Raw genomic sequence first — 102,094 nt, 5'->3', positions numbered from 1 at the left:
ACCCAGAGTGTAGACATAAATAAAGACCATCAGAGGGTTAAGAAACATTTATTATAATTGTCTATGTTTAAAACGGTTGTGCTGCTTAATATCTTTGTGGAACAATGATTCAGGATTCTAAATAGATACACAGAAAATTCAATAGAAATTTCAGTCACATTTTAGATTAGGGTCCAACTCTCACTAGTAACTAACTATTAACTGACTTTTGCCTCAATTAACTCATAATTTCCGCCTATTAATAGTTAGTTTAGGTATTGGGTAGGTAGGATTAAGAGATGGTTTATGGTCATGCAGAATACGGCATTAATATGTGCTTTATAAGTACTAATAAACAGCCAATATCCTAGTAATATGCATGCTAATAAGCAACTAGTTAGTTAGAATTGGACATTAAACTAAAGTTTTACTGAATTTTCTATTTATTTGAAATAGAAATCTTTTAGAACATTATAAATGTCGTTACTGTCATTTTGATCAGATTAATGCATTTTGGTTGAATACAAATTCATTTCCACCAAAAGAATTTAGTGAATAACATGAATCTAAGTAAATTGAACTATCCCTTTAAAAAGTGATTTGTCTTGATCGTGACTTGATCATAACAAGATGAACTTCTGACTCCGGAAAACCAACACTTGGCTTCCGCTGCCTTCCAGACTCAGTACAAATAAAAGTTCCGAATTGAAATTTACAATGTCCAAAGACTTTAATTTTTTTATTTACTCATACTTCTCCCAAAGCCAAACCCTTCTTTCCCAGCTCAATTCCTCCAATTAAAAATCAAGCTGCACCGACATAACACAGCAATTAAGGTTTTGCTTGACTTGTGAGTTGCGGTGAGAAGGATTCGAGGAGATGGAGAAGAGGAGGGGAGGAACGGCAACAGCAGCGGTGCTATGCTCAAACGCAAGGCGGTCAATATTACGGCCTATGTAAGGGAATCTGAGTGTGGTATTGAATTCTGAGTGGCAGGGCATTACATTGTTATCGATAGTCTCTCTCAGGCGGGTGAGGTCCTCCATGGCAGCTTCCCAGTTCTGCATCAGGATCTCAGAGGCAAGCTTGCCCCAAAGAGAGTTCAGCGCATTTCTGTCTGTGGCGGGGACCTGCACAAACACACAAACATAGAAAAATACATTGAACCACTGTAAACAGAAGTAGACACTGAAATCACTCCCCATAAAATTACACCGGTAGGGTGGCAGTCTTGGTCCCTTTCCACTTTCTAAATACTGTATTTCTGACATCTGCCATTTCACAGAGCTAAAAGTTAAGCTCTTGGTTAAGCTTCTCCATGGAGTATGCTTCGAGAATTGGGCTCCTAAGGGAAAAATGGATCTTTAAACACTATTTATAGAACTTCTTTTGCTGTATTTCTGTGATAAAGTCACTGATGCACCACACACAAACCCTTCTCCTTATTAAGCACATCTGAGGTAAAAAAAAAAAAAAAAAAAAATTCTGTTTTGTAATGTTAGGAATGAAATGAACCTAATGAAAGTTTAATATTTTTACTCTGATCGTTATAATGATGATTCACATAAGATTTATACTGAAAGAATCTGTATAACAGGTTTTTTTTTTTATTCAAGAAAGTGTGTTTTTGAAGTGGTTGGGTTGAAGGAGTCATCAGACAAGGGCCAAAGGTTAAAGGCCAACTTGTCTGTGATATTGCTGGGAAATAATTACGCAAGTTAAACAAGTGCTCCTTAACAAGCCTGGGGTCAAGTGCTATCTTGAGGGAAAGGAGGGTCACGTCAAGAGATGAAAGTGACTTCAAATCACCAAAACGAACAGGAACGTTTATTTTATTTTATTTTTTATTCAGAAGCACAAAATGTAAATCAAATTATTTTAAATAAGTCACTAGTATAGTAATTCTTTCTGATATCTGGTATGGAGCATCAAGCACAAATGGGGAACAAAAGCTCCCTGAAGTTCATGTGAACTTACGATGACCTTAATGCATTGCCTTTGGTGAGGGTCTTTAATGATGTGTGCTACTACCGCTACAGCCTCTGTTACTGGCCCTAACACATGTCTGCAAGCTTTGATCAGCCCCGAGATGTGGACAGGACCGGAGTGGCGGGACGCTAATCAAAATGTCTGCTTGTGGAGGAGTGAGAGAATGAGGTCCAGACATTAGGTAAAGAAAATCAACTAATCAAATCAAAGGACAAACTAAACACAAACACTGGGTGAGGATGGATAGTTGTGTGGTGCCAAAGTTAATGAAAACCATTTGAGTAGGTCTTTGCTGGACAAGTAATGATTAAATGTATTATTTAATTTACATTCACACAGACAATATGTTCAAAAGGCTGAACAGTCCTAAGGTTCTATGTCACGTCTACCTTGACTAAAATCCTTTGTCAGCAGAAGCCAATAACATAAGTCTTGTTAACAGAAACAGGCCCTTGAAAATAATGTTTAGATAACTTGATTAACTAGTAATTGTGATAATCTCCTGAACATTTGGCCCAAAAGAAAAACATCCTGCGGAATCGAGTTATGAAACCCCTGAAAGAAGCTCAGCTTCTTGTATGGAAATATGAACAAGATTTAACATGGTGCATCTCTGCAGACAATCAGCTTCAAAGGAACATAAGCTGTTTTAAATTATGACTCAAAACAAAAACAAACAAAGGAAAGAGATAATGTGTTGCAGATTAGCGAGCTGCTGAAGCATCGCAGCATGTTTCATGAAAAAAGGGGGATGAGCTATAGCCAAAGGCTCATGGGAAATGGAGTTTTTAGACTGACCACCAGTGTGCAAGAAAATGACCTATGACAGACAACCCGAAAGTCAGGGTCTGAATGTCAAAAGGAGCCCTGCATGCATACACTGAAATCTATTTGGATGGAAATACTGTTCCTCATGTACACTGCTGTTTATTTAATCAAAAATACAGTAAAAACAAAAATATTGTGAAATATTATTACAATTTAAAATAATTGTTTTCGGTTTTAATATATTCTAAATTGTAATTTATTCCTGTGATTAGACCTGAATTTTGAGCATCATTACTCCAGTCTTCAGTGTCACATGATCCTTCAGAAATCATTCTAATATGCTGATTATTTGCTGCTCAAGAAACAATTCTTATTATCAATGTAAAAAAAAAAAAAAAAGTTGTGTACATTTTTGTTCAGGATTCTTTGAAATATAGAAAAAAGAGCAGCATTTTTCTGAAATAAAAAGTGTTAAACGTAAGCTGTTTTATTGATGTCTTTCCGCAGTTGAAACACTGATTGAGTGATTATATGAGACATGATCAGTTTTTCGTAAAGTTGCACTGTATCTTTTAACATACCTTCTGATGTTCATTCATTTTAAATCTGTGCTTTAACTAATAATAAAGAATAAGAGGTGATCGGTTCACGTGCTTTCTGTGCTGTAGCTTAGTTTGAACTGAGGTGCTATCGCCAAAACGGTATTTATTGTTTGGTTTCGTAATAAAATTACAGAATTTAAAAGCTGAGACTTTGTTTCATATCAAAAGTACCAAAGCACAAAGCTTATTGCGATTTATTGGATTGGAGGTATGCAACAAAGTTTTGTTCATTCATGAACTGAAAACAGCATAGACTAAAAAAATCGTTGGGATTTAAGATTCGAAACTGGTTCAGCAAAACAAGTTAAATCACTTAAAATCGAGAAATCTAGCCCTAAAATAAATTCTCTGTAGATTTATGGCAGGATAAAATCTACTTCTATATTTGCATAGTGACACACAGTAGTATGGTTATAAAATCCATACAGTACAGACGCAATCACCCTGCAACAGTGGAGCCCTTTCATCAAAACTCCCAAGTTGGATGTGTCTAAACAATAGTCAAAGACCAAAAACTTTGAGAGATCAGCTCGGAGGGACAACCGGGGAAAAAGCCATCCCTGCTGCCAATATAAAGGTCAACGTTTCATTTCGAAAAGTGTTTGTTTTTTTTGTTTTTTTTTTCCTGGAAGTCCCTGCCTGCTACATTTGGCGACGCTCCATGTCATTATAGCAGCTTTCTGCACACTGACTGGCTTTCAGCACTGGCCATGCAAGAATAGTTTCAATACCTGGGTTTTTCCACAAGTTACCTTGAGTTTCCATTGCCTCCCGAAATGGGCACATTTTCACTGACTGACCAGCAACAATAAATTTACTGTGCTGGGGATCTGACGGGACACTCAATCTTTATTCTCAACATCCTATCCCTGCATTAACAGATGATATGAATAAGTTGCTCTTTTCGCACCGGGCCCTCACTGTAACAGGACCTCGGGTTTGGATTTTGCAAGCCTGGCTTCCTTCGTTAAATGGTTGTGTTTCCCACGCTAGAGGAGTTCTAGAGCCTGACATCTCCCATGCTAGGAGCCATCCAAGGAGACGGGAGGTCCAGCTTGAAAAGAGGTGGATAAATAGTAAATAACAAAAGAAAAAGGGGTAGGTATTCGGTTAGAAAGCTCCACTAAAACCAGTTACATTATGGCTATTCCAATCGCCTTCTCACTGTTGATGATGAAAATAGAAGATATTGAGTAACAAAGCATATTATCTGAGAATTATCTTAAATTTGAAATAAAAGGATAACAATTTAAACGCTTCAAAACATGCACAGGGAGAACATTTCTGGAAGCTATTTCCTTTTATTTAGTTTGAGCAGTAACAGCATAAACAAGGCTGGTTGTTGTGTGAACAGCCTAATCTACTTAAAACGCTTGGTGTGTTCAATGATGTGGTTTTCCTAGGATAAGTAGACTCTATTGTATTTTAACTTATTCTAAAAAAAACTTGAGAAAAACCTAACATTCATGTTTACAAAGCTCTCGGCACACTTACACAAGGAATAGTTGTGTCATTTACTCAACCTCATATTGTCCCAAACCTGTATGAACACAAAATATACACTACCATTCAAAGTTTGGGGTCAGTATTTATTTTAACAAATAAATACTTTTTTCAAATAAATGCTGTTCTTTTGAACTTTCTATTCATCAAAGAATCCTGCAAAAAACATACATATATATATATATATATATATCCACAAAAATACTAAGCAGATGTTTTCAACATTGATATAAGAAATGCTTCTTAAATGCTTCAATGCTTTATGCTTTCAATGTTTTTATCTATACAAGTCTATTGGGTCCAGTGTTGTTTTGGACCCCACTGACTTTTATTATATGGATAAAAACATTCTGTGTTTTCCGCAAAAACATAGAAAGTCATACATGTTTTGAATGACATGATAGTGAAAAATGATGACAGAATTCTCAAGTATCCCTTTTAGTATGTCCTTGAAGCATCTTTACTAATGAATATGCAAAAAAGAGTGACAAAAACTGAAGGGTGTAATTCAAGGCTCGTTGGCCGTTCCTTCCCTCGGCTCCCACGAAAACCACAGGGACACAACAAACAAACAAACAGCGTGACTGACGCTGCAAATCATGCACAAATGGGAAACATGTTGCAAATCTAAACAACACGCAGTCTTCATCACACCTCTGAAATGCTAAAACCAAGATTATTTAAAATCAAATAAAGGGTTTCTTTTCGGCCACTTGTTACCACAGCGACACAGCGTCGCTTGGCAAACGTCAGGCCTTTTTTTTACAACAATGTAGGCTGAGTGAATCATACGTGAGAGCTGGTCTGAAGAAACAGGAGTGCATTCCATGTGAGAAGGCAGGCTATGTGGTTACGTGAGAAAAGCTCGCCGGCAAGGGAGTCCGATAACTTAGCCAGGCATGGAGCCTCTCGCAACACTCTTGGCCCAGGGCAGCGTTGACAATGGGCACCTCTCTTTAAGACACTGGACTACCTCCACACACTGCGGCCAGAGAGAAAGGAGCGGGTCAATTTGTTCGTTCCCAGCCGTCATTTGCCCCCCCCGCCCCACTAGCTAGACAGCAGCACTGCGCTGGGCTCTGAGCACCCGGACGCTTTTCCCCATAAGTTCATCTTTCACTCATTTCTACAGGCAGTGGGAGAGAAGCCACAAACACCAGAGCCCCAGCAATGAGCCCTTTGTTTATAGAGGAAATAAGAAGTACGCACGTGTAACATGGATACTGCCAGTACTCTCAGTGAACTGCAATTATCTTCCCCCACAAACCTACTTTGGTATTATCTGATTCTAAAAGTATTCCACTGGTGAAAATTATTTAATCCAAGGTCCTCGGTGCATCACCGCCTGGATCATTATCCAGACAACAACATTTATTTAAAAAAAAAAAAAAAAAGGTAAAGGGATAAAGGGAACTTAGAGGAAGATGTGAGTGTTTGTGTGTGCTCTAGGCTAGTTTCACAACGCAAGACAAAACATCCAATTCTATGCTGGAATCAGATTTTTGTTTTTTTGGTGAGGTGGTTCACTTAACTTTTTAAATATAGTCCATATCAGACACGCGTATGATGAGGAGAAAACTAACCAGCAAATGAAAATCTTATCCTGAAAGTTTTATTACTGAAAAATGAGTATAAAATAAAATAAAAAATTAAGTAAAATGAAAAATAAAAAAGATTAAAGCGCTTGAAATCTATTCTGTAAAACTCACATTACTTTTTTGAAAAGCATTTGTTTCTAAAAAAAAAAAAAAAAAAAATCTTACTAGGGGACAGAAAAAAATTATAATGATGATAATGCATGGATATAATAATCCATGTACATGTATAATTATTAATAATAAATAGCATGATATGCGTTTATTATTATAAGCAATGATAATATACCTGGTATTATTATTATAAGCAATGATAATATACCTGGTATTATTAATCATAATAATAAATGCATGAAAGCATTCAAACAAATGTAACGATTAATTTAAAGAAATTGCAACCTGACTACCTGAAGTCACAAAAGAAAAATCAGATATGAATCTGATTTATTTCTAGATCAGAAATGAAATGATCTGGTTTAAAAGGAATATTTTCTTTTCACAATGCAATTCTGATTTGGGCTTAATTTAACTGCATTGTGAACGTGGCCTTAGTATCCATTTATTCAATGAGATTTTGGCTCGATAAAAGACTCAAAATGGTTTGTCTGTTCGAAGAACACAAATTCTAGTCATGTTCTGTTGCAAAAGCCTTTTTTTGGTGTCTTTGGATTATATGGAACAAGCTGTGTAACCTTTAACCCTTACAAAAACTGGGGAATCCTGTCAAACCAAGAGTGATTAGGCCACAAAATCCCCACCAATCATCTATGGGGAGCAGCACTGCCCATAAACCCATAAGCTTATGAAGTCTGCCACTAAACACAGCCCTGAAACAACTCCTAACCAAGTCCTTGAAGAGGTTCTTTTCAGCACTCAAGACATGCAAGGAATTTAACAAGCCATGGGATGGCACTTTTCAGAAGTAATTACAGATCAGGAGCTTTTAGTTCTTCGGATTGCCTCAAGTAAAAAAAAAAAAGTTGCCTGTTTTGTGGAGCAATGAATAAGTGACACAATATTTCATGATAAAAGGATTTGGATGCTAATTTGAGAAAATCTACCTGTGAGCGAGCCATGTCTACTTTTCATCTGCGTCATTTTGAAAAACACAACGTTAAGTGCATGCGTAATGCTCGTAACTCACGGGATTTGGCAGAGTCTCGTACTAAAAAAGCAGAACCATATTAAGCAGAGACAATAATTCAAACTCTCAATAGGGCGACCGTCTGGCTCAATTAACACCCACAAGGGGACTCTCCATCAAAATATAACTGTTTGTCCATTAGACAAGAACTTATTAAACAAGAATGCATTTAATGGCATCAATTTGCGAAGGAGAAAATGAAAGGGTGTCGTGATGAAAAGAAGCTCATGAAAATTGCCCCACTGGGAACGTCCCAGAGGAGAATGCTAGAAAACACAACTCTGTCATCTGTTAAAGACAGGGGCGTGGTAAGACACATACCAGGACTCTGAAGAAATAGAGGTACTCCGCTGCACCTGAGTAGTTCCCACACTCGTACTGGAACTTGGCGTATCGATACAGGGTGTCCAAATACTCCTGCCGGAACTGCAAGGAAAGACAGATGTTAAAGTCGCAAAGTAATTTTTCAATGCAAGGTGATAAACTTTATCAGTAGACACTGTGTATGATTAGATACACAAAATGTGTATTTATGCGCAATGGAAATGAAGAGTAACATAAAATTTCTGCCATATGAAGATGCAGGATAAGCCTTGTACTTGCTTAAACAATTTAGCTAAAGAGACAATTAAATTACAAAAATCATAAGGCCAAAGAAATTGAGAACTTAGAAAAAAAATTCACATCAGGGTGTGAAAACATAACACACGTAATGTAACGTAACGTATATACGTAACGTAATCTTGCTAGGCAGTAGGCACAACTAGGGGTGGGCAATTTGACCAAAATCTTATATCATGAGAGGAGTAATTTTATTAATAATTAAACAAAGTAATCAAATGTATATGTGTGTGTGTGTATATATATATATATATATATATATATATATATATATATATATATATATATATATATATATATATATATATATATATATATATATATATATATATATATATATATATATATATATATATATATATATATATATATATATATATATATATATATATATATATATAAAAAAAAACTGCATAGCCTTTACTATGTCAATTAAATATGCATTTATTCTTATTAAAGCCACAAAAGTGATTCAGTCAAGAGCAGTGAGATTTTGTTTTTGATTAACATTAATAACGACAGCAGGTAAATTTGGATGCTGTCATTTTAAGAGCGACTGCACGGATCTGATATACTCATGCGCTTTCTTTCTCAACTGTTTATGCTCACTTAAGAAATAAATGACTGTTTACTTGGAAAGACATGGTCACTTTGACACAAGTATGTGTATTTAACTGTTTAACTGTAGTTAAACTGTTTAACTGTTCAAGCCCAATTAGTCTGTGAAAAGTTCTCACGCTTCTTTATGTGCGCGTCTCTCTTTCTGCTGCTAACTGCACTTCACCGGTTTAAAAATCACTTGTTTTTAAACAGCAATTCTTAAAAACGCATGCAAACAATAAGCTTTTGTGACAGCGCTAGCAGAGCAACGTCACATGAGCGTAACCACGATAGAGACAACAGTCCAAAATCTCTACTGGTTGACAAATTTCTACAGGTTAATCGCGTCTACCAATATATCGCCCGCAACATGTTTATTCCTTTGAAAATCAAATAAGCTACCTTAAACATCAAATGTGACCCTGGACAACAAAACCAGTCACATGGGTCAATTTTCTAAATAAATAAGCTTTCCATTAATGTATGAAATTTTTAGGATAGGACAATATTTGGCGAGATACAACTATTTGAAAATCTGGAATCTGAGGGTGCAAAAAAATTGAAAACATTGAGAAAATCGCCTTTAAAGTTGTCCACTTATGTTCGCGACTGTGCTGCATTCACTCACAAAAATAAATGTTTTATATATTTACGGTAGAAAATTTACAAAATATACTCATTGAAAATGATCTTTACTTAATATCCTAATGATTTTTGTCATAAAAGAAAAATCGATAATTTTGCCCCATACAATGTATTGTTGGCTATTGCCACAAATATACCCGTGCGACATGTGACTGGTTTTATGATCCAGGGTCACAAATGTGTTCAGATTTACTGTGATTTTGGTACTTTGTGCAGCACTTCTAGTGAGAACAGACAAATTATTTGAATCTTTTCAGAAAACTTTGTTCACATGTGAACCTACATGACCTCAAATACAATCCTCAATTTCTGCTAACAGCGATGACCAGAGAGCACCGGCAGTTTGATGGACAGTTCGATAGAACATGCTCGGGAAACTTGCTGCCAGAGCGTCTTAGAACAGAGAGCTCATTGTGTGTGTAGTTTAGATCTGTGTGTTTGTGTGGTCACAGTAAACTAGAGCCCTGGTGCGGATGTCGTTAAGGCCACAGGGGCCTTCCTGGGGGCGGCGACGAGAGGGTTGTTAAGGCGAGGATCGTGTCGTAAAGACGCCGTAGCCTGTGCAGTGAAGGTGCACTGAGGACAGGCCTCAGGTCAGTCTCAGGATGCTGGGGTGGGAGTGCCGTCAAGTCAAATATAGAATCCCCAGCATTCTTGAGGCCATACCCACGGGTCCCGAGCTGTTCAGTTTATTCTTAACGATTCGCCACAGAATGTAAATGTCCGCAGAAATTTCTGCAAGCCATAAAATCCCCGAAAATGACTTAAGGTTTGGGAAGTCATTTAATGTTTCGCTGCTCAGGGCCGCCCCTCCTGTTGGCCCCCGAAAACAACACTGGGTTCATAGAGAAGTCATGAGAACTCTTCAGAAGGGTGGAAGAGTCAGCAGAAGTACTTACGCCATGCTTGTCAGCCAGATAGTCGAACAGCATACGCCCGTCCCTGGAACACAGAAACATTTTGCTGTGAGCAACAGTTGATGGAATACACTTATTTTTAAAACGTATAAATAATCATTAAATAAAACCACTATATTTTATTTTAAATGTAATATAATGAAATATAATGTAACATAAAAAATTCTTTTATTTTTATAAAAAAAAATAAAGGTTTCACTTTATTTTGATGGTCCCTTTAACAAAAATAATAATAAAAAAAGAGAGAAAGAAAGAAAAAAGTTGGAAAACTATAAGAAAAAAATGTCACTTTCTCAAGAAAATGTGATCTAGATATGCCTCATGGTCCACTTCAATAAAAGTATATTAGTTTTATTTATTTTGCCAATGTCTGCCAGACAAAAATTGTAAGTCTGATTACTTAAAATAGCACACATTTTTCAACCAGCCTCATGATTTGAGGTATCATTCATATCCGTAACACAAACTTTGCGGGATGAGTTACACAACGACCTTTAATACTGGGGTTTAGAAAAACCAATAAGCCTAAAGACAAGCCTTAAGTAACACCACTAAGGAAACACCGCTAATTAAACAAAAAAATAAAGTAACGAAGACATGAAAAACAAACACATTGTGTCTCCTCCCAGGTGAGATGGAGTAAGAATCTACTGCGACTTGTGCGTATCATTGAGTTTTGCCAAAACGCTCAGCACGGGGGGCTGGTAACCAAGCTTACCGCATGACCACCTCCGCCAAATGTGGCCGGCCTCAGAAGAATTCGGCAAATGAAGCCATGCATGCTCCAGACAGAAAGAGGAGGTTTGCACGTTTATTTTATTTGTGGGGAGGTTCAAAGGCTGTTTATAAAGGCATTCTCCTGCAGAACTGCTTCTGTTCCATTATACTATCATCTGACAGATGCTGGGACTCTGGCTGGAGACGAGCCACCTCCCCTTACGCCACGTCCTAAACAGCGATAAGTGATAAAACCTACCAATCTTTTTCTGTGTAAATCAGGTTTTATTGATGCAAGCAGACATATCCACAAACAGCAACAGTCCATTTATGCAATTGTCTGATTTTTCTGTCTATGCCGTTGCGCTGGCGAGCCTCACCCTTTGTGAAATCTCATTGGTCTATAATCTCGCTCCAAATAAGAACATCAGGAAACAAGGAATAGTTCACCCAAAAATGTAAATTCTGTCACTTACTCACCATCATGTCTTTTGAAACCTTTATGGCTTCTGTGGAACACAAATAGAATATAGTTGAATGTCCAAGCTGCTCTTTTCCATACAATGAAAGTGTATTGTGAGCACAACTGTCGAGCTAGATTTTGAATGATGACTCACATTTCAGTCCGTTCTTCAAACAAAGCTATTGTATGGCTTTAAAAGACTTGGAATATAGAGTCATATGGGCCACTTTTATGATGCATTTTTGTACATCATAAAAAACAGTAATAGGTTCTAGTCCTAGGGTTGCATGAATTGGGGTAAACAAAATGTATTGCAATTTTTCTAAAAATGTTTTTTTTTTTTTTTTAACTGCAGGTTTGATTAGCTTGTTTGTAGGGGTACATAATTTGGCCAACATTTTTGTGGTTATATATCAATATGACTGTATAATAATTTTTATTATTACAAAAAAACAAATAAAATTGAGAATTTAAGAGAATATAATAATAATTTGGTTATTCTGATTAATCGTGCAGCCTTACTCAATACCCGTTCACTGTCACTGTATGGAAGAGAGCAGTGTGAACATTTTTAAAGTCTTCTTTTGTGATTCACAGAAGAAATAATGTCATGCAGGTTTTGAAAACAAGTTACAACACATTTTTTGATGAACTACCCTTTAAACACTAAATATCTACTAATGAGAACAAATATTGAGATTGCTCTTTTCAAATTGCTTGTCTTGTCGCATCAAACCAGATTAGAACACAGTCAATACAGAGATTTTTGCATTCGCCCAGCCTCCTCAGCTCTCACCTAGTATATCCAAAAACTAACAGTCAGTCCATGTCAATCTGTCTGCTGAGGAAGACATTACATCTTTACTCCGTCAGCTCTCACCACCTCCCGTCTGGGTTGAAATGAGGAACAGACAGGGCAGGTTTCGCCATGGAGGTCAATGCATTGGTGCTGAGGGAACTGCGAGATTACTCCGCCCTTAGCCATTCAGTGCAGCTCATCTGTCCATCACGCTCAGTCTGTTAAAGAAAAAATCCATCGCCACTCCATATGTCCTAACGCTCCTGAACAATGGTCCTGACAGATTTCTAAACATGATATCACCTGCTTACTGCATCCGCCCTGTGAGCGACATTGTCAGAGAGCTGACCCAGTAAACATCCGACTGACGTTGTTTAAAAGAAACATGTCGCACACAAGCAGCTATTAACAAATAAAAGAACAAATAAAGACGAGTCCTGATCTGCACTTCCTCGTGGTCGTCTCGGCCTGTGAAACTCCAGACACCAAAAAATGCCCCCCGAAACCCGAAATATTCAGATCGAACAAGTAAACTTCAAAGTCGCTCGTTAATGAAGAGCAGACATCCATTTGAGTGGGTTAATTAAGACTGCGCCTGGTTCTAAGGCCACATACTTAATCCTAAACTGTGATAAAAGCATGTTTTGGAGAAACGAAACGCAAACTGGTGTTTAAAAATGTCTAGGGAAGGCAATACCACCTACTGAGATTTCACACTGTAGAGACACCACAAACACACATCGGTAGCCTGATAAAATATATAGAAGCACGGTGCTGTATTAACGCTAGTCAAAGCGAGCAATTAAACAATAACTAAGTGCAGATCGTGGCCTCAGCTGCTGCTTCTATACCTGCAGGGGCCAAAAGACATAGAACACAGACACAAAAAAAAGATATAAAACAGCTCTAGCAAAATGTGATTAAAAAGTTAACCAAAGCTATTAGCAATTATTGCTGTGGCAAGCAAATTTCAACAAACCCCTAACCCCAAATATTAAACTTTGGAGCATAACTTGTCCTACATGGTTTGTGTTGAAGATATGAATGATACATTAAATCATGCAGCTTTTGATGTTGAACATTCTAACAAACATATTGGACCGCAATGAGAACTACCCAGAACACATTACCGACTGCATAGCAACACCCTGGCAACCAACCATAACAGCCTAGTATTGTATCATCAACTTCTTTGTGTGTACGTGTAAAAATCTAGATTCTAAGTAGGCTAAATCTGCTAAAACCACAAAGCTTAGTTTAAAATAACCACAAAAGCATGTCAAACACAACTATAACAACACCAATATTTACAGTAATAAATGTAAATTAATCGGTTAATGTAATTTATTTCATAAATATTAGGCCTAACCAAACAATATTGACCAAAAAAAAAAAACACTTACTGATCTTTATTTATTACTGACTGTTTTTGAATAATTACTCAAATTATTATTAAGAAACAAAACTGAAAGCTACGTCATTGTATTTTGATTTGCCATTTTTGTTAATTATTAATATTAATAGCATATAAGATTTTGCTGGGTTCATGAGAAAACTGCATGCAGTTCATTAGTTGATGAAAAGCTAATAATAATAATAATAATAATAATTACTTAAATCATTAAAACAAAAAATTATAATTTTTTTAAATAAAAATAAATCACTTCCTTAAAAAAATATGGCCACTAACCAACATCAGAGAATCGTGGCTTGAACGTGTGAATGTGTCGTTAAATTATTGAAATATTAACTTCAAGTAAACGTTTTAGGCCAAAGAGGTTCGGCTGACAAAAAAGGGAATCCCTGCTATAAAGGACAGGCAAAGATTCAAATATTTAAACTCTTTGAACAGTGGTCTCATGATCAAGTCTAAATGATCTCAAATATAGTGGCTAAATCAGTGACTAACTCATTGCTATGCATTCTCTTCTGTTCATTCTAGGTTTGATGGCGACTGATTGAGAGCAGAACAATGTCTTTTCAATCCAACATAATCAACAGGAATCCACTGTCTCTAATCCAACAAATCCCTCCAACTGCTAATGGTAATGCTATTTGAGAATATCTATAGGCCTACTTGCTTTAGTGATCAATGCAACAACCTTCTTTTAAGAAAAAAGATCTCTTAATCCCTTATACACCACATATCTAAACCTAAAACATCTAGATTGGCCGGCAGCTAGAAATGAGGCACATCCATCAAAGAAAAGCAAGCTCTAGATGAGGACTAAGTTTAACCAAAATATTTTAATTACGGCAAAGTCAGCATCAGATAAATTGAAAAGTAGCCTCCGTGAAACTCACCACAGGATGCTCTCTAACATTCTGCTCTTCTGAAATTTGCAGAATGAAACCATACACTCATCCACATGGCAATTTCAATCAAATGCGAACCGATTGTGATTACAAATGCCCGCTGATGTTCTGCCATCCACTTAATTAAATGGCACTTAAGCCAGACCATCCAGAAAAAGAGCCACAAATGTTCTGTTTGGAGTATCGTCTAGCATCGAGCAGGGCTTCATCCCACATCCCTGAGGACTGTCTTGTCTCAAATGTGCAATTGTACACTGTTCAACTTGCATTAGATGAACAACAAAATAACTAAAGTACCATCTCAGCTGTTGCTTGGAATAGACAATGACTAATCTTGTCATAACATTAAACGATTCTCCAGTCTTCTTCCAGTAAAAACCACAGACATGTAAAGGTCTATACAAATGTACTGGTAAGTACAGAGAGATCCATTCTAATTTAAAGTCAACCACTGTACACTCTAAAGCAGGGATGGGCAACTTCGGTCCTGGAGGGCCACTGTCCTACAGAGTTTAGCTCCAACCCTGAAAAAAATCACCTGCCTGTAACTTTCTAGTAATCCTGAGGACCTTGATTAGCTTGTTCAGGTGTGTTTAATTAGGGTTGGAGCTAAACTCTGTAGGACATTGGCCCTCCAGGACCGAAGTTGCCCATCCCTGCTCTAAGGCCCTGTTTACACGAGAACGCTCCCGGGTGAAAACGTAAAAATATTTTATCAGATGTGCCTTTCGTTTAGACGGCGACGGCGTTTTGGGGGCTTAAAAACGCAAAAAAGTGAAACCACCCTCCAGAGTGGAAATCTTAAAAACGCTCCACCGTCGCGTTTCCGTCTAAACGGTAAAAACGCAAAAGTCTGCTAGACAGTGAAGGCACCGATCAGTGCCTTACATTGCCACCTAGCCGCCTGGAGTGCATACTACATTGAATTTCACACACTTTTGCGTCACCGTATGCACGCAGATTTCCCCCCCATAACGCTCGTGTAAACGCAGAATAAAAAGTGATCACTTTTGCGTTTTCTCTTCAGATCGTTTCCGTGTAAACGTAGCCTAAAGTGTGCACCAAATACCTAAAAAAACAGGCTTTGGGGCATGTCCATGGCCAAACACGTCTGAATACACAAATGAGCCAATAAAGACAAGCATTACTTGACTGACTAAATGAACTGAATTCAAAAGCACTGACAAAGTAAAAACAAAAATAAATGAATAATAATGACAACTGTTACGAGCCCCTGCCCGTTCTCGTTTTCGCTTTTCTTTTTCTTTCTGAGCATAGTTACCAATTGGATGGGGGCGGAGCCTGATTATTCCTAACACCTGCAGCCTCTGCTTATTTAAGAGCTGCTGGTGGCACCTCACGTTGGCTTACCTCAGGAAACCTATTGTTGGTGGTTATTTTCCTTTTGTACAGGATGGTGAGTTTTTTTTGTTTAGTTATACTAGAATAGAGGGAAAGCATAGGTAAGAAAGCTGACCCGGACGATTCTTTTGTGTTTGTTTATTTTTCTCGGTAGTTAGGAAATGTTAAATGAGTTGTAGTTCAGATTAGTTAGCGCGCCGGTCCTGATTTGAGTTTTGTGTGTTTATATGTTCCTTTGTTTTGTTACTTTCACTGCCAATAAATGTAATCCTTTTCTTGCCCTGGCCATTGCGATTTGTTAGTAACTTTTTTTTTTATGACTTGTGTTGGTCCCTAATCTGGGTCATAATATACGCAGATTGTTTAAACCAACAAACTTTTAGTGTGACTTTTTAGTGTAAAATAAAGAATCTCCTAAAAGAGAATAAAATTTCCTAAAGACATCGACAAGGAACAACCTTTAATGAATGAATGAAAAGGAACATCTCATAAATGACTTATATATATGGATATTTAGATACTCAGGTGAGACAAACCCTTTTAAAGTCTGCGTGAACCGGAAGTTGCAAACGACTTTTCTCCAGTGTTGACGTATTTCCCAGTGAAAAGGAATATTGAACAGAGGGCAGGGTTTTACTCTAGCGCTCCTCCTCTCCATCTCTGCTCATAACAGACTAATGGTTTGAGGGGAGTGGTTAAGCATTTCCCAACCCAAAGCGTCAAACCTACATCATCAGAGAAGGAACGCCATTCCAGACCGGAAGTAACTTTTCAGACTTTGATTAAAGATTACAACGGCAAACAATTTTTTTCTGTGTATTAACTTGCACGGATTAATTTTTCACCACAAGACTAGTAATATGCGCTGACAAAGTAAATAGGGTCAATTTTGATTTCAGTTGGACTTTAATAAATGGATACTTCACCCAAAAAAATAAAATTTGCTGTTAACTTACATGTGGATAAATTAGTTTTAAGTACAAGAGTAAAGAAGATTTGTAACTGAAACCAGGGGCGGCGTTTAAGTATGGCAAATAATGGCAGTTGCCATACACTGGCATTCAGACATTTCTTGTACAGTCAGATCGTTTCACTTCATAAGACCTCAATTTATAGTCCGGAGCCATGGGTAGCCTATTCATTTTGTTTTGCATGTATATGTTTTGTTTTTTTGACTCCCAAAGTGACAGTAGCCATTGACTTGCATTGAATCACCGTGGACCACGGTTTCAGCTAAAAACGTAACTGTTCTACTGAAGGAAAGTAAGTCACCTATATCTTGGAGGGCCTGAGGGTGAGTAAATTAACAGCAGATTTAACCATCTCTTTAAAAAATAAGACAGTATGTGACAGAGACTAGGGATGTCCCGATCCGATCCACGGCATCGGTATCGTGCCGATACTGGCCCAAAATGCTAGATCGGATATCGGAGGGGAGAAAAAAAATTATCCGATACCTATGATCGATACCCATTAGGGGTGGAACGGTACGTATTCGTACTGAACGTACGTTCGGTGCATGGACTTACACAGAGAATACACGGTATAAAAATAAATAAATCTCACGTGCACATTAATTAATGTAATACGGAACTAACGTTACTGTTAGATACGCGCATATGCGGGTTCTTTAGGGACACCTAATCTGTAGCCCGCCTTAGCTCTGAACGTGCGTCTATTTCGCTTCAAACGCTCACTTTATCATTATACGCGCGCAGCGCGTCCTATTCGCTTTGGACGCGCGAATGGATTCAAACTGTTCAAGCATCGAACTAGACGCGATAGACGCAAATTTGACGCTCTATTCGCGTTTTGGTGTGAACGCAGAAAAATGAACAGGCTGCGATGTCAAGATTGCAATGCTGGAATGTGTGTGTGTCAGAGAGAGAGAGGCACGGGCGCGATCGAACAGTGGAAACATAAAAACATACTCCGTCATTTTCATACAGGACATCATTAAAACTGCAAAAAGTGTTTAGCCTACTTATATTTGTGTAAAACACAACATTGTGCTTTTGTCAAACTGTAAACTCTTGTCAAACTGTAACTGACACACACACACACACACACACACACACACAGTTTAAAAGCAAAAATTATCTCATCTTTTGGACATTCATCATTGCATTGGTTTTCATTTCTTGTCCTAAATTAGAGCACTAATCTGTTTATTTTTAAGTTACACATTCTACATTGAATGAAAAAGAAAATCAAATGTGTTTTTAAAAGTAGTATTATTTTATACATAAATACATTATTTATAATTTAGATGAGAATAAAGTTAGAGTTAATTAAAATTTTAAGGAAACAAATATATTGATCTGAAATATAGCAAATTAATTTAAATTCATTCAGGTTGCCAAACATATCTCGAGGTCTTTTGAATAAAGGCTGGCAGTCTTTCATTTTCAACTGTTGTTGTGGACTATATACTGGAGAAGTATTTATTCTCCATTTGAGTGAGATGTTTTTATGTGGCTAATTGAGCAAAGTGCTTCCATTATATTTTATTATTATTAGTATTAGTTCAAGAATAAAATAAAAATATCGGATTGATATCGGTATCGGCAAATAGCCAAAGCTGCGGCATCGGTATCGGAAGTGAAAAAGTGGTATCGGGACATCCCTAACAGAGACAGTTGAAAATATTAGTACATATTAGTACAATTTCAGCATTTACTGTACCTTGTAGACTGCATCTGTCTCATGGTCTCTGGGTCCTCAAACACTTTCACAATCGGCTCAGTATCAGCTTGCAGTTGTTTCAGTTGAGCCACAACTTCAGTCCTCTTCTCTCTGAGAGCTGCAAACAGGTGATATATTTTAGATATGAATCTCATACAGTCAATTCTCAAGCATCACATTAAGCGACGCATCTTTGATCACTGAAGACCATTAGAACTGAAAGCACTCACAGCTGGGTATTTCTTTATCAGGATATAAATTCCTGTATACATCCATGGCAAAGTCCACCATGTTGGTGTCACTGAGGAGATCCAGCTTTCCATGGAGGAGCTCATTCTCATTGTAGATCTAGAAAACAGTGACAGTACATTCATGCAGATGTGAGAATACATTGGAACAAAAGTTTGGAACAATTGTATTAATGTTTTTGAAATAAGTATCTTATGCTCACTACGACTATGCTGAAAAACAGTAATTTTGTGAAATAATTACATTTTAAAATAAATGTTTTCTATTTAAATATTTTAAAATGCAATTTATTCCTGTGATGGCAAATCTGTATTTTCAGCATCATTACTCCTGTCTTCAGTGTCACATGATCCTTCAGAAATCATAATAATATGATAATTTAGTGCTCAATTATCAATAAAGGTTGTTATTATTATCAATGTTGACAACAGTTCCAGCTTAATATTTCTGTGGAAACTGTAATACTTTTTTTCAGAATTCTCTGATGAATGGAACAGCATTCATTTGAAATAGAAATATTTTGTAACATTATAAATATCTTTACTGTCATTTGTATCAATTTAATGCATTCTTGTTGATTTAAAGTATTTATTTCTTCATCTTTTTAAAGATCGATTTTACCCCAAACTTTTTAAATGGTAACTTGGTACATCAAGCTTCCACAAAAATACGAAGCACCACAACTGTTTTCACCATTGATAATAAATGTTTCTTGAGCACCAAAACAGCATAGAATGATTTCTGAAGGATCATGTGACACTGAAGACTGGAGTAATAATGCTGAAAATTAAGCTTTTCATCATAGGAATAAATTTATATATATATATATATATATATATATATATATATATATATATATATATATATATATTAATTACAAGACAAAACATTTATTTTAAATTGTAATATTTCACAACAATATTACTATTGTACAGCTCACGCTGTTTTGCTAGCCTACACAGCTAGCAAATAACTAACAGAGGGGTTAGTTGTACTATGGTTAGACAGTGTGTCCATAATTACTGTGGTCAAAGTTTTTTTTGTTCTGTCATTTTCCTGTATTTACTCTGTGTTATTTTAATACCGACTGAACTCATGAGTTATGTGATTTTTTACACAATACCGGACGCAAGTTAGCGGCGCGGCTCCACTAAGTTATATTGCGGCTACCGGCTGCGCGCACGTGGTATTACCTATGCCGCCTTCTACAAACAAACAGTGCTACAACACGCCTGCAAAAAAGAACGTATGTTACACATGTACCTCTTTTACTGAAAGGAATTCCAGCAGTGGGAAAACGAGATGCCTGTCCAAAAAGTGGGCGATTTTGGTGGTAAGATCGTATTCCGCCATGTTGACTACGGAAGAGGACGCGCTTCAAAACGGGGAAAACTTTATTTAACACAGTGTTCACACAGTACAAAGCGCCATAGGCTGCATGTGCAGGTGTAAGTGAAAGTCACAGTATCCGAGAATATACTGGTTTAAATTGAATGATGTTTACTCTATGCAAAATAAAAATAGTATAGAATAAAGCTACAAAATAAACAGAATATAATATAATATATATATATATATATATATATATATATATATATATATATATATATATATATATATATATATATATATATATATATATATATTATTTACTCTGGTATTCCCTGTAGCCTACTTATAAATGCAATAAAAACGAACAGAATAAAATAAAGTTTAATTTTTTTTAAAACAGCTTGGTTTATTAATAATATGCTTACTCTAATGTAAAACAGAACGAAATAGGGAATAAATTAAGGAAAAAAACGAAATTGTATTAAATTTACTTGACTATTCTGCTCTAATATAATAAAGTTAACAAATGAAACAGAATACAATAGTTTAAATAATAAAATTTACTCAACTGCACTTCTAGGATTTTTTATTTTTTAAACAATTAGATTTAATAATTATATTCTGTCTATTGTAAAACAACAGAACAGAATAAATTTAAAGAATAAAATTGTATTATAGGCAGGGTAGGAGATTTGTTCCAGAAACATTTTTTGTTATGCTGGTTGAAATCCTGATAAAAATCACTTATGACACACTTAAGGACTAGCTGAAACATTCTAAGACTGAACTGACACACTTACAGGCTGTTTCCAACGACTGGAGCAGATTTTAAACACCAACTGTAAACACCTGAACGCAACTGTCTCTGACTCGCGCGTTTGGGCATGATCAGTATCAAATTACATTCATAATCGGACTTACAGTCGTTAAATGTGTCCCCGGCTTAAGTCAAGTGTTCTAATTTATAAGTATATGCCATCTGTGGAAGTCATAGGACCATAAAATGTTCAGCCAATCATTGCATTCGGTCCGAATGCAATGGTACGAAGTCCCATCTGCCTGTCAACGCATGTATTTTCATACCTCCACGGTTTACGTCATCAGCGCGTTTAATGCTATGCAGAGCTAAACGTCAATCACAGAGCACCGCAACTGAAACAGCAGTTCCTCCTGAATCAAAACAATGAGCTTATGATGCGTTCACGCTATAATTTGGAAGAGATGGAAACCTGTGACGATATATAATCGGAAGCGGTTCGTGTCTCGAATTCATGCGTTTTAATAGCAACATCATCAATGCCAAAATAAATCTGAAGCAGTCAGGTGGTACAATGAAGAGCTCTTTAAGTTAAGTTCATTACTATTGTAATGTTATATTTCGTCTGTTCACTGTAAAAAATGATTGATGCAAAAAGTTGTACAAATGAGGAAATACATGTTGGCTCAACATAATGGTTGTGACAAAAACGAAAAATATGTTTGGCCAATGATTGCATGATTTCCATGACTGAACTACAAAATATTCATCAAGAGAAAATAAATAATTGTGTTCACAGAATGTTTAACGTTGCACAAAAAATATTATGTTGGCCGAGCAAGAGGGAACAGCGTCAATCGTCTGAGCATGCGCAAAGAAGTTCTACCACACAGCAATTCAAAATCTCTGGTGTTAAGGACTCTTAGAGTAAAGAGTTAATTTTCTGGTGTTGAATTTCAAGGGATTAACACTGCTAGTGTAAACCGCACTCTCTGGCTGGTGTAAATTTGTAGAGTTACTAAATTTACACTGAGAGAGTGTTATTAGTTACATCCGGGACATTTACGCGCTGGGCGCGACGAAACGACCTGAAACTTTTTTCACTGACGCCATTTTCTTTGATTCGCGAAGCAAGGCATACGAGGAGGGAAAACGCAGATGTTAAGTGTTTTATCGCATTTATATATGCATTTTATTACACTATTTATGTGCTGTGAACGGCTAAACTGTTCTCAGAGAGGCATTTTCGTTGACGCGCGATGCTGAGCAGACCAGACCAGACCAGGATGAGGTTGCTTTTAAACAGAGAAACGACGAAAGTAAGTGTTTTATCTAATTTACAATATGTATTTTATAACATATTGATTTATAGAGAAATTTAAATGCTCTGCGTGCTTAAACGAGCCGAAACCTTTCTCAAAGGCGACATCTTTGACTCAATACGCAGCTGACGACGAGAAGGTTTTCTTGAAACGTTAACAGGGAAAACACCGAAAGTAAGTTAAGAGTTTTTAACCTAATTTACAACATGTATTTCAAGGCATTATATTGTTTTATAACGATATTTATGTGATGTGCGCCTAAACCTTTCTCACAGAAAAACTTAACTGCCCTGCATCTTCTTTGACTCGTGACGCAGTGCAGACACGGAGTTTGCTTTTAAAGGTGACAACACAGAGTAAGTGTTTTAACTCATTTACAATACGTATTTTACAATGTTATTTTGTTTTATGACAATATTTGTGATGTGCAAATATCATAATGTATTCATCCTCAAACTATCTTTTACTCTCGTTTGCCAGCACACCTATCTTAACTGAAACCTAACGTTAACTGAAAAACAAATTTTCTTAGAATGTGTAACTTAAGTAATTCATTAAGATTAAATGTTTATGAAAATGTATTTATCAGATTAAATTTTGGTTGATGTTTGGATTCTTTCATGTTTAAATGTATTGATTTTGCTATTTGTGTTTGCTAGTGAGGGTCAGTTTTTACAGATAATATATGAGATAATGTGCATAAACATAAAAAATAATCATTGTTGCTATTTGGTATAACTAGATTTTTGTGTTTCATACCACTCATTTTGAATTTGTCCAGTCAAATTACTTTACAAAAGTACCCCCCCCCCCTTTTCCTTAAATAAAATTAGTTTTCAAACCAATTGTTTTCATGATCTGACTGCTAGATGTTTTCTTGCTTTTTAATTTTAGACTCAACTGACTGGGAAATCTCTGCCCATCACCTGCCTCCAACATCACAAAGTCACAAGAAAGGGAACAAGATTCTTCCATCAGACTATTTTTTTAGTGAGATTTCTTAAGGTGCGTGTCTAAATTTATTCCTAAAGGGTTAGTTCACCTACAAATGGAAATTATGTCATTACTTACCCTCATCCCGTTCCAAACATGTAAGACTTTCTTTCATCTTCACAACACAAATGAGGATATTTTTAATGAAATCTGAGAGCTTCCTGTCCCTCCATTGACAGTCCACGCAAATACCACTTTCAAGCCCCAGAAAGGTGTAAAGGTACATCATTAAAGTACTCCATGCGACTCCAGTGGTTTAACATACATTTTATTAAACTACACAAGTGCTGTGTTTGCAGCAACAAAACATTTACCACTTAATTTATAAAATATTAATTTCCAACATGCTTTGTTAAGTGAGCGTGCATCGAAGATTAATAATTTGTAAAAAAAAAAAAGTTTTTTTGTTTTTTCGTGCAAACAAAGCACTCTCTAAAAAAATTAAGGTTAAACCACTTGAGTCACATGGATTACTTATGGTTTCCTTTATACCTTTCTGTGGCTTTGGAGGTGATAGTTGAATAGGCTGTCGATGAAGGGACAGAAATTTCTTAGATTTTATAAAAAAAAATATCTTAAGTGTTCCGAAGATGAGCAAAACTCTTACTGGTTTGGAACAACATAAGGGTGAATAATTAATGACAGAATTTACATTTTTGGATGAATTAAGTCTATAATTTACTTAGTAAATCAGTAAATTTAAATAAATTTAAATAAATAAATTCAAGTCTTAATCTAACCAAAATAGTTTATTGTTTGAGTCACGAAAGTCTAAGATGATTGAACTTTTTCCACCATAAACTTGCTGTATTTATAAAACACAAATAGTATTAATTGTAATTGGTCTGGCTTTGTGTTGTCTAGGGAACCAGCAGTCCAGGATTTTGAGAAAGTTGGATCTGCACAGCCTTTCCTGCTCTGTGAAACAACTAGGCACAACTTTACTGTTAGCAACTGGACACTGATCCACTCATATCCTGCAACTGTTTTTCATCTGTTGAATGTTGTTGCTGTACTGTTGCAAAGTCGAAGGTATTGACTCAACTTCACTGACACAGGACTTACATTCACTGACATGTACAGGACTTGAAGTATTAGATAGACCATTTGATGAGCAGCTTTCATATAATTCTGATGACAGAAATGGCTTTGCCTTCATTTATTTTAAAAGTTATCCTATGATGTAAAGGGACTTGTTCGTTAATAAAAACTAGTTTGTTAAAACAACTGTTTGCATTTTGCCTTTATTTTTAACTTTATAATGAACAGAATTCAACTATGATCCCAGACTAAGGTTACATTTTAACTTTCTGGATTGTTTTGATGTGCATTCAATGTTATCAATAGGTTAAATGCTTTGCTTTTATTTCTGAAAAGATTCCTTTTGTCAAAAAGCACCTCTTATAAATACAAACTCAATTTGAGTCAAATTTAACAGTCCTGAAATGTATAAATTGATTCCCAATAGTATTACAAATCAATACAGATCAATTCTACAAGAGTTGCATTTTATGTTAAACTTTACATCTTATGTAGTGTTAATATGGCAACAACTCGGTAGTGTTCAAAGAAAAACACACATTTGGTGTTAAATTTTGACACTACACACTGGTATTGGGTAAATTCAACACTAACAAGCAGAATCACTGAAGGAGAAAATCACAAATTGTAAGTTACCACTATGGTGATGGGTGTTTGCTTTTGTTGGGCTCTTGACCATGTTTGACTGAGTTTCATTTTGTAAAGCAGATATTTGTTTTTCCAGTACAGCTATTGACTAAGAGTGATATGCCATGCTATTTTATTAGCATGACAGGCAAGTTCATATGGATTTCAAAAAATACATAAAATGTACTTAATCAGAGCATAATGTGTAATTTATTTGAAATAACGAAAAATAGTCTTTTAGGCCAACATGAAATATTTAATTAATACAACATTTTATTTCAATTTGAGTCTGCTTGTTGGCCCAACAAGCTATGTTTAGTCAACAGAAAATATTTAATTGACACAACATTCTATTTCAAGTTCAGTACATGCAGGGGTAGTCAGCACAACACAAAAAAGTTGGTTTCTGCAACTTAAATTGGGCCAACTAAAAATTTTAGGTGCAACGGGTCACTAGAAATTTTTATGTTGGAGAGGCATATTTTTTTTTACAGTGTTGTGACTATACTCTGCGCTAACAGAATTGAATAATATTTGATGCAATATAAAATAAAGTAGTGCAGTCCGTAACTTTTGGTGCTCTAGCGGTTAATAAACAGAAGTGCATGCTCTCTCGGAAGAACATTGTAGCTGGAGCTACTCTCTGTTCACGTCTATGATGAGTCGCAGGCTGCATTTACACTGCAAGTCTTAATGCACAGATCCGATCTTGTGACCATATCTGATTTTTTGGCCCTCCTGTTTACATTCACTTTAGACAGGACTGGAATCCAATATCTGTGTTTACATTAATTCCCGCCTAAAATGATTTTCGCTGATCTATGCACATAGACCCTGGTTTTGAATGGCCGTGCTATTAAAATAATTTATATAATTCATGTCGGGTGGTCATGATTATTTGCCAGCACGGTCAAGATAACAGCTGTCATGACTCATGAATGTTTCGCGGCGCAAAATCTGATGGAACAGATATATATGGAGATAATTTTCGTTTATCTACAGCTCAGATCTAGAATTCTGAAGTGAAATAAAGTAGCCCTGTAATATATATATATATATATATATATATATATATATTTTTTTTTTTTTTTTAATGAATTCGAATGAGAGAGAGTGAGGGAGAGAAAGAGAGAGAGCAATTTATTGTACTCGCAAATAGAATAAAATAGAAAAATAAGTTTACTAAACTCTGCATGAATATAATAGCCTACAACAATCTGTCCTTAGTGTGTAATTCTAGCCTACTTAAATAGGAGCACATATGCTATAAACCTTTCAAGACTATATAATTTGACTGCAGAATTGATACAATGAAACATTTTATTTCTAAAGAGGTCGTGTTTTGCCAAGTGAACTTGGTGAATTTTTAAAAACCCAGCTGAAATAATGGGCCTCTTCCAGAACCCACTGAAATTCCTCCAGCAGACAAGTATCAGCGAGAGTTCCAGAGAGAGGTGACCTCTTTCTGGAACACAGTGCTACCTTCACTTCAAGATCAAAACAAAACGGAGATCCAACAGGAAAAAAAGCTCCCTCAATGACATTACTGTCAAAATAATCATGCAATATGGGCCTACCTCAATGATAAATTGAAGACAGGAGCAGAAGAGCATCCAGCGGGTTTTATACTCCTCACTTCAGCAGCTGTCTCATAAAGATGCCCATGTGTTGGCCATACACCGCAGAGAAGAGCCAATATCAGCTCCTAAATGGCCCATCTCTAATGGGTTCCACAAGCACTATATTTACTTGACAACCACACGGCACTGTCCTGGATCCCAAAACAATTTCCCTCTTGTAACATCGAACCCTTGTTTCTTCTGACTGTGGAATGAGTCACAAATGTAAAGCTGTCACTTTGGCCAGCTCTGTTTAACTGGGCAACTCTGAAAGCTGGAGGGAAAACAACATATGTAGTTAAAGATGTCTTTGTTTGAGGATTTATATATCCGAACAAAGCCCTTTAGTTAAAACGTGTTTTGGTGTATTTTAAGTACTTTTGTTTGGAATGGTATTTAGTGGCATGACATCTTGTTAGTTTTGAGGTTGAAAGGTTAACATGATTTTTAACTCTCTTTGAAACGTGAAATATCACATCAAAATTCACGCTTTGCTTTAGCGACGAGTTTTCACAGTCTTTGTGTGTGCATGACGTTTCCTTCGCAAACCAATCATGTTTTTCTTTTTTGAGTATATTGTTTGCAGTCACACCCACCATACGTTCCCACAACTTCCCAGAGTTCATGAGAAAATCCTTTTGTCCAAATAATTCAGCATCAATAATGCGTTTCTTGCATGCGAGCATATGCACAGTGACGGCCTTGGAGTTTTTACAAAAGAAAAGCAAGGAGCTCATTTATTTAAGGCTCTTATTTTACTTACTTGTTTTATAATTCTCAATGAGAAAATTTATTTTCCCTGTTTCAACAATTTGGCACATCAAACCTAGCTGGCACTCTGCTTGGGAAGACCTCCATGAAAATGATTGTGAAATAATTATCCATGGCTTAACATTAGGAAATTACCGGCTGTTACTAAGTGCTTTTGTTTAACTGCAAATAGGCACCATGTCGGGATTGTAAATGCTTCGGCTCTTAAGCTGGAATTATTCTTTCCTCACTATCCCTATTTATAATGTACGTAAGTGTTCCACTGTCTCTCTCGGGAATAAAGGTGTCATTTTTTTTATATGAAAGGGATAGTTATCACATATAATCTCTTTCTAAATTTGAGACAAAATGATCATATTTGGTGTTTCCAATTAATCTTTTTTTAATTTCCAAATATGATAAGTGCGGCAAAGTGGTTTTATTAGATATTTCAGAGCGAATGCAACCAATATGCTGAAATCAGCAAATAGAATCATCAACTGCTTTTTTTATTATATTATTATTTTGCTTGTAAACTTGATAAGGCAATGGCTTCCAGAAAGAGTCCAATGCTGGCAAAGGCTGTTGGAAAAGGAAGGAGCAATAGGTTAAACACCGCAATAGAATACTAATTGACATTAAGACTACTTTTGAAAAATTAATTCTGAGGCCAAATTGCTCTGGTTTCTCCTGTTTCAACCAGCCAATCATTTTAATGAAGGAGGCCCTGGAGCACAGCATTGGAAAATCCACGTTTACCCTCTCCTCCAAACAAGACTGAGGCTAGAAGAGTCAGAGACAGCGAGCGTGATGAAAATGAACTATTTAGTTCTCTAGCATGTCCGGTTTGAACTTAAATTTAAGCTACATGTATGAAACCCTTATATTAGAGTGCATATTCCTTTGAAGCAACCTATTTGTGACATGTAGGTGGAAACGGAGGTGACATCTATGGAAATGGAGGAATAATAGTTCCTGAAGACTGACAAGTTAGCTAATGCTCCAGAACACGTGAAACCGATGCTTATTAATAAATGTGGTTATAGACCTTGACAAAAAAAAAAAAAAAACAGTGACCAACAAAAATTAACAAAACATCTTTGAACAGCAGACTACAGATTTCAATTCAAGGTGACGCTGGTGGTGTCCCATAATTTAAGCGGTACAAATGCAATGGCACACAAAAAAACAAAAAAAGTTTTCTTGGCGTTGGTACCTCCTTAACAGTTCATTTCAACACAAATAGAGTCATTTATAAAGAGGAACTGTGTTTTACAGTGAATCATACAAAATTGTGGCTTTGTTAATGCACGGGAAACTGTGAGCACTATACAGTAGGTGATTAAATTGCTGATGTGCCTTTGAGGGAAACGGAGCCACTGCTCCGGAAAATAGAGGCCTTTCTGCATTTGCAATTGGATGAAGTTAGTAAACCCAAATCCCTCTGGATCTTTAAAGGCAGTGTTTTAAAAGGAGGCCTAAATCTAACCTAAATTTTTATAACCTTATTTGACTGACGAAGTGTTGAATGAGCTCATGGTTGAGGGTATATTTCCCTTCAAAATGCTGCAAATCAATCTGAAGTAAAAATGGACTCAATTAATATTTGCAGATGTATCTTTCTTGATGTTTTTGGACATGCAATGTTTATGTAGATAGAAATGGATGGTTTAAATGTCTGTGGTAGACAATAAAATGTTTGCAGGAAAAGTTGTGATTGCCCCAGATGTTGTTGCTGCTTTTTTACAACTCTTCTGTCTGGAAACTACACTATGCAGATGCTCCACAACACGTCGGAGGGAATTCTGCACACCCACGCTCCATCTCCACCCATCCCAACTGAGAAAAGTGGTGGGTATGACCACAAAAATAATAACTTGCACAATTAAGTATTCCACTCGGAGTGCACACGCACAAATGGACATCTTTCTTCCTTTCACTATCATAAACCTCAAGCCTCAAAATAAAAAAAACAGCACCTTACATAAGACTTGTAAGTAAAAACCACTGCTGCATTTTGTATTAAATCTATCACACTTGACAGTTACAGTACACGTAGAGGCTAGCATTTTTACACGACCAAATACTGTGTTCAACCCTGTAAACGTTGTGTGCTATATGACTTCACAATAAATAAATACATACATACATAAAACATTGAACATTGTATACCACTTCACAATAAATAAATAAAGCAAAACACTGTTATACCACTCCACAATAATAAATAAATAAAAGCAAAACTATGTTTTATACCACTTCACAATTAGAAAAAAAAAATACATACTGTACATAAAGCAATACAAATTGCATTGCTTTATGTATGTATTTATTTACTAATTACACAAATATTGTGTTATATAGAGGGCCAAATTACTTGAGTACATATTTCATATTTTATTTATTTAATTGAATATCATTTATTTGATGATTTAATTGATGAGTAATTTTGCCCTCCATAGATATACCACTTAATTCATTCATACATACATACATACACAAAACACTGAACATTGTATTATACCACTTCACACTAAAAATAAATAAATAAACCTCATTGTGTGTTTATATTACGTGTGAGTGATAAAGGAAGTTCATGGGAGAAAAGGCCCCGTAGGCCCCTCATTAACTGCAGGGAACTATTGTTAAGTGCAGTGTCGAGGAGACCCCTTGTTGTTACTTATCTGACCCCGTCAGGGGGAGGAAGATTGGAGGGTGGTCCAGCAGCCACGTCTGGCCAGTTTCTCCGCACCTTTTGTGTGGGCTCCTGCTGCCAGGCGCTCTCTAGTCTCCCCAGCCTGGGAGAGACGAAGGCAGACTTAATGAGGAGCCATGGTAGGCCCACACTGTGAATAAGAGGGGAAATGCCAGGGACAAAGTACATTTTGATTGGATGCTTGTAAAAAAAAAAAAAATCCACAGCAACCCATGCCATTTTAGTTTCTATTAATGACTAAGGACGCCCCATTGCACTATATATATATATATATAGAGTTCGACAATAAGGCCTGATCGATGGCCAGCGTGGGCAAGTGCTGCATCGCATCGTCACGAAAGTTCATCATTTGCTAATGTTTTTGTTTGGCAGGGCAAGTAAAAATTTTATTGTTGGGCAAGTAGAAAAAAAAATTCTTGTGGTGTTGAGCCCTGGCAAACAATGTAAGTATCACTAACCTAAAGAAGGCTATCCAACAGTTTCATATCAAATCGGACATAACCGGATATTGTTCGAGTTTGAGGCTGTTTCGTGAATCTTTCTGTCTGATTAAATAACCCCCTGCCAAATTATTACCCCCCTCGTTGAAGTCAGTATCTGATTGCCTAATCCTAACCCCACCCCTAATCTTAACCCCTCCCCCACAACTAATCCTAAACCTACCAATACTAGGGGGTGTAATAATTTGGCGGGGGTCGAAATTCGGCACAACACCGGTTCATTAAATTAATTTGTTCCCGAATCGGAAATCTACGGTGGCCGAGAGAGCTCAACGCGCTGCAACTGAAGAAAACACGTATGCGAATAGAAAAACAACCGCAAATTAAGAAAACGTCTTTATCAGTTTCACAACACATGTGTGCTCCAAATACTCCCAACACAACCAAATACAGAAACGCGCTGCAAAAATGTTCACAACATATCCAAACGCCTACAGAAATTCTAGCTCTATCTCATTACGCGATGTTTGGCGAAAATTGCATATAGGATAAGACCTTATGTAGCTCCGCCCCTTTTCAGCGCTGAGCTCGTTGTATTTTGTCTTCCGGTCTGTATTTATGAACGAACGGCTCGTTTAAAATCTTCCCGGTCTACTGACATCTGTTAAGACATCTGCTTTAAACATTACAATCCTCATGATAACTGTCGTTAACTTTCCAATAAGTAAATCCACTTCACCAGATAATTACTCCTCGACAGCGATGCCATAGAAACAGAGCAACCGCAAAAACGGAAGTTCAAAGACAATATTCTAAAGATGGCTGCGCACTTGTTTCTCTGGCGCATAAGGTCGATAGGCTAGAGTTTGCAACTGTTGTTGATCCTTTTTAGTCGTAAGCTGTGGCCTATGAGATGTTTGTGGGAAAGGAGTGTAATTTCAAGCAAGTTAGTGATTAAAAACGAGTTGATTGAAAAGAATAACAATGGTAACTCAACATTTAAGTTTGAATTGCTCTTTGTATGGCACTAAATTAACATGTTAGGCTATATTGACAGCACAATGGCCCACTGTTTCTTTCTTTTTTAAAGCGTCTCAATGCAATTCATGACGAGCAATGAAAAAATGATAAACATAGTAACACGTAGCCAAACTTTTCGTGAAAAACCATTCCCCTTGATAGCTGCCTTATTAAGTGGAATACACTGCCAGACAAGTCTCCAGCTGCTTTTCATTGCTATATCAAATGAGTCCAAATCAATTGCCGAATGCCTTCATGCATGCATGATGCCTCAAAGTCAAACCTTCGCTTTGGGCCTCAGTGCCAGTGATATGAATTTAAATGATATCCCCCCTGTTTTTTAGATATGCATCACCTTGCTCTTTGGACGTGTCTAGTAATAAATCAACATCCCAGACCCCTTATCCCGTGTCCGATGCTGACTTCAGCACTGTTGTATATTTGATGCCAATGGGCTTGGGTTATCTCTGGAGCCAAGGGGGTGAGCAAACAATGCAGATTCTCACAGAACCTCCCATTGCACCGAGCCCAGCAAGACAACATCTGCATCGCACATGTAAGCCAGAACACAATTGCTTGCTCTGAGAGTTCATGTCAAGACTGCATTTTAATCACTTTAATGATTTAATGGAAAAGCTGAATGTCCAATAATGTTTTTGTGGGCGTGAAAATGCGTCTGAGAGATTGTAAAAACGTGATTGAAATTAACCTCTACTACTAAAGACTTAACCGTTACGAAATGCATTAAAAAGTGTATTATTCTATATTAAATTGCATTTCTGACTCTGTTGAATTGTCAGCCATGATTATTTTATCCACTAATGGGGGTTATTTGTGTACATTTGTTTGTTCATGTTGTCTTACTGTCTATAAGGGTCCCTGTTGATGCAAAAAACGCTTTTATCAGGCTTTTAATTTGACTTGTTCATGTAATGTGTGTGAGTAGTACATCATTTTAAAGTTTTTGTGAATGTTATTTTCAACTCATTTAGTTCCATAATGTGATATATTTCAGTGTGAAACTGTTCAGCAAACAATATAGGGATGAATTTGATTGTATATCCATCTGTAACTGACTGGATAGTGAAATACCAGATTGGTAGATTGTAATATAGGGTCAGTTTTGATTTCATGCAAATTTGAGATCAGTATACGCTTATTTTTGAAAGAAATTAATTATTTTATACAGCAAAGGTTCATTAAATTGATCAAAAGTGACAGTAGAGACATTTATAATGTTACAAAACATTTCTATTTCAAATAAAGGCTGTTCTTGTGAATTTTATTCATCAACGTATCGTGGTTTCCACAAAAAATGAAGCAGCACAACTGTTTTCAACATTGATAATAATAAGAATTGTTTTCTGAGCATCAAATCAGCATATTTGAATAATTTCTGAGGGATCATGTGACACTGAAGACTGGAGTAATGGCTGCTTTACATTTTAAAATATATTAAAATAGAAAAAGGTTATTTTAAATATTTCACAATATTGATGTTTTACTGTATTTTTGATCAACTAAATGCAGCCTTCGTAAATTGAATTGAACAGAACTTCTTTTAAAATCATTAAACAACTGTACAGACCTCAAAGTTTTGATCGTGTATTTTTTAAGTATATAGTAGACATTTTCAATGAGCAAAAACTGATTGCTAGTATGTTGATTAAGGCATATAGAACAAATTTAGCATCACTTTGTTCTATGATGTGTGAAAAAGCTGTGATAAAAGGACATGGGCTAAAGCTAACATTGAGAAAAAGACAAGATGAATTTGATTATAAACCTGGACGGTCGTGCCTTTGTAAATAACACATAGATTAGGCAAATATGAAGCAGCTAAAAATGAAAATGAAATGGTGCTAACTTTGCATTTTTTAATGCACCAAAACCTCAAATGATTGACGACCCCCTGAGGACGTAGACATCTTCAGTTGCAACAATAGCAGAGAAGGGCCAGACCGCCGCTACTTTGGATACTGCAACTTTGGATAGACCTATTTCTGTGGAGAATCAAGCAGTGGTCTTGTGAAATCATTGTGCTTCGGCTGCTCTTCACCGCCAGAGTAAAGTTGAGGAAATTACAGACGTGCAATAAAAACAAGCTGTATTTCCAGCGGTTTCTCGTAATTGTGCTTACTGTTTACAGAGCTGGTGACAACAGTCCTTCCTTTGTATTGGCGTTGCTATACAGAAGGTGTCCTGTATCGTGTCTGATGTGGCTGTGCTTTACTAACCCCAAAAGACACATGGGAAGACTCTAGAACATCTTTATACGGACCGAGTCCAAGGAGTGACAGTGGCATGGGTGAGTTGTGGGTCATGCTCTATTGCCCCCACATATTGAGGGCAACTGAGGCGTGACCCATTCGGTCTCAGGAAGTGTTTTGCTAAACGAAATGAGTTCCAATTGAGGACGGGGAATAATGTGCAGTGTCGTGAGCTTAAGAAGTATTTCACAACAGGAAAAAGGTTTCCAGGCTGTCAGCTTAAATGAGGTGCTCTTTGGTTGTGGTTTTACAGCTTTAGAGCACATGTTGGAGTGTAGAGAGACAATGCAATGGCTTTTCAACAGGCCTTTGTTTTCTACAATCATATCTCCAGTAAATGTGTTTGTAAATTTTTGCTGAGATATCACGATCCAAGACTACAAGCACATTCATATTAGCATTCATGCCTAATTTTGTAGTCTCAAGAAATAGTTTGGAGACTTTTTTTCCCCAAGTAGCCTATTAATTCTGTGGACATAATTTTTGGCCATGCTGCCATACATGGAAATGATGAGCATTCTAAAACAAAAGGAACCAACAAAATATTATTAATTGATTATGGTGTAGTCAATGTATGTTTTTTCCTATATGAGCTTTTTGTTAGCATTTTTTTGTATAGTAAACTGTTGCTGTAGTTTACCAAAAAAAAAAATATATATATTTCCTTTACCAAGTTCAGTGTTTTGTTCTTCCCTCAAATTTAAAAAATGTTCCTCATATTTTGATGGTTTAATCGAATTTGTAGGGGCTTTAAAAATAAACACTTTTAGACTCTACTGTATATAAAGATGCAGTTAATAATATTTTACTTTATTATTATTAGTTTTGTTTTGCTTTTTTTATTCATTCTGACAAACTTTCAGGAACAACTGTATTATTTAAAATTCAAATGATTAATTATTATAATGATCATTATGAGCTTAAACTGAAAATATATATATATTTTGTGGTTCAGTCCCATTTACCCTCTTCCCAGCATGCACTAGGGCAGTTTGCCAGTTTTATTTACAATGTTGTTAAATGGGTGTCAGATTTATTAACTTATTTTGTAATATCAGAAAGGTGTTGAGGACTGTGTGTGCCCTTTTATGTCTTTGCAAATTTAATGAGATATTATTAAAGAATTGCTGTTTGCTCACCATGTAAATTTCCCAACGAAAACATGAGAAAAAAAAAAAAACAGAAATAAAGACATTCAACTTGTGTAGAAATATTGATATAACTTAAAGCAATTTGACCAGTTCGGTCAAGACATTAAATGCCTTTATATACTGTTGCCTTCTACAAACACCTCATTTTTATTACAGCATACATTTTGTTTAACATCCAAATGAGCTTTATTTAAGTTAAATATATCACTGAATCAACGAGAATTCATTGGGCTACATCAATGAAAGTCATTTTAGGAGTCAAATCAGGAAGAAATAACTCTTCAACTGCCCATTTTCACAGTGTAGTGTCATTTGAGACCCAGTTTGAATTGAATTTAATGAGAAAGAATGACATCCATAAACCCTATCCAGCCACATGTAATGCTGTTCATGTGTTGACAGACATTCTACCATGAGCAATTACACTTTTAGGCCAGGTTGTATGTCACATGATCAATTGAGAGCTTAATATTATTCTTGGCACTGGAACAAGAGATGTGTGACGCACTTGTTAGTGTATATGTATGTTAGTAAAGTGTATATGTATGTATGGGATTTGCCACAATGTCCAGGTCTAGAGGTCAAAGGTGCCATGGAAGAAGCTTCATTACAACAATCCAGGCACACAGTTGAAGTCATGTATGATTTGTCTAAGATTGAAAGCGATCCTGTCAGACTGGGGTCGAGATTTGCTTTCAAAGCAAATACTGTTGCCTTCATTTTCTGTAATTGGAAGATATTGCTTGAAAAAAAAAAGGACTGGAAAAGCGCGGCGGTCGTTTAAAGCCGCAGAACACCTCACTCATTGCTCCAATTTGCGTCTTTAGAACTGCTTGTGTCAGAGATCTGTAGCCTTGACTACTTCTGTCAGAAATCAAAATAAAATGTCTGAACAGAGTATTTCAGAGAATGCCCTCTTTCTGTTGAAGCAGGCATATGAGGGGAAACACAGGTCTACCTCATGTCACATGTGGTGCTCCAAAGGCACGGAAAACTACGCACACAGTAGTTAAGCAGCACAATTTCGGTTTTCAAATGGCTGCTATTGATCTCTCCTTATGGTGACACTTCTGGCGAGAAGCGGAGCTCCAAAGTAAACACAGAGCATGTGCTACCCTTTTCCTCACTTCCCGTGGACAGTTGTAAGTGAATCCGATGCCTGTCAGGAGTTTGTAGAAACTGTGAACATGAGGCGTCTTCTAAATGTATGTTATTGATCTTATTGTGAATGTTTCATCCATTTTTTTTGACCTTCAAAAAAGTAGATAGAATAAATTAGAATAAATTGGAATTTTTATGAGAAAGAGAGGACTGTTTAGGATGAACCGATTCATAAAGCGGATTTTCCAACAACAGCTTGTTCGCACTACACCTCATTGGAAAAAGCAGCTATAGTTACTGGAAAAAGCTACATTATTATGAAAAAAGATGAAGTACTTTCACACCATTGGAAAAAAAATTACACTACACTAAAAGCACTGTTCAAAAGTTGGATTTGATTTGAGCGTCAGTAAGATTTGTTTTAAAAAGAAATCCCTACTCGCCAAGTATGCTTTTATTTGATCACACAAAATACAGTAAAAACACTAATATTCTGAAATATGAATGCAATTTTAAACAATGTCATTTATTCCTGTTATGGCAAAGCTGAATTTTCTGCGGCCATTACTCCAGTCTTTAGTGTCAGAAATCATGATTTGCTGCTCAAGAAACATTCATTATTATCAGTGTAAAAACAGTTGTACTGCTGAATAATTTTGTGAAAACTGAGATACACTATTTTCAGGATTCTTTGATGAATACAGATTAAAAAGAAAAGCATTTATTTGAAATAGAAATCTATTTTTGAATGTGTCCTTGCTTCTCTCTTTCTTAAAAATCTTACTGACCCCAAAAGCTTGTAGAAATTAAGGCATAAATATCAGAAAATAAAGTAAAACCTTCTCAACTTTTCAGATACTGGTGTTCCCATCATGCACTGGGGCTTGAATAATTAATAAGGTTGATTTTTACAATTAAGGTATTTACACCGTTTCATCATTGCTTTTTTGTTAGGTTTAGTAACTTGCCATTTTGTGACATCTGGAATTCTTTTTCTGCTCAAAATGACACCATCATTGTGTATTGTGTACCAAGTATTGAGGTCTCTTTGTTTGGATATGTCTATTGTCTAGCATTACTTCAAATGTGTAGAAATTGTCAATATGTAGTGTAGTATTTACTTGAACGTTTCAATGTAAAGCTTACATTTTAAAAGCGGGCTTAGTTCAGCTTTATATTGTTTGAGTAAAAAGTAAAATTCATTCAAAATTCAAGTAGAAATTACTCAACAAACTTTTCAGGCCAAGTTAAAGGTACTTATTTTCTTTGTAAATTTTACTTAACTTAGTTAAGTAAAGTTAACTCAATTCCATATGTGAAATAAGTAAAATTTACTTTATTTTTCTTTGTTTTTTACAGTCAACACTGCCTATCAGATAGCGCTGGCTTATTTTAATGTGGTTGTTATAGCTTTCCAGAAATAAGCTTTATCCATGTATGTGACTGCCATCTAGATGACCATGGAAATTATAAATCCACAAGTCACCAGTGCACAATGAACTGCACAAGAGTTTTGTTTTTGTCTTTTGCAGAGAGGATGACATTATAGGTGCCCTTTAAATGCTAACAGTGTCCTTTAGAAAACAAAAACATTGGTAAAGATTCGACAATGCACAAGCAGCCACAATAGGAACGACATCAAGTTTAGGTTGTGCTGCTATAAACAAGCATGTGCTGAGTCCACTTGGTGAGTGCACTGTGCGGTAGACACAGCAGAGTAAACGCACACGCTGAGCCAGATCCACAGCTCCTAAGAGACCAATTGAGCACATAGAGAGAGAAAATAGACAGCAATAGGAAATGCTATGAAAGACTCTCTATGGTAATAAACTTTTATTACCAAATCCAATTTAGTAGATAAAACAAAGAAAACAGTAGAGATGATTATTTATGATTATTTATATTATATATTATTTATTATTCATATAATGAATACATTATTTATAATTATTTAATTGCCACTGATCTTTGATTGGTATATATATATATATATATATATATATATATATATATATATATATATATATATATATATATATACTACCAGTCAAAAGTTTTACATCGGTAAGATTTTTACTGTTTTTAAAAGAAGTATCTTCTGCTCACCAAGGCTGCATTTATTTGATTAAAAATACAAACAAAAACAGTAATATTGTGAAATATTATTACAATTTAAAACAGCTGTTTTCTATGTGAATATACAGTAAAGTGTAATTTATTCCTGTGATCAAAGCTGAATTTTCAGCATCATTACTCTAGTCTTCAGTGTCACATGATCCTTCAGAAATCATTCTAATATGATGATTTGATGCTCAAGAAACATTTATGATCATTATCAATGTTGAAAACAGTTATTTACATTTTTATTTCATGATGCTATAATGAATAGAAAGTTCAAAAGAACAGCATTTATCTGAAATCTAAAGCTTTTGTAACATGAAACACTACCGTTCAAAAGTTTGGGGTCAGTAAGAATTATAATTTTATTTTGGGGGGAAAGAAATAAAATTAATCAATACTTTTGTTCATCAAGGATGAGTTAAACTGATCAAAAGTTACAGTAAAGACATTTATAATGTTAGAAAATATTCTATTTTAAATAAATGTTGTTCTTTTGAACTTTCTATTCATCAAAGAATTTTGGAAAAAAAAATGTACACAACTGTTTTCAACATTGATAATAATAATGAATGTTTTTTGAGCATAAAATCATCATATTAGAATGATTTCTGAAGGATCATGTGACACTGAAGACTGGAGTAATGAAGCTGAAAATTCAGCTTTCATCTGAGGAATAATTACATTTTAAAATATATTAAAATAGAAAACAGTCATTTTAAATTGTCATAAAATTTCATATAAATTTTTTTATTGCTTTTTTTATCAAAAAAATGCAGCCTTGGTGAGCAGAAGAGACTTCTTTTAAAAACATAAAAAATCTTACCGATCTAAAACTTTTGACCAGTAGTGTGTGTATATATATATATATATATCCTTCAAACTTCCCCATTATCTTTATTTTTATAGTAATTCGTCTTTTTTAATTCGTATTTAATAATTATTAATCATCCTCTATATAAGGAAAAAAAATATCAGGTCTGTGTTTGGAATGTTTGAATTAAAAACTGTCTGGATTTGGCCTTTGCCCTTTAATGACCCTTCTCACAGCGTTAACTCGCTACGTCACTGTCATCCACCAATCAGCTCACAGGAGGCGGAGCTAAGAAAACATGTCGTCTGTATCGGAGCTGTACGATGTCACTTGGGAAGGTAAATGACTCTGTTTTCGTTAACAGCGGTTATTAGTTGATTCAGTATTGATCTGTTGCCATTCAACCGTTACCCAAGTTGAGCATTTTGTAAAGATTTGCGATCTAAATGCCTTATTTTTTGGTGCTTTTCATTAAAGACTACAACAGGCGCTCTAAGTAGCCAGTTAGCTTCTGTAACGTTACAGTTTAGTCACAAAATCTCTATTCTAGAAAGACATAATGTTATGTTCATATAATGGATTACGGTGTTTAGGTTGCAATCTGTATTTAATTATCATATTGGGATTTATAGAAATTGTCATGTTGAAATATAAGCGGAGTAACTTATTCTTTTTTTCTTTTTTATGTCTGTCTGGTCAGTTAAATGGTGATTGTCATGTTGATGTTGTCATCTACAGTCAGATAATAAAGAATGATTCAGTTCTCTTGAGATTATCATCATCTCTTATTGTTTTTATAATGTCAATCTTTTGTTACCATTGATCTGGCATTCTAATATACTGCAATAATGCAGATTTAGATGAACTAGTGTTGTCAAAAGTACCGACTAACACGAACGTTACCTGACATTATTAATAACTGATACGAGATATTATGTGTTTGGCTCTTTAAACATGAGATCAAATATGTCCCACAACTTGGTTTCTTAAATAATGCTGCTATCATTAAAGAAAATAAATAGCCTACTAGTGAATATCAAATGTTAAGACAATGAAAAAATTTTCTATACAGCTTTTCACTCATATGGTTTTTCTGATTATTTGATTTCTAATGGGGAAATTGCAAAATATAAGTATTTTCTTTTATGTTCTCTGACATTTATTCAGCACTGTATGTACTTTGTGCCTTTAATTTTAAGTTGATGTGTAATTAATTAGATTTGTTTTGGCCTTTTAGTTGTTTTGATCAGAATCTGACATCATTATAATTGTTTTATTCTTATATAGACCGTTCTAAAAAGTTTTGTGTTGATTAATTTTAAGTTAAGCTATACAAAGTATAGCAGTCAGGAAACATGTCAGTATAATGGAGCACTACAGATATCTTTTTTTAGAAAAATAGGAAGATGAATAAAGAAAGTACAAGTTATATTCACAATAAATAATTGATGGATGATGAAAATAAATAAGTGATAAAGTTTCAGCCAAGGGCTAATGTGTTTCTTTATTGCATTTCAGAGATGCGTGACAAACTCCGTAAGTGGAGAGAGGAGAATTACAGGAACAGTGAGCAGATTGTGGATGTCGGTGAAGAGCTGATTAATGAGCATGCGTCTAAACTTGGAGATGATAGTAAGTACAATTACAGTAAACAAAAGCGAACTTATAAGAAGTAATAAATAATGAAGTACTTTCGGTCTCTATAGCATTATATAATTCTTAATGTTAATGGCTTTTATAATTGGACTGGTTTAGTGTGATGTCTGGCTGACTACGATCAGACGTGTTTCTTATGCACATATGGACACTAAGTGCAGCTCTTCAAAAGGATAACTGACAGATATTTAACAAATAAATAGCCTGAAACTATAACTTTTTATTGCATGGAACCATCATAGTCCTAACAAAACATTGAGGTTATATTCCCGTTAGACAGTTAATAGGAACGTTTCCTACAGCCGGCGATCTGATGTTTGACAGTAATTGTCTTGAAATTTATTAAAGGCCCTGATTTTGTTACAAAAGCTATGATTTGATGGCAGTTGTAGAAGTGATTTAAAGAGGATGAGTTTAGAGTGCAACTTCTTGGAAAGGGTTTGCTATTTAAAATGTTAGATAAAACACTCTCTGAGAAGTTGTCTTTAAATTCACTCTAAACTACTTCCACTAAAAACTTTACTTAATTCTTTTAAGATAAAATTAAATAGATAAACCTCAGTATGTGACTAGAGATGGTTTTACAGTCAGAGTAACAAAAGTTCAGTGCTGGAAATATAGTTGCATAGTCATTTGAAAATAAGCAGTTAATGGCAAATTTTTAAATTAAATATCAGATTTTCTTTTTTAATGCTTTTGCTTAAGTATTTGGATCCACTTATTTGCAAGAACAAATATATATTAAGTTGTCTCAAAATCAGCAATTTTTTTGGCATAGGTTTTGTTAACGTATAAAAACATACCGTGTATGAAGTTGCTGAAGTCTTTGAGTCGGTTATCTGACCTCTTGAACATGACTATTGCAGAAAACGGAAAAGAGCACCAATTATTTGTCCTTAAAGATCTGATAACAAAAAGACTTTTCAGCTTTTCTCTTGACATTAAAATGAGGTTAAAGTGGAAACATCAGAACATTTCAGATGGCTTAATATTTATTTGCTTTGGTCAGTTATGGGTTTCTTAGCCAGACAAGCCAGACAAGTCCTGCAATCGTGTTGTCAAACATAGCCACTAAAGCCAAGACTCTCTTCAGCAGCTAAAATCATTATCTCAGAGGTGATCCAATCCTTCATACTTGCTCTGAAATTCACTCCTATAGTTGACAATTTTCGGTTTACCAATTGGAGAAATTGGGCTGTTTTCTATTCAAATCAAATTTAGGCTTTTTTTTTCTTTCTCCATATTATTATTTTAAAACCACATGCAATCTCAAATAACTATTACTAAACTTCTTTTGGCTGTTCCTCAAATAACAACACTGCTTTTTGAGGAATCTAAGCAAACAACAGTGAAAGAGTCAAAGTTACCAAACAGCCCATAAAAAGGCTTTTACTGCAATACATATGCTCATACAAGCAATCCAAAAAAAAATTAAAATAACAATGGTTTCTAGATGGTTTCAGATTTCTAGATGGGCCTGTTATCTAATTAAGGAAAGAATAAAGCAAAGATGAGTAAAAATCTAAAAATGAAAGTCTGTGTTTTATTGATGCATGATGTCGACTTTTTACTGAAACTTGTACTTTTTGCTGTTGTGATTATTATTCGTATTATTCTTTAAAGAGCAGGGTAAATACTTTACACAGCTTGTTTTGATTGAAACCAGCTCTTAAATTGGCCGTGAAACAAGATGGTAATTATCAAAGCAAGACTTGGAATCATAAAAACAGCTCAAAAAAACTTGAGGCGTTTGTTTGCTTTGGCATATCAGTTTTTTTCTTGTTCGGTGGGATTTTTTATTGCTCTTTCTCAATTAGCACATTTGAAATCATTCAGCCGATAGACTTCGGGCATGCTTGTCAAAACACACTTGTCTGTCATGGAGCATTAATTTCATTAATTGGATCCATTAGCCAAGCCCACTAATCAGTTTTCTTTATGGTAAATAGAGCAGCTAAAGCCACTCGCTTTGTTACAATTGCCAGTTGAACGTTAAACATTGCCATCTTGGAAATGACTTAAGCATTTAATTGCAGGAATTTAAAATTCCTGTAATCTGTCAAAGTAACGACACACTTTTTGGGCCGAGACGACGATAGCTGCGCGATTTCAGCACGTAACGCATGTCATGACGAATAGAGGGTGAAATTCGCTCACCCTTTGCGGTGTTTGACTGAACTGATACATAAAACTGATGAATACGCTAAGGTTTTCTTGTCAAAATTCAGCGACTTGGTTTAGTTTGGCGAGAATTTCCGGACCGTTTCCATGAGACCTGCCAGCTCGCCCACACCCGGAGATTACGAAGACAAACTGCGTCGTTGACGGACGCTGAAGATTGTCTTTTCTAATGATACAGAGAAGAAAGTCACAGTTTGCTCGAAAGGAGTTCACGCGGGCTAGATGTTCATTTGTCATCTTCGCTACCATGTTGAAAAATAGACTTACTAATATGGTGTCACTTTATGTTTGTCTCCTGTGCTCAGTTTGGATAATTTACGAGCAGGTGATGATCGCAGCGTTGGACTGCAGTCGTGACGATCTGGCCTGGGTGAGTTTTCTTTTAAGTAACGTTCTCGCATTCTCTCATATATTCAACTGGGCACCCTACTCGTCAAGTTTTTGTTTTTGCTCATTGAAAATGCAGTTGTTTTTGGAAAAACAATTGGCTTGAGATTCAAATCAGGCATGATTTTCATTGATCAGGGATCCTGGTTGACTTGAGACACTTACAGTAGTCAGTTTCTGAGGTTCTTACCAGCAGCTAGGAAAACAGCGGGAAAAACAGTTAGATGGGTCAGCCGGGCTAAGCCACAGAGCAAACTTTCCATCCTAACCAGGAAAACATTGGATTTGTCAGTAACCATTCCTTACCAAGTCATGTGTGTAAAAAAAAAAAAAAAAAAACGGGGCCTGTTCATCTCAGTGGGAAAGAACTGGTAAAAGTAGCATCCTGCTTCTGCTTTTTATAGTAGCCAGTGTGGAATTGTGGGATACTGCTGTGCAGTGTTCTGAATTCTCACCCATGTCACTTGCAATTTTTCCCGTCTTCCCTCACAGCTGTATGGCCAACCTGTTTATCATGGCACCCACGGACAGGAAAGTTACGGTTTCATTTTATGGTTAGCAGAAACCTTCGCTGTAATATTGTCTTGTCAAACTAGTCACATCACACTTTTAAGAGTAGATCTATAAATTTTTGAATGCTGTGGATAAAAAAAAAAAAAAAATGTATGAAGCCACATTTCATCACCCCTGAGAGTTGTAGTATAATTTTCAAGTGCTCTGTAATCCAGCAGGCTTTGCATAGTCACTCAAGCTGTGGTGCAATAAATATAGGAATTTATTCTTTGGGCAAATAATCATGACTGATGTTTAAGTTAATGTTAGTTTTTTGTTGATGTTGGTAACGCTGTAAAGCCTGATATATGAAATAACAGTAAAAAAAAAGTTTTAATTGTCTATATAACCTTTAAACAAAATATCATTTTGGTAAGACTTTACAGTAAGGTCCATTAGTTAACATGAACTAAGAATGAACAATACTTCTTAAGCATTTATTAATCTTAGTTAATATTAATTTCAGCATTTACTAATATATTATTAAAATAAAAGGTTGTATTTGTTAACATTAGTTAATGCACTGTGAACTAACATGAACAAACAAGGAACAGCTGTATTTTTATGAACTTATATTAATAAATTCTGTAACAAATGTATTGCTCATTGTTAGTTCATGTTAGTTAATACATTAACTAATGTTAACTAATGAACCTCACTGTAAAGTGTTACCATTATTTTTTTTAAATAAATGCTTACTTTATTGATCGCAACAGCTGAAATACCAATCTTTTAAGTATTTTTTGTTCATAAAATAACATTTTAATTGGTTCTAGTCAAAACAATTGATGAAAACACATACATATAATTTTGTTAATTTTTTTTTTTTATAAATTAATCATTTATTGAGCAAGGATGCATTCAATTGATTAAAAGTGACTGAATTATTTTATATTGTTTCAAAAATAAATAAATGTGGTTGTTTGGAACTTTCTGTTCATTTTTGTAAAAACTGTTTTCAACTTTGAAATGTTTCTTGAGCACCAAATTAAGATTAGAATTATTCTGAATGATCATTTGACACTGAAGACTGGAGTAATAATGCTGAGAATCCAGCTTTGCCATCACAGGATTAAATTACATTTTAAAATATATTGAAATAGAAAACAGAATTATAACTAATGTATAAATATTTCACAACATTACAGTTTTTGCTGTTTTTTGATCAAATAACTTCAGCCTTGTTGAGAATAGACTTTTCAAAAACCGTTGGTAGTCATTTTGAAATGTATAGATATATTATTAATATTTATCTTATGCAGACAACACTAAGCTGTTTTTGGTTAATACTCACATTGGCTCAACCTATACCATGACTTTAGAACAGGACTTTTGTATGACAAACCACTGGCAGACATGAAGAAGGTTTGGAAAACCTGTTTGTGGAGTCTGTTTTGAAAAGTTAAATGTTCACATGGTCAACCCCACCGTTGTTGTTCTTTGCGTAGAGTTGCCTACAGGAGCTGAAAAGGCAGTTTCCAGACAGTCACAGAGTGAAGCGATTAGCAGGGATGCGGCTGGAGGCTCTGGAGAGGTAAGATACACCACAGCACCATCTTAACACCAAGGCCTTGGATTAGCTGCAAGGAAAGGGGGGGCTCTGGGACGTAAGTGGCAGGATGCGTGGGAAGGGAGGCTGTTTATTTTGCAAGCCACTGTTCCTTCTGCTAAGTGGAAAAGCGAGAGAATGGTTCAGCCCTCAGTAGTCCTGTGGCTCTTATGCCTGTGCGAGGAATTCCAAAGACGGAAGTGGTCTCTCCCGCTATTATTCTGGGGGTCCCTCTGTCCCCCCCTTCTGTTTTTGTCTCTCTGGTTGGGAAAACAAGGCCGGCCAGACCTGAAAACATAGAACCTATGGTCTGCTATTTCTCTCCCAGAGAATTTCGCTCTCTCTCTCAGTGTTTTAGCAAACAATTAAGAAGGTCGTAAATTGATGTTAATGTATAGAATTTCAGCAGGATTTCAGATCTGTTTCATTCTGGTCACCATGTCTTCGACGTGTTTATCAGTTATGCCAGGGGTTGTTCCGTAATTGTGAGTGATTGCGCCTGCACGGTCAGATTAAATAAACTGCAAATTAGAGTCTAATTGCCATCAGACGCTCGGCTTAAATGAAACTCTCCCCTTCGCTCCCACATGGCTGAATCCTACATAAATAGAGCAAGTCAAAGCGGCTGGTGCCATTTGAGATGTGCCAGAGAGGGAGTGAACTTTAACGTGGATGTGAGAACAGGAGTGGCGTTGGAGCTCAATGATAATAGGAACCAGAGCTGCTTTTGTTATTGGTTGCGGGCTGAAACAGGTTTTTGATCATGAGGTCGGCTTCTTTGGCTGTGCTAGCGTTAACTGTGCAGGTTGTCCCTCGTAAAAAAAAGCAAGCTTTCATCCTTCATTCGACATGACAAGTGAAGTGCTTGTGGCATTGTCCTCCCATTCTTCAGAAAACACTGTATGAGATCAGCATCGTAATTCATAACGTCTTTTCAAACACCGTTCTGTCCAACCCTCAGTTCAGGTTGAAGGGCTCGTCGAGTGTATTTATTTATTTTTTTGCATCTGTAACTCATATATGTCTTGCTTCGGAATGCCTTTTAAGCGAAATGCGCTTCGAAACGATGCCTGATTTGTGGTGGAAGTTCAGGCTGATTTGTTTAGAGGTAAATCAAAGTGCAGGCAATCATGTTTGTGGATTACGCTTTTTGTGGAGCTAGTAAACCTCGCACAACACTGGCTATTTGAGCAGCTACGGTAATGGCTGTTTATTTCTGCCGCTTGGATACGTAGCCTCTGTCACTATAGAAACAAGCTGTTCTCTATACAAAAAGTTGGTAACTTTATTTGATGGCTCTACCACTTAATTTCACATGACCGGTGTTCCTGTTGATTTTCCTTAAATATGATCTCTCTCTGTTGAAGGTATGAGGATGCCAATAAGCTGTACGACTCAATACTGCAAGATGACCCGACAAATACGGTAAGGAAAAAAAGTTGGTTGAAACTTGTTTTGCTGTCTGAAAAGTTCATTTTCATACGTTAAACTCTTTCTCCCCTCAGTGACCTCAACCACTAAAATCACACACACGCAAATGCAGTACACACAAGTGTGTGAGGTAACAAAGACCATTGATTTATGGACTTCGGTTGCATTAAACATGGCCAGGGCAACCTCAGCAAAAATAAATGGCTTGTCTTTTGAAGATGGGGATTTATCGCTTTTCCTGAGACTCCATAGAGAGGTCTCAGGGGTGCTAATTTTTTTTCCTTCGTTTTTTTTTTTACCTTTAACCTTTAGATAACCTAAAGGAATAGTTCATACAGAAATGAAAATAAGTCTTCATTAAATCACCCTCATATCACTCCAAATGCATAAGGTTTTATTTCTTCAAAAAAATCAATTTTTGGTAGCGGTGCACCGAATTTTCGGCTACCGAGAATATTCTGTCGAAACAGCTATTTTTGGTTTTGGAAGGCCGAAATCAGTGACCTGAACAGACATTTAATTAGCGCTTCTCCAATGACACATTTTGACTGTTCAGCGTCCGCTTCGTGCACACAACATGAATAAGCTACATGTTACACATGTCAGCTGTGTGGACACTATCTCTGAATTGACAATATTACACCATTAAACCAGTATGGTTTCTTAAATCTAAAATCTTTTAGTTTGTGCTGTTTTCTGTTGATGCATGAACAAAACTTCACTAAACATTTGGAGCATTGCTGCCATCCAATAATCACAAAACGCTTTAGATACTTTTAATATAAAGTCTCAACTTTAAAATTCTGTCAATGTATTTTTGGCGCTCTTTAATAATTAAGTGGCGGCACGGATCAATCACACTTAAACCGATCAATGGTTTTCGGCCAAGTGCATCCTGAAGTTTTGGTTTCGGCCCAGAATTTTAATTTTGGTGCATTCCTAGTTTTTGGAGTCAGATGGTCTTTTTAAAGTCTTAATGATTCGTCCACAAATTGATTGATTCGGTTCTCAATGACCAATGACTAGTCCATTAGAGGTGAGGATCAGTGAATAGCAAATTAAATTCTCCCTTTTATTATAAATTTAATGTATCCTTGCTGAATAAAAGTAATAATTTCTTGCATAAAAATATATACTTGCATATATACATATTACTTTGTGTTCCATGGAAGAAAGTCATACACGTGAGGTTCAGAACTTTCATTTTTGGATGAATTATCCATTTAAAGTATGTGGTTCAGTCTTAACTTATTTATTATTTAAAGATCACTTAGGTATTAGAAACCCAAATGCACAGTTTGCTATTGATTTGTCTTCTCTTGGCGTAAAGCATGAAGCCTGTTTTTTATTCACTGATTATTTATTGAGTGAAGTGGCTTATAGTATCCATGTATGCTCCATGTTTTTCCAATATCTTTCCACCATCACCTCAAAACATATTGTACCTGCCCTTCATTATAAGAAAATGCAAGGAAATAAATGTTTTAAAGTGTTTTCATAACCTTATTTGTTTTGGCCCTTCCCTGTAGATGCAATGCACATTTTTTGCACTGTCTCTACACATGGACTTGCTTAATGTTTTAAACATTTTCTCTGGGTTGGCAAAGTGTGCATGATGAAGCGGATACTTTTGTTCTTTGGACTTCATGTGTGGATTCCACACCTCACCGTCCGTCTGTTTTGAACACATGGAGGCTTTTCTGGCAAAGTCAATAAACCCTCATGTGTGCTCCGGCAGGACCCCCTCTCTCTCTCTCTCTGTGCTTGTTTTCTCTCTTAAAGGGATAGGTCACCCATAATTAAGATTCTGTCATCATTTACTCTCCCTCATTTTGTCCCCAACCTGTGTGATTTTTTTTTGTTCTTCCACGGAACACAATAAAACAAAAATTAGTTTAAAAAAAGAATGTAAAAACAAAAAGTAGACCATTTGGTTTGTGCACTATTTCTCTGAAATATTCTGAAGTTGTATGGTAGATTTAAGGTGTTATTCACTTCTTCATTGGGCTTTTAACCATTATAACTGGATCATTAAGTAAGTGAGAACCAGATCAGTCAGATTCTTGAATTAATCAGTCAGACTGATTCATTGAAGAGATCTGACTAGAAAGAAAAAAGTTTCACATATCGGATATCGCTACTTCTATCATGAACTAAACCTGCCAAGGAGAGCAAGAACGATGGACCACTTCACGGGCCACTTAAGGGTGCTTTTTTATCATTTAGGAGCTTGGCAGCCCCAGTCTACATTACGTTTTGTTACATTGATAAGTGGCCAGGATATTCTTCAAAAATTCACTTTTTGTGCCCAACCAAATAAAGTCAAGTGGGTTTGGAATGGATGCATAAATAATGACTGAATTTTCACTTTTGTGTTATCACCGTCTTCATCTTACTGGCAAAAAAAAAAGAGCCTGTCCTCCGTCCTCTCGTCTCTGCATTTGTTATATCATTACCATTTGATATTTATTTAACTATCTGTTACTGTTGGACTGAACCGCTCTCATCCGTCTTTCTCCCTCTGAAAACGAGAGGTCTGTTCTGTTTGTTTTTTGTGCATTTCAACCGAGGCACTCTCCCTATTCCCATGATCAAGGTTAAATTGCAAGCACATTTAATGGCGTGTAAATGGGAAGTTGAGAAGATCGGCGCAAAATGGATATCATCAAACCAGTGCGGTTACATTATTCTTCACAATCTAGTAATCATATCGCTTTGCCCCTCTGTTAACATCCAAAAGATATGAAACAAATTTCCCCTCTGGGAAATATGTTTCCCCGTGTCCTAGTGTTATCCAAGCCAAACACGCTTGGGAAAGAGTGTGGCAATAACGTGATTTTTGCAGACGTCCCCATCAAAGTGTTGCATTTTTCGTGAACTTTATCTGCTGGAGTAATGAAAACCATGAGGAGAAATATGATATCCCGTTACTAAACACCTGCAGGTAGAGATCATTTGTGAAATATAGTACAGACAGTTCTATGCAGAAGCACATACCTTTTATGAAATCTACTGGGTAAATGTTTTGTTAAGCTTAAAATTGTAAAACTGGGCTTTTTATTTATGAACTGTCATTTAACCCAAATTTGAATTGTCATCATCAATATAATGAAATGGTCCTTTTACACACAGTTCAGCAGAAAAATCACTGGAAAATACTGTCCAACCACGTCTCATTACCTCATCAGTCTTTTGCAGAAACCGGCTGCAGCCATCATCTCCTAAAAGGAAATGTGCATTTGTGAATGATCACTCAGACAGCCATCTTTTTTTGCACCAGGAAGTCTGGGAAATGAAGTGAAATGGGCTGACAGATACTTAAAGCTTTGCTTGATCGCTCTGTGAAACGCAGTGGGATTTTGCTCTTTTTGGATTTATCAACTTGATTAGGTTGCTCTCTCTGTTAAAAGACTAAAACAGGCCATCGGTGTAGCCATCAAGGGCATGTTTTCATTGTGAAAAGCATACAATTTCCATGTCTTATCTTCATACTGAATGCTCCTAATGACAGGACATGGTAGGCTTGGTAGGATGCACCCACTTGTGGAAAGGGTGTAGGCGAGAACCATGTGAAACACCCTGACACAATTAGGTTCAGCCCAGATATTTCTGATGGCCCCGAAAAGGATTTGCCCGTTTCCTGATCTCCAAATGCAAGTCACCTCCTGTCAAATCTGTACGTTTTGAGGAGGGGAATGGAAGAAAACGGAGCTGTTGTGCAGTGGCAGCTAGACTATATTTTCCCACAATCCAATCCCCTTTGGCTGGGTATAGCAGGCGGGGTGACAAGAGGTTGTGGTATGGGAGGGATGACATCATCTAGGTCACCTGTCTGTAAATGCAAGGCTTATCTAAACGCTGTGTTTTTTAACATGTACAGAGGAATGGGATGAGGGCACGATCCAAGAAAATGGCGGAAAATTGGCGACTACTGTGAGGACTTGTGAGGCATCCCAGCATGCGGAGCTGAGATTGGAAACTGAACTGTTGTAATTATAGGCTGTGGAATAGATGTGGTACCCATTAACCAAAATTGTTGAATCAACAAAAATTGCTCAAGGTTTCTCTGCCATGGCGGTGTCCAAAAATGTTCGAACTCCTAGCCCTTCCATTGCTCATTATGGTCCAATACCTACAGCAATGATTTGGAGAAATTCTTCCTGGCTCATATCAGTCTGTCTGTTTATCTCTCTATCTATCTGTCATTAGTTCGATCTATCCATCTGTCGTTTGTTCTATCATCTATTTGTCTGTCTGTCATTTGTTCCATCTATCCATCTATCCATCTGTCTGTCTGTCAGTCTGTCATTTGTTTCATCTATTCATTTGTCATTTGTTCTGTCTTTTGTTCTATCATCTATCTGTCTCTCTGTCTGTCATTTGTTCCATCAATCATTTGTCTTCTGTCTATTCATCTGTCATTCTGTCTGTTGTTCGTTAGTTCCATCTATCGTCTTTAGTTCATTCTATCCATCTGTCATTCTACCTGTCTATGTATCTATCTATCCTTCTATCTATCCTTCTATCTATCTATCCATCTATCCATCTATCCATCTATCCATCCATCCATCTATCCATCCATCCATCCATCCATCCATCCATCCATCCATCCATCCATCCATCCATCCATCCATCCATCCATCCATCCATCCATCCATCCATCCATCCATCCATCCATCCATCCATCCATCCATCCATCCATCCATCCATCCATCCATCCATCCATCCATCCATCCATCCATCCATCCATCCATCCATCCATCCATCCATCCATCCATCCATCCATCCATCCATCCATCCATATGCATGCTCACTTAACACAGTACCCACTTCTGAACAGTAAAGTAAAGTTAACAAGCTGTTTATTTTAACACTGATTGACCCAATAGGCTTACTCGATTCACAGAATTTCAGCACTCTCACTCTGTCTGTAATCCAGCAGGATAAACATGGTTGTGCTTGTGAAAGCAATTTAGGTCAATGACAATTCTCATGAGGTTAACCTCTAGGTTGACATGCAATTACAGTGCAGAATGAGATGTCGTTTGTAAAGGTCAAACAGATTTTTTCTGAACTGAAACTATATTTCGGTCATTCAGACAATTACATTTTTGTCATAGTTTTTAGAAACCGTTCTTCTGTGGATCACAAAAAAGAAGAATTTTATTTTGAAGTATGTCTCTGCTTTTTTTCTCCTTACATTGAAAGTCAGTGGGATCCAGTGTTGCTTTGCATCCATTTGACCTTCATTGTATAAACAAACTCAGCTGAAACATTAATCAAAATAATACATGAGGGTGAGTAAATGACGGATTTTTTGGCTGAACTTTTCCTGCTTTTCGCTGCTTCCGAAGAGTTGGACATTCAAATGAATTTGGACTTTTAGAATTTATTTTGATATTCGTCGCTGAGACTGTAGATTTGGTCTGGATATGTTTAAACCAATAGCAGGTAATTATTTTATTTAAAGATGAATTTTTAAGTCAGGTCGTGTCGGTACACCACAGTGCTGAAAGTCAACTCCTCTTCACCCTGTGGGAACGCTGGTTGCCTTTAAAATCCCTGGAGGTGGGCTCTCAACGGCAGTCTGAAAGCGGAGCCAGGGGTTGATCGAAGCAGCCAGGTCCTTCACGGTGAGAGCCACTCAGAAATGCTTCAGAAGAAAGAATCACGAAGAGAATGAAAATGAGATGCTGGCCTTTCCTGGATCACTTCGAAAGAGAAGGGAGAGGGAGGGAAAGACATAAAGAGACCTGGAATGGTTTGGAATAGCTCATTGTTTAATAAAGTTTCGTAAGACTCTCTGGTCTACTAGCCTCCGTATGTTTCTGTCGGTGCCAAGTGCGCTAAGAGGAAACGAAAGACAGATATGGGGGCCGAGTAAATAACCTGTGGTCGCAAACAGCCTTCCGCCTTGTTCAGTGCAGAGTACAAAGAAATCAGTTTGTTGGCAGAAACTGAACATTAACAATAAAATTTGATAGCTTAAACTATTTGGAATTTTTGTTTGATTCCATTCCACAGTTTCTTTAAATACTTTTGGAGGAAAACGTGATGTAGCGATACAGAACTCGTGCAATAATCCAAACAGCTTGAGGTTGTAGCTATAGCCTTATTTCACCTGTCATCTGCAGCCCCGGTAATCTGAAACCATGTCTTCCGCTGATCCAGTAAGAACTATTAGACTTGCGTACAGTAGGGGTTTGGCAGTTCATCAACTCCTTAGCTCCAGCAGCCAGTGGAGCAGGTTCGTCTGGCCGCCTGGTTGATGGATAAGTGGATTTGGAGTGGCGGTGGTATCATAGCAGTTCCAGATTTATGGCCTTTGAGACGTGACTCATGCCCGGCTTGATGGAGTTTGGTCCATGCTGTGGTAGTAGGGAAGACCCACTCTATCAAGTGCCAGTTCATAAATAATATCTGGGGCACTTCTAACGGTAAAGCTTCTGCTCTTTGCTCTCCTTTCACCAGCGGAGGGAAAAAAAGAGGCTCTCCTGGAAAAGTCGTTGGACTTGGCGTAATACTTTCTGATTCAGATTGATGAGATTCTAATCCGCCTGAAGGTCACTTCTGCGTCGGAACAAGGCGGACGTTATTTGTGGCTGATGTGAGCTGGGCTATGTAAGTTTATGTGAATGCATATGGCCCGCGTCTCTTTGGCAATGTGTTATATTCACCACTTGAAATGGGTCTTTACTTGCCCTTCCAAATGTGAGCAGCATCCTCGCTGATGCTCGTTTTCTAATCTGATAAAGACATTACTTTTTGGTATCTGCTGCTATATTACTTACGAATTGAATGCAGTAATAATATGCTTTCAAGGAAACGTCATATTGGACAATCTGATGGTGCAAGGCTTTTTATTATAACACTGCCTCAGGGGAGGAAAAAAGAAACTGTACGTGCACTTCTGCCCAGTAACTGTGCTAGTGCATTTAATTCATCTCCATGATGTCCTGTTTCAGAATTCATAAAAAAGGATTGATGCTTTTTAGGGTGATGTTGTAAGACTATTTTAAAGCATACTGTGTAACTTCCACGATTCTGCTCACGGGTTGTATGATTAAGTCGTTTTTTTTTTTTTTTTTTTTTGGTTGTTGTTTTTATAGTGTTTTCTGTACATTGGTCTCTTTCTCTCTAGGTGTTTTTATGGAGCTGGAATATTTAAACAATTAGAATTTTGTTCTTTTCACTTTTAGACAAATGTAGTATCATTTAGTTTTGTAAATATGAACTCTAGACATGACATTTAACTTTTTTAGGTAAAATCTGTAAATAACTGCAAAAATAATTATCTAAAATTATTGTTATTTTTTAAGTTCAAAACTAAAATAGATTTTTGAAATGTAAAATTCAGTTTTACAAAATGCTAAATCTAATCTTTGCTAAAATGAGCACAAATGAGGATATTTTGCTACAAGTCAGAAGTCTGGCTATGCAAGACTAGGTCACACATTTCTAAGACGGAAATTAGATGTTTTGTTAACAAGAACCACCAGAATCCCCAAAAATGCTATCCGTAGAGTTATTTGGTGACAATCTGACAATGTTTGAGTGTATCTAAATCAATTTCTTACTTCTTTAACTCTCAAAATCAGTATTTGTCTGAACGAAACTCCTAAGATGGAGATGGAATCCAACTTAGATTGTGGTGCCTCTGCCATCCCTGTTGTCTTCACAGTCTGATCACCAGAACCCTAGGGGATTGTGGAGATTCCTTCAGCTTTCACAATACTATGATCATTTACACATGCCTCTTTCTTTCACTCTTTGCTCTTTTCTGTTGCTCGCAAACACTTGAGACAATAAAGCCCTAATCCTCTGTTGATGTCAACCCAACAGGCAGCAAGGAAGCGCAAGATCTCCATCCTGCGAGCGCAGGGCAAAAGCAGTGAGGCTATTCGCGAGCTCAACGAATATCTGGAGCAGTGAGTGTTTTACAAGAGGATTTAGACACCCCCCCACTTCCCCTTCACTTTTTAATTAAAATGGGTTTTGCATTTGATTGAGTTGGCCCTCAAGCCTCCCCCCACCCCCCTTTTGTCCACCGTGGCCTTTCTGATGAGCTAACTACCACTACTCTTGTCTTGCAGGTTTGTGGGAGACCAGGAAGCATGGCATGAGCTGTCAGAACTCTACATCAATGAGCATGAGTAATGATTTCTTACATCATTTCTTTTGTTAATTTTTTTTTTTTTCTTGCAAGAAGTTGATAGAACATGAGGGTTAATCAAATTGTCTTGGTCAAATTGACCCCCGTACAGAAACAACGTAACTAGAAATATACCAGTCATGTTTTAAAAAAGTAGGCACATTATATGGCAAAACAGGGAAAAGGCTTCAATAATATCTGCTTACTAGGTTTCAGTTTGCTCAGATGAATTTATTAAAAGAATTTGATTTGGAAATAAGAGATTCGCACATCATTGTGTGTAAAAACAGTAACGCAAAAAAATGGTATTAAATTCCATCAGAATGACTGTGTTAATGCTCTTTTCACCATTTCCTTTATCAGCTTTTATGAAGTTATTTAGTTTAGTTATTTATTTATTTAGATATATCAGTTAATATTGCATATTTAATTGTACTTTCTCTTTTGTCTTATTTTTACATTTAGATTACTTTTCCATCATCTAATGCTCACTTAAAGTTAATCTTTTTAGACTTATACTTTAATAACGCTGTTAAATGTGATCTTTAGCAAATTCAAGGTGATTATTAATTTTATATACTGCACATTATATTTTAAGTTTATTTTAAGTTATATTTAAAGTTTGTTACTTAAATTCACTTGTACGTCTTTGTACATATTTTTAATTTACTTAGACAAAATAGTATAGAATTTTAAGATCTGCCATTTATTGGTTATACCCATTACATAATAATTATCTGGTTATTGGGAGTCAGCTAGAATTTGAAAATATCAGTGCATCCTACTTTTGTAAAATCATGAAGTTTTCAGAGTGATTTTACTGTATTCTTACACAATGCAGACAGGTAGGGGAAAACTCATCATTTAAGATGAATGAATCTGCTAAAATCGATTTATCAGTCACCAATGTGTCAGTAATATGTCCGTATAACATGTGATGTTTACAAGGGTTATAAGGTCACATTCACCACCATCTCGCAGGTCATTCTCAGGACCTTCGGTTGACGTGTGACGGTTGCTGTAGAGTTTTGGGACCCTCTGGAGTAAAAGACAGTGAAATGCCAGTCTCAGCCAGGGGCCCTTCTTAAAGCTCAGTGTCTGTTTGTCCCATGGAGTAGGGCCATAATAGGATTTGTTCCTTGAGCCCCCTCTCCAACTCCTGGGATAAGACTGCGCTCCCCTGCTGATATCTCTTTTGCCAGGGGTTACTTTCTGCCAGGCATCAGGATTGTAGGAAACTACAAGTCTGTGTCTGTGCCTCCTCTCCTCCATCCTCCTTTAATTGTTTTGGTCTTATTGTCCATGAGGGGGGCTACATAGTGTTAGTATGTGTGTGAGAGAAAGAAAAAGTTGGTTGTCCCGGTCGGAGGCCACTGGCCGTAGGAATGCAGGCGCTTGGTGAGAGCACCGCTTATTAGATACCTCACGGTTTTGTGTAAAGAGCTTTATTGCTGTTGCAGACAGAGGAAATCCAGGGGTGAGAGGATTATCTGCCCGCTTAGTCCAACTTTTCTAATATCACACCATTCTTTGACAACCCCTTATCTATAGGCGTGTCAGTGTCACTCTTTTACTTTCTTCCCCTTTCTCTTTCTATTCTTTATTTCAGGTCACAGACTCACTTTTTCCCCTTCCCCTCCTCTTCCGGCAAAGCCAGCATTATCACATCTTTCTTCCACGCTGTGAAAGAATGGGAGAAAAGGGAAAAAGAGAAATTCCCAAGAGAATGAGGTGGCAACCATTCTCCCAACTAAAACAAGATGAAGAGAAACAAACGCCACCCAAACAGCTGATTACACAGCTATGACGGGCAGCTATCTACCGTAGTATACACTGACCACTAGTAGATCATGCTTTTCAATGACAATTGAAAAGTGGTTTCTTGGGTGAATTGTATGCTATTGTTAGGTAGGGTTGTTTCCGGTGGGTTGTCTAAAGTTAACTGGTTATTCTTAAGGAAGCATAAATATATTGACTGATCATGTTAACGAAACGGATAAGATTTAATTCTTTCAAAAGCAGGTGGATGCAGCTCAATAGAGAGCAGTCTTGATAAACTAGTAAACTTCACTAGTCAGTCATCCTAACACAGTTGTAGGTTCATGTGGAGATGGATGTGAGAGCCTGTTTTTATGCCTCAAAGTTAAAAAAATAAGGTAATCGCATTTTTATTTCTCAGACTTAACATCATGCAATGTGACTTTTTATATCTCATAATATGACTTAATATTTAGAAATCTCACAATTTGAGTTTGCGTCCTAAGTTGACTTTGATTCTAACAATGTGACTTTCTCTCAGTTTGAGTTTGTTGCGTAATTTGACTTTAAATATCAAAATGTGACTTTATATTTTAAATATTTTTATTTTAAGATCTCCAAATATGACTTTTCCTCAATTTGATTTTCTCACAATGTGACTTTATAACTCACAATTTGACTTTAAATATCACAATATGACTGCCTCCAATTTTTTTTTCCTCAGTGTTACTTTATATCTTTTAATGACTTTTTCATTTTAAACTTTTTCTCACAATTAAAGTCACATTGTATTTTTTACTTTTTTTTGTTTGTTTTTGAGGCAGAAACCACCATCCATAAATGGAGCACTGGTAGAGTCGGCCGTGTATGTTGAATACTCAGGTAGTGGGCATTAAGTTAAGCAGTGATGTGGGTTGATGCCTGCCTTGCTTTCTCTGTGTCTCCATCTGTCTATCTCTCTCTCTCTCTCACTCTTTGCATTGCTCCGCCACAGTTTACGCCATAGCAGGAGCACATCTGAAAGTCTTTATGGAGAGGAAATGGTAATTGCAAGCAGCATTCAACCTTCTGAGTGGCCTGATCTCACTGGCTCACTCTTCCAACCTCTTTGACTGTCTGTGTTGTTCTCTCACTCTCATTCTCTCCTCTCTTTGTATTTAAAATCCCTTGAACATTTCCTAAACGGCTAGATAGGCTCATCATCTCTCTGCCAGTCAGCAACATCAATGCCCTTTTTCCACCAAAAAAGTCTTGTTTGCGTCAGCCCGTTTTTTCCACCAGTTGTTTGTTAGGCATAAGATTAGCATCCACAACCCGATTGGACGTGCTCCAGCTCTGTTTTAAGATTTCATGTGTTGTGATAAATTGATATGTGTTCGCGAGCACGTACATTGCGGGGCTCGATGTGTGGACCTCGCATGGCGTGAGACAGAAAGCTTGCCTAACGGTAGCTAAAAAAGCTGTGCGGTGTCGGGGACTCGAGGCGGTAACGAGCCTTTCAACCCCGTCCACAGCTTTTGGATTCATTTGGCTTATTTTTGTGTCTTGCGGCTTTGTCGTAATACTCCTGCAGTTTTTTTTTAAATTGTTTTGTTTTTTTGGTGGGAGCAATGAGGAAATGTGCAGGCCCATGTTGTATACTTATAAGGGAGAGAGTGTCTGAGACATGAAACTGTAAATTTAGTGTGAGGTCAATGGCTCAACAGTGATCTCATGTGGAAACGGCTTTTGAGAATGACAGCCTCGAGATGTCAATGAAGAACCCAGAAACAGACTGTCATTCATTTTTGAATCTAGGGCAGAAATGCTACCTCTGTTGCAAAGCTCCGTTTGTCATTTGACCATATGGGTGTTTATACACAGAGTTCCATTAACTCATAAAAGCTGATGAAAGAGAAACCTCAAACTGTCCAGTCCCAGATTGTCAACGAGTCTGAGCATCACTTTGCATAATCAGCCACAAAGCTACTGGGAGATGTTTTAAGTGTGTGTGTGTGTGATCTTCATAGCGTTTTTTTTGTGTGTTTTTTTCTCCCTCTCATGTTGTTTCACTCCCGCAGTTATGCAAAGGCAGCTTTTTGTCTTGAAGAACTGATGATGACGAACCCACACAATCACCTGTACTGTGAACAATACGCCGAGGTACAATTTATTTCTTCCTGCCTAAAACAAATGTTATTTTCAGTTTAATTAATATGATTTAAAAAAAAAAACATTATTTCAGAAAGAATTGTTTAATTGTTGATCAACTATGCCATCTGAAGCAAATACATTTAAAATTGTTGATAATAAATAAGCCTTCAGAAAATAAGTGATAAACATTTAGAATGTCAAATAAAAACATAAACATACAAAAATGTTTTATATAAAATTATACACAAACTGTTAACTTTCATGTGTGTATGATTTTATATTGTGTGTATGATGTTTGAATATGTTTTTATTTTTTATTAAATCGTTTATTTTTAAAATGGTTAAAAAGTCACTAAATTTGTTGATAAGTTCGGATAGAAGATAAGATAAGAAAGTTGATAAGTTGGCATCAGCTATTCGTATCTTGGTCATATCCTTTAAAATCGTCTATGTTAATCGGAGATTTAGTTATTTTCTTTGTTCTTTAAAACATTTTTCGGACACTTTGTTTTTGTTTTCTGTCATATCAATGTGGGTTGCCTCCACCCACTGTAAAATCTCATTGGTCCAACATTCCTATCTGCATAGCATCATTAAACATTCAATATAATCAGTTTGGTTTGATTTTGTCGCTTTGCAATAGACAGAAATCTTTGGCCAACTCCCTTCAACTTTGCACTCTCTGACTTGCTGCATCCATCATGTTGTATGCTTGTATAGGATAATTCCTGTTTATTTAGATCATGTTCTGTTTATTTAGCTCTCGTGTCAACTTTAAGGGTGCCAATAACACAACATCACCTTTCTGTTTCCTCTTCCATCTCCCCCAGGTAAAGTACACCCAGGGAGGTCTGGAAAACCTCGAGCTGGCCAGGAAGTATTTTGCGCAGGCACTGAAGCTTAACAATAGAAACATGAGGGCCTTGTTCGGCCTTTACATGGTAAGAGACACCTTTTCTATTGCGTTTGTTTTTAAACGTGAATGATTGCAGAGGCTGTGATTGGTTCACACAAGGGCAGTTGGTGTTTTCAGTCCTTGTGCTGGAAAATATCGGACTTTTTGCTGTAATGTAACCCCACTAGCCCTTTGTAGGGCATTCTATGTTTATTCCAGAGATAAACAAACCTTTGACAATAAAAGAATGGTAAGAAATGGCAACCCCTCCGTCACACGTGGCTCTGCTGGAAAGGTTCAGGCAATATGTGTGCTGAATAAGCCTTTCATCTGTATTTATTTAAACAGGAAGTTGTCCATTAACACCAATGCATCATTTGTAAGTGACTCCTGACATATGAACACAAACAGCCAGCCAGGGGCAGAAAGCCGACAGAGGGTGCATAGGGAGCCACACACAGGACCACTGTTCAAACATACACACACACACACACATACATGCCTCAGTAGTTCAAACACAGAACTATGACAGTCATCAGCACTCTTTGATGTGCGATTTGCACGTGTGTCAAGTCTGGCAATAGAAGGATGTCGGTCAGTACAACAAAACCAAGCGCCTGTTTCCCGGTCATATGTAGAGAAAAGAGCACTACCCAGCAAAAACATCAGATAAAACATGAGATATTGTCAACTGATAAAAATTTTAACAAAGATAAAGATGACGAACCCAAAGATGTGCATTGTGATGTCAACTATTTTAAAACTACTATCGCAAAATTATTTTTCTAAGATCTACTATCTCAAATTATTCAAAGTGAATTAAATTTAAGTTGAACAGGTTTTCGCAACAAGTACAGTTTTCACATGTTTTTATTGTTACCTAAATTATTGAAATAAAGCTAAAATATAAATATTAGAGGAAACATTTTAATTAAAAATGTTGCTTTGGTACCTACCTGAAATAAAAATTTTATGTTGCTAAAACTCAAATAAATTTGTAAGTCGCTTTGGATAAAAGCGTCTGCTAAATGTAAATGTAAATTAAATAGAAATATATATATTTTTAAAAATCCCATAACTAATAATGACAAGAGGACATAAAAAGATAACTAAAATGTAAACTAAAATTAAAATAAACTAAAAGTGAAAAAAGCTAATTCAAAGTATTAATAAATATTATTATAGTATATAAATAATACTAAAATAAAGCTGGTTGATACATATTTAAATATATAAAATGTTTGAATATTTGCTTTAATTTGTGACTTTCTTGTCTGCTAAAATGTTGTTTTCATTGACTAAATTTGGATATTTTTTATCATAAGACAATGACTAAAACAAAACAAAAATGAAAAATTAACACAGATTGTGGCTCGAGTGACCAAACATTTTCCTTAACAGGGCCTATTTGCCACATCTCACCAACCTTACACACCCTAAAATCCAGAAGGGAGGGATTTTCTGCCAGAAACAGAGATGAGTTTGATTGGTGTGCAGTTAAAGTTTCAGCACATCCATGAGGAAGGGCTTTCATGCTAGCCGACAGAGTCCTGCAAGCTCTGTTGAGCGGGTCTAATAGCAATAACGAGCTAAAGATGGAGGATTTGTGGTTGTGGAACGGAGATCTTGTTGCGGCTGGAGAGCATGATTCACGTTGCGCTATGCCGTTCACACGCCGCCTCCCTGACACTCCCAGTCCTGTCAGCACCGCCTTTCCTATCTCTGATGCGAGACACATCAGGCTGCGTTAACACAGCGTCTAGATTTTTTTTTTTTTTTTTTAGTACTCAACCAGGCTCAAAACCCTCACATTTTCCACCCTTTAAAAAATACCCTCCATTGCCATCAGGGTTTAGCCACCCTTCCATTATGTGGGCTTTAAGTGGGAGCCGATGGATTTTTATCTCATGGGTCTTTATTGACGCTTTCCAGGAATGGTGATACTCTAATCTTTATGTGTTTCCCCCAACACTGTGGTCCATCTCACCCTTATTTGTTGTCTTTTTCTCGTCGTCTTCTCCCGCAGTCGGCGAGTCACATTGCTGCCAGCCCAAAAGTAAGCGCAAAGGTGAAGAAGGACAATGTGAAATACGCCGCATGGGCCACCTCTCAGATTAGCAGAGCCTATCAGGTAAGAGGAGTTACTGGGTGGCATAACCTAAATCTCTCAAAAAAAAAATTATACATACATATATATATATATATATATATATATATATATATATATATATATATATATATATATATATATATATGTATATATATATATATATATATATGTATATGTATATGTATATGTATGTGTATGAAGAGTTCAGATGCAAAAAGTCCATCTGACATTTTTTTACGAGTTTTTTTTTTTCAGGCTCCTATGTTTAGGTTTAGAAATTCCACTTTTAGGGGAAAAAAACAATTCACACAATATGACTATAATGACACAAACTTACAGCAAACTTTATTGGATAACAACAACAAATTGAAGACTTTATACAATAACTACACCATATACACTACGCTCAAAATAAATAAAAATATAGAATATATATTTAAAATATAATAATCTATATATATACAATATTACAAATATGTATCAAAAATAAAAATAAAAAATACCTAAAAAGTGTAGGCCGATGTAAAGTTGTTCATTCAGTAAACATTAAACTGATATTTTTCAAATCTAAACAATCCATTGTCATAAAATGTGAATTTCTAGTATAAACTTCTTCTAAACTTCTAAACATCTTGTTTAGTTAAAAAATCTCATCAGGATATAAACTTGCAGCTTGACAATTGAAAGCCGGCTCATACGCACGTCGTCATTCGTCTTGAAATCATATGATTCGATTCGCTTGTTCTGATTGGTTCTGTGAACTTAGAGGCTTTTCCTGGCAAAAGTAAGTGGCGTTCAGAGGTTTCTGCCAACTGACCGGTATTTCTGATTGGACTGAGGCTGAGATTTAGCGGGTTTGAAGCGAAAGTATTTGATGAATGTATACTATGTGTGAATGTATGTGTGTGTATATATACAGTATAGAAGATATATTTTATATATATATAGGATGGATGGATGGATGGATGGATGGATAGATAGATAGATAGATACCATATTCAAATGATTTATGACGGATAAATGTGACTGAAGACTGCTGCTGAAAATTCAGCTTTACCATCACAGGAATAAATTATATTTTAAAATAGTTTGAAAGATAAAACGGACATAAAAAAAATATTAGTTTTTTTTAATAAAAAAAAAAAAAAAGATAAAACGGTATTTCATAGTATTTTTATGTGTTTTTGATTTAATAAATGCAACATTTATGAGCTGCAAAAAACATTAAAAAATACTACCAACCCCAAACTTTTGAACGGTATTATATTTATCAAAACATTTTGTGTGTGATGTTTGAATCTGAACACTTATTAATGTTTTCTGCTTGTCATTGGATCTTTTAAATCTTGCCGCAGATGCATAGCAGAATCTCTACCTAGTCATACCGCCCAGCCCGAGTTACTGGCAATGCCGTTTGGCTGCCCGGGTTCGTTCTTTTTTTCTCTTGCTTAGCACAATCTGATATACAGACAGGAGAGCACATCCCCAGACAGTGAGCGTATGCCATGCCTTCACGCTGGGTCTGTGCTGAACACGCGTGCCTGGGCAGAGCGCAGCTAATGTGTTGACTTAAGCCCACAGGGCCTGGCATTGTGTTACGCAGCTGTTTTCTATGTCTGCATGTTAAAGCGCCACTATCCCTATGAAGCATAACAGCTGGTGCCAAACACAGGCCTCGGGAGTTAGCAAGGGGAAAATATGCAGCGTGCACACCACGGCTGCAAAGGGAGGCAATAATGATAGCAGAAGAGAGGAAAAAGTGAAATACAGCGCGCATGGTATCACTAAAGCGGTTTATGCTGTTGCCATGGTACACAATGTAAATATTATAGATTTATTTGAAATCTTAACTGCCATCAGGGTGATATACATTGCTTATATAAGGATTGACAGTTAAAAGTGTAATAAAGGGGTCCTTAGTCAGCAAGTGGGGCCATCAGGGGCCGCACACACACACACACACACACAGAAGCGTACCCATTGAGTGTTTCCTGTTTGGTTGGAGGACTCTTGTCACACTCTCTAGATGGAGCTCCCTTTGACATGTTGGTTGGCGTCTCAGTGCCAAAGAGGGGTTCTTCAGATGTACGCCACAAGACCAAATTCTGATCAGAATGAACTGGATCTTGCTGTTAAAGAGAGAGTTCACCCAAAAATGAAAACTTGGCATCACTTACTCACCCTCATGTCTTTCCAAACCTGTATAACTTGCTTCAGTAGAACACAAAAGAAGATATTTTAAAGAACTGTTTTTGTCCATGCACTGAAAGTCAGTGGGGACCTGATTTTCATTGTATGAATAAAAAAAATACTTAGACATTTTTCATTTGTATTCTAGAGAGGAAAGAAAGTCAAAGACTCATTTTTGGGTCAATTATACCTGTAATGCTAAAGACACCTATAAAATGTGCATTGTTGCCTTTTTACATTTCTTTTATAGAAATAAATATTTAAGGACTGTTATCCACTTTCAAAAGTAACACGTCGACCTTGTGGTCTCCAACCCTGAGGGTGTATTAAAAACTTGGCTGGTTTTCTTTTGGAATTTCCAGACCACCCAATAAATGGATATTAATGTTCCTTTCATTCCTTCTGTCTTTTTTTACACAATCATCTTTTGTATCTTTCTCCTCTATTGACTGATCCGTATGCCTCAGGAGAGACTTTACTCACAAGAACGTCATTGGTTATGATGGCAGTCATTCTGACATTGTGTCCCAACCATAGCGTCAGCAGCAACATGCGTCAAGACTTTGTGACGGTGCTTGGTTCCTATTTTTGTCATGTTGCGCCTGGTAGTCCCTCCCACGGTGAAATCTCATAGGCCAGAAATCATGCTCCATGTAGTTTCATTTTAAACATAAAAAATATGTTCGAACTGATTTGCCTGATTGATAGTCACTATGCAACATTTCAAAAAGTCTCACCATCTCCATGCATACAATGCAATTCAATTGGGTCCAGTGTTGTTTTGAACCTCATTGATGATAAACTTTCTTCAAAATATATATCTTTTTTTTGTTCCACATAATTAAATCAAACAGGTTTGGAACAACATGAGGGTTAGACACAATGATGACAGAATTTTAATTTGGTGTCAAAACAACAAAGATATCTGCTGTTGACACTTGGTTCTTGGGAGGTATTACATATGATACGTAGATATTTTTTTTTTTACACAAGATGAGTCAGAGACTTTGATGTTGGTTTTGATGTTGTTAATGTTGAGAGAACTTGAAATACTGTGTGAGAATCATCTGTGTTCATCTCTAACGACATAGATATGGTGAAGTGGCTTTGAATATGCAGGTAAGAATTAACCTAAGGCTATTCAGAATAAGCAATTTATCCTTGACCTCGTTCACTATACCTGAAAGCACCTTAGTTGTATTGAGAGGTCAACATAACCTGTTGTACTCCTTGCTTTGAAGAAATTCTGAGGTCTTTCAAAGAGAAGTTGAGTCACCCTTTAGCAGAGTAGCTTTGATTGATGAGGTCTTCTGGAGGTTAACGGTGCCTCCAACCTCTGGTGGTTAGCATACCTTCATTTGATGGTAGAGGCAAGTCACTCTCTGGCCACGGTTGATGTCCTCGGACAACTGTTCGAATTTAATTTGTTAGGACATTCTCTTCTCAACTCACTCCTTTTTCCTCTTAGTGCTTTCTGTCTTTGACTTAAAAGCATAAATACATTAACTTTATCCTTCTCTCTCTCAATATAGAGCTAATAATTCATCGCTGATATCACTCAGCCACAGTGGCTGTCAAGTCCTGAGTCAGTCCACGTTTCATAATAGTCATACAGACGGATGACTCACCTCGCTGATGGATTAGGGTGCAACACAGGGCTTCTGATGCGTAATGCCAGAGCCCTCACTCACAGCAGATTGAGCGATATGACAGGGTCAGTCCATTATCTAACACTCAGAAACAAAAGGCACACGCATTTCGCTTAATTTCATAAGTGAGCAATTACCTGGTCGCGTGTCAGCCACGATCAATGCAAACATTGGCACTGAGTCAGCATGTGAACATGTCTAATTGCTTTGAAATGCATGATATGCATGGGCTGCTGAACATCGAGTAGTCCTCTGTGCCATTTGTAGATGCCCTTGACTTTTGCACTCGTCTAAAACGTGATGGAATCCATCGTTCAGGAGAAACCACAGCTCACTTGCACAATAATGTGGGGTTTTTTGAGAGAATGCTGGGAACGGCAGCCTGGCATTTAGACCACAAATCAGCTCTATTAATCTAGCGATGTTTCCCAGACATTTGTCTCTCTGTATGTGTACATGTCCGGCGGGACCCATGAATTACTTGCAAGGACACAGATATGCACTGCCAAGCCCAGAAACGGCACTGCCATGCTCTCTCGGCCATGCTTTGTGTTTTTTTTTTCTGTTTACCCAATGAGTTCAGTGGGATTGCTGGCTCCTTCTTTCTACAAACGCACCCACAGCCCATTACGATGCAGATGTTTCCTCCAAGGAGGTCTAGAATACCTGGAGAAAGCTGTCTGTTAGCATTCCCATTTATCTCAATGGCAGTTGTTCGGCTGGCGAAATTTGAAATCTGACATCTTTGTGTGTGAGAACCACCTAAACTAATCATCTGGGCCCATTTCTTTCTCTTTAGGAAAATATCAAATTAAATCCTTTAAATGTATAAAAAAATTCATATCGTATATTCATTAAAGGAAGCTTTATTCAGACAAAAAAAATCTATTTCAGATTCAATTGATCAAAAGTAACAGTAAAGACATTTATAATGGTACAAAATATTTTTATTTCAAATAAATTGTTCATCACAGAATCCTAAAAAAATTATATAAAAAATATTACAAAAATATTAGGCAGTGCAACTGTTATATGTATCTATACTTTTAAGTTATTTCCTGTGTGGTGCCCCATTTCATAGTCAGTTTGTAGTTTTCTTGTTGACTGTTCCCAGGTGTATCTTGTTTGCTAAATACCCCCTGTGTATTTAGACCCTAAAGTTTCTTTTAATAAGTTAGTGTCGTCAGTTCTGTCCTTGGATTTCTGTTCCTTTATCTTCTGCCCTTTATCTTGATTTATTAAACACACTGCATTTAGATCCAGCTAAGTTCACCTGACATTACATCAACATTGATAAAAATAAGAAATGTTTTTTTGAGCATTAAATAAGCAGATCAGGATGATTTCTGATGGATCGTGTGAAACTTAAGGCTGGAGTATTAACTTTTTATATCTGATTAATCTCATTTGTATACGGTTTGATTTTGATGAGCAAAACACTTCAGTTTACCGGTGTCACTGTTCATCTTCAGCTTTTTTGGTGTAGTTCCAGCATGTACCAGCCAGGGTTAATGGGACTTTGCTAACCTGACAAACCTTGACTTCTTAAACACCTATCTCTGCTGGAGATGCAGTGGTGATCGGGATACGTTGCAGACGTCAGATGAGACTAATGAGGAGAAACGGAGAGCACAGCCTTTAATGGATAGTGGATTGGTTTATTATGTCAATTGCTGGAGGAGGGGATAGAGAAGTGAGCTTTGGCCGATATGCTCAATTTGTGCAGTTTGAGCAAGGCAGAGGGACTCTTAGCAGATGAGTCACAGCGGATGTGGCAAGAGCGTGTGAGTAAGTATGCTTGGCCATGGGGTCTGTCGGCTAATGGGTCTTTGTGAGTGAGCGTGTAAGTTGGTGACTCATTAGGCTGTAGTATCCCTCCAATCCTTTTACTCTCATAGGGCAAACAAGGAGAGAGGAATAGAGACCCGCAGCAGCATCTCAATTACTCCACTAGTGCAGGCAGAGGCGTCATCACTATTCAAACTATTTTTGAGCCATCAAGTCCATTTTTAATGCAGCTAAAACTTGCATCTTTGGTTGCAAGTTGTTAAGTTAAATTAAGATTTCAGTTAAAATTTGTATATAAAAAGTAAATACCTTTAAAGCCACTTGCTAGTCAGTTGCTGCTGGTATTAGGGAGAGAAACATTTCTCATACTAGAAAGCATTTGATTGGGGAATTGTATATATAAATTCTATTTAGTCTTTAGTACAGTGACAACAATATATATTATGGTAATTATATATAGTTTATTTTAATCAAATATAGGTTAATGTCACTGGGACCCCTCAAAAAATAGGTTCATCTCCTAGTTTAGGCAGACTTAAGAGCCTTAAGGTTCAAAGATGTGTAACAATGGTCTTTACTCACTCTTCACCCTCTTAGAAACAGTCTGAAGTGTTTTATGAATGCAGTTCCTGCAAGACATGGGAATCGTACACAAATACTTGTCTTTTAGCATCAGCATGTTATGGAGTCTGACGCTCCACAATGTTTGTGTTAAAACGTAATACGTCCAAAAACATTGTAAATGGAATGATGTCCTTTCATCAACCCCTCTCTTTCTGTTTCTCCTAGATGGCAGGCCGTGGGAAGAAGGAGAACAAATGCTCGGTGAAGGCGGTGGAAGAAATGTTGGAGTCCATGCAGATCACCATGTCTTAAACCTCAGCTCTGTCCCCCCCTTCCCACAACCTCTGTCACCACAACACCATGGCAGCTCTCCCTGCTCACTGGAATACTCCACCACCACCCACAGACCAGACCACCCAACCCAACCACCTCTATATCAGTTCATCCATCTTTGTATTGTTTTGAGGTCTCCTGGTAGGCTTCAGACAACCCGAACCATTCCACGTTTCTCTATTCAACCGGCAGCACTCCTTTATTTATTATTAAGAGCTTATCATTGGGACGAGTGGTGGAATCAAATGCGTCTGCAACGGAAGTGAGCGTAAAAAGGAAAATCTCTGTAATGTTTCTAGTTCAGTCAGTTCTGATCATTTTAAGGGTTTGATTAGAGAGTTAACTGTGAGAAGATGGAAATGTGCTTACTGTATGTGCTAGAAACTGATGTCATGACTGACCCATTTCTTTCTTAGCAAAATAAAGGACTGCATTTTTTGACTAACCATTGCAATGTTTTGGTGGGTTTTTATTGATCATTCATTATCTGTTTCGTGCATTGACATTCAATGGTAATTTCTTCTGTCTCGCCGTTTTCTAGGAATGTTATGGCTAGTCGTTTTTTAAATCGCCCAGCTGGAAGATCAACTAAGAATCTTGTCTCTTTTTTTAGCAAAATAAAGGGCTGCATTTTTTGACTAACCATAGCAATATTTTGGTGGGCCTTAATTGATCAAGTATCTGTTTCTAGCATTGATATCCAAAGGTCATTTCTTCTTCTCTCCTTGTTTAATAGGAATGTTTTGGCTGGTTGTTTTCAATTGCCGAGCTGGAGGATCAGCTAAGAATCTGTTTCTTTCTTAGAAAAATAAAGGACTGCGTTTTTGAATGACCATATAAATGTTTTCGTAGATCTTAATTGGTCAATTACTTGTTTCGTACATTGATATCCAAGGATCATTTCTTCTGTCTTGCCCTGTTTTCTAGAAATGCTTTGGCTAGTCGTTTTCAATCACCCAGCTGAAAGATCAGCTACTCACCGAGCTGCTATGTTAATGAGCGGTTAGAATCCCATTCAGACGACCCTTGGACCACTGAATGATAATGGCAATAAAGAGGATAATAATCGCCATTACTATGGTCATATAATGTGCCCTCATAAGACTTCAAGAACCGATAGAGCCCCAGCTTCACGCTACCCCACGGCCGGCTGCGGGGTTCTGCTGAAATACTTAGGAGCAACAGAAATTCCCATTAAAAGAAGGCTGAGCAGCAGGCAGTCTCTCGCTCCCAACGATCCGACTGGGACTCTTGCCCCTCAATTACAGCAAGACCGTCAGAAAAGCTTTGCCGGTAATTAAAACAAAAGCACTTTCAATGCATAAATCTGGGTTTTTCTCAAGTGGGAGAGTGGGAAAGATTGAGAGATGTTGTGAAAAGGAGGTCTGGTTTCCTACTGCACTCATTTGTAACGGTCACATCGCTTTCAGGACCAAATGAGCGTTATTTTCTCACTCACCCGTGCCGGGTCAGCTGCTACTTCCATCTCTTTTGTTTATTAAGTCGTGGCAATTGTCTCATAATTTCACATGCAGTTCGGTGGAAAAGTTGAGCGTTGACTTTATTGCCTCTCTTTTTTTTTTTTTCCTCATGGACCGACTGACTTGTTAAGGAGCTTGAAAGCCTGAAGTGGGAGCGGTGAAAGTCATTTACTCATCAGTTTTAATACTTTGGTCAGTGGATGTGTCTGTGTTTGATTTCGCATTCCAAGCTCGCAGAACCGGCGAAAGCCTGGGGACCTCGGAGGGAGACTGACAGAGCGGTTATTTTTACAGGAACAGCTTCATTGAAGTGTAGCTTTTTGAGGAACCATCAAGGATGGTTCATTTGAGAGAGAATATCATTTACATGTGGATCCTTGTCTCCCAGGCAACTAGGAATGGAAGAAGTCAATGCCCTCTCTTGTAAAGGTCATTAAAGGCTTGTAAGTGGTCTGTAAAAGAACATGTCAATCACTTTGATGTGTGAGTGATGTGCAAGACTCGAAGCTGGCCTTCAACTTAACGCAATAGTGCCATCTGTAGTCAGGAGGATGTTTTTCTTTTCCTCTTTTTTTGCTTTTTTCCAAGTTTAGAAATATTTTCATAAGTAAGAAGTTTTTAGGAAGTTGGAAGGGTCATCCATCTAACATTTGAAAAGAATTTGCCTAGGTGCTCCAGTGCAACATGAGACATGCTAAGTAATTCAACATGCAACGCTTGTACAGGTAGCAGCTAATGCAATTTATTGGAATGTGTGTAAACACTGTCGTTGATCATCGACACAGAAACAGAGCGAAAAAGGCTGCATCTGATTTAGTGTTCCAGTAATCACAGCTCTAATTTCTGCGGTGCCTCTTAGGAAGATGGAAAATCAGCTGAACCAGACTCCCATTCATGCCAGAAAGGTCAAACAGCTGGAGCATTTAAATGCTATGCCACTGAGGTCAAAGCACTGTGGATTAGTTGTCCATGTTATTTCTAATTCCTTTAGGTTTTGACACAGCTCAACCTTAGACGCACACCTGCACAGCAAGCTTGTGAATTGGTCCATTGATCTCTAATATATGGAAGCCTTTTCTGCCTGGAGTGAAAAAAATTTAAAAGGTAATTTCTTCCTGCCTTACAAATGCAAATTTGTTTCTCATAGTTGAGTTTACATTTCACAATGTGACATCATAAAACGACTATCGCAATTGACTTTGTTTCTTGCAATTGCCTCTATTTCTCAGAATTGTGATATCTTACAATGTGACTTATTTTGCTATCTCTTAATGCGACATTATATCTTGCAATATGACTTTATAATTTGTTTTATAACTTTATCTCATAATCCTCGTAATTCTCATAAATGCCTATATTTTGCAACATGACTGTCTCACAATTGCGACTTTGTTTCTTGGTTTTGTTACTTTTTATCTTGCAATTTTTCATAATTGTGATATTCCATTTCACAATGTGACATCTTGCAGTTTGTCACATATTTGCAACTATTTCCTCATAATTGTTACTTTATATCTTGCGATTGAGGTTTTGTCTCCTAATGGTGATATCTCACAATGTGACTTATTTTGCAATAATATCTCACAATATGACCTTTATATCTTGCATTACACATATTTCCAACTTTCCTTCTTAATAATTGTTACTTTATATCTCGCAATTGCGATGTTTTATCTCAATCGCAACTTTAAATCTCACAATGTGACTATCTTGCATTTTGACATGATGTATCATAATTTCAATTTTTTTCTATAAATTGTTACTTAATATCTCACAATTAAAATGTGTATTTATCAACTTTATATCTTGCAGTTGTGACTTTTGTAAGATACAAAAGTCAATTATGATAAGCAGTCACTTTATATCTTACAGTGTGACTGTTACAAAACCTTTTTATTTTTTCCTCTGAGGCGGAAACAGGCTTCCATGGTAATGCATGTGAAAAGAGGGGGAATCGAGGCGGGTAGGAGACACTTGGATGTCTGCTGTGCATTACACACTTAAGCCCCTGTGGATACTCCCCAGGTGATGAGTCAGTGAAGGTATTAATCATCTGTAATCCATACACTCAGCACCGCAGACGATGAATGGAGATAAATCTCCATGTGTAGAAAGTGACTTCTCTCTGAGCTATTTTTCGAAAAGAAACGCAATGATCAGAGAGAGCCTAAGAAGGTGAGGAAAGAGGGAGTCTCCCCATGGTTTCCCATAGAATTCCCAGGGTGGCTGGAATTGGCAAGAGAATTGAATTGAAGCAGGGGGCTTCCCCTCGGCACATCTGTCTCTCTATGGTTTAGGGATGAGGCTGGGAAGACTGAAGATGAATGAGACAATTTAACCCTGGCTAGTCACATCACAGTGCGCCATGCATTAAAGAAACAATGTTTTGCCTCAAAGTGAGGTGTATCTTCTTCAGTTTCATTTCTGGGAATATAATTAATCATGGAGGAACAAAGTCACCAACTTGCTTTTTGTGTGTTGAGATTGGAAATATTGAGACAATTTCAGTTCTGAATTCCTGTTCTTTAATGATTTATTTTTTTAATGATTAAATTTGAGGAACACATTTGGAAATAAGAAATGTCATTTTAAGTCTGTTATTTGTACTTAACTGAATTATTAAAACATTTCATACAATGATTTTTTTTTTTATTTGTTATTCAGCGCCTGATTATCTTTATTTATTTTGTATACTGTTAGTTGATTTGTCTGCTAGCTTAGCATATTAGCATGTTTCTAACTGATAGCTACCACTGTTACAAAAGAAATGGTAATAGTAAACAGTATTTCCAGATGTTTCTGAACAGGCATTACAAACTATCCGATGGGGATAGCGTTCTGTGGGGTGATAAAATCAGACTACACTATAATTTTCAACACCAAAGCTGTAATCAAATACAAAGTTCTGTCATGAAACTAGATGGTGCAGGCTAATAGGTCCTTAAAGGAGAACTCTGGTCAATTTTAACATTGAGCTAATTTTTTTGTAAATTTGGAGTGCTGTCAGTACAGAGAACAATGACAAAAATCGGTGTTGCCTACACCTTTTTATCCTCTTTTTAAAATTTGCACCCGGAGTTAAAAATTGGTTAAAATTGACCGGAGTTCTCCTTTAACTCAATTTGTTTGCAATCACCTCATTCTCTATAGGGCACAGCTGATTGGTTCCTGTTGTATCAGTAGCCAATGAACTCACTGCTTAACCTTCAAATACTTGTTCAGCATTTGCTGTAGCAGTTGCAGTGCGCCTTCAGAAACCCTCCACCTTCCCCAGCTCCACCTGTATAGATCTGCTATACGGGTAATTCACGTATGCTATGTTTTACAGCAGTAGCATGTCTTACTTGTTTACAGCAGCGTGTCAGAATCAGAATGTCGTGTATGTATTGTCATATCCATTACCATGTCAAACACTTGGAGAGTTGTTGGTTTTGTAAAATGTTTGGCAGAAATGCATCCTCCATATCAAATGGGTGGTTTTGGGGTGGATAGCATCAGTTTAGGAGGATGCTTAACTCAAAAACTTCTTTGTGCAGTTTTCTACTTGATATATAAAGTAAATAAATCTGAATTCTTTCTTTAATTTGCAGTTCCTTCCTGCACCTGGACAAAGTGTTTTTTTGTTGTTGTTTTTTTTTTTCATTTATACACACATTTATTTTTTATTTATTTATTTTTGGTATGTGAATATATTTCCACTCCAAAAAAATAAGTACGTAAATAAATCTAGGCAAGATGATGTTCTCAGACCACAGCAGTTCCTGTGGGCCTCCATCCTTTCTTTCTCTCTGGCTGGAGTGAGTCCACAAGGTTCTTTGATATCCGACATGGAAACTCTCCACATAGACAGCAAGACGTCAACATCCATCACAAGTCTTTCATGAGCTTTATAAAGCTGCAGATCAAAAGCATGTTTCCATTTGAAAACGTATTGATGACAAAATCGGTGCCAGTAAGGTCTATACGTGTGATTACGTACAGTCAAATATTATTGCGCCTCACAGCTTTACGTTTCATATGCTTATAAAACACAGTATGGTTTGCTATCTGGCCAGTTTCTTAATGCATAAGAACCTACAGTATGTGGACTCACTCAACATCTCTGATATCTGTCTTGTGATGCTTGTGTTGTTTAAAGTGAAATGCACCATTTCCAGGAACAATGTGTTTTCGTATTTAATGATCCTTCAAGTACAGGGCTAGCCATGAAAAACATGCCCGTGTTTTTTTTTTGTTTTTTTTTTCTGAGCAGAAGGTTCTTCTTTGAATTTACCCTTCATTTACTGAACTGTCCAAGCATTTATGCAATACCAGAGAATATTGACTACTGGGTAAAATGGCTATTTTCAGTCATTATTGATTTAGAATGACTATCGCAAAAGGCAGTTTTCTGCTCTAGTGAAAACAGACACATACACGTTGCTTTTCAAATGCCAGCGTTATATAAATACACCATCCAATTTTTCAAAATGCAAGTCTCTCAAATCCATTTTTGCCAAAGGTTATTTGCTTTTGTCGTTTTAGTCTATATGCAGGACATGATGCATTGCTAAATCAAGTTTCAATGAAACATTTTTTCAGTTAGTATCGGTGAAGCGAGGCTGTTCAGATTGCAGTATTTCAATGTAAGAACACATTTGGAACGGGGAATTTTGATATAAATGTGCCGTTTAGCAGAGCCAATGCTAATCTTATTGTTTATATTCATGAAACATATTAGACCAAAGTGGAATGCTCTCCCCAACAATTGGCAGATTATACACAGTGGTTTTGCCTCAAAAAGAAATAATATAGTTATAATGTGATGGAAATAAAAATTCTACGATGTGTTCTACAAGCCAGAGTCTACCACAGACATATGCAGAGAAATCAAAGTGCTTTGCAGTATTTACATTCAACGTGTAACATGAGGTTTATCCCTCCACCTTGTGTACAAAGTCCAACTTATATATTTTGCCAGATCTGTCAGTTTTTACAACTCCGTTTTACCTCAGAAGTTGTAAATTATGCAACTTCTCTTTTTTTTCACTGTATTTCTGAAGCAAGTTGCTAGCATTCAGCTGGTGGAAAGGGTTGCCTGCATGCTCTTTTTCTATCTGTGCTGTCATAACAAGTCCTGCAGTATGTCACAGCACATGGCATGTGTCAAATTATGGGAGGGGGACAGAAAGGCTCCAAATTTCGAATCCCAGTTTTTAGACAGTTTTTCCCGTCAGACCTGGTCTGTTGAGACATCAGCTCTCCTAGTAAATTATCTTCTGGGCTCAGATGCAAGTGTCTCATCCCATGCGAGGCCTTGCAGCCAATAAAACGAGCTACTGAAGTACTACCGCAGAGTGAGAATTAATAGGGGATTTGATGCGTCTGATGCCCCTAATCAAGGGATCTGGAGGGGTTTAAAAGGTGTCGTAAAAAGTATGCCACACATTCAAGTTTTTACACAATTATTACACTGCTCTAAGAAATACTTGATTCTGATTGGTCAGTCATGGCATTCAGCAGTCAGATATTTCCTAATATTAGCATCGTCCATGGCAACTTGAATCTCAGTTATCGACTGTAGTAAAACAGCAGAGGACTTATAGCCTAGAAATCTAGACGCACCCTAGCGGCAGCAAAATGTATTTTGCAGCCAGGGCAGTCTAGCAAAAAATAGCTAGCAACTCTCCATTGACTTTCGAGCTGCAAAAACCTAAATTGGGTCAGGCCAATCACGTCGTGTATAGAGTAGGCGGGGCGGGCTTAACATTATGACGACAGAGTTGTGACGGTTACCTGCTACTTGAAAACAAAGAATGGCGGCTGCTGCTGGCGAACATCTTTCGAATCGGCCTTGTCCGTGACTCTGGAGGACTTTTCTTTGAGAAAAGAGCATAGAACAGCAGTTCAGTCATTCTTAAAAAAAGGAAGATGTGTTCGTAGTTTTGCCGGCCAGATATGGTAAAAGTTGAATCTATCAACTAACGTTAGCCCCGCTGTTGGGAAAACGCTCTGGTTGGTTGAAGCGCTGTCCTATACGCTGATTTCACGCAGCCGCCATTTTGAAATCGAAAGTGAGGCTCCGGTGGGAAAAACCCCGGAAGTAAAGATAAACAACAATGCTTTTGGACTACCAACCTGAAGCTGCTGCCGCGATTTACACTATTGGATGTTAATATCCAATATAGGATATGTATATATGTGTAGTTCATTCCTGCTTCGTTTTTTACTTTCTGAATTATATAAAAATATATATTTTATTTATAAATGAATTTCACTGTATATAGTCTAAATTATGAAAGAAATATATGTACAGTTTTAGAATTGACACAACATCATTAAACACAACAATACGCCATCGCATTCAAGACTCTCCTATGATTAAAGGCGACACTTCCGGTTTTCTTCCCACCGGAGCCTCGCTTTCGATTTCAAAATAACGGCTGCGTGAAATCAGCGTATTGCGTGCAGAGGGAATTTGAAAGACAGCCGTTTATCCCGCCCCTCGGATTGAGCCGTGTCTATGGTGAGTTGCCAGACCGGACCCAACATCTTGATGTAGGTCTGGCTTGCCAGGCTAGAGGACTTAAATATTACAGTATCCTTTCAGTTTTCATTTTGTTTTATACATTGTAGAGGACTGTTTTTATTACTATGAATGGGAGAAAGAACAACATGCAATTTGGCAGAAAAAGTCCCGCCTTCTAAATAAAAGAGTAATTCGCCAGTGTTGGAAAACGTCTCGGTTACGTATGTAACCCTCGTTCCCTGAGTAGGGAACGGAGACGTTACGTCGGATGACGACGAATGGGGTTTCGCTTAGAAATCCTATCATCTTCGAGTATTAAAACACGAGCCAATGGCAAAGAAATGCCATGGGTCTGCGGAATTTGCATAGCAAAAAAGACGGGGTCATCGTCCACTATCCAGTGAGACAACCTTTGCTTGGAGAGAGCCTTTCCCTTCAGCTTCCCACCATAACAGACAAAGAGCTGGTCTGAGGTCCTGAAACACCGCGTTCTGTCTACGTAAGCACGAAGGGCGCGTACTGGACAGAGCAGTGCCAAGGCTGGGTCTGCCTCCTCCAAGGGCAGCGCTTGCAGGTTCACTACCTGGTCTCGAAAGGGTGTGGTAGGAACCTTGGGCACATATCCAAGCCGGGGTCTCAGGATCACGTGAGAGTTAGCCGGCCCGAATTCCAGGCACGCTTCGTCAACCGAAAATGCCTGCAGGTCCCCTACCCTCTTGATGGAGGCCAATGCAACCAGGGGCGCTGTCTTCATTGACAGGAACTTAAGCTCCACAGATTGCAAAGGCTCAAATGGCACACTCTGCAGGGCAGTTAAAACCACTGAGAGGTCCCAAGAGGGTACGAGGGGAGGACGAGGAGGATTTAGTCTCCTGGCTCCCCTCAGGAACCTGACAATCAGGTCGTGCTTTCCCAAGGACTTACCATCAACTGCGTCGTGATGTGCGGCAATGGCGGCAACATACACTTTCAGGGTGGAGGGAGACAGCCTTCGCTCCAACCCTTCTTGCAGGAAGGAAAGCACGACACTTATGGGGCATTTCGTGGGTTCAAGATTTTTAGAAGAACACCAGGTGACGAAGAGGTTCCACTTCAACGCATAGACATGTCTCGTGGACGATGCTCTAGCGGAAGTGATGGTAGCCACCACCGCTGGTGGTAGGGTACTCAAACCTGCCTCGTCCCGTCCAGAAGCCACACGTGGAGGCTCCAAAGACCGGGACGAGGGTGCCAAAGGGTGCCCCGTCCCTGAGAAAGGAGGTCCTTCCTCAGAGGAATTGGCCAAGGAGGTGCTGTCGCAAGGAGTATGAGTTCTGAGAACCAGGTGTGGTTGGGCCAGTATGGGGCAACCAATATAACCTGCTCCTTGTCCTCCCTGATCTTGCGCAGGGTCCGCGCAAGAAGGCTCACTGGGGGAAACGCATACTTGCGTAGGCCCTGCGGCCAGCTGTGCGCCAGTGCATCCGTGCCGAGCGTGCCCTCGGTCAGGGAATAAAACAGGTCGCAATGGGACGAGTCGTGGGAGGCAAACAGGTCTACCTGTGCGTCGCCGAACTGATCCCAAATCAGCTGGACCGTCTGGGGATGGAGCCGCCATTCTCCAGCGAGAGGCCGAACTCGAGACAGCTCGTCGGCCGCCTGGTTCAGGTGTCCCGGGATATAAATGGCTCGAAGCGACCTCAGATGCTTCTGACTCCATATGAGGAGGTGGCGAGCGAGTTGCGACATACGGCGGGAGCGTAGACCACCTTGATGGTTGATGTACGCTACTGTCGCGGTATTGTCTGATCGGACTAGTACGTGCTGACCCCTGAGCAACGCATGGAAGCGGTGCAGGGCGAGACGTACAGCCAGCAACTCGAGGCAATTGACATGCCATAGGCGCTGGGGTCCTGTCCAGGAGCCCGCGGCAGCATGTCCATTGCACATGGCGCCCCAGCCCGTGGTGGAGGCATCTGTTGAGACAACAACATGCCGGGAAACTCGTTCCAGGGGCACTCCGGCCCGTAGAAAGCTGAGGTTCGACCACGGGGTGAAGGTCTGACGGCAGGCCGGAGTCACTGGGACCCGGAGCTTGCCGTGTTGCCATGCCCACCTCGGGACTCGATCGCGAAGCCAAAGCTGAAGCGGTCTCATATGAAGCAATCCGAGCGGCGTTACTGCGGCTGCAGATGCCATATACCCCAGGAGCCTCTGAAAAAGTTTCAGTGGGACCGCACTCTTGCCCTCGAACTGGCGAAGACAAGTCAGCAGTGACTGCGCGCGCTCGCTCGTAAGCTGCGCGCACATGGCGACCGAGTCGATTTCCATACCGAGAAAAGAGATCCTCTGCACTGGGCAGAGTTTGCTCTTCTCCCAGTTGACCCGAAGGCCCAGACGAGCTAGGTGCCGGAGCACAAGATCCCTGTGTTCGCAAACCTGGTCTCGAGAGTGAGCTAGGATCAGCCAGTCGTCGAGATAGTTCAGGATGCGAACCCCGTGTTCGCGTAGGGGAACAAGGGCTGCCTCGACGACCTTCGTGAAGACGCGAGGAGACAGGGCTAGCCCGAAAGGGAGAACCGCGTACTGGTATGCCCGCCCCTCGAAAGCAAACCGTAGAAACGGTCTGTGTCGAGGTAAAATGGAGACATGGAAGTAGGCGTCCTTCAGGTCGATCGCTGCAAACCAATCTTGTGGCCGCACACACTCGAAAATGCGTTTGGCCGTGAGCATCTTGAACGGCAGCCTGTGAAGGGAGCGGTTCAGGACGCGCAGGTCCAGGATCGGTCGTAACCCACCCGATTTCTTCGGAACAATGAAGTAAGGGCTGTAGAAGCCGGACCTCATTTCGGCTGGAGGGACAATCTCGATCGCACCCTTCGCCAGTAGGGTGGCGACCTCCACTCTCATGACAGGGGCATTGCCACCGACCATAGTGAAGCGGACTCTGCTGTAGCGGGGAGGAGATCGCGCGAACTGAATCGCGTAGCCGAGCCTGATGGTTCTCGCGACCCAGCGAGACAGTCTGGGAAGCTCTAGCCAGGCTTCCAGAAAGTGCACCAGCGGGGTCATATGAACCACAGACGTACCGTCGGGGGTGCAGCGAGGCGGAATGACCGGCCCAGGCGTGGGTGGCATAGCGGCCCGGTGCGGGGGCACGGTCATTAGCCGCGTCCTGCCAGAGAAGGCCAGGGGAGGACCAGCGTCCCACGGGGGCGTGCTCTGGCAGGGGTCTGGTGACAGAGGGGGATGAGAGGAGCGTGGCCCGTGGGCGGCGCGTGCTCTCATCCGCACACTCCGTGTGCTCAGAGATGGGATAGTGAGTTCTTTCTTTAACCATTTTAGGGTGCTGCCCGTCGTGGGACGAGCAGCGGGGATGGGAAAACCAAGGATTCTCCCCCGGCCCTCCACCGGGGGAAGGAGCGGCCCTGCTACCGGCTCCTGTACAGAACTCATCACCATCTCTGAGCAGCCCGTCTCAGGAGCGCCGCTTAGCCTGGCGTTTAGCGGGGCGCGGGGCAGGAGAGGGCTGTGGCGCCTTCCTACGGCTTCCTCTCCGACGCGACCCGGGAGCAGCGGACTGCTGGGGCCGATCGGGAGGGGCGGGAACCGCAGGAGGGCGCCCTCGGCGGCGAGCGGGCTGAGGCACCTGTGCCGACGACTGCGCTGCCGGAGCAGCGGGCCGCCGGGGCAGGACGTGTTTTAGAGCCTCAGTCTGCTTCTGGGCAGTCGAGAACTGCTGGGCAAAGTCCTCGACTGCACCGCTGAACAGGCCAGCCTGGGATATGGGGGTGTCGAGGAACCGGGTCCGCTCGGCCTCCCGCATATCAGCCAGGTTTAGCCATAGGTGTCGCTCCTGGACCACCGAAGTGGCCATCACCTGACCCAGCGAGCGTGCGGTCACCTTCGTCGCTCGGAGAGCAAGGTCGGTGGCGGCACGCAACTCATCAAAGAGTGCTGGGTCAGACCTCCCCTCGTGCATATCACGCAACATCTGGGCCTGGTAGACCTGCAGAGTCGCCATGGCATGCAGTGAGGAGGCCGCCAGCCCCGCAGCTCTGTAGGCCTTCGCCACCAGGGTGGAAGAGAACCTACAGGCCTTGGAGGGGTGCTTTGGGTCCCCGCGGGAAGAAGCACTCTGAGGACACAGCTGCATCGCAACAGAGCGTTCAACCTGGGGAACCCCAGTGTACCCTTTGGCGGCCGCCTGATCAAGGGGAGGCAAGGCGGAGGCGGTCGCCGAACGATCACGGGAAGACAATGGTGCCTTCCAGGACCTCGTGACCTCCTCATGCACATCCGGGAAAAAAGGCATTGGGGTTGGCCGCCGACGCGGATCAGCAGCCGCACCCAAAAACCAATCGTCCAGCCGCGAACGAACCGGCCCAGGTGGCGGGGACCACTCAAGACCGATCGCCGCGGCTGCCCGGGAAAGCATGGCCGTCATCTCGGGATCAGACTCGGACAATGCTGGGACACCCGAGGGTGGCAGCACAGCCGAATCCTCACTTCCCGAGGACTCCTGCCCACCTTGTGATGCAGCGATCGACATCACGTCATCCTCTGGAGCGCCGAATGAAACTCGCGGCAAGTCCGAGGACTGTACAGCGGTTTCCACGCGGACACTCGCGGGTTGCACGGGAACAGAGGGAAGTGTGGAGCGTGGAATAGTCGGCGCTTTGTTCCACACTGTAACCCTCAGATCACCCTGGCCGCCAGCCGAAGTACCAGCCCTTTCGGGACCAGTAGATCGGGGTGCGGATGAGGGGACTCTCACATTAAGATCATTGAGTCTCGATCTCAACCGTGCGATGGGCATGTTCCCGCAGTGGGAACATGACTCATCCACAAACGCTGCCTTAGCGTGCTCGACACCCAGACACACAAGACAGCGATTGTGCCCATCAGAGTCAGACACGAATAGACCGCAACCAGAAGTGCACGGGCGAGGCATCTTTAAAAAGACGTGCCGCGTGCAATGCTCTTTTGTGAAAGGAGATTTCTCCGCAGAGTGTTGAAGCGACCAGGGAGAGAACACACAAACTCTGGCAAATCACTGCACAGATCAGCAGGGAATGTGCACTCGCTGGAACTCGCTGTCACACCAACACCTGGAGAGAGGCTCGTCTCGAAGAGATGAAGAGATAACTCAGAATTTGGCTGTGGAGTGAAGTACATCAACTTGGCTCCGAAGCGAAAACATATCTGCATTCTGCTCGCGCACTTCCTTATATACCCCCAGGGCGGGGCGGAGTTACGCTATGCAAATTCCGCAGACCCATGGCATTTCTTTGCCATTGGCTCGTGTTTTAATACTCGAAGATGATAGGATTTCTAAGCGAAACCCCATTCGTCGTCATCCGACGTAACTCGGAGTGACAACGAAAGGGAACTGCTTTTAGAAGCTACGGTTGCTTTAGAAACAGTCAGTGTTCTGAGACGCTTATGACTGCACATGCGAAAATGCTTTATTTGGTCATTATTTGAGCAATTTGAAAAAATGTATGAGACTGCTGTTGTCAGATTTAATTGGTGATTTCAAATATGAAATTTAATCGTAAGTTTGGAGAACAGCTGTGGAGAATTTGATGGAGAAGCTGTTCTTCCATGACGGAAATAGTTGCCCGAGAGGCTTTCAAAGATGGCCGCCGAGTGAAGAGACTTGCAGGGACTTTGCTTCAGTGTGAGCATTGCTTCTTCGCCACACTATTGAAAATAGAAACCTGACTTTTTTTGCCCACTAATGTGACCACTCATGCATACATTTAAAAAGACGTTTGTGAGAAAGCGTCGCTTTCACTTGAGGTGGTAATATGTCGCTCAAACACTTTCTGTCCCAATTAGAATCGTTTAAATGTTCTGTTCAGAGAGTTGTTTATATAGATGGCATTTGCAAGATGAACATGGAGAGATTGTGCATTCACTATACCCATACAAACGAATTTTTTAAAAGGCGACCCCTGTGAAAGTCACAGTATAAATCACATTGGGTGCAAGTAATCGACAAACAGGAACTAGATATCCGCATCTGCAAGAAAAACTCACTTAGACCCTCTTAGTTTTGTGAATAGCGTTCAGGTTGAGGCACGTTGAGCTGATATGAGAAGATGTTCGTGTTGAGTTTCAGAAAACACCAGCTCTGTTCTCGCACTAACTTCTTCACAAGCATTTCACTCTGCTCCTCATTTCTTCTTTCAAAACAATGATGCCTTTCAGCTCAAGGACAAAGGACTCTTAGACATGTGCCAGGTAGAATTCATAATGTCAGCTATTGGAGGTGAAAGGAATTTCACTACATTTCCCTCCTTTGATGCTGACACTTCCTTTTCTTGGTTTGGATATCTTGTGAACAACACAAGCCTACGTCTAGCTGTCTCCGTGTATGGCACATGTGCACAAACTCATGCCCCCACACATTTAGCTGTGACTCAGCAAGTATGATTTTGCTCCTGAAAGCAAAGCATTGAATCTCAACCCCTTTTGAAGGCATGGTGACCATTATAACTTGTTTGCGCATTGGCTAGGCTTATACATCTTTACATGCAGTTTTAATGTAGCCTATAGGTTCAGCTTACCAGGGCAGTGTTAATGCAGTCCTGGAAAACAAAATTGTATTTGAAAGGTACTGGGTTGATATATGAGCACTTCCAGGGCACTGAAATGAACACTCACCAAGCGGCAAATGTGAGTAAAAATCGACATTGGCGAGTATATGAAATTAAACTCGCCAGTTGGTGGGAAACATTTAAATGAATTCTAACAATGCATGAAAGTGAACAAATGTAAACGATGCTCGGAACTGTTGAAGGTCCAGCATTGCATCGTCACGAAAGTTTAAGCTTTGACAATTTAAATATTCAAGTGCAAGAAGACACGAAAAGGAGTTCATTCCATTACTCGCATGTTGTGTGGAAAGTTTTATGTGCGCACACATCTGAAGTAGGTGCCCAAAAAGCCGCGTCTCAAACAGCACGCAAATACTAAGCGCTCTTTTATGTCTTCTTGCACTTGAGCATACATATTTACACAAAATTGTCAAAAATAGCATGTCTAAAGCGAGCGTAATCTAAAGTGAACATTACACCAGAATTGTGAGAGTACCGTGATCTCTGTAAAAAAAAAACAAATTCAATTCTCAGTTTATCCAGAATCTTGCAGCTTTAATATACACACACACACACACACACACATACAAACTTGATCTGACACACGTTCTTTTAGTAATATTATGGCATGTCTCGGTTAATAAAAAAAGCAATCATAATAAAACTAAATTATTTGGAACAAATTCTCTTGCCCCTTGTGGTGAAGAGAGCTTGTCATTTGGATGGAGGTTTGGGGATTGTAACATCCTGATTGAAAATAACCTCATACAGTTTCTTAAAGTGGTGGTTACCTCTCTTAGAAAACGAAGAGGCCACTGGTATAATTTTATACGCTTCAACATTTTTCCTTTTCTTCTTTTTTTTCAGTGTCTTCTCTGCACTCAACCCAACAACAGAATTATTTATGACATCCACATGTGCCGAAATGATTTGTGGACACGCATGGTTTGGTTTACCAGTAGGCTGTTTAGTTTTCCTCATGGAAGACGTTCAGATTCTGCACACAACTGGAGGTAATTGTCCACTGCTAATTTAAAAAATAATAATTGGGAAACATGGAAGTCTTCAAAAAACCCAGTGATATGATATGAATGGACTCAGCACCCTCTCGCCCTCATGTGTTTGTTTGATTCTGCTCGGCAAGACGGATTCTCATGCACATCTGTAAGGCATACAGGGATCAGGTTGACCGTTGAACTGTGATGACTTTTACATAAACAGTTCACGGTCGGTTTGTGTTGACAAACACGTTCTTTCAGCGTGAGCCAGGTCAGAGACTGAACTTTTTGTTGTGATATTATGGATATCCCATATTTGAGTCTCGTCCCTGTCATGTAATCCCATCTAAACAACTGTTTCTTCGCCAGCTATTAGGCTTATGTTTGAAATGCATCCCAGTGGATTTTGCTCCATTTTTTTCAAAGCATATGTCTGGAATGTGCTATTCTTGCAGTAAATCTCTCTCTCTTCCTGCCCCCCTTTCATATCACTGATTTAACAGAGGAAAGAAATCTATATTCATACGGATCAGTCTTTCTTCTTTGTGTTACCTCCACTTCTTTTCATTGTATTCCTCCCTCATTTATACATTTAAATAGGATATTTATAATAGGATTATTTTAAATGTTAAAAGTATATCGTTTAAAAGTTTAGGGGTCAGTAAAAAAAAATTGTGGTGGGGTGGGTGATGCGAGTGCCTTGTTTGCACAAAAGAACATAAATTACCATTTTATTAATATTAAAGGTTGTATCAGTGATTTCAGGCCCAAAAAAAAAAAGATCACATTTTACAGAGACGCGTAACGTTTTTTTGACGGCATGCTTATGGGGCGGGCAACTAGCGGATCGTTAGGAAAGATTAGATGAATGTGATCTTTTTTTTTTGGGCCTGAAATCATTGATACAACCTTTAATCTCCAATGCGTGTTCGCTTAACCATGTCTGCTCTCACATCAACACAACACAATACGCATGCATCATGGTGCTCTCATGAACACGCAACTAATCCATATGAATTGAATGGTGTAGTCAATTTTTTGAAGAGACTTGATTGCTTTATATGCACAGATTTAATAGGCTTTTATTCACATATACACATTGATCAGCAAACATAAATAGGATCTCAACCGAAGAAAACCTCATTTGGTTCTTGTGGAAGATCAAACGTGTCGTGTAACACACGAAAATGAACCTCATTGGTTCTTGCAGAAGCTCAAACGTGCTGCGTAACACGAGAATGAACCTCATTGGTTCTCACACGTCAAGCGAACATGCTTGAGCTTCCGTTTACCACAAATGATCTCTTCAGAATATTTTGACTACACCACTCTTTATGAACTTTTTGAAGCGTTAGAAGAGTCAGTTGTGTAACTGTCCATTGATGGAGAGAAAGCTCTCAGATTTCAGCAAAAAGATCTTCATTTGTATTCCAAAGATGAACAAAAGTCTTATGGGTTTGAAACGACATGAGGGTGAGTAATTAATGACAGAATTTTCATTTTTGGATGAACAAACCCTTTAACATTTGATGCTCATATCCAGAATACTGTAAAAACATAATTTTTTCATCTTGGAAACAAAAAAAAATCATATTTTACCTTGCCAGATTACGTCCCATGTTGTCTTTCCCTGTGGCTGAAAACTTTTGTATTCTCCCGTATTGATTATTGCAATGCAGTCTACTGGCTGGGGTTTCAAAAGCAACCTGAAATAAATTACAGTTTGTGCAAAATTCAGCCGCTAGAATCCTGACTAGGAAAAGGACTGGGGATCACATCACTCATATCTTGGAGTCCTTGCACTGGCTCCCAGTCAGGTTTCGTGTTGATTTTAAAATTCTCATGCTTACCTAAGGCTTTGCATGGTTTGGCTCCTCAATATTTGTCGGAGCTCTTAACCCCCTACACCCTAACGCGCGATCTCTGCTCCTCTGAGGCTGGTCTTTCAACAGTTCTGCCAACTCGTTTAAGATCTATGGGTGATGGGGCTTTCTCTTCATTATAGATCCAAAACTATGGAACTCTCTGCCCTCTAAGATTAGCCAAGTGGAATTTCTTAGTGTTTTTAAATCTTCCCTTAAAACTCGCTTTTTTAGAGTAGTTTTTATTTGGCCACTTTGTGATTGTTTTATTCTATACTGAAACTTCATTACTTACTTGCAACTTCATGAATGCGATGGATGGATGGATGGATGGATGGATGGATGGATGGATGGATGGATGGATAGACAGATAGATAGACAGATAGATAGATAGATAGATAGATAGATAGATAGATAGATAGATAGATAGATAGATAGATAGATAGATAGATAGATAGATAGATAGATAGATAGATAGATAGATAGATAGATAGATAGATAGATAGATAGATAGATAGATAGATAGATAGATGCTAAAATATTGGTGCAGGGAGCATATTGTGACTCCTCCTCTCACTAAATAGTTGGCAGGCGGGAGAGATTACCATCTGTTTGTGGGAAAGTGAGATGCCAAAGGGACCACCACAAACAGCCAAGGTAATAGTGAAGGGTTCCACTCAGTCTCTGTGTTTCTCCGCAGTCATCAGCAGCACGTGGCCAACTGCGGGATTCACTGTCATAATTACTCTACACAATTATTAGGGCTAAATACTCTGTCCAATGATTCTAAATGCTCCATCTCTCTTGGTCTTTCTCTCCCTTTTTTCTGTTTAACTGTAGTAATTGAGACACTGTGCTCTTTGTTGTATATTTTACAAAGCAATAATTGTTTTTGCAAGAGTCTGCCAGCCAAAAAAAAGCCACAGTTAATTTTTATGTTGAGAAACCAGAATAAACAGCTTGAGAAGTGCCAAACATAATAAAATCAAACTGCTTGCTGCTGTTGTTTATGAGGATCCATGGAATCAGCAGACAAAGTTATTCATAGTTTTGAATTAAGGGTTAATTGTAAACGATCAATTAAACGTACATATTAAATCTTTGGTTTTCTGTATTCATCATCCCCAGACTACTTTTTCACATGTTCTATTGACCATGACTAATTTCTCACGACTGAAGCGATTGTTTTTGATGGAAGGATAATACAAAACGTAATTAGATATACTCAAGTTTTGCGCGAATACAGACATCCAACAATATTTACCACATTTGGAATGAAAATGGAAAAGAATAAAGAGCTATTCAGGAGTTGAACAAACCAAACAGTTTAAGTGGTTGGCTCGTTACGTGAATGTTGAGTGAAAACAATGGTAATGAAAGGCCGCTGGAAGATGACTGTCTAAATAGCCCACCTACTAGTGTGTTTGCTTATGCCAAATTATACCATTATTTCGCCTGATACAAATTTTGTAATATGAATATCAAGTCACAACATCCTAAGAAACTACAGTAAATTGAGTAAATTGGACAAGGTACATAATCCATTTTATTACAATTTAAAAATGACTCCACATTGAGCAGAACACTCATAACGACATTTAATTTGTAGGTAAATGCCTTTTTTTATGTTCACGATAATAAATACCGCTCCCAATATATCAAGCATGTATATGAAAATACTTAATATTTCAGACAGTTATGCAAACAGATATGTCTAATAACACCAAAAACAACAATGGATCAATTTCATTGTATGACATCTGACCCCTAACCAAATGTCATTACTAAATCTAGTGATTTTATTCAAAAGTGAACCTTCACCCACAGATGGAAAGCACATAGGCCTACAGTAACTTTCTGGGACAAAACCACAACCAGTGGTAGGATCAGGCTGCTTCCTCAAAACCCAAATTGGACTCATTTTTCAAGAGGGATGGATTAAAAACCAAAGTTATTATGTCATTTAAAAACATTAATGCCTTTGAGTAACGCTGGTCTTTTCTTACTTACACTAGGATAGGAACCCAAAGCGTAGACTAGCGAGAGAAGGTTATTATTGTTAGTGAAAACCATTATGAATACATTTTTGTTAACTACACAAAACTACATATAATATAATATAATTTATAATAATATAATATAATTCATATAATATAATATATTTTAATAAACATATTTTAGACTTTAACTGTTATGTTAACTGTTATAATGTGAACAGTTCAGTTTTTGAGAGTATTATGTGTGAACACATGTAGGTGTAGTAATAATCATATTCCAATGTACATTATAATATAATATAATATAATATTACATACTATAATATAATGTTAACACACCACAGTTTTCATAGACTTTAATGGTGTTATAATGAAAACAGTTAAGTTGTCAATATAGGCAGATGGAATGATAATCATAATCAGATCAGATGCACATTGCACATGGTAGGCTATCATTTGAAAAGACAAAAATTAAAAATAAAATTAGTAATATTTTCAAAACACACTCAGAATTATTTGATTTGATTTCCCTTAGGGGTACAGCAGCTCGTCACTGGGGCAATACCCGGACATATTTGTACAGTAGCTTTTCTACCCCTAAAGGTTCATAAGACATTAATATACACCTTTTAGTGGTAAATAAGGAACAAAGATGTATTTTGAGGGAACTTGCCCATTGACAAGCTGTAGTACCCCTGAAGGTACAATATTTGCTCACAGTCTAAATAACTCTGGTGTCTTCCAGCATATGAACTATTAGAAAGTATCTCTATTTTCACTTTGTGATAGGAGATTACAATCACAATCTCAAAGGAGATTGCAGAAACTTGGACTGTGAAGTTAGCATATGGACTTTTTGTTTTTGATCTGAGGAAAAATATACGGATGCCAGGGCATTTTTTGGGCTGGGAGAGTGGGATGTTTTGGGGTCGTCTGGTATGGGAATGTGGAATAGGAATAGGGGCTTGCTGCTGCATATGCGCTGGGGTAAGATCACAGTCAGACGAGATTAATGAGCCTGGCTCCGTAACCCACAGTGTCCTGTAGACAGCCCTGCCATTCTTCACCTCTGACAGGACAAGTGCTGGCATTTTTCACTCTGCTTGTCTTAACACTTGATGCTGCCTGGCAACTTACACCACCCTACGACGGCTAAGACGTGGTTCCTGCAGCAATTTCAGACTTGAGTTGATGTCACCAGCCAAATATCTGCGGTGCATGGTGACTTTTTTCGCTCTGTCACTGTGATGGGACGCGGAGCTGACGCAAGGAAAAGTTAATAAGTCCAGCTTTATTAGGATTTGAGCACCAAAATAAGCCTAGCAAGTTTGTTCTGTCTTTATAGCAAGGATGGAGCTGTTGATGAAGTATAGGCAGTTAAAATAAATCAGTGCTGTCAAAAGGATTAATCTCGCATCTAACAAAAGTTTTTGTTTAATATAATATATATGTTACATTATGTATATGTGTGTGTATATGTATATACTGTATATGTGTGTGTGTACTATATATGTGTGTATATATACACTGTAATGAATTGCTGTAAAAATTACAGCATTATTTTACAGCAGCTGGCTGTTTTCTAATAATACAGCATATTGCTGTAAACTGCAATGCATTCTGGGGTCGCTAGGCGGTTTAATTCAAAATACAGAATATTGCTGTAAATTTCAAATCTTCTGAGGCATTTGTGATCTTCAACGGTCGTGTCGTCGACTTTCGGGTAGCGCAAGAGGAGTGCTTCACAACTCTGTGGTAAGTGACTTATTTCAGTTTCTTATTTTCAATGTTTGGTAACTCGTAGAATATGAAGGTAATGTTATATTCGCGGTCCATATTGGTAACCCCGGATCACACATCCTCCGACCGCGGGGCGCGAAGGAGACTTGCGCCGGGCTTCAGCAGCGCGGACGCGGTAGTATTTTACACACCTCACCCCGGCGCTACAGCGGCTATGGGCAGAAAATCTATGGGCTCCTGTGTTAAGAATTACATGCTTTAATGACAACTGTCGGTATTCACACGAGCTTCGTGTTGATTAGCACACTTCGTCGTGATTATTTTATGGTGTAAATCAAATCAAAATCAAGCCATCTGTTAAAATGGGCGCCGAAATGAAAACGCCGTTGCTAAAGCCTTGCGTCAGATGCGTGTCATATACGTTAAATTATAAATGATGCTGTAATAAGTTACCAGGTTTGTTGCACGTTTAATATGCCGGTGTAAAAATCCATAGTTGGCTTACATTTCAGTACGAAATGTGTTTTTTTAGCTGTAACCTACTCTGTGTGTGAAATTTGCTTATTGTTTGTTTGTAATGCCGTTTTTAACTTTATTTAAAAGAAAGAGTTCCTGTACTCTGAATACTAAATTATAGTTTAAATGTAAAAAAACGAAAAGTAAAAATGGTATAGTTAAAAATAACTATTGTCACATGTTGTATTGTTTTAGGAGACACAGACAAGTGGGCACTGGAAGGCCAAGTTGTGTGTGTGAGGAGGGCTTTCAGCACAGTCTGGCCTTCCCATACTGTTCACAGCATATTACATATTCAATCAGGAGGAGGCAGTACCTTGGAGTTCATTCAAAGGTAATGATTGAATTCTTAACAACCTCAGTACCTGCATTTTACACATTTATTCAATATCAGAACTTGCCTTTTCTGTTGAGGCCTTTAAAGGGATAGTTCGGCCAAAAATTATATTAAACCCATGATTTACTCACCCTCAAGCCGTTCGAGATGCATATGTCAATCATTTTTCAGACAAACACATTTTCAGTTATTTTAGAAAATGTCTTAGATCTTTCAGTGGTTATAATGTGAAGTTATGGGGTCCACTCCTTCAAGCCAGTTATTTTCATTTATAAAGTTTTAAATATGTATATTTTTACGACAAAACCGCACGGATTACCCTCAGAAGGCCTTCGTTTATCCCCCTGGAGCCGGATGGGTTACTTTTGTGAAGGATGCATGCACATTTTTGGGACTTGAAGGAGGTGGATCCCATAACTTGACATTATAACCACTGAAAGATCTAAGACATTTCTAAAATAACTGAAAATGTGTTAGTCTGAAAAATTATTGACATATGCATCTCGAACGGCTTGAGGGTGAGTAAATCATGGGTTTAATATCAATTTTGGCCGAACTATCCCTTTAACACAATGTTTCTCAACTCGAGAAGAGAGAATTTTTAGGGCGAATGATTTAGATGTCTCCATCTTTAACACTAGCAAGCTAATGAGTTAAATCAGGTGTTTTAATTAGTGGACATATAAAACTTCCTTCCTGGGAGGTCCTCATGACTGGAGTTGAGAAACACTGCTCTAATATATGGTCCAATTTTAAAAACATGATTACAAGCCTCAAAAACTTAAAACCAATCTTAATTACATATTGTCTGTTTCCTGACCCTTTAGGCGCTTTGTATGTATTAATCCGGAAAGAGGAACAAAGAAATCAAGAGAAAATTTGCCATCTAAAACAACAGGGCAAATGGTACAGAAGAAACAGGTTGCAGTGAACCCACATGTTGCCACTCTGCCCAGCAAAGTGATGGATTAACAGTGGAATTTCTGAAATGTAAGTAGTACACACACACACAGATCTATTTTCCCTTTAATTGTAACCTTTTAATATTCTCTATCTGTCTCTAAAGCCCTTTTCACACAGCGCGATGTTCCCGGGAAATTGCCAGAATGCCTTCTGTGTGAACGCAAACACGACCTGGGACTGATGCCGGGATCGATGCCGGGTTGGGGACCTAGTAACATTGCCGTGTTCAGTCCCGGAACGTGCGCTATGTGAACAAAAGCCGTAATAATGCCGTGTTGTAGTGATGACGCTGAAGCCGGGATTGTTCGCCAGCTGTGAAATGGTACGTAATGCGCAAGTTTATGATTGAATCAGAGAAAAAAATGCACAAGCGTGGTTTCTTGAGAGAGAGAGAGATCGCAGCTCATAAGCAAACTTAAAGGACAATTCCGGTATTTAACACTTTGAGTCTATTTTGTAGTTTGTTTTGGATGAACAAGAGTGGTGGACAAAGAAATTTTGACAATGGTTCCTGTCGCGACTTTTTGACTATTTTAGAATTGCCCATGACCGCTTTAGAATGGGAGTCAATGGCCATGCACGAACATGTCCTTAAAACAACCCTTAATGTTCGTTTTCAAAACTCTGCAACTCACCGAGTGGTTAGTGGTGTTCGTTGATGATCAAAAACAAGTAGCGTAGCGAAATACAGTTTCTGTCGTGTTTTATTTGGCATTTTGTAAAATCCATTGATTTCCGTTGGAGGACTCATTGCTCGCTGATATTACTGCGCTACCGGAAACTGAAAGGGGGCTGTTTACATTTGATTGTAGTCTTTTAGGTCTTTTCGCTCGGTTCTCTGTGCTAGCGTGAGCAGAGCAACGGAAGTTGCGGAAGAGCGGAAGTTTATACGCGGTTGTGAGGTATCTGAAAAAATAGTTCCACTATAGAAAAATAAACGGATTGAAATCATACATTGCGCCGATATTTGTTTTTAATTATCAACGAACACCACTAACCACTCGGTGAGTTGCACAGTTTTGAAAACGAACGTTAAGGGTTGTTTTAAGGACATGTTCGTGCATGGCCATTGACTCCCATTCTAAAGCGGTCATGGGCAATTCTAAAATAGTCAAAAAGTCGCGACAGGAACCATTGTCAAAATTTCTTTGTCCACCACTCTTGTTCATCCAAAACAAACTACAAAATAGACTCAAAGTGTTAAATACCGGAATTGTCCTTTAAGACGCTGCTGAGACATTACAAGTCACATCGATGTCACGTGTCTTTACGTGTTGTGTGTGAATGCACTCTCTGATTCCGGAAAATCACTTGCAGTGTGAATGAACCAAATCAAATGAACCTGGATCAAATTTCCGGAATCTCTGTGTGAAAGGGGCTTAACTGTATCTGTCATCCCTGTATCTGTCTTTGACTGTATCATTATGTTTTGTAATATATCTAATATATATTGTCCTCTTTTTTCTTTTCAATGTTTCTAGCCACTCTTTGCATCCTGTGATGGAACAGCATTCTGGAGCTGAATTGTTCTCCATTTTTGATCAGAAGTTTGTTGGACTGACTTGGGGCCTTGTTGTTTGGACATGTTTGTCTGGTAATGAAGTGGTGAGAATTCACCCGTCTCTTTTTGTTTTATTATTATGATCATGTCGGTCAACTTGTGGTTTTAAATGTATGTTGTTTGCGTATTTCTTCTTTGTGTGAAGGGCCATGACGGCTAATTTGTTTCAAGTAATTTAAAAATATTTAATTTCATGTCCATTTAAAAAAAAAAATACAATTTTGTAAATAAAAATGAAATCAAAATAATACAAAATACACTGTTTATGACTTTTTTTCATGCAGATTTTAAAGTTATAAATTTTTACCTGTTTTTCAAGATAAGTATGTTGAATTATTTTTTTTGTTTTGTGAAGTAATAGGGGAATTAAGTTGTGCATTATATAACACTTTATGTATATAAAAACAATTGTTTAAAGCTTATGTAGTTGATAAATAATTTACATTTAAAATTCAGCTGCCAGTCATTAATACTCAAAAATCAGGAAAATATATTGTATACTCCATTTTACAGACTGTTAAAAATTACCTGTAAATTTTACAGTAAAATACTGGCAGCAGGGTTGCCAGCCAATTACTGTATTTTTTACAGTAGCGTTTCTGTAATTTAATTTACAGAATTTTACTGTAATCAGAGAATACAGTAAAATTCTGTAAATTAAATTACAGAAACGCTACTGTAAAAAATACAGTAATTGGCTGGCAACCCTGCTGCCAGTATTTTACTGTAAAATTTACAGGTAATTTTTAACAGTGTATATACACACATTATATAAACAAAAACTGTTTAGGTATGTAAGGTATGTATGTAATATACATTAGCCTATATTATTTATATTATTTATTAGTTTGAATGAAGTCTCTTATGATCACTAAGGCTGTATTTATTTGATCAACATTTTATTACAATTTAAAATAACTGTTTTCTATTTGATTATATTTAAAAATGGATTTTATTGTCACATGATTCTTTGATTACCTCCTTCAGAAATTATTCTAATATGCTGATTTGGTGCTCAAGAAACATTTAATCTTATTATCAATGTTGAAAAGAGTTGTGCTGCTTCATATTTTTGTGGAAAATATTTATGTGTGTGTGCATGTGTGTGTGTGTAGCAGCATAGCAGCAACAAAAAAACAAACAGAACATTTCATTTTAAGGGTCACAGAAAGGGTAGAAAATGTGTGGAAATTTAAAATAATAAAAAACTACGTTATTGTTTTTGGCGCAAAACTTAGAATGGATCTCAAATTGAAGTAATAATAAAATAGCTTTCCTGTAGCTCAAACAGTAGAGGGTTGGCGCTTGCAACGCCAAGGTCATGGATTTGATTCCCAGAGAAAGCAAGAACTGCTAAAAAATGTAATTGTGTACCTTAAAATGCAATGTAAGTCGCTTTGGATAAAGCGTCTGCCAAATGTATAAATGTAAATGTAAAAAGTATGACAGGACCCCTTTAATATTTCAGTAGCTTAATGGTGCCAAGAGCCCATTTCAGCTTCCTGAACATTCACACGATGTTCTGGAAGTAATGCACTGAAATGCCAGCTCTCTGTGTCCACTTAAACTGTTCTCTTAGATTTCCAACTTAATAAAGAGCTTGCATGGGTTGTGGGAAACCTAAGGCTATCCTGGAATGTAATTCACATCAGTTATATTTGAAATGTTGTTCTTCTGCTCTTTTCATGCTGTCAATGTGGTTGGAGTATTCATTAATAATCAATTACATATGCAATTCCCGTTAAGGTTAAATTAAAGTTAACAATGATCGCCAAATCCTTTATCGGCAATATCCAGTTACGATTTATGTTTTTTGTTGTTGTTGGTTCTTCATGGGTACCCAAAAATGTCCCCACAAGTACAAGGATTTTGGATATTGCCCTCTTTGTGGGGACATTTGGTCCCCATAACTTAGAGTATAACCTGAACCATACAAACACAAATAGACACACACCAAATATATTAAAAAAAGAATTGAAGTCATTATTTCCTCACCCTCATTACTTACTTTCTTTATTTGAACACAAAATGAAGCAATAATGATTTAGGAGACTAAAATATTCAAGCATTAAAAAAAAATTACAAAGACAACATAAAACATTGTAAAATTTATTTAAACATCTGTTAAAAATAACTGCAAGCTTACTATTTATACTTAAAAGCACTATCAAATCAACCACAATATTTAATAACCGAATATTCCAGGGGCAGAATGCATGTTTATTTTATAAATAACGAGCATTCGAATTCTGCAGAGCTTTCTGTAGGCTTCTGCATGCTCCGACTCTGTGTGGGCCTGCTCGTCAGGTTTAAACTGTGAACATTAAGAGCTGTAGTTGAAGGATCTGTGTGAACCAGGTCTCCTGGAGAGATGTTAGCACAGCAGGAGTGGTGCTGTGTTACTAAAAAGGTTCATTACAAGTGACGAGTGACGACACTCTCTGGATGGAGGTGAGAGTGTGGAATTTGCCTGCAACAGTTGTGATGGCAATCTGAATATTATTTTTCTTATCCCTCTCTTTCCTCCTCTCTCTCATATTATGAAATGTATTATTTTAATTAGAATATTTGACCAGCATCAAAAGGCTGATTCGGAATTTTGTAGAAAAATCAGTCAAATATACCATAAACAGTTATGAACAGTCACCTGTCCTCAGTTATCATTTGAACTGGCTTGTACTCCACTATTTATGGACATTCATGGAGCACATGTCTGCACCTAACTTTTACTACTGCAGAGGAATCTTGAGGTTGTTCTGCCATATCCTCTCCAAGTGAGGTTTTGGACCTGTAGACTCCATCTAAGACATGTTTTAATCCAAAGAATATCACTTCAAACACATACCTCAGCTTCTAAATCCACAGGAGCATAATGCTCACATGGCTTTAGACCCCCATGAAACAAATGTGGCTGGTTTTCACTCTGAAGCTGATGCTTGGTCCTCTGTTTTCAGTCTTGAGAACTGAATGATGATGTGTAAGTTAATGGATGTTTTTACATAAACAGTGTGTTTTTGAGTCTTGCAAGATCTGCTAACATGAATTCAATCAATTAATCTAGGCCTTTTTTAAATGTAGGCTTGTAGGGCTATATATTTTTGGACAGGAAAGATACAGTTGTGATCAAAATGATTGAACCCCCATTGCAAATCAGGTTTATTGGTGAAATTTACAGACTTTCAGCTGTTTGCAATTAACAAATCAAACAGAAGTAATTTAAATAGCTCAACACAACAATAGTTTCAAGTGGTTTCCCCAAATTCAGCTGAAAATTGAAAACTGAAAACTTTTATTGACTTCTGCTGTCTCAGTTATTCAACCCCTTCATGGCAAGCATCTTTAGTACTTAGTAGAACACTATTTGCTGTTCTGACCTGCTGCAAACTAGAATTATAACCAGACACGAGCTTCTGGCAGTGTTTCTGAGGAATCTTAGCCCATTCATCACGAGCAATGGCCTCCAGTTCAGTAATATTCTTGGGTTTGCGTGCTGCAACCATCTTCTTCAAATCCCACCAGAGATTTTCAATGGGGTTCAAGTCAGGTGACTGTGATGGCCACTGAAGAATCTTCCAGGACTTCTTCTGCAACCAAGCCTTGGTGGAATTTGAAGTATGCTTGGGATCATTGTCCTGTTGGAAGGTCCAAAGAACTTCAGCTTCCTCACTGACAGCATGATGTTTTCTCCTAGGATTTCCTGATATACAAAAATGAATCCATCTTGCCTTCCACACACTGTAGGTTTCCAGTGCCAGAGGATGCAAAGCAGCCCCAGAGCATCACCGAGCCACCACCATACTTAACTATAGACAGAGTGTTCTTTTCAGCATATGCTTCATTCTTCTTCCTCCAGACATACCACTGATCCATAGGGCCGAAAAGTTCCAGTTTTGTTTCATCGCTCCACAGAACAGAATGCCAAAACTTCAGTGGCTTATTTATATGATTTTGAGCAAAATGGAGTTGACTTTTCTGGTGCTTTTCTGGTGGTCAGTATTGGTGTACGTCTTGGAGTTCTGGCATGGAAACCGCATACGTTTAGTACATGCTTTACTGTGCAAACTGAAACCTCTGTGCCTGTTGCCACCAAGTCTTGCTGCTGGTCTTTTGCAGTCACTCAATGTCTTTTCTGAACCTGCCTTCTCAGAAATCTGGTTGCAGCCGTTGATAGCTTCCTTTTTCTGCCCCGTCCAGGTAGTTTATCCACTGTTCCTTTAACTTGCGAACAATGCTTCCAATGGTGTCTCTAGAAACATTTAGGGCCCTAGCTATCTTTTTGTATCCTGTTCCTTGTTTGTGAAGGGCGATGATATCTTCTCTTAACTTTTTGGAACATTCTTTTGACTTAGCCATATTTCTAGCCCTTGATTAGTTGCATCAGGTGTGCTTGAGACAACACCTGTTTTGCAGATATTGTGAGGGATTCTGTTTAGAAGGTTGAATCATTTTGAGACTGCAGAAGTAAATGTTGAATTTGGGGACACCACTTGAAACATATGTTGTGTTGAGCTATTTTATTTATTTTTGTTTGATTCGTTTATTGCAAACAGCTGAAAAAGTAACGCAAAAGTGCAAGGCATTACTTTCCATAGAAAGTAACTAACTAACCAAAATAGTTACTTTTTTAGGGAGTAGCGCAATACTGTAACGCATTACTTTTGGAAAGTAACTTTGCCCCCAACAGTGCATCTAATATTTAGTAATGTAAACTAATGTTTACCATTGAATGGCATATTGTACATGAAACAGAAATGTAATAAAATACACTAATGTTCTTATTAATGATAATAATAATTGCATTAATTCTTATTCAAATATAGTTCATTAGTCTAAGACTTTTGCGGTAACAAAGCAACTTGATGCGTTAGTATAGAATGTTATGTCACAGTTGTGTTTATTGGTATTTCATATTTAAACTTACCAAATGTGAGTACAGATGGATTATATAGAAAATAATATGGGTCAAAAAATATAGGAAAATAAGAAAAAAAAATGCATAGTCATTGGACTAAAAAAATAACAATACAAAATACAGTTTTGTGGTCATTAAAATAAATATTTGTGGAATTTTCTCAATTAATCTGCCATTAGTGGCAAACACTTTATTTTGGCCCCTTGTTGGAACTCTTCATCTTACATTTCATTCCAAGCTGTTCCCCATGATTCATTCTCATTCCTCTGTGATCAGAACATCTGCGGATGATCAGATGCGTGTGCATATGTGTTTCTTGCAGTGGACTTCAATAAGGGGAGGGCATATCCGGCAGGCTGGAGGAGGATGACTCACGCTGGTTTATAAATGGGTCTCAATGGGGTCTCAAACTTTGGGCTATAAGGGATGAGCTTTGGTGCCCTCATAGAGACTGCATTGTAAGTAAAAACTGCACTGCTAACCAGCAACAGAGCAGGATAGTCTGTGCATAAGGATAGAGGAAACAGGTGTTATGTGTTACATAGGCACATGATGAGAGGAAGTGCAATGAAAATCTGTATTGTAGCAGCGTGACACACTGTACATGAACAAGTTAAAAACCACACGAGGCTTTCGGATGACTGAAAGCAATAAGAAGGGGTGGATGTTTTGACGTCATTCATGTAATTGCTTAAGAAAGAGTCAGGAAAAATTCTTTGAGGGACTATTACTAACCTATTAGGAAGTCAAAGCCAATATCCTCATAGGGTTGGCAGACTTTATGACCTCAGTCTGTGCTTTTTAATCATGGGACAGTGATATTAAAGACTTCCATACAGCCAGAGAAATTCAACTTTTTTTGCTATAATACATTTCTCACACCTGTAAATACTAAAAAGGTACCTGTGAAATGTTTTTTCAGTGGCTAGGTCCAATTCTTTAAACGATTTGCTCCATCTGCCCGACTTGAATTATGTGCAAAGGCAAAAGTCATTACTTTTACATGTTCATTTTTGATTAATTTCAAGAATAAGTATATTATTTCAGGCAGGATCCATCTTCAGGATCCAGGATCCATTTCAGGCTGCGTGTGCCTCATTGAAGTCTTGCCCTTCCGTACGTTTCCCTTTCCTACTGCATCAATTTCACAGCAGTGCCTTAAACACCTTCAGATTTATGGAGGAGAGTGATTCTTACGTACACGAGAGGTTTACGAACTCAGTAAAATGTTATTGTACACAGCTTTCCAAATGGTCAGGCCACAGGCTAGCCAGTCATGACAGCGAGAGGCAACGCTGACCTGAATTTTAATCTTTCCTGATGGCCTCCAGTGAAAGTCTCTGAAGAAAGCTGTTCAAACCAAACCAAACCCTAACAGACTTTGGCAATAGCCAGAAAAGAGCTCACTGATTCTCCCAGAGAACTACTCTTGGTTTCTTTTTTCCTCCTTCTCAGGATGCCTGGTCGAAGGCCTGCTGTGAAGGCCAGCATCAAAATGTCAGTCTCGAGATGTTTTCACATAGCCTGAAGTGAACTGTGGAATGCATATATTCTACCGTTTTGGAGCCAAAGTCAGCCCGAATAAAATGAAAAGGTGAAACCTTTGGTAAACGGCATGGAAAAATGTTCAGCTAATACATTTTTCTCAGTGCTAGCTAAAAGGCAAAGGTGGAGGAGAGCGGCTGTTTAGATTTTCATCTGCCAATGGTTAATTATTTTGGCATTGATTATGTGTTTCAATTTGTATAATTTAAATCCAAAATGAACACAGTGATAGGGTAGGATTTCTTGATAAAAGTGTGCAAAATACAAGTGAAAGTATACTCAAGCATCATATGCCATTTTTAAGATTTTGTAGTGAAATTTTATCACTCATACGAAGCTTTACAAAAAGCAAAGAACTTTTTTAATTGCCGAAAATCTATTTAGTTTATCTTAAGAAGATGTCTAAAAAGGACAAACAAGCAACATAATATGGGTCTATAAAACTGTGCACTACAAAGCAGTGTTATTTTAGTATTTGACTATTACAGTATTTTTCACTATTTTGAGTTAGCTTTTATTTTTATATTTTCAGTTTCCATCTTCATTTTAGTTTAATATTTATTTATTTTTTATCTTTTTTTATTTATCTTTAATTCATTTTTGTTTTAGTGATTTGCTTTACTTCAACTTATATGCTTATTTTATTTCATTTGAATAATTTTTTACATTTCTTATTTTTGTTTAAGGTTTTTAATTTATCTTACATATATTTATAAACACATGCATACACATACAAAGTTTAGGTCATTATTTGCTCTCAAATTAAATATGATGCCTGTTGTGCAAACTGGACATCTGTGACATCAAATGTTATTGGTTTTCGTGATATGCAATGGGATTTCCCCGATATGCAATGTGGTGCTCAGTAGATCAGATACAAATCAATGAACAAACAGGTCATCCTTACACATTGTTTGCTGAGGATCTCTGACCTACACTTCTAATATGCACTTCCTATTTGACTCACCCTACAGTGCTTCCTCCCAACCCATTCTGTTCCTTAGACAGAAAAAGGTTCTGGGTTTCAGGCCCGCTCCTGGCCACTTATTATCCAATGACGTCCAAGAGACTCCAAATAAAGCTCTGCCATCAGGGCATTTCTGTTCATCCAACCCTGATACGCGACCGTCATGCAACAGACATTTAGAGCGGGTAAAGTCAAAAATAGACACATTGTACGATTGTTTCATGTCAATGAGCGTGACATAATCAATGAGATCCTTGGATGTGTAAGCAAAAATAGTCATGCATTTTGTAGGCTTTCAGGCATAAGCTTCTGAGTAATTTACATTCAAGTAACAGAAAAAGGCTGATCAATTTGACGGCGATTATATTTAGTGTCCTCATCAGCCTCTGGAACAACCTCCAAGTAATGTACCACAATCCCTCACAGTACAATCAATACCGCCTTTTTGTGCAATGAATAAACGCACCACGGAGGTGGTACCAATTGATTATATATGTAAATTGGCTGTTGAAGGATGTGTAGAAGTGAGCTGAGCTCATTGTGTTTTTTGGCTTTTTACTGTAAATAGTTTTAAATCTTAAGAGTCTCATTGAGGTACTGTAGTTAATGCATGCTTAAAATCTTCAAGGCATGAGTTCACTCGTATATGAAGGTCAGACCAGAGATTTGCAAGGTTTCTGTCTATCAAAAGAAAAAAACAACAAAAGATAATGAATTTTGCATGCACAGAGGGAAAAAAATCTGCAGTACTTTACTTTGACATACATAATTGGTAGTTGCATAGCTCAATAACAATAACCATTTGGACTGTATTTGGCAAAAAACTCTGGGCTCACAAATTATTAATTGTCAGCTACATAAGAAAGATAAAATACTCAAGACGAAGCTATGGTGTTATGTTGATTGTTTACATTCTTTTCAGATTATCGACAATAATTTCAACTCCAGTTAATGTACACTGCCATTCAAAAGTGTGGGGTCAGGAAGATTCTACATTGCTACAAAAAATAATAACATAAAGAACTTTCTATTCATAAAAGAGTTTTGAAAAATGTATCACAGTTTCCACAGAAATATTTAGCAGTACTGCTGTTTTCAACATTGATAATAAGAAGAAATGTTTCCTGAGCACCAAATCAGTATGAGAATGCTTTCTGAAGGATCATGTGACACTGAAGACTGGAGTAATGATGCTGAAAATACAGCTTTGCCATCACATGACTAAATTGTATTTTAAAATATAATATAATATTAAAATAGACCAGTTATATTAAATTGTAATAATATTTAACAGTTCTATACAGTTTGTTTGTTTTTTAATCAATTAAATGCAGTATTGGTGAGCATAAGAGATTTCTTTTAAACATATAAAAAAATCGAATAAACCCCAAACTTTTGAGCAGTACATACAACATATGCATAGACAATTAATAATTCTACTTATTATTAATAATAATTCATTTAATTGCATTTTATGTTCTCACATTGGCCTTTCTCGGTACCTTTTACTAGCCTGTTCCCATTCCTTTAAGCTCTCTAACAGGATTTGACAGCAGGCAGTGACGCTATTTTGGCCATGTTTAATCTCTGTGTGGCCTGTTTGAAAGCAAGTCAAGGAAACCAAGGATCAGATATGTGGCAAAAAGATGTAGACCTCCAGATTGACGTTAGCACTCTCACAACAACGTCCAGAGAAAATCAACTTTCAAGCATTTCTAAGCTCTAAAATAACAGAAGGAAACAATGTAGGCGCCACCAGCCACAGCCCTT

At 38.0% G+C, this 102,094-nt stretch overlaps 2 protein-coding genes and 1 long non-coding RNA gene across 3 annotated transcripts in view; 2 read left to right on the top strand and 1 right to left on the bottom strand.

The window, feature by feature from the left end:
* The window catches only part of eif3ea (eukaryotic translation initiation factor 3, subunit E, a), a 43,199-nt gene extending 22,764 nt beyond the window's left edge, over positions 1-20,435 (bottom strand). The window contains exons 1-6 of the mRNA XM_081387952.1: positions 20,218-20,435; positions 18,936-19,053; positions 18,706-18,823; positions 10,346-10,388; positions 7,902-8,006; positions 984-1,109 (exon numbers count right to left, since the gene is read on the bottom strand). Coding sequence (XP_081244078.1) covers positions 984-1,109; positions 7,902-8,006; positions 10,346-10,388; positions 18,706-18,823; positions 18,936-19,053; positions 20,218-20,307 — 600 coding nt within the window. The 5' untranslated portion in view covers positions 20,308-20,435. The remainder of the gene's footprint in view (positions 1-983; positions 1,110-7,901; positions 8,007-10,345; positions 10,389-18,705; positions 18,824-18,935; positions 19,054-20,217) is intronic.
* Positions 20,436-39,196: 18,761 nt separating this feature from the next.
* Positions 39,197-68,803, top strand: emc2 (ER membrane protein complex subunit 2). The gene is made up of 11 exons (XM_081388999.1): positions 39,197-39,363; positions 40,544-40,657; positions 43,168-43,232; positions 45,250-45,335; positions 46,718-46,775; positions 54,624-54,709; positions 54,875-54,934; positions 58,752-58,833; positions 59,655-59,765; positions 61,746-61,850; positions 68,246-68,803. Exons 1-11 carry the CDS (start codon positions 39,324-39,326, stop codon positions 68,330-68,332), a joined length of 894 nt encoding a protein of 297 aa, XP_081245125.1. The 5' UTR covers positions 39,197-39,323; the 3' UTR covers positions 68,333-68,803.
* A 21,443-nt stretch (positions 68,804-90,246) lies between these two features.
* LOC308704251 lies at positions 90,247-91,572 on the top strand. The gene is made up of 3 exons (XR_014031782.1): positions 90,247-90,373; positions 91,204-91,366; positions 91,443-91,572. It is a non-coding gene; the product is annotated as an uncharacterized lncRNA (long non-coding RNA).
* The last annotated feature ends 10,522 nt before the right edge of the window (positions 91,573-102,094 follow it).

The sequence above is a fragment of the Scardinius erythrophthalmus genome (genome assembly GCF_964197995.2).
Source record: "Scardinius erythrophthalmus genome assembly, chromosome: 16".
Taxonomy (NCBI): domain Eukaryota; kingdom Metazoa; phylum Chordata; class Actinopteri; order Cypriniformes; family Leuciscidae; genus Scardinius; species Scardinius erythrophthalmus.
This window is presented reverse-complemented; position numbering and strand designations above follow the sequence as displayed.

What these genes read in the sequence shown, in the direction of transcription:
- emc2 (XM_081388999.1), top strand. Translation starts at nt 39,324, where the DNA reads ATGTCGTCTGTATCGGAGCTGTACGATGTCACTTGGGAAG. An exon ending in GTCGTGACGATCTGGCCTGG is followed by an intron (nt 43,233 to 45,249) that starts GTGAGTTTTCTT and finishes TTCTTTGCGTAG; the next exon opens with AGTTGCCTACAGGAGCTGAA. An exon ending in CTCAACGAATATCTGGAGCA is followed by an intron (nt 54,710 to 54,874) that starts GTGAGTGTTTTA and finishes CTTGTCTTGCAG; the next exon opens with GTTTGTGGGAGACCAGGAAG.